This window comes from Amphiura filiformis, chromosome 4 (assembly GCF_039555335.1).
Source record: "Amphiura filiformis chromosome 4, Afil_fr2py, whole genome shotgun sequence".
Taxonomy (NCBI): Eukaryota; Metazoa; Echinodermata; class Ophiuroidea; order Amphilepidida; family Amphiuridae; genus Amphiura; species Amphiura filiformis.
Genome location: NC_092631.1, coordinates 34919881 through 35043605, shown reverse-complemented (window position 1 = coordinate 35043605; position 123725 = coordinate 34919881). Strand labels below are relative to the sequence as shown.

Sequence of the window (123725 nt, the reverse complement as noted above, 5' to 3'; positions counted from 1 at the left end):
AAATATAACTTATTTAAAACGTTTTTAAAACGTTTTTGTGTTTGTTGGGAATTAGTTTGCCATAAACTCATCAGAAAATGGGGATGGAACTAGTGGAGACTAGTTTTAATTTGGCTGTGTTTGCTTTAGTTGATGGGCTCTTGGCCGTGGATCATTGCTTTAAAAAATATTTTTGGTTCAAGTTTTTGTTCTCTTAGAATTTTCATGATTGTGAGGTAAATCTGTGTACACATTGTGAAATCGCAACATGTGTCGTGACACGGTAGATGACATTATGCTTTCATGTCACGCCCCAGCCAAGGAATATCAAAACTGAAAGCGGCACTTACAATTTGCATATGACCTATTCTTAATTAAAATTAGACATGTTTGTGCTGAGTTGAAGTTCAATTGATTAAGTTTCTAGTTTTTGTGTGTGCGCACATTTTTAACCCCTTTTTTCAGATAATCCGGTATATATTGTTGATCAGTTCGATAAGACGGCACTTTTTCCGGTACTCAATGGCACCTTCTCTGTGGATACTTTCTTCGTATTGAGGTTCGTACATGACGTATGTGAATGTCTGCGTGTCTCCTGCTCTTTTCTTTCCCTCTCTCTCTCTCTCTCTCTCTCTCTAACCGTTAAAACCCACTAACCGCTCCACCCGAAACTGGGGAATTAGCAGTCAGGGGTTTAACAGTTCTCTAGATATAGCCAGGTTTTATGATATAGCAAAGTTTTGGATCACCACAGTCAAAAGGCCCTATACTAGTAGGGCTAACACGTTGTGCATGTGCTTTTTTACCAGATACGCTATCTATCACTTGCAAAATAAAAACAAAAACAAAAACAAAAAACAGAAACAAAAGAAGGAATTAAAAAATCACGTTATTATGATGTCACCGTGTGCGGTGTGTGTGTGTGTGTGGGGGGGGTGGTGGTGGTGTGGGGGTGTGTGTGGGGGGGTGGGGGGGGGGGGTTATGGGGGGGGGCGGGGGGGGGGGGGGGGGATTGGTAGTGGTCGTTCGCAGTCCATATGTTGTGGAGCGGGGCCCACATTAGTCCTCAAACTTACAAACCAAAAAACAAAAAACAAAAAGTCACAGATATTTCATAATACAATAGTTACTTGATTATTAACTAGCATAGAGGTGCGGGGCAAAAACGACAAAAATTTCATCAAATATTGACAGATTTAGTGTTGTGACATTTCAGTGGTTTTCTGGTGACATATCTGACGCTTAAAGAACTAAGGAAGACATCTGGACGTATTAACTGGTTTCAGTTCTATTTCCATCGATTCTGGCGCATAACTCCATTGTACATGGTATGCCTGGCAATATGGGCTACGTTGACTCCGTATCTCGGCAATGGAGCAGGAAAAGACGCTTTTTTTAAATATACAAGTGATGCGTGTCAAAAATACTGGTGGACAAATCTTCTGTATATCAGCAATCTCTATCCATTCCCAGGAAATCTGGGTGATCATGTAAGTTGTATAATTATAGATCTAGGTTAAGAGTACTAAATTATGAGAGGGGCACGGTGATGTACATCGGAATCGGAGCGTTGCGAGTTCGAGCCACGGAGGTACCATCGTGTTATACACTCGAAGGATGAAATGGGGATCTGTTAAAAATATTGTCCATTGAGCGCCTCACAAAGGTATGGGTATATGTCTAGGCATTGTATGGCAGCTAACAGCAAATCTGACCTCATCACATAGATTTTTAAAACGTCTAATAAGAAACGGTGAATCAATTTCCATTGACCTCAAGTTCAGTTCTGTTCTAGTCACATATAATTGTCTATTTTCTTTTCCAGTGTATGACATGGAATTGGTACCTTTCAAACGACATGCAGTTTTATATCATCAGTCCTTTAATTATCTATTGCTTGTACAAGTAAGTAGCGGCCGCCTTATATGGATTTATTCTGAATGTAATAAAAGTATATTTTTGGCTTGTATTCAAAAGAATAGGATATCCTCTCAGGAACCAGTCAGGAAGGGCATATTATTATGCCGCCGGTTAATTTTACCTATATAAAATGTCAATAAAATACATCATCGATATTCCCAATTTGTGTACATTATAGTATTTATTCCTTTGCTAAATCATGAATAAAAGAAAGTCACTTGAAGCAATCATTATCGCAGGCCGAAAAGTTTATACTTGTGGAAGCCGCAATATTGGAGAGGCATATAAAGAGACTTAGCTGATTTTGAGGAGTGAAGACGTGTTTCACACTCTCTCTCCCAATTACACACAAATCACACAAATCAATGGGATAATCAGTGATAAGTATTGAGCATACATGCCTATCACTGTTCTGCTATAGCTACCTGTACAACACTGACTGGTGTAGTGATGAACTATATGTAGTGATTAATATGGAGACATCTACCAATACCGACCATAGTACACCTCCATCTCAGGGTATTACTGACCAGTTAATGGCAAGCTCCGAATATAGAGCCTACATGAAACAGCTATTAGCTGAAGTAGTTGATGAAAAGATTGGAAAAAGACTCGAAATATGTGAAAGTGAAATACATGAGATAAGACTAGAGATTGACACATTGAAGGAGGACAAGAACCAGAGAAAGAAAGTAGATGATGATTTTTCTGATAAACTATCTAATGTCCAAAAAGAGCTCGATGATCTTGAACAATATAGCCGTAGAAATAGTCTTCGGATAAATGGAATAACAGAGAATCCTAAAGAAGATACAAATGAACTCATCAAAACTATGGCTAAGGAGAGGTTGGGCGTGATAATAGACGATCGAGACATAGATCGCAGTCATCGAGTGGGTAAACCAAGACCAGAACCCAGACAAATTCTGATGAAGTTTACCAACTACAAAGCCAGAAATGATGTGATGAAAGACAGAAAGAAATTAAAAGGTAGCAACATCACAATAAAGGAGGACTTGACCAGGATTAACCAAGACTTGCTTACCAATACAGCAAAGAGAACTGGTGTTAAGAATACATGGAGTCACGATGGCCGCATCCTTGTAGCAGCACCAACAAGTACCCCAGGTAAAACTGTAATAATTCAAATCAGAAATACCAGCAATTGGCAGAAACTTCCTGACAAGGAAGTCTTCGAAGAGTTCGAGAAACAAAGAGCGGTAAGAGCAAAAGCCAATCAGAATGTAAATGCTGAACTTACTCAACACAAGATGCTAACCCGAACAAAGGCCGGAAGCCTACTGTAAAGGCTAGCGATTTGTATGTGAACATTTTACAAATATTTTGTACTATATAATTATAATTCTTTACTGTCACTGTAACAGTGTAATATCATCAGGGAACTACTGCACGGAGCCTACGGTAGAGGCTAAAGTGAAGTTACAAACTTTTGATGTAAAATAAAGTGGTACTCGGAGTCCACTGATCAATCGCGTCAGTAACAGTGACAGTGCACTTGATTGAATTGGTACTATGAAATATTAGTAGTTGTGATATCAAAAACCATTTGTGTTGCCAATGCCTAATGTTGACTTGTGAAAATGGTATAGTTTTTGAGGCTGATGTTGATGACAAAAGAGTGTTTACAGAAATTATTGTTTGATGTTAAACATTTGTTGGTTACAACTCTAGTAAAAGGTATTAAAGACCCTGGTGGTGTTGAACAAGATGTTGATGATGATGATGAAATTCCGAAACTGTGTCAATAGAATGTTACTACAGTTTGTGTCTCTCATTAACTATAGAAGATGTTGGTTTTTGTCACTTTATGTTATTAACTGATCAAGATAATGGTTTATTTACAATATGTACACCCCCAACCTGTACCATTTTTACCATGTTAACAGTTTTCCCTATTCAACAGCTTGGTTATGTTTTAAGCCTGAAAATGGTTAAAGGGAAAATCTTTTTGTTGTTGTTTTGTTTGCGAAAATTATTGACAGGTACTATTATACTGGGTGCATCTTTCTTTTTTCTAGTAATCTGTGATATACATGTACCTAGTAATACATGTAGTTCTTTAAGTAATTCTGATAATGCCTGACTGACGTTTCATTGTTGTACAGTACTTTTCACCCAAATATTGTTTGTGGCATGTGGGCCATACTTAAGTTGACCTCAAATTTATTTGAGTGCAAAAAATTTGTTTGTTTGTTTTTAAATTGTAATTTTATATATATATATTATTTTGTGTTTTGATGTCTGAATGTAGCCCTTGCTCTGTATTTTGTGTCATCCTTATTCCTGCTAGATGAAGATTGATCAAGGGGTTTGATTATATTTTTATTTAATGTTTTTTTATTTTTTTTGTTAGTATTTTTTTTAAATCTAAACGGCGCCGCGCGCCACCCGGGAAGCCACGGCGCGCCACAAGTGGCGCGCGAGCCGCTATTTGCGGAGCGCTGTTCTAAACAATGGCAACCGGACGGAACTGCCAGTCAACCGCCGGTCGAGTTTTGATTTCATCCCTAAGTCAAATGTACGTTTCTTGATGTACGTTTTTAAATGGCAGTGCCGACGCAATTTCTCCAATTGCTAAGTAAAAAATAACACACCCTCTGGCCCTGGTTTTAAGCAGGGGTTACTAAATGATATTTCATTGAGCCGTTGCTCACATCTCATTATGGAACCCAAAGTTTGTGTATTAAAGCATGATTTTGCACCTGTCGTGCTATGTAAACTGGATATTTTCTCGTAAGTGTTTGTTTTCTTTTCACATTTAGATCCAGGAAATGGGGAGTTAGTTTACTTGCCTTGTTGTGTGGCGTATCATTTGGTTCTACGGCTTACATATGCTGGTATTGGGGACTTCCAGCTTATGGAGGTGACACCCCGTAAGACGTTTAATACAGAGTTTTTCCAACCACATTTCGTGTTTCCGTTCGTGGTGTTATTTGAATTTTTTAATTTGTTTAGAAAAAAAACCCAATTTTTATAATCATTTAAAAATTATAATTATGATTTTATTTTAGAAATAGATAATTTCTTATTATATTCTAATTAATATCGATTGGCCTTCCTTCTTCCCACCATCCGTCCGTATACTCACTCACTCACTCACTCACTCACTCACTCACTCACTCACTCACTCACTCACTCACTCACTCACTCACTCACTCACTCACTCACTCACTCACTCACTCACTCACTCACTTATTTTAATACTTATTAACTTACTTACTTGTTTGCTTACTTACCAGGTATTACAACAATCGTACAACTACTACTCCCGGAATTGAGCAAATCGATGACTTCATTTACGGCAAACCATATGTCCGTATTCAGGCGTATCTCGTTGGTATGATGCTGGGATATATTATATACAGGATGAATGGCAAACCGTATAAGCTGAACATGGTAAAGATTAAATTAGGTTTTGAAAATTTAAGCCACCCGAGTGATTTTTTTATCAATTTTATTATGAAATCTTTCAAATCTGATTTGTGCAATGTCGATAAATCCACCCCTTTTGAATGATAACCTAAAACAAGTTCCGTTTAATATACCTAAATAGAAAAGAAATGATCATGGTGTAAAAAAGAAGACGAGCGTCTTATTTAAAAGTCATAGTCAGAAGATCCCCCCATCTGTGCTGACCCCTACTCGTAAAGAGACCGTTAAGACAATTGCCGCCATGAAAGCCAACAAAGCATCAGCTTTAGATTGTGCCATTACAGCCGAGGCCCTTCATGGAGGTGTTGATAAAATGGTTGATGTCATTCATGCTTTCTGTTCAGATGTTTACACTACACGTACACTATCTCCACCACGCCAATGTATTACCAATGTTATTATACCATTGCCAAAGAATGGTGACTTTTCTACCAACTACAGAGGCATATCAGTCATGTCCATAGCTGCTAAAGTCTACAACAAGATCCTTTTAAACCGAATCCGGCCTCATGTAGACCCCTTGCTGAGAAGCAAACAGGCTGGTTTCAGACGACCAGGATACAGCTGTGCATAGCAGATCCATATACTGAGAAGAATTATGGAAGGCTTTAAGGAATACCAGCTCCCCTTGACAGTAACCTTCATTGACTTCAAGAAGGCCTTCGATTCCATCAACAGAACAGTAATGTTCTCAATATTGCGTCACTACGGCATTCCAAGCACTTTGGTCAGTGCCATAAAGGTACTTTACAGTAACTCCAGCAGTGCAGTTATGGTTGACGGAGGCATACCTGAACCCTTCGATGTAGCAACTGGATTCCTGCAAGGCGATGTATTTGTTCCCTTTCTCTTTATTATCCTTGTTGACTACCTTTTGGGAAAGGCTTCTGGAGTTGTGACCTGTCCTCGTCGATCAAGAAGATACCCGGACTCGCTCTCCTTGAGTCTTCCACCCCACGGGCCCAGTCGCAGCTCTCCAGGAAATGCCGCAGCAGACCTTGGACTTATAATCAGCGCACCCAAAACAGAGTATATGACCATCAACTGTCAACCTCAGCCTCCTCTCCAAGTGTACGGAAACACCATTAAGCACGTAACCGACTTCAGATACCTAGGCTCTATGAATGGGTCCAGTGCTAGTGACATGAAGAGACGGGAAGCTCTTGCTTAGACAACCTTCTGGAAATTAGAGCAACTGTGGAAAAGTCCTTCCATCCCAATTTCCACCAAGGTTAAACTGTTTCACGCAACCTGCGTCACAGTTTTACTATACGTCTGTGAGTCATGGGTTATCTCTAAGGATATGGAAAATAAAATCAACTCATTTGGCACATCCTGCTACCGTATTATGCTGAACATAAAGAGAGTAGACAGAGTACCAAATACGACCATCTACAATCTGACAGAGACAACGCCACTTGTTGAGAAAACCAGGATTCTTCAACTGAAACAAATTGAAACAAATTTGTAGGGAATATTCTCCGCTTGCCTGACGATGAGCCAGTAAAAGAGTATGCATTGTATGTCCCAACTCATGGCAAGAGGAAACCCGGACGGCAACGAACCTTGTTTTAGAAATACATCCAGTGTCTTTTGGGGGATATCATGGATATGAACAGCATGCTGAGTCAAGACCGATGTAGCTGGAGGAAACTCCGCAGCCGAAGGATGATGTTGATGAGCTATTCGAGGTAGAGGTTGCTCAGACCTCACTCTGGTCAACACTGCACCAGCCTATCACTCAAATTAGACCTTATGGGGGGGGGGGGGTCACTCATTTGTCAAAATGTGCCCTAAAATTTGATGGGTAATCATGGGTTTGCCATATTAAGTATCACATTGGCCTAGAAATAATCATCGGAAACATGAAAGTTATAGTGTATAAGGGGATAATTTACAAATTTTTCCATTGCTAATTTTATATTCTTAATCAGCTTCTTACTGTATGAATTGGGTCATCGATTTTGGTATTTGCCATTTTTTTGGAACATTGATTTCATAGATTTGCTTCAGACCGATTTCTGTACCAGATTATAGGCATGTCATAAACATCCCAAAATTATCTTCTTGCTATTCAATTTTGATATCTGTACCTCCGTAATATAAGTTCCAAGTCCTAAATAAACGTACATTTTTGACTGAAATTGCACGTTCCAAAAATATTCTTAAATTGTCTTTATTGTTTGTTTTATTATTTTGAATCAAAATGTTTACTTTGTAAGACATTCTGACATTGCATTACATGTACATGTAACCTTTAAGGCAACATAATGGACCAATATTTACGAAATGATCTTTTTATTAACCTCGGCACTCCAAATTCGGCACATTTGTAGTAACTCCGTATTAAACGTGAATTTTGATACAATTGTTATTTTTTAAAGTTGTTTAACAAGGTCAAAAATTCATTTGTTTCTGAATGTTACTTGTGTTTCCCCAGTTTGTTAACATCTTGGGCTGGACTGTATCAGCAGCTTTAGCATGTACCGTAATCTATGGACTTCAAGCTACCGGACCAGATACGCAGCAGTGGCTTTCCATTGCCTACAACAGTCTAAGTAGATTTACTTTTGCTGTTGCCGTATCATGGGTAATGTTTGCATGCATAACAGACAATGGTGGTACGTTGATGATAAAATTATAACATTCTGTATAGAGTGGGAATAAACTTGTTAAAATACAGTGGCGCAACTAGGGTTGGTAGCGCCCGGGGCAAAAAACAAAATTGGCGTCTCTACCCCCACCCGAGAATATATTAGACGCCCCCAATTCCTGAAACAATTGCGCCAGGGGCATGTTGCCCACCTGTTCCCTAGTTACGCCACTGTTAAAATATTTATTAAATATCTCCAAGCATTAATGTACATGTATTTCACTCAAGCAACGTAATTCTGATCATCATTTATAAGGGTCATATTTTTATCGTGTTCAATTATACTTTAGTTAGTTCAGATATAGAAATAAAGCGTGCTTTTATTAACTACAGACTTAAATGATCTGATATTCTGATATTTGAAAATTGCCCACGCACAAACACCCACTCACCCTACACTGCCCTCACCACATACACACAAACCTACCCGTTTCAATAGGCTTGGCATTACTTTGTAGAGGATAAACAAATACGTTACGCAGGTAACTTTTTGGTCGGGCGGTCACTAAACCATGATATCTTTTTTCATCGCCAACGGAATGATAATTTATATATCAAATTTTGTACGGTATGTTTTCTAATAATATGTAATTTTTAACCCTTTTCAGGTTATGTCAACAGTTTCTTATCGTGGACTTTCTGGACTCCATTAGCCAAACTATCGTTTGCTGCGTATTTGGTACATCCAATAATCATCTACCTGGTTATCTTGACCAAGAAAGCCCTATTGCATTTCACTTACGTGGAAATGGTCAGTATTGTTTTTAAGAGTATAACTAAACTGAGCTCAAAAAGAAACTTATAATTTTTTACAACTTGTGAATCACAAGGTCATATCTTAAAATACTGTCAATCAAAATGAACCAAAATTACACACAGGATTACCTTAATACTCTACTCAAAACACATGTCAGTAACCAAGCAGTTGTCCAACTGACACAACAGCAAAATGCACTGTCATGGGACAGCTTCCTGGACTTCCTTCACTTTCACAGCCCAACATTTGGCACCCAGGACAAAAAATCTGTGAGAATGCACATAAGATCCTTGCACAGATGATAAAACGGTGCTGCTTTCTGCTTTTCATACACTTTTTTCATGGGCTGTGAATGTGGTCCAGGAAGCTGTCCCATGTCAGTGCATTTTGCTGTTGTGTCAGTTGGATAACTGCTTGGTTACCTACATGTGTTAAGAGTAGAGTATTGAAGTAAATATGTCTGTAATTTTGGTTCAATTTGATGGACAGGATTTCAAGATATGACCTTGTGAAAAATTATAAGTTTCTTTTTGAGCTCAGTTTATGTAAGCCAGCCAATATAGGAAGTAGCATTATAATATTTTAGCCGTGTGATAGGTTTTATTATATCACTCATACATAAATTCTAGACAGTTCATTGGTTGATCACCATTTATCATTTTTACCATCACCCTCTCCGTGTGATAGTCTTTACCATACCGTGGAAACATGTCATGTTGCCTCAGGGGATCGACGCTAAGTCAGGTACCGCGTGAGCAAACTCAAAATAGCGCAAACAGCGCGAGCGTACACAAAAGAAACTTCTCGCGTAAGATAAGCGATGTCGCCAGGTCTGTACGCTGTACCGGCGTCAGCTGAATTCGAGTACGCTTAGAGGCCACAGGCATGGAAAATTCCTATCTGTGTATTAATAATCTAAGGTCTTTACCATCATAGTGCTCTGCCGTAGTGCGCCTGCGCCAAGCCGTGCGCTGACTCTTAGACTCGCCGATTTAGTTATGGGGTGGCCCCAAAATGTTATGTTGATGCAAAAATGTATTTCCTACCTTAAATAGTATTTTAGTAATAGAATTTATGCATGAGTGATATAAAACAAATATTAACTGTCTTAAATTCGTGTAATGGTCGAAATATAACCACGAGGTGAAAGATGTATTGTTCCATTCCACTCGCCGTTCCGGCTCGTGGAATGGAACAATCCATCTTTCACCTCGTGATTATATTTCGACCATCACACTCATATACAGTTAATATTTGTATACTATATTACATGGCATGAAAAGAAACCATGTGATATCATGATATAAAACAAATATTACATGCCAACATGATGCAGTCATGTCTACAGTAGAATTCATCTCGACCTTTGCAGGACTTAAACCCCATTAAAAGCTATTAAACCAAGATAACACTCATTGAAACAGCTCAACTGATTAAATCGGATCTTCTCTGGTTGTGCACATGTGTCTGTTTTATATGTGCGGTTTCGCTATGAGGTGCTATAATACAGCTTCAGTTGGGTAACTGATTATAAAGGAAACGCGAGGAAACAATGGTATGTGGACCTTTGTTCACGAAATGAGACAATGGCCTGCTTTTTGTTAACCAGCATTCTTGAAAATGAGCAACATAATGATTGTTGACTTAACACGGTTTGGAAATAATTTCTTCATATTTTTGGTGTTATCTGTCGTTTACATATCCTTCCTAAAACACAAATGTGCGACTATTTCCAAACACCTAAATTAGCTAAAAATTTAGGACATGTTACAAAACTATATTTTCTAGAATTTCATAGAATAGTTTAAATGTAGCTTGTACCGTTTTTTTGTGGCATCCTTCAGAACGGAGCGGTCCGTTACCAATATAGCTCAATATATTCGGTCAAATCTCCATTCAATTAACACGGGGAGTTAGCTATGCTTTGCCCTCACTCATATTCTACGAAAGTGCGACTATTTCTGAACATCTAACCTAGCTGTAATTTTAGGTCATGTTAGAGAAATATATTTGCTAGAAGTTTGGAGAATAGTTTAAATATTGGCCGGTTATTTTTCACACAGTGATGTTAACTAGGCAAATGCAATACACTATTTGTAAAGGTCGCGCGTCAATGGTGAGAGCACTGTGTATTGTGTATAGGAAAACGGACAGTAGGCCTAACTGCAGTATGATATTCGTGTAATAGTAAATATATATCATTTGGTCAAATTTTGACTGATCTATTTCACTCGGCTACGCATCGTGAAATTGAAAAGTGAAAATTTGACCTCATGATATATTTTGTACTATCACACTCATAGGCATGTAATATTTGTATACTATCCAATGAATGTACCTCATTGGTAATGCATCAATAAACATGGGATGCTGGTTGTTCTTTCCGACGGAATACAACATTCCAAGTTAACAATTATACTGTAGATCAGACGTACCTCTTTCAAATTACAATGGATTATTTAAGAAAAATCACGTGATTATACCATTACATAGATAGGCTGATTTTACTGAATGCCGGACCCCCCCCCCCAAGAAAGACAGGAAAGTTATCAGTTAAAACAAGGGTTTGATTTTTGCGATGTTTAAAAGTATTTTTTTTTAATTGAATGAATAATGTATGTTTTTGCCTTTATTTGTGAAATATCCGGTCAAGATGTACAGGGTGTCCCAGAATGATTTATACCGTGTTTGAACAAAATATCAAAAATATATAGTCAACAGTGTATCTAATTTTAATTAATGCAATACAATGACACACATGTCTCCTACCTATTCTGTGACTTTCATGGAAAAAGCTTGATTCGTTTTGGCGTGACTTTGCTATTACTGAAAATGGACCAAAACTGTATGTGTGTAATTTACAGCGCAACAGGCTTCATTAACACATGGATCCTTTATCATCATCGTCCAGCCGCACTGTGCAATGTATTTTTTCAAATATGAAATACACCAAATTTGGCACAGATGTAGAGCTTACAACGCTGTGGGTTTACCTTCTCTATACGATCCATCTCTGCTGGCATTTCAAATGATGAAACTCACACACCTCAATAATTGTCTTCAAACTCAAGCGTAACAAACCCTTTATTCATACAAGTATTGCTTCGTAACATCATAAATAATCGATAGGTATGGACTATTTAGTAGATAGGTATGGACTATTTAGTAGATAGAACAGGACAAACAAATATAATGCATAACATTTTCCAAATAACTTTGAGCTGAACGGTAGTTTTGTCAAAACTTGGAATTCACCATTTTTACGCAATATCCTGTAACTTCTATTAGAAACGTCCAATTTCTAAATTCTAAAATTCCCAAGAAAGCTAAATATATGTAAATTTTAGAATTTAAAACAAAACTACCAATAGTAATGCCCTTCAACTTTCCCGGTATAAATCATTCTGGGACACCCTGTATTAGTTATTTAATTAATTTGTGCTTGAATTAATTTCTGATAATATTTTAAGTTTTGTTTTTGATTGTATTAAATTGGTAGGTTACTGCCAATAATCTTTTCTTTTTTCAAAACAAACTAACGATGAATTTTATTTCATTTTATTACCGCAGAGCTACTGGTTTATCGCAAATATGGTTGCATCCTACGCATGCGCATACGTTTTATCACTATTGGTAGAAGGACCTACAGTTGGTTTAGAGAAAGCTTTGCTCGGGAGACTGTCACGTGACTCACGTGATACGAAAGAAAAAAATGCTTGTGCAAAAGACTAAATTGAATGTAGAGGAGAAAGTTAATAATATAGACACTGAAAATTATTTGTTCCCTGTTATTTGTTTTGCATCGTGATGATTTCAATAACATTGTCTTAGTTTTGTCGGCAGAAACTGTTTGTTAATCAAACATGTTATGATCCTGTTGTAGCGCCAGACTTGTAGCATTGGGACCCGCCACGAGTACGGGTACGGATACGGGTGCGGGTACGGGTCCCGGACCATGAGTACGGGTACGGGTCCCAGGCCATGGGTACGGGTACGGGTCCCAGGTCATGGGTACGGGTACCGGTACGGGTCCCTTGCCATGTGTACGGGTACGGGTCCGAACCCAAAATAGGGTACGAGTACGGGTACAGGTACGGGTCCGATGCCATGGATACGGGTACGGGTATGGGTACGGAAATTGGGACTCGAGTACAGGTACGGGTGGGTCAGTATGGGTACGGGTACGGGTACGGGCCATGGGTACGGGTATAGAAATTGGGACTTCAAGTACTTTTATGTGTCCTATTATGGGAATGGGTATAAACAAATTAATTAAACAAGTACAAAAAGAGATTAAATATTGGTGGTCATAGTGAATCTATATAGCCTAAGGGTGGGATATTTTGGGATGCAAGTGAAAAACTATGTCTATGTATGGACACCCAGACTGCAATACTAATTTTGACATATATTTAGCAGTGATTTGTCTGAACTCGGACTCAAGTCCACTTTTTGCTGGACTCGGACTCGGCTCCGAATCAAACATTTTAAGGCTCAACTCGGCTCTACATGTGTGCAGTGGAGTGTATTTCGATGATGAATATCAAAATGATTAATAAAAGCTATAATAATGGTATTTTAACATGATAACAAAACCCAGTTTGTTCTGTATTGATCAGTCATTGTGTGAATAAGACATGTATCATGCATATATGGGTGGCAGTGTGCACAGGCTGTTACAATGTAGATCTACATGTGTGCAGCATTCATGTACATTTTGTGTAGCCAGGGCTGGATTTACCTTTTCAGGGCCCTGGACCAGGCTAAAATAAAATTAAGGGCACTTGCTATAGCTCTTTCTATCTGGATCCAAGCGTTGCTCCCTACCCAAACCCCATCCATGATGTAATCCATTTGTTCTGATTATGATCAGAGGACTCGTGCGGGGATTCATGAGTGGAGTTAACATGCATCTGGGAAGTGAGAGTATTCTATTCTCACTTTCCTGCATTTGTGTAGCCATGTACTGTATGGTACCCGTACCCAATGGGTACGGGTACAGGTCCCGGACCATGAGTACGGGTACGGGTCCCAGGCCACATGAGTACGGGTACAGGTACGGGTCCTAGTCCATGAGTACGGGTACGGGTACTGGAACGGGACCGAAGTCAAAATAGTACGGAAATTTGGGCTCGAGTACGGGTACGGGTACAAGTACGGGTACGGGTACTACAAGTCTGCCCGTTTCGCAAGATACAAAAGTGCGAAACTGAGAAACGTATTATAGTATTCCGTATGACACCCTCAACGATGATAATTCTTCAATGTGTGAATTACTTACTTCGACTAATTAATCGCATTTTTGTTATTCATATGGGGTAGGGCCTAGGGTACTCTTTACTACAGTCAGGAAAATAAATAAGGCTGCAGTTCATGAATCATAATCTTATAACCAAAGTGTTTGTTGATTTGATGATTTCTAAAATCAAAGTGACCATTATGACAGCAAGAATGTTTTCGTTAATTAGAGATATCAGCGACGGCAAATGACGCAGAAATAACCAATTTATGAAACTAAAATCGATAGAAGGTACAGATTCAAAACTTCGCCTATGTCATGATTCATGAAATGCTACCTTATTAGCCCTATTACAACCCGAGGGGGGGTCGTCCAGCATGGTTCATCCAGCATAAAATAGGCAACTTAAAGCCATAATATACGATCTTATAATATTTTTGTTTCATTTCTTATGTTAACACATGTTCCAAATTACGCCTGACTGAAAACTGAAATTTTGACATAATGTCATAATTCAAACATTAAGTCCCCCAATAGAACTCTATGTTGAACACCCATAATAGTCAGTGTGGTTTCTTTCACGTTATCTTGTCATTTCGGCTTAAAGCCATATTGTAACATTTGCTGAGGAGGACGCCCTCAATATTGTTCAAAATTCTGTTTTTTTACACGATTGTCATTTGAACTTTTCCCCTATACTCGAGAAATGTACATCGGAAATAGGCCAAACTACTCTTTCTGTATCCTTATGACGAGAGCAATACATTGGTATGGTTTTTTAAAGCAAGATTTGACCCCCTGCATAAGCGGTCAATTTGGATTTATGCAAATTAGGCACTATTCCACTACTTGGATTTTTGGGGACTTTTGATATGTTGATATGTTTTTGGGTGAGCTTTTGGGAGATGGACGCATGCGAAATGGATTTTGTTGCAATTAGTGGTGGGTGATGTTTTAGTTTGACTAGCCTAAGTTTGACTAGCCTAAATGTTTTGTGCAAGTTGCCCGGAAAATAGACAACCAATAAAATTATCATTTGGAGTCAAAAAAAAGATATTTCAACAATACAATGTGACCACATTCTCTCTTTGGAGTGTTTAATTTGGAACAGTATAGCATCAACATGTATGGAAGGGTTTGAATGTAATTTAAATATGTAAAATTGATATAAAAGGTTTGTTTTTAGATGGATCACAAAAATATATTTTTTTCATCATTGGTTAAAATTACGTCATCCATTCATTATACTGAAATGTTTAATCAAAGACGTCTTTGATTTCTTTAAATAGTTTTTTTTTACCATGACAAGGTGTATCCTCTTGCCCTCTATAGCTGTACGCAAAAGAATGCGCAGGGTGTAAGACTTATTGGCAATGCCTTGATAACCATGATTGATAAGATATCACTTAAAATAGAATTTACGCAATTGTCTATAGATAATGTAACCAAACATCTGAGTAATTATACATACATATAACATCGGGGATTTTTTTTCAATTAGTTCTCATTCGCAACTAGTTTTTTTTATCAATATGGCGGCGACGATGGCTCTTAAAATGTTACTCATGGTGATGTTAGCCACAGGTGTGTTCGCCACGCACCAAAATCATGGTCACCAAGTAGAAATACCTCGAAAGCGTATACCAGGCTTTGCGAATGGGGAATATGTTAACCAAGCTGATATTTTCACCAGTTTTGATTATGATAAAATCGATATAAACAAGTTGCTCGAAGATCCTACGAATCTGGAAGGTATTCAAGCAGAAATAGACGGGAAACGGCAAAATTATATCCGCGATTGGTTGCTCGTCAAATCCAGGGAATACAAAGAAGGCAAAGTCGTAAATGAACGGTTAGATGGAATGACCGAAACACCTTTGGGGAATATTTCACTGCAATGTTATAATGACGTCACGAGATTTTTTGTTGATTTTGAAGCGGCTCAAGTGTACGCTCTGAAAAGTAAGTATTATTTTGTATCCAAATTAGTAAACTGGGTATAATTTACAAACGCATTTGGATCTGGTGCATGAGGTGCAGGGTTCGACTCTCGATGAAAGCAAGAATCGACAAGCAGTCATCCGCTCTCCATTTTTATACTGCATCATGCTGCATGTGCATTCAGAGAATAACAAAGATCTGACTGGGCATTATGAAAGAACAGTATGATTCACTTATGTTGTTGAAAACAAAATATGTGCGGCAAATTACACGAGGTCTGTGTTATGCATGTTTTATTGCAATATGTTAGCATGGCTTACCCATGCATTTGTTTAAAGCTATAACCTTAATGAATAAAATTCTGATTGACAAGGTACAAGCAGTGTCTCCAGGCTAGTTGGGGTGCCAGATAGCGAACACGAATAGATGTTCCCGCCTAGTCTCCAAGCAGCCACATGCCCTCGACCGGACAGATGAAGGCACATGGCCCAATCCCCATTGCTCAAAAATCTGTCTGGAGGCACTTCTACTTTATTCTGTGGCCATCCATCAAAATATTTACATTGAATTGATCATACTGCAGTTACTGTTCATTTTCCTATACACAATACACAGTGCTCTCACCATATTGAGGTGTGACCTCTACAAATAATGTACAGGGTGTCTCAATAAAAATAGGCCCTATGGAAAGTGGTGCATAACTTGAAATATCGGCAGTAAAATAAAAAAATTCTTAAAGATTCAAAAACCATGCAGTAAAATAGATCAGTCAAAATTTGACCAAATGATATATATTTACTATTACACGAATATTGGCATGTAATATTTGTTTTATATCATGATATCACATGGTTTATTTTCATGCCATGCGATAGTATACAAATATTAACTGTCTATGAGTGTGATGGTCGAAATATAAGCACTCGGTGAAAGATGGATTCGGAACGGCGAGTGGAAGTGGAATGGAACAATACATCTTTCACCGAGTGATTATATTTCGACCATTACACGAATTGAAGACAGTTCATATTTGTTTTATATCACTCACGCATAAATTATATTACTAAAATACTATTTAAGGTAGGAAATACATTTTTCATCAACATAACACCTGTTTTGCCGTGATATACTTCACATTTTTGGGGAGTCTAAGAGTCAGCGCACGGCTTGGCGCAGGCGCACTACGGCAGAACACTATGATGGTAAAGACTATCACACGGAGAGGGTGATGGTAAAAATGATAAATGGTAATCAACCAATGAACTGTCTAGAATTTATGTATGAGTGATATAATAAAAACTATCACACGGCTAAAATCACTGTATTCATGATATAATACCTATAATGCTACTTCATATATTGGCTGGCTTATATATATAGTTATACTCTTAAAAACAATACTGACCATTTCCACGTAAGTGAAATGCAATAGGGCTTTCTTGGTCAAGATAACCTGGTAGATGATTATTGGATGTACCAAATACGCACCAAACGATAGTTTGGCTAATGAAGTCCAGAAAGTCCACGATAAGAAACTGTTGACATAACCTGAAAAGCGTTAAAAATTACATAATTATTAGAAAAAATACCGTACAAAATTTGATATATAAATTATCATTCCGTTGGCGATGAAAAAAGATATCATTGTTTAGTGACCGCCCGACCAAAAAGTTACCTGCGTAACGTATTTGTTTTTCTTCTACAAAGGAATGCCAAGCCTATTGAAAATGGTAGGTTTGTGTGTATGTGGTGAGGGCAGTGTAGTGTAGGGTGAGAGGGTGTTTGTGCGTGGGCAAATTTCAAATATCAGATCATTTAAGTCTGTAGTTAATAAAAGCACGCTTTATTTCTATATCTGAACTAACTAAAGTATAATTGAACACGATAAAAATATGACCCTTATATAATGATGATCAGAATTACGTTGCTTGAGCGAAATACATGTACATTAATGCTTGGAGATACTTAATAAATATTTTAACAGTGGCGTAACTAGGGAACAGGGGGGCAACATGCTCCGGGCGCAATTGTGTCAAGAATTGGGGGGCGTTTAAGATATTCTCGGGTGGGGGTAGGGACGCCAATTTTGTTTCTTGCCCCGGGCGCTACCAACCCTAGTTACGCCACTGTATTTTAACAAGTTTATTCCCACTCTATACGGAATGTTATAATTTTATCATCAACGTACCACCGTTGCCTGTTATACACGCAAACATAACCCACGATACGGCAACAGCAAAAGTAAATCTACTTAGACAGTTGTAAACAATGGAAAGCCACTGCTCCGTATCTGGTCCGGTAGCTTGAAGTCCATAGATTATGGTACATGCTAAAGCCGCTGATACAGTCCAGCCCAAGATGTTAACAAACTGGGGAAACACAAGTAACATTTAAATGAATTTTTGACCTTGTTAAACAACTTAAAAAAAATAACAATAATATTGTATCAAAATTACGGAGTTACTACAAATATGCCGAATTTGGAGCGCCGAGGTTAATAAAAAGATCATTTCGTAAATATTGGTCCATTATGTTGCTTTAAAGGTTATATGTGCATGTAATGCAATGTCAGAATGTCTTACAAAGTAAACATTTTGATTCAAAATAATAAAACAAACAATAAAGACAATTTAAGAATATTTTTTGGAACGTGCAATTTCAGTCAAAAATGTACGTTTATTAGGACTTGTAACTTATATTTCGGAGGTACAGATATCAAAATTGAATAGCAAGAATGTAATTTTGGGATATTTATGACATGCCTATAATCTGGTACAGAAATCGGCCTGAAGCAAATCTATGAAATCAATGTTCCAAAAAAAAATGGCAACTAGAGATAATTTGCGCTCACAGAGCACAGACAATCGCAAGGCATGTAACCCTTTAATGGCCGTTTGACCTGATCTTTGACCTTAATGTTTCCCGGGTCACGAGGTTTGTTGTCACCGAAATTAAGCCCCCATACCCCTTACAGACAATGAAAGTACGGTATAAGATTTGACCCCAGATAACCTTTGACCTGACCCTGTAAAGTGTTCCAACATATTCCCCCTGGTCATTAAGTTTGTTGTCACCGAGTTTGAGCCTCGTACCCCTTACAGATGTCCAAAAAATCCATTGCTAAAATTTGACCTTTGACCTGAGCCCTACAAAATGTTCCCCTGGTCATGAGATCTGTTGTCACTGAGTTTGAGCCCCATATCCCTTACAGATGTCCAGAAAAGGAAATTGTAAGATTTGACCCAAGATAACCTTTGACCTGACCCCTGCAAAGTGTTCCAAAATATTCCCCTGGTCATTAAGTTTGTTGTCACAGAGTTTGAGTCCCGTACCAATTACAGATGTACAGCAAATGCATTTCTTAAATTTGACCTCTGCATGACCTTTGATCTGACCCCTGTAAAATGTTTCCCTGGTCATGAGATTTGTTGTCACTGAGTTTGAGCCCCATACCCCTTACGAATGTTGAGATAATGCAATTGTAAGATTTTAAGATGGCTTAATTCGCAATTGATTCACTCCATTCAGGTGTTGCTGGGGTTAATCACAATCTAAGTCGGCTGAGAGTACCTGCGCATCAGTTGCGGACTTGGTGAAGTGGAAATCATTCTGATATAACCTAAAAGCAGCGGTATAATTGTTGAAGTGTTCTGGTACTCAGGTGTAGCGCACGTTAAGGGCTGGGGTATGAACGTTTGGACAGTATTTATTTTGGGACATTAGAGCACATCAGACATATCGAATTGAATTCTGAATACGAAGAATGTCATTCTGATATCAAATAATTTTGATTTTTGAAATTCGCAATTTAATACACATTTTATGGCAAATCATTAAAATTGATATTTTTGATATTTAACAGTACTTGAAGTAAACTTTATAAATCTGATGATTTATACTTAAAGTGTATGTAGGTGGGATAAAAAGCCGACGATCAATTGAAAATTTTGACCTTTCGTATTGAAGATATGGATTTTTTCCCCCAAAACACCAAACAAAAATAAGGTCTTTTTGGGAAAAAAATCCATATCTTCAATATGAAAGGTCAAAATTTTCAATTGACCGTCGGCTTTTCCTCCTGCTACATACACTTTAAAATATATCATTAGATTTATATAATTTACTTCGAGGACTGTTATATATCAAAAATTTGAAAAATATCAAATTTTTATAATTTGTCATAAAATTTGTATTATATTGTGATTTTCAAAAAATGAAAATTATTTGATATCAGAAAGACATTCTTTGTATTCAGAATGCAATTCGATAGGTCTGAGGTGCTCTCATGTCCCACAAAAAATACTGTCGAAACGCAATAAACGCTCATTTTAGATCCCTTAAATCACCAATAAATTTTTTATATAGGGAGTTCTGCGAACAGGCAGACAGACTTTTGAAGTCTAATCGGTCGGTTGTTACAATTTATCAATAAAATAAAATTTAAAAGTAAAGCTGATCATTATATTAGTGTCATATCTTTCATTTATACTTTTATTGGGTCAGAGAAATAAAACACTTCAACACTAATCAGAATCAGATATTAGACAAATACCCGCATACCAGAACCTTTACACCCTATACCCATTCACAACCCCCCCACACATACAAGTATAGAATTTCTATAATGGTTCATCCTTTGTAGAGGAAAAACAAATATATACGTTACCCGGTTTACAAATGTATGGGTCGGTCGGTCGGTCACCAACGGAATCATATTTTATTTCTCCAAATTTACAGATAATGTGTTCTAATAAATAATTATGTTGTTTTTCAAATCCTTTTTTTAAGGTTATATCAACAGTTTCTTGTCGTGGAATTTCTGGATTCCTTTAGCCAAACTGAATTTTGCTGCGTATTTGGTACATGAAATAATCATCCTCCTGGTTATCTTGACCAAGAAAGCCCTGTTGCATTTCACCTACGTGGAAATGGTCAGTATTGTTTTAAAGAGTTATAGGTAGTAGTGTATTTTGGTAATCCATAAATCCAGATGTGATGCTGGTTGTTGTCCGATGAAATACAGCATCCCAAGTTAACAATTATTGGTTATTAGAATGGGAAAACTTACCTATTTTAATATGGATTGTTGTAAAACAAAAAACGAAACAAAAAACACAGAAAAAACAAACAAAAAACAAACACATACAAGATTATTCCACTACCTAGATTGACGAATCTTATTAACGCTGGAGACACCCGACGTGACAATTTGTTTAACTGTAAAAAACTTGGCTTCTGAAGAAAGACAGCTTGATGTGCCAACAGGTAAAACAATGCATTGTAATGTTTTAGTTTCAAATACTAACCAGAATAGACTAAAAAGTATTAAAAAGATTTAAAAAAGATGACGAATGTAGATTTTGGTCCAAAGTTTGTTTTGATTGTATTAAATGTGTAGGTCACTGCAAACAGTATCCTTCTTTTTCCAAACAACCTGACACTGATTTGTCTGTTTCTTTTTACCACAGAGCTACCGGTTTATTGCAAATATGGTTGCATCCTACGCATGCGCATATGTTTTATCACTATTGGTAGAAGGACCTACAGTTGGTGTAGAAAAGGCTTTTCTCGGAAGACCGAAACGTGATTAGAAAGAAAGAGATGTCAGTGCAAAAGATCGAAGACTAAATAAAGCCCTTAGTAAAATTGAATGAGGTGGAGAATATAGAACTGAACCTCAATATATTTTGCACACTATTTGTGCTTTGGGACATTTTCACATTTTTTTTTGACTCTGGCAACCAGTGGAGTGGTGTTGGTCAGATTGTAGATGGTTTCATTTGGGATCCGATCCACACGCTTCATGTTTAACATGACTCTGTAGCAAGATGTTGCAAAGGCATTGATCTTGTTTTCCATGTCCTTGGTGATTACCAATGACTCGCACCCGTACAGGAGGATAGTGACACAAGTTGTCTCAAACAGCTTGATTTTTGTTTCGATTGGCAGGGATGGGCTTCTCCAAAGGCGTTCCAGTTTCCAGAAAGCGGCCCAGGCTAGTGCTTTTCTTCTTTTTAGGTCTCCAACGCTAGAGCCCATCTTGGAACCCAAGTACTTGAAGTCTGTGACATGGTTGATGGTACTACCATAGACTTCAAGTGCTGGCTGAGTGTTACAGTTTGCAGTCATATATTCTGTCTTAGGTGCGCTGATGACAAGGCCTAGATCTGCTGCTGCTGTTGCAGTCCTAGTAAGTTGTGACTGGGCCCGGGCTATAGAAGATTCCAACAAGGTAATATCATCAGCAAAGTCCAGGTCATTCAGCATCCTAGCAGGATACCTGCTTGACCGACGTGGGTAGGTAACAATTCCAGCATCAATTCCAGAAGTTGATTTCTTCAGGAGGTAGTCTACCAGGATAATGAACAGGAATGGTGCCAACACATCACCCTGAAGCACTCCAGTTGTTACTTGGAAAGGCTCTGAGATACTTCCATCTACCATAACGGCACTATTGGAGTCCTTGTAGAGCACCTGGATGGCATTGACCACAACCTTTGGTATTCCATAATGCCGCAGCACTGAGAACATGACGGACCTGTTGATGGAGTCGAAGGCTTTTTGAAGTCCACAAAAGTGACTGTCAAGGGAAGTTGGTACTCCTTGAAGCCTTCCATGATCCTCCTCAAAATGTGTATTTGCTGAGCACAGCTTCGACCTGATCTAAAGCCAGCCTGGTTGCTTCTCAGTAAGGGGTCAATGTGAGGTCGAATCCTGTTCAGAAGGATTTTGTTGTACACTTTTGCGGCAATGGACATAAGCGAGATACCACGGTAGTTTGTCATGAGAGAGAGGTCGCCTTTCTTTGGTAGAGGAATGATGACATTTGTGACCCATTGACGTGGCGGTGTCAGCGTTGAGAATACTTCCATACAGAATTTGAGAATCATATCAATCATGCTATCCCCTCCTCCCTGAAGTGCTTCAGCAGTTATAGCACAGTCCAATGCTGCTGCCTTGTTGGTCTTCATGGGTGCTATTGCTTCGACTACTTCTTCACGAGTTGGGGGCTCAGTGATAATAGGAAGATCTTCAACAGCTGGTGCAGGAAGTTCTGAAGCTGCTGTGCCACTGTCATTGTTGAGGAGAGAGCTGAAATATTCCTTCCATTCCTCAAGCAGTTCATGGTCACTGGTTGGGGCTGATCCATCTCTCTTTGTGACTTTTACCCCTTTCCTTGAGTCCAGAAAGCGAGTGTATGATTTTCCAGGTGGTGGTGTAATTCCCCATTTCATTGGCCAGCTTCAGGTCTTCCATCTGCTTATTGAGTGTAGCAAGCTCATCAGATTTATAGGAGTTGTTAAGGCTGGTGTTCAAGTTCCTCCATCTTTCTCTAGATTGACGAGACTTTGAAATAGAGTACCGCTTTTGGCCTCATCCCTTTCAAGTTTAAGTCTGATGGTTGCATCTGATACCCAACTTGGCAGTCCGCATGGCTTTTGCTTTCCAATAACTTTCTCAGCAACTTCACGAACTGCTGTCTCAAAGGTCTCATACCTATCAGAGATGGGTGTGGCATCATTCATGCTCAAGACCTGGAATCTGTTTGTTAGTTCCAGCTGAAATTCTTCTTTTGTATCAGGGTCTTGCAACTTCTTCCAATTGAATTTTGGTCTCTTGCAAGGTTTTCCTTTGCTTGTTCGCAAACTGGCAGCTAGACGGACGCTCACAATACGATGATCGGAGTCCACTTCTACAGAATTGTATGCTCGACAGTTGCGGAGAGAATTTACCCACTTGCTGTTTATTAGAATGTGGTCTAACTGTGCATGGGTTGATCCAGCTGGATGGGTCCAAGTCCATAGACGACTTCTGGGTTGGAGGAATCTCATTTGGGCCGGTCTGAGGTTGTACTCCTGGCAAATGTTGACCAGACGCTCACCATTGTCATTGGTTGAATCATGGTAGCACCCATGGATGGGAAAGATGACTATCTGTTCCTATTCTGGCATTAAAATCACAGAGGATGAGATGGATGTCGTGCATTTTCATACAATCCAAGTGGTCAGATAGAGATGAATAGAAATCCTCCTTGTCAGAAGATGTTGAGCACTCAGTGGGAGCATATACAACAGTGATGCTAAGCTGAGGTTTACTATGGAATGTTACAAATAGTATCCTCTCGGAAACAGCTTCAACACTCTTAAGACATCTGTGAACATGCTTGGACAAGACCAGACCCACTCCTCCATGCCTTTGCTTGGTAGCAGAACTGTATACTATAACCCAGTTCCTATCGTCTGACCAAAGTTCATCAGTTGGGCTTGGTGTAATTAGACGATGTTCTTGAATTCCGGCAATGTCAATACCTGCATCAGCACAGCCCATGAATAGCTGATGGATTTTCCCTTGTTGATTAATAGTACGGACATTATAAGTAGATATTACAAGAGGTTTGAAGGTAGACAGGCGACAATAATCAGGGCCAACAGTTCGTGATGGTGTGCCGAGTTCCCGCTGGTCCGTCATGGAGTCAACAGTAGACTGCCGCTCATCTACCCTCGGAGTTTTTGGAGATTTGCTTATAGTTTTCGTAATCATTGAGTTGCAGGGAATTATTAGTCCCAGCAGCTTTACGGGTGATCAGCCCTGTTTCAGCCTATTTCTGGACACACAGCAGCCGAGATCTACCAATATGCAGTAGTTCGCCTCTGATCTGGAACATGTTGGCCAGTGTTGGAAGGTTGACCAATGATGACATGTTCAACACCAGCCTATTGACCGTTGGGAAGTAAAACTTCCTTTTCCGCTCTTTGGCCCATGATGAAAAATTTTGGAGCCATTGAGATAGGCTACTCCAATATGAAGAGAATCACTACCGTCCTTGTCCCTTAGAATACTCAAGAAAACGAAGATGGAGCTTGATGTTCATGGCAAGAAACCTTGGAACTAAACTAATCAACCAATCACGTAACAGAAGCTCACTGAGTAAAACATACCGAATTTGCCGCCAATCTCCCTTTACATTTATAAGATCCCAATCCGATACCTAGGCAAGCGCTTACCCTCACGGGAGAAAACCGGCTTAAACTTTCAATATTACAAGTTGTTTTTTACCAATCACGCAACAGAAGCTCACTGAGGAAGATTCCGAATTTGCCGCCAATCTCCTCTAACCCCGGGATCTGAACTTCTCTAAACACAAGCACGCACAAACCATAGCTAGCTCTTACATTACATTTGATCTTTTTTTAATCTTTTTTCATTTTTGCTTTTCTATTAAAAACTACTTCATGTTCTTCATTAAGGGTAGACGAGGTATTGTTGGTCGAAGCATCCTAAAAATCGATTTTCATTGTCTAGATCAATATATTATTGAAAAATAACACCTTGATGTTTTGCAAAAGTTCATTCTACAAATCGTATACTTTGCAAACTTGCTTAATTTATTGTTGGTAAATGAGTTATGTAAGTTTTACAAAAGTGTTGTTGTTTCAGCCCTCTTTAAAACGTAACTCAAGAACCGCATCACCTATAAAAGTATATCTGTGATATTTTAATTCTTCTACACGCTCGGTATGAATTGAGCAATGCAGTTTTTGCCAAAGCTCACTACCATTCGTAAGATGTTGTGAACTACCAAATCACAACAGTTTAAAATTGTTAATAACCTTAAATCGGATATAATTATACTTACTTTGTTCGACTCAACAATCATGCACGTATACTTATAGATCTATATTACATACTAAACCTATCTTCCACCAACTCCTCTATTTAAATAAAACGACAAGCTTCATTATTTATCTGCTTAATCTTGCTCGTCAAAATCATCTAATGATTAATACTCCAATTCCACACAAAAACAGCCTTAACTTACTCTTATTTCAGTGTATAAGGTACAGGGTGTCCCAGAATGATTTATACCGGGAAAGATGGAATTTTTTATTTTATTTGGAAAATGTTATGCAATATATTTGTTGTGTCTTGTTCTTACTTCTACTAAATAGTCGATATCTATCGTTCATTTATGATGTTACGAAGCAATCATTGATGTTATTAAGCTTGAGTGACCTTTTAACTATTCTTTCTTTGGCGGCAGTTTTGAAGCCAATTATTAAGGTGTGTGAGTGTTATCATTTGAAATGCCGGCAGAGATGGATTTTTCATAAAAGTATAGAGAAGGTTCGTCCTTAGTATCACAACATGTATTTATGTCCACAGTATATTGGCAAACCCACAACTACGTGACGAATAAGATTAAAATTTATGCTTGAGGAAGTTATATCCTCTGTAATAATGAAATTTTGGGGTAAAAATTGGGGTAAAATTCACATAAAAAGTATGTATTTCAACCTAAATATCTGATGTCATATTGAAGTGTTTCACTTAATCCCATATCAAGAATTATTTAGCATTGCAAGCTCTACATCTGTGCCAAATTTGGTGTATTTCCTATAAAGGAATGTAGGATTTCTCCAATATATTGCACAGTGCGGCTGGGCGATGGTGATAAAGGATTCATGTGTTATGATGCCTTTACACTGTAAATTACACACATGCCGTTTTCGTCCTTTTCAGTAATAGCAATGTCGCGCCAAAACGAATCAAGCTATTTCCATGAAAGTCACAGAATAAGTAGGAGACATGTGTGGCATTGCATTGCACTTATGAAGGTTAGATACACTGTTGACTATATATTTTTGATATTTTGTTCAAACACGGTATACATCATTCTGGGACACCTTGTACCAGCCAACAGTCACACAATTGAAATAAGAAACATCTGTGAACCAAAACAATTGAGTAAAAAATTCACACACGTCCGGTATATTCGCGTGGCGATAAAATACAACCAACCAATCATAGAACCCTAGCCATTTTGGTGGAAAATTCATCTGCTCAACAGGAGGTAATCGCTTTGCTTTAAAAAGCATAACACATTACAAACTTCCATTCATTTTGTATTTAGGGATTCAATCATGTTTCACCGTTGTTCATCACCGATTAACAACGATGCGTCCGCGTCGTCTGCGCAGTTTACTTCGCTCGGGCAGCTTTACCCTTTCAACAACGTAAAAAAGCTAACGATCATGACTAAACGGTTGTTTAGTCATGAAAATATATGAATGAACCCCGTTCATACATACCAAAACATTTTGTGATTCTTATTTCATCAAAATAATAACAAAACATAACAATTAACATCATTAAAAACCACGAATTTCCTTCGTTTTTCCTACCCCGTGATCGCACATCCGGGCCACCGGGCATAAACGTTGTTTATGCCCGGCTCTCGACCAATCACGCGCGCCGTTATATAGCGCGTATGTATGAATGCCACTTACACGTTTTCTGTTCATACAGCAAAAGAACTACCGAATAAAAGGGCAATGTTTAGCCGCTTCCTCCAAAATAATGAAAACAACATGTAGCGCACACAAATTCCAGGCATGACGAATTTTACTCGCTCTCGCGTAACGCGTTGTCTCGATCGCATTACACTACAGTAAAAGTGTGGATTCATTACGGATTAACAACGGTTGCCTCCTGTACAAAGGTATAGGATGAGTTGTTGAATCGTACATCAACCACCCAACATGAATCCAGAAGAGAATGAACTATATAGTTGATCATCTACTAAACGCCGACGGAGATCTGCCAAAACCAACACCTCGACGGAGTGATGAACCTGGTGAATCATCTTACAGAAATACTGCACGCTTGACAACAGATAACTGGCTTGTCTCTCTAACAAATCAGAGAACGTAGCAGACATCTCATACGTGGAACCCATCTGTAACTAGACCAATCTCTTAAAAACCGATTTGGCTATCCAGACTACAAAACCCGCCAATGCCATGAATGCTACCAGGGACAATTTCTTTCCTAAAAGCGTTCCACGAGGAGTTGACAAAAGCTACAACCAAATACGAAAAATAGACTGATTAAAAAGGTTGTGAAATACCTCCCAGATGTCGTCTCGAGTTTAGATCTCCGCCTGGAAGAACATAGAAACACCCCAAGAACCACTATCAAACAGGTGATAGCCGATGTCAAACAACAAGAACGAACTATCGGCCTCTTTCTCAGCGTTACCAGTAAGGCAGAACAAGAAGCTCCACTGTTTAACGGACCACAACAAACTCAACAGGCGAGAAGATATTAGATAAATACTTACAACCCAACTGCTCTTTTCAGAGCCACCTCCATTTTTGAAAAGCGATGGTCTCTAGTGTCACCCATACTTCCGAACCCATCTCCTTTCATTCTCCACTCATTAAGAGACAATATAGTTATAATCAATATCTACAATCCTGGAAATAAGTACTTGGAACGTTTTGCACACTCTGCCGTAAATTCCGTGCAGAATTTCTAATAATCATGGAAATGACGTATATATTATTGTGCTTGGGAACAAACATGACATCTACAACAATAATTTACCATTCTCCCCTCCCCATCAATCAATGTTGGACACATTGGGAAACCGCTGAAGACATTCGCATTTCACAACATTGCATGGGGGAAAGGTGGGTGACAGTTTTCCGTTATTTACATGCGAGCGTTCCAAGACCTATTTCCAAGATTGTAGATCCCCTCAACTATGATATCAGAACTTACCTATAATTATGTACTTTTTGCCTAAGATCCATAAACCACCCCCATGCAACCTACCCTTCCATACAACTTACAAGACCTATTATCAGTAGGACTAATGGACCTACATCGAAAAATCTCAACATTTTGCAACTATTTCTTAAAACCTATAGCCCTACTGGATAGAGGGTATCCATTTCTATACAAATATAATGGTATATGACGTTTATAATTAGTGGGGTCGCAACAACCTCCTCTTCATAGTTTGTGTTACAAAAAGTAGCTCAGCAGGACGATGGTTAATAAGGGACCGTTCACAAACACTTGTTAGGGGGGACTGATGCAAAAAAAATTTCATCGCGAAAATATTACGGGGCCCCCTTTTCAGATCTCAAAAATTTCAGGGGCCCCCATTTTTGACATGAAAATTATGGGTCAACCCCATAGAAAAACATATAACCTCAATTTTCCCGGGAAAATTTGTGGTCATTTTTTTCAGGCCCCCCCCCTTAGGAGGGTCAAAACTTTTAAGGCCCCCCCCCCTCATTTTGCATCAGGCCTCCTAACAATTGTTTGTGAACGGTCAATTACATATGTCTCAAGGAATTTGCTATTTTGGGTGTGTAATTTTGCATTTTGGGTGTATATATTTGCATTGAGTTAGGCTATGTGGGTGTTTCCACAGTAATGAGGCCCCTTTTGGTTATTTTGCCCTAATCTTTTTTCCTATTTACTTTCAGATTTTAATTATGGCCATTGTTAATCTTCATGAGTAAGGAGATAGCGAGCAAAAGTTCAATATCCTACCTCAATTTTGAAAAATTTGTCCATTTAAACCCTATTATATGACAGTTCTTGACGCACTAGAGGACGAAAAATGAATAAAAGACTGAGCGTTGAAAAATTGACTATGTATGGTCTTTGGTTTAATTTTCTTAGGTTAACACCATTGATTGCTTCATAATGATAGTAAACCAGGTGGAGGCACTGTTTGATCCATACCATGGCTAGGAGATGGGTTACAATGTCGTAACGGTTGTAACGTGCGTCAATGTTATAACCGTTACAATTTAAGACAAAATGTCATGAAACTAAAAAAAACCAACAATATTTCATTTTTTTTCATATTATCCAAGGTGTCATAATAAAGTTGGTTATGAAAATTATGAGATACTCACTTCTTTGTATAATATATAGTTCAGGAGATCTCTTGACGCACAAAGGTGGCATATTTCTGTGCGTCCATGGTTCACGCACATGTCAAAATGACATATAACTTACAAAATGAGCCAAATAATCACAGTAAGGTTTTGTCTTATGATTGTCATAGGTCCTCTTATTATAACAAACCTGGATAAAACGATGAAATATCATTCATTGTTAATGTTTCATAACATTTAATGTTGTAACGGTTGTAACATTTTAACGGTTGTAACATTGACGCACATTGCAACCTTATGACTTTGTACCCACATCCTAACCCTGATATGGATCACAGAGTACATACACTTGGTTTGTATTGAAGGAATCAATAATGTTAACCTAGGAAAACCATAGCACAAACCATACAGGGTCAACTTTTCAAAATATAACCTTTTATCTGTTGTGCGTCAAAAGTCACATGTTACAACCGTTATTGTGTTATAACCGTTATTTTCCCCATTTGAAAATTATCAAAATGTAGGTAGGGCATTGAATTTTTGCTCGCTATCTCCTTACTTATCTCCTTAACAATGGCCTAAATTAAACTATGAAAATAAATAAGGAACAAAAATTAGGGCAACAAAACCTAGGGGGGTCTCATTACTGTGGAAATACCCATGTGTAAAAATTGTATTCCAGATAACCAATAGTGGAAATGCAAAATTCTACGTCATTTGTTTGGTAGATTTAAATCGCTCAATGATTACAAACTACTCCCTATTCCAGAACAATACAAGACTAATTTGTTTGGAGTTATTATCCTGTTTTGCCAAATGAAAGCTATGGCTAATTCCTAATCCTTTAGTTAGTTCTAACTGGCAATGAAAGTCAATTTTTATTATTTGGTCAATTTGGGGAAATAAGGGCCAAATAAGGGCTATAAATTGGTCCTGATGTGTATAACAAATAAGGCTACACAAACTTTTTACTTTTTACATTTCATAAAATATTTGTGTGATTCATTTCAAAATGCGTTAGGGGGAACTTATGTGGATCCTATATCTTGATAACCATTATTGATAAGATATCCATGAAAATAGAACTTACGTAAACCGACTATAGATAAGGTAACCAAGCGTATGAGTAATTATATACACATGTATTTAACATAGGGCTTATTTTTCCAGTTCTCATTTTATCAGTTCTCATTCGCAACCAGTTTTGATCAAGATGGCGGCGGCGCTGGCTCTTAAAATTTTACTCGTGGTGATGTTAGCCACATTTGCGTTCGCCGAGCACCAAAATCATGGTCATCAAGTAGAAATACCACGAAAGCGTATACCAGGCTTTGCGAATGTGAAATATGTTAACCAAGCTGATATTTTGACTAGTTTTGATATTGATAAAATTGATAACAAGTTGCTCAAAGAGCTTGTGAATCAGGGAGGTATTCAAGCAGAAATAGACGGGAAACGGCAAAATGATATCCGTGATTGGTTGCTCGTCAAATCCAGGGAATACACAGAAGGCGAAGTCGTAAATGGACGGGTAGATGGAATGGCTGAAACACCTTTGGGGAATATTTCACTGCAATGTTATAATGATGTCACGAGATTTTTTGCTGATTTTGAAGCGGCTCAAGTGTACGCTCTGAAAAGTAAGTATTATTTTTTTTTTGGATCACAATTAACGAATGTCGTGTACAAAAGCACTGACTCTGGTGCATGATGTGCCTCATTCGACTAGCAATTATCTGCTTTCTTAATACTGCATTATGCTGCATATGCATTCAGTGGAAACAAATATCTGACTGTTCTTACACCCTGCATGCCCTGGGCAACATGGCAGAACAATATGATTAACCCCTGTTGAATAGAAAATAAATGTTCGGCAGTGACGTAGCCAGGGGGTGACGCACCGCTTGTCTTGAGTCACTGAAATTCAAGTGTAGTAACTGGATCCTTGCCCCAATAATATACATAACTTTTGTTACCAGTGTGTTATTATTTTTTTAGAAAAATGCAAAAATAGTCACAAATTTATCAAAGGGTGTAGTACCACCTTAAAGTATATGAGTGTTTCAGATTCCCTAAAATCACGTAGCTACTTCATGATGTTTAAGCTTAAAATCAAATAAATACTATTGGTAGCACCTGACTATGATAATGTGCAGATAAAATAATAATTACACCATACAATCAGGACAGCAAGATTGTGGACAAGGATAATAAAAAACGACAGCTCATAAAAATCGAATGTCATGACGGATCCATAATACAGGGATACGTTCAATCTCTAACTCGGTTTCCTTGTCATTTCCTTGTGATCTTGTGCCTCCTCTAGTACATTGTTTGGTTTATCTTCTGTTTAATTAATTATTAAAATAATAAATAATAAATAAATAAATAAATAAATAAATAAATAAATAAATAAATAAATAAATAAATAAATAAATAAATAAATAAAAAATAAATAAATAAATAAATAAATAAATAAATAAATAAATAAATAAATAAATAAATAAATAAATAAATAAATAAATAAATAAATAAATAAATAAATAAATAAATAAATAAATAAATAAATTCATTCATTCATTCACAGGTGTCACGAAGTCAACATTGAAACACATTATATTGGATACGATAAATTTTAATCACGATATAATATTGAGTAAAATTTAATCTTTGCCTAGAGAAATCCTTTTCAGAGGGTTGAGATTTCGGAAGTGATTGACGAAAAGTGTCAAGACGGGGATGTCCAAATGTGACTGGACACCGCGAATCAGCCGTAAAGTCGGCCCGGTCAATTTTGTATTATTTCGTGTTTAGAAAATTTATATCATAAGCTTTAAAATGGTATATCATTTGACTTCAAACGATATCCATGCAGAAACGGGGTTATGGTTTGTTGAATTCTGTTCCTTCAACAAAATTGTATCTTTTATCGGTTCTACATGTGTCTCTATTTCCACATTTCTGGTAATAAGGGAGCGATCGTTATTTATGGCAGGGGGGGGAATGGGTAAATTGAGGGTAACACGAAATTGTGGTCTTGAGGGGGGAACCTGAAATTTTTAGTTGAACCAGGAGGGGGGATTGTTAAATTTTAAATGGAGAAACTTGGGAAAACAAGGGGGAACGCGAAAATTTTGAGCGGACGCGAGGGGGGAACGCGAAATTTTTTGTCGATATTTTTGCCAAAACACCCATTCCCCCCTGCCGTAAATAACGATCGGTCCCTAAATATCAAACAGTCATAATTGGCGGTCATTTCAAATCATCCCCAAGTCAACGAGGTTCAGAAATGTCCTCTCATTGTTAAATGTTGATTATACATACCTAGACAAAATACAATTCTTTGTTATCTACCACTTGAACAGGATTTAGCCAGAGCAAACAAAGACAATATAGGTAGCAGCTTATTATCCTACAGCAATAGTATTATTGATTGATTTAAACAGTGTTTGATGAGATACTTGTCGCACTGAATTCTGATAGCTATGAATACGACCTTCACACACATTTTACTCGGAATACAATTTGCCGAGTTTACGGCTCATTCGTAGTGTGTGTGACACTGGGGTTTGACAGGAAGTGTCAATGAGTCAAAAAGGAGAACGATATAAAATTACAAATATAAAAAGAGCACAGAATAAAAAATAAATTTTGAATACAAAAGGTGAAAATAATATACTTAAGCAAAACTTAGGTTGGAAAAGAGAGATCGGTAGTAACTACCTGGACACGTCGGCCAAAGACATGAAAGAGTTGAGTTAGCAAATTTTGCTAGAGTGTCGGATCAACTATTTCCATCTATTTTTATAGCCCTGCGTGACTCCGCTTGGGTTTTCTTTCTTTCTTTCTTTCTTTCTTTCTTTCTTTCTTTCTTTCTTTCTTTCTTTCTTTCTTTCTTTCTTTCTTTCTTTCTTTCTTTCTTTCTTTCTTTCTTCTTTCTTTCTTTCTTTCTTTCTTTCTTTCTTTCTTTCTTTCTTTCTTTCTTTCTTTCTTTCTTTCTTTCTTTCTTTCTTTCTTTCTTTCTTTCTTTCTTTCTTTCTTTCTTTCTTTCTTTCTTTCTTTCTTTCTTTCTTGCTTTCTGGCAGCCCTTTTCACCTGTATCAACCTGTGCAGAATGGAGTTACAAACCTGCGTGGAATCCTATGATTTTGAAATTAAACGAATGAAATCAATTTTCAGAAATGCAGGTTTGTTATTTATAAAATGTCATGATAACGAGTGGCACCAATTAAAGTAATTAAATGTACTCTGCACTAAACGGTTGCATAGTTTGAATTCGTTTTATAAAATGTATGAAGACAATACAGCTTCATTTTGTGTTTTGCTGTTTTGTTTAATTCTTTTTCGCACGATAGTGTGGGCTTCATGGGGTGACGTAACAGCTTGGTTTAAGGCGTTGTTCACTGGGAATGCTAAATCACCAGGTGCCTATGAATTATGTACTGGACTTACCAAAGAAGACGATGCACTCCCATTTGATGTCCAATATTGTATGATGCAAGCACCTGCAGTGAATCTTGTATGTATTATTATTATAATAATTTTCAATGATGTTGATGATGATAATGATGGTGATGATGATGATGATGATGATGATGGTGATGATGATGATGATGATGACGAAGAAGGTGATGATGGTGATGATGATGACGATGACGAAGAAGGCGATGATGGTAATGATGATGATGAAGATGATGATGACGATGATGACGATGATGATGATGATGATGATGATGATGATGATGATGATGACGATGATGATTATGACATTACATTGTTGTCTTCTGGTTTACATGAATCTTCATATTTCCCATCCTGTATAGATTCCCATATACGCAGCTGTTGGTAGCTGTTGGCCGGCAAGTTGTTCAGCTGAAGATTTGGCGACAGCTCATAAAACTTGTAAGTTAATCAATTGGATAGAAATGTGACCAGTGGTGACAGAAAATAATTGACCACCTGCTCCTAATCTTTCATCAGTATGTTAATAATATCGGCATTATTCGTATGCTTTTGTGCACATGTTCAAGCCGATTGCACACCGGGCCCGGAGGGGGGGGGGGCACTTCAATTTGAAATGGATATAGGTCCCGGATATAGGTGTAGGGCTCGCACAAAAAGGTATGTGGAAATGAGCTGTATCAACAGTAACAAGGTATGTGTTCATTGAAGGTTTGTCTTTGGAATGTCGCTTTCTTAAAATATCACCAAAATATCAAATGTGGGAAAAATGCCCCAAAATTTATAACAAACGCCTTCCAAAATAAAACCACATTTGCACTCGCTGGCCCGGCTATTACCCAGCATTGTGATTTGGAGGTAACGCGCGTGGCTTCACCTCTCAAATTACTTTTAAGTTTGCTCCTCCCTGAGCCCTTAAGGCGGTTGTTATAGTGATGGGCCTCGACAATACAGTCGTGTAAAAGGAGGGCCCTGAATACTTTTATCCTCTGAAAGTGTGTGTGTGTGTGTGTGTGTGTGTGTGTGTGTGTGTGTGTGTGTGGGCTAGGATTTAGAGTCTAGATGCCTATTGATTCTGTGTGTCCCAAAAAAGGTTTAACATTAACTTGTGATCTGTGTACGTTAACAGACCTTGGACCAATAAGAGGCGCCGACAATATTTACTACGACTGTTTTGAGGACATTCCATGGAGTGGCGGCGCCATTGCAACTTTGTAAGTCAATCTGATATCCATGTTTAATATCGGCTTGTACATGTAAAGAGCTTGTTTCCAAAAGGCGCTAAATCCACTTTTGGAAAAAATTGAGTTATTGGTACCAATGTATAGTGTTACATCATAAGTTTCATGGAATCAAACTATTTTTTCCAAAAGGAGCTCAATCCCATTACAGGGTGGGCCAGAAATTTGACTTTTTTTTCCAAAAGGCGCTAAATCCATTTCAGTTTATTTCCAAAAGGCGCTAAATCCTTCCGACCAATCACCGTGCTCAGTAGGGAATTAAAGACTAAAATTGCAACAAAATTGATCAAAACTATTGATCAAAATTTAAATCACAAAATTTTAGAATTTCAACTTGTACACACACTAGTACACCCCAGCAAGCACAGACGACACTTTACGTGCAAAATTGAATGATTTGACAGAATTTTCGTTGTAAATTTGTTGAAAACAATTTGCACAATTTTTTCACATTTTCAAGCTTTTAGTGAATAAATATCATTACATTGTTGAAATAAAGTGCAGTTTGCTTTAAAAAAATTGTTTGTGTGTATTTTGTTTAATATTGCAAATTATTTTGAATATCATTGAATATTTTGTTTCCAAAAGGCGCTAAATCCACGGTTATTGGATATTTTGTTTCCAAAAGGCGCTAAATCCACTTCAAGCTGTTTAATAAAAGAATACTTACAATTAAACATTATAATCAGGATCTCAAAAACAGGTGTTTTTGTAGTTACTGACATGAGAACTAACATTTAAAACCAAAAATAAATGAATAAATACCAATAAGGCTTTTAATTTAAAAAACGATGATTTTCTCCTATTTCACTAATATGGATTTAGCGCCTTATGTTTTCGCATATCTTTGTAGCTCTTTGTTAAACAAAGTTTTATGTCATGATTTTTTTTATTGCCTTATAGATGTATTTTGTCCTTCTTTGCACTTATTGTTCTAACCGGAACTGTCTACCACGTGACCTCTCATGACTACGTGACTATCGTTTTAGAAGAACTTAAACATGGAAAGTCAAACCCTAAAGCCCAAGAAAACGTTTATGAACAAATTGTGCACGATGATAACCGCAAAGGTGACAAAGGAGAATACGAGAGCTCATTTTCTTCCGGTGCAACGTCTGAGAAATGCGTTGGAACCGGGGAAAGTGATACTCGCAATTCGACTGATGACCAACCCCCTGGGTATGAGGAGCCTAGAACATATGACGATGAGAAGAATAATGCGTTATCGGCAGTGGATTCTAAGTCTAATGGAACTACCCAACTAGTGATTGAAGACGAAACCTACGGAAGCAGGAATGTAGATAGTCATAAACTAGGTGAGCATCTAAAAATGAACCCGTACATTTAAAACAAAAGTAATATCTTAATGACACTAAACGTAATATAACCTCCATTGATTATGCCAACTCTCGCAAAGTAGACCTGAAACGCTTGCAGCAATTTCAAAATAAGGCTGCACGGCTAGTCTATACCTTTGGGCGGGATCAATCCTCTGATGGCCTCTTGCCGTTTCCCCATTGGTTACCGGTAAAACAAAGAATTATTTCTAAAATCATTCTGTATGCATGAGGAAATGCCCAAATTTGTCACTTTTGAAATGCTCTATTGTGCACAGTATAATTTCGATTTGTACAGCACTTTTGATCTATAATAGTCTCAAAGCGCCGCTGTTTATGGTGGATATCAGAATCAGTTTACTTCTTCCGCCAATTGGCAGACTAAGGCAAGGCAAACGGTGTACTTTCATGTGTACTTAGATTGTAAATGTCCAAACAGCACCATGACGGATTTGGACAGTCAAGAGTTATCACCCTTCTCTATTCGAAACTTACTGTGAAAAAGACCTTAAAACTTGAGGTCTTTTGGGATCTTCAATACGAAAGATCAACAATGGACGGCTTTTCCTCCCAGCTATATACCAGTATACACTTTAAGTACATATCATTAGATTGATGAAATTTACTTCGAGGACTGTTAATTATCAAAAATAAAAATAAAATTATATCGCGAATTTCAAAAAATCCAAATTATTTGATATCAGAAGGACATTCCTCGTATTCAAAATGCAATTCGATATGTCTGATGTGCTCTTATGTTCCACAAAAAATACCGTACAAACGTTGCTATCCGATCCCAAAAGGGCTTTAATAGGTACTACACCCTGTGGTAAATTTGTGACTATTTTTGCATTTTTCTCAAAAATAATAACACACTGGTAACAAAAGTTATGTATATTATTGGGGCAAGGGATCCAATTACTACACTGAAATTTCAGTAACTCAAGACAAGCGGTTCAGCATATATGATAGGAAATGAGGTACATCCTAGCGGTACCTTATTTCTTATCATAAATAACGAACCGCTTGTCTTGGGTCACTGAAATTCCAGTGTAGTAATTGGATTCCTTGCCCCTATAATACACATAACTTTTGTTACCAGTGTGTTATTAGTTTTGAGAAAATGCAAAAATATACACAAATTATTGAGGGGTGTAGTACCCACTTAAAGGCAAAGTAAAAGTATTTCAAGGACAATCAGAAATTTGTCAAAAAATAGATTACGATATGAATGAATGAATGAATCTTTTATTTCCATAATAAAAAACAACAAAATACAAAGAAATCAACGTCATAAAAATAAAACAGACAATTATGGAGGAGATGATCGAAAGGCCAATAAGGCCAGCACTGAACATTCCCTTACAGAACTAAAGACAACACGAACAGACAGAGTATATTAAGCCTATCACACAAGAACAAAAACGGGGCTCCAAGAACTAGTTGTAAAATGAGATTAGCTGTGTTTTATATTTGTTTCGAAAATGTTTGATTGAGTTTGTTCGATACCGCTCCACGAAGTTATAACAACCTAATAGGTCAATTTGACCATACAACAGCTCATGTGTATGATAAAACTCGTTTTGTACTGTGCTTATTGCTATAATGGAAGACAGAATTAAAAACACTAGTTTGTGTATGATATCCTGTCAACCAGACCAAAAATGTCGTACTGCGTAGGTCAGCAACCAATCACAACGCGCCTTTGTCCTGACGTCAGACGCAAACTAGTCTTTAATTCGGTCTTCAATTATACCCCGTCCTCTTGGTGTTCGGTAGCCGTAGTATGCGAATTCAACAACCTTCCTTGCGCAAGAATAAGCATATGGCAATTAAAAATGAAAACGGAACTTTCGTCAAACTGAAATACTTCTTTTGGAAATGTTTGTCGTCCTTGATTTTATTCCCATTTATAATATATACATATCGGGGCTAGTCTGTATGAAATTATTTTATTTACATGTTTACACTGACATTGAATGTCGATTTTGATTATGAGAATCGTTTCATACAAAGTCCTTATTTCAAGTTGATGCATTATTCTTTCTGACAGCTATTACTGACCGACTGTTGATGTCATTCTCAATTTTTCACAACACCGAAAAGATATTCTCCACGCGATCGTCCTCTTCGATGTTAGGTGCTCTTAACGGTATCAGAGTGCTTAGCATGTGGTGGGTGATACTGGGTCATGCCACTTCATTTCCGATTGGACTACGTTATGGTAAGAAACACAAATCAGTGGTCAAATGTGTTTTTTTACTGAGCTCGTTTGTGAGAGGTGGGAGCCCTGCAATGAACCAGCAAAGGTTTGCTAATTTTTCACAGGTTTTATTGCCTACCATAATCATTGATAACAACGGATCAATGTGAATTATTCATAACTGGTCGACAGCTTGCCGGAATTTCTTGCTCGCAAACCAAAGGAATTTGTCACAGATTTCCTTTCGTTATAGAAAATAGAATAATTAATTAATCAAGATTAGTATAATCAAGTGTATTCTGATATGAAGATGTTTTACAGGTATATACTTAGAAGTATTTCATTACTTTTTTTACAAACTATATTGACGAATTTCAAATAATGTTTGTCTTAGAATGGTTGAATTTGATATTTGAAGAATTTGATGTTAATTTCTATTTTGCACATTTTTAAAACAGATAATCCTGCACATCTTTTTGCCCAGCTCGACAAGACGGCATTTTTTGCGGTACTTAATGGCACATTCTCTGTCGATACGTTCTTCTTATTGAGGTACGTTCTCGTACATGATGTACGAGGGTCAGTTAGTATGTAATGAAAGTTGACGAGTTGACTTTTGGTAATCTACTGCTCAGCAAACAAAAATGTTTTACAGAAAACGTTTAAATGTCGGGTTATATAAAGGGTATAAAAACGTTTTAATAACATTCCAAAAACATTCTTGAAAACTTGATACAAAACATTCTAAACAGAATGTTATTTTGGGGTTGAAAAATATTTTGCGAAAAATGTTTGCCCAAAATATTTTCAATAACGTTTTAGAAACGTTTTTATGACCTTTATATAACCCGACATTTAAATGTTATTAAAAGGTTTTGAAAAGAACATTTTAAGGACATTTCTGTGTTTGCTGGGTTCAAATATTTGAACATAATGTTATTTAAGTATTGACACAATATTTGGCAAATATGTTTGCAAAAATAGTCTACAATAACATTTTTTGGAAAACATTTAAAAATATTGTTGTAATGTGTTTTCATACAAAACGTTTTAAAACGTTATCATGCCCTTTATATAACCCGACATTTTAATGTTATTAAAACGTTTTTACCTAAACCAAAAGCCAAAATATAACTTATTTAAAACGTTTTTAAAACGTTCTTGTGTTTGCTGGGACGCACTTACTTATGTAAAAGCATTAGCATAAAATCAATGGTCTACAGTCAGTGGCTGAAAATGAGGCGTTTGATTAAGGGAAATAAGGGACTGAAATGAGGTATCCATATACTATTTTGGAGCACTTTCTCAGTTGTCCAAATTTCGATGACCATAGCTCTGGTAAAGCAATGAGATCATTTAGTCCAAGGCCTTATGTCACAAAAACGCCTCCCGTAGGACTCGCATGTTAATGTTGGCTATTGAACTGAAATACACAATATTAATGTCATTTGTAATAACTACTTTTTAATTTTCGACTTTTTTATGCACAATAATGTTGCTTCCCTTTAAGTCCTTAAGTTTTTAATATTCAAAGATGTTCCATTTCCACCCAATTTTAATGGCAAGTCTCATATTTGTTTACTCTAGACTTCACCATGAAAAATACACGTGCCTTCACTGCACTGATGTTGTCAATGCATTATGCAGTTGAGTGTATTGAATAAAATATTGACAAAATCAGTTTTGTGACATTTCAGTGGTTTTCTGGTGACCTATCTGACGCTTAAAGAACTAAGGAAGACATCTGGCCGTATCAACTGGTTTATGTTCTATTTCCATCGTTTCTGGCGCATAACGCCCTTGTACATGGTAACACTGGCAATATTTGCTACGTTGACTCCGTATCTTGGTAAAGGAGGAGGAAAAGACGACAGTTTAAAACTATCGAGTGAGGCATGTCAGAAATACTGGTGGACGAATCTTCTTTATATCAGCAATCTCTATCCATTCCCAGGAAATCTGAATGAGCAGGTAAGTTGTATAGGTCTCGTCTGAGAGTAATGAATTATAAGAGACAGTGTAAGAGCTTGCCCTTGTGTAAGAGCTGGACAGTGTAAGAACATGATAATACAATAAAACATGTGGTAGATATGAATAATTGTGAAATCGATCTAGAGACATAGAGATATTCCTGGAGAGGGCTTTAAAAATTAGCATTAAGCGCATTGATATGTAAATAGCGTATTTTAATTAAATTTTGCGCCCTGACATATAGAGGGAGGTAGTCATATTATGCAGACGGAGAATGGTTTGATGCGCTGGGCATGTCAAATTGCTGAGCGTATGCGTATTATCAATCACCTTTATGTTAATTAACAAAGATGAATTATCGAGATACAAATGACAATTAACTAACCAGCCTTGAATCTTAAAAATTGCCCATGTAATTTTCCAGGATCTCCAAATCAAAATCAAGCGCCATAATGCCTAATAAAACAACCAATAAATAAATGATAAATAAATAACAATAATAATAACAATAAATATAGTAAAAAATGTAGTAAAAGCCGATACCACATATCAATTTTCATTGGCCTTACACATGCCAGTTCTGTTCTAGCCCCAGACAAACAAGTGGTATGTCTATGGTTCTAGCGACGTAAAATAAATCCATTTTCTATTTTCTTTTGCAGTGCATGGGATGGGGTTGGTACCTTTCCAACGACATGCAGTTTTTTATCATTAGTCCGTTTATTATCTATTGCTTGTACAAGTGAGTAAGAGCTACTCTATCATGATATTAATATGCCAATTCCAATACAAAGACAGGCGCGTATACAGAACTTCAGCAAGGGGGAGGGATTTCTCGTTGAGCTAAGAAAGGAAATATGTAAATATAACATTTTGAAGCTTAAAATGGTCAAATTTGGTTTTAATTGGAATAGACTCGTGCGAAGCGGGCCTAAATTAAATTATTTCCTAAACGTGCGAATGATTCTAAATTATTTAGCAATAAAAGAGCATTTTTGGATGGCGCGCATCATTATAACGGTTTGCCCTGGTTTGGGGTGGAGGTGGACATTATGGTTTTGTTATTTATCCCCTCATACATCCTCTAAATGTCCGTCAAAATCGGCCGATTAATATCTTTTATTTTATTTTACAACGACAAAGAACTTTGCACATGTGACAGAAAATGTGACAAAAAGGCATTTTGAATTTTGCGTTTTCGAGGGCATTTGGGTATTTTTATATTTAAAAAGCCGTTGATTACCACGGGCGATCGATGACGTACCTTTTAGTGTACCGTTGCCATTGAAAATAAAGGTAAAGATTGCACCAGATGTAGTCAAAAATTCACATCGCCGGTACCAGGATTATTATAATAGGAAACGGCATTTGTTTTTATTAATATATACTTCAAACATACGTGTAAGTTTTTTGATGTACATTTTTACCGGCAGTGCCGACTAGACACAATTTCCCAAGTTGGCCAGCTAAGTAAATGGCCTCCACTGGCGCTGGTTTTGTCCAAAGGACTCATCATCTACAAGTAGATGTTCTTCTAGATTTACGTTTTACGGTATTTCATTTGGCCATTGCATTGTTTATAAGGGATGATGTCCCACATGTACTTTACTGGAATGTTTTCTTACAAGGGTTTTTCTCCTCCATATTTAGATCCAGGAAATGGGGAGTAAGTTTAGTTGCCTTGCTGTGTGGCGTATCATTTGGTTCTACGGCTTACGTTTGCTGGTATTGGGGACTTCCAGCATATGGATCCGACGCTCCGTAAGTCGCTGATTAGAGAGTTTATGAACCACATTTTTCATACTTCATTTCATTCAATTTGTTTCTAATTTTATATCGTATTGTGTTTTACCCATTGGTAAGTACAGGGTGAGTCAAATAATTGACTTTTGCGTTTTTTCAGTTCCTTTTTCACCCGACTCCAACTTCAATTTTTCTATACCCTGTAACATGGCCAACTTACAGGATATTTTGTAAAAATGTTCACGCATTTTCTTTCGATATTTGAATTACCCGCTCACAAATATATGGTTTTTAAATAGAGAATGAGCATTTTTAATGTAAAGGAAAATTTGAAAATAACTACAAGGTAATATTTCTTCTACTTTAAAGGCCCATTTGCTCATCAAAATTAATAATTTGGTACCTTTGTCATTGATGTGCTCACATAGCCTGCTAGTAATTCAGCCGAAATCCGTGTATATAAAACAAAATATGGCATTTACATGAATCTGTAATTTATATTGGCCTATTGTATGTTTTTGAATGGGGCTTCAACTTCGTCAAAACTGCTATTTGCTTCGTTTATTTGTCAAATATTTCATTTCAAAAATACCAAATGACAATTTGAATGACTTATCACTTTTAAGCAATTTATAAACAATTTTACTTTTATTACATTTGCGCTGGGATCACTGAATAGGACTTTAAAGAAGACCAAGGGCAATACAACTTTGGGTGCTCCATTCTACTTCAGTACCAATGAGGTTAAGAAAATGACAGTTGTTCCAAATATACCTTACATAGAGTGTGCTGACTTTTGTAATGTCTCGTGGACAAACATTAAAATAATAACGTTTTTTTTTTTTCTCACACAAGGTCACTAATGAATATATCATGCACATAACGTTTTACTTACTTACTTACTTACTTACTTACTTATCTACCTACCTACCTACCTACCTACCTACTTACTTACTTACTTTCTTACTTACTTACTTACTTACTTACTTACTTACTTACTTACTTACTTACTTACTTACTTACTTACTTACTTACTTACTTACTTACTTACTTACTTACCAGGTATTACAACAATCGTACAACTACTACTCCCGGAATTGACCAAACCGATGACTTCATTTACGGCAAACCGTATGTCCGTATTCAAGTGTATCTCGTTGGTATGATGCTGGGATATATTATATACAAGATGAATGGCAAACCGTATGAGCTGAACAAGGTAACGATTATGTTAGGATTTAGTGATTGAATATTAATCCAAACTTTGAAGTTTGTAAATAACCTTTTAGCATCTAAAGTGCCGACATCTGGTGGTGAAAAGTTCTGCTGCATCACCTCTGCATGATAGAATGACAATTAACTATAAACGTCAACAAAAAGTAATTTTTCTCACCCGGTATATCTAGCAAGCAGAACCCACGTGGCAAAATGGCAGGTCCAGAACTCCATCGCGCATGGGTATGACTCTTGAAAAGGGTCTCGAGTGATGAAAATAGTTCATTCATAAAATTAGTCTCGAGCCAGACTGTATGCGGCTATCACGTGTTTGTTAGGATGAACGAGCGTTTGATTGACATAAACTGGCTGTGTAGGAGACTATCATAAAATACATTGTGACGTCCACGTTGGAACCATTGGAGTTCGGAAGAAATATTCATTAACGGGATTGAAGCAATGTGGCCATTTTATGTTTGTACGACGGCATTTTTCGTCGACACGGAGACTTCTACAAATTCGTCCAAAGGTAAGCAAAGGGTTGGGGATCGCATTTTTAACTATCACTAAAATGTTTCGGAGTTGAGGTCCGCTAAAAGTAGACCATTTCGGGGGCTGTATTGGTGTACATATGTCACGTTTTGAACAATGAAGGAAAACCGACTACATTCGCTGGTGAATTATAGCAAAGCTGTAGTAGACGCGGTTGCGCTTATTACCCGATCCAACAATGTTACCAGGTGGAGGGAGGGGAGTAAGCAAGTATAGACGAATCTAAATTCACGCATTCCTACACCTGACTAGCAGCCTTTAGTTGGGTAGCCGTCGGCTACAATGCACCCAAAATGTAAAATGATTCGGCCTTGGCGGAAATTTTAAACTGCATTCCATCACCCGTTTTACACCTTCCGCGAAAACACAGGTAGACAAAAGAATGATTAAAATTTACAACACAATAGGCCCTACAGTTCCCTTCGCTGTTGAAGTGACATAATAATTGGATTAACTACACGCGGTATCAAACGCTACAAATGGATGTACTTGCGAACAAAAGGACTATGTATGAATAGATGCGACGGGATTACCTGCGGAATTATCTCTATTGTATTATTCTATTAACCCTCCTCGTCCTTGCATCTTCTCTAGGTGTTAGGCGGCTTTTATTTGCACAATTGAGCGCTCAAAACACCAGGTTGGTGCTAGCGGCTACCCAAAGATGGCCGACCAAATCCTGACCATGACTTGGCTCGTTGGATTCGTCTATATACATAACTTAAGCTATGAAACATAATTACGTATTACATTCATATGTATTACACAGGAGTTTTTTCTTCACAACATCAAGTGCGCCCCCAACGAATTTCGCACAAGATTGACGATGTTTATTTATTTTATGGAGAAGAACTTCATGAAACGTCTTGATTTGTTTCGTAGCTTTTCGTATTATCATATTTTAATGAGAATCACTGTGTCATCAATAAGTGAATGTTATTGTTTTCCCCCAGTTTGTTAACATCTTGGGCTGGACTGTATCAGCGGCTTTAGCATGTAGCGCAATCTATGGACTTAAAGCTGTCGGACCAGATACGGAGCAGTGGCTTTCCATCGTTTACAACTGTCTAAGTAGATTTACTTTTGCTGTTGCCGTATCGTGGGTTATGTTTGCATGTATAACAGGCAATGGTGGTATGTCACAAATTAATTATAGACAATTTTCGTAATTGACCACTTCGTTGCCGTTGGCGGCGTTTGGCTCTGCTTACTCCAATTTAGCAGAGCAGAAAGCTGAAAGCGAGGCCAAATCTCAAATTACATACTCCCAATTATGCAAAGTTCATTTACTAAGTAACTGAAGGACTATGTAGCTGAGACTTGGTACATATGTAGTACAAGCAAAATAGAAGTATATTACGTTTATTATTTTGCTAATTTTAGTCTGCATAATTAATTAGAGGCTATTAGAGAAATTAACCCTCCATTTCAAATATTTCATTTATACTTAATTTTTATTTAATTTATTTTCCTTTTTACTGTTACTTTTACACTGATCAGATATTAGACAAATGCCCGCACACACTCCAACCCTGACACCCTATACCCTACTCACACATCCCCACACACTAATAGAGAATTTCTAATTAGGGTTGGTATTCTTTTGTGGTGGAAAAACAAATACGCTTACCACGCATTTTCAAATTTATGGGTCGATCTGTCACTTTTTTGTCGCCAACGGAATCACATTTTATTTCTCCAAATTTGGAAAATTTTAATTTTGTTATTTAAATGCTTCTTTCAGGTTATATCAACAGTTTCTTATCGTGGAATTTCTGGACTCCTTTAGCCAAACTAAATTTTGCTGCGTATTTGGTACATGAAATAATCATCCTCCAGGTTATCTTGACCAAGAAAGCCCTATTGCATTTCACTTACGTGGAAATGGTTAGTATTGTTTTAAAGAGTATTTAAGCCAGACAATAAGTAGTATCTAATGAATCTACCTCATTGGTAATACATCAATAAACATGTGATGCTGGTTATTCTGTCCGATGGAATACAACATCCCAAGTTAACAATTATTATTTGTACTGCAGGTAAAGAAGAAAATTATCTGTTTCAAATACTATGTAAGCCAGCCAAAGAGTCTACCTCATTGGTAATGCATCAATAAACATGTGATGCTGGTTATTCTGTCCGATGGAATACAACATCCCAAGTTAACAATTATTGTTTATACTGTATAGAATGGGGAAACTTACCTCTTTGAAATGATCCCAGCAAACACAAACACGTTTTAAAAACGTTTTAAATAAGTTAAATTTTTGCTTTATGTAAAAACGTTTTGATAACATTAAATGTCGGGTTATATAAAGGTCATGAAAACGTTTTAAAACGTTTTGTATGAAAACACACTACAACAATATTTAAAAATGTTTTCAAAATAAACTATTTTTGCAAACATTTTTGCCAAATATTTTGTCAACACATATTCCATTATGTTAAATTATTTGCACCCAGCAAACACAGAAATGTTCTCAAAATGGTTTTTTTAAAAACCTTTTAATAACATTTAAATGTCGGGTTATATAAAGGTCATGAAAACGTTTTTAAAACGTTATTGAAAATATTTTGAGCAAACATTTTTCGCAAAATATTTTTTCAACCCCAAAATAACATTCTGTTTAGAATGTTTTGTATCAAGTTTTCAAGAATGTTTTTGGAATGTTATTAAAACGTTTATATCCCTTTATATAACCCGACATTTAAACGTTTTCTGTAAAACATTTTTGTTTGCTGAGCAGTAGATTATCAAAAATGTTTTTTAAGGTTATGAAAACGTTTTATACTCTTAATATACCCTTTATATAACCCGACATTTAAAGGTTTTCTGACAACCTTTTATAACCTTTTGCGAATGATGTCGAAAACGTTTTGTGTTTGTTGGGATTATTTGTACTGCAGGTAAAGAAGAAAATTATCTGTTTCAAATACTATGTAAGCCAGCCAAAGAGTCTACCTCATTGGTAATGCATCAATAAACATGTGATGCTGGTAATTCGGTCCGATGGAATACAACATCCCAAGTTAACAATTATTGTTTAACAATTATTGTTTGAAATGATCCCAGCAAACACAAACACGTTTTAAAAACGTTTTAAATAAGTTAAATTTTGGGTTTTGCTTTATGTAAAATGTCGGGTTATATAAAGGTCATGAAAACGTTTTAAAACGTTTTGTATGAAAACACACTACAACAATATTTTTAAAATCTTTTCAAAATAAACTATTTTTGCAAACATTTTTGCCAAATATTTTGTCAACACTTATTCCATTATGTTAAATTATTTGCACCCAGCAAACACAGAAATGTTCTCAAATTTTTTTTTTTTCAAAACGTTTAAATAACATTTAAATGTTGGATTATATAAAGGTCATGAAAACGTTTTTAAAACGTTATTGCAAATATTTTGGGCAAACATTTTTGCAAAATATTTTTTCAACCCAAAAATAACATTCTGTTTAAAATGTATCAAGTTTTCAAAAATGTTTTTGGAATGCTATTAAAATATATAATATATATATATTTATATAACCCAATATTTAAAAATAAATAAATAAATTTCGGTATTTATATAGCGCCTTACCACAGATCACGGAGTGTTCAAAGCGCTGTAATTTCGCTGCCATGGTGAATCATCAGAATCAGATCGTATCAACTAGGCATTGTGCAGCCGGAATAGCGCAAACCTATTTAAACGTTTTCTGTAAAACATTTTGTGTTTGCTGGGTGGTAGGTTATCAAAAAATGTTTTTAATGCTATGAAAACGTTTTATACCCTTTATATACCCTTTATATAACCCGACATTTAAATGTTTTCTGACAACCTTTAGTAAACTTTTGCAAATGATGTCGAAAACGTTTTGTGTTGCTAGGATTATGGATTGTTTTGAAAAAAATCACATGATTAATTCTACTGCCTAGATTGGGTAATTTTACTAATGTCGGAAACACCCTACAATTTGTTTACCCTGTTAACGGAAAGAAAAAAAATCATGGCTTCTGAAGCTTTGCTTGCCAACAGTTAAGACAATGTACCATAACGTTTTGGTTTCAAATGTTAACAAAAATTGACTAAAATTAGTTTAAGAAAAATGAAAGATACATAAATGTATGCGTTTGTCTTGATTTAGAATTATCGGGCCATGAGATGACCCAACGTGAATTTTGAGAGCATTTTGATCCAAAGTTTGTTTTGATTGCATTGAATATGTAGGTCACTGCAAATGATACCTTCTATTTACAAACAACCTGACACTAATTTGTCTGTTTCTTTTTACCGCAGAGCTACTGGTTTATCGCAAATATGGTTGCATCCTACGCATGCGCATATGTTTTATCACTATTGGTAGAAGGACCTACAGTTGGTGTAGAGAAGGCTTTTCTCCGAAGACCGAAACGTGATTAGAAAGAAAGAGATGTCAGTGGAAAAGACTAAAGCTCTATACAATCGAAGAACGTGGACAATATTATTATAGAACGGAATATTAATATGTTTTGTAAACGGTTTACCAACATAATGATAAAAATAATATTAAGATAAAAGATACTTGTATATGTTATCCTTCAAGTTAAAAACATAATGCGCGGTTGTTAGACTCCGTTAGTTAGTTTGATGAATAACGAATATTGGCGAGGTTGTATATGGATCTCCAGAATATACTAAGACTGACTTCTTGATCAGAGTTGTAGAGTACTTGTTTAAAGAGTGTTGGGAACAATAGTAATTCCATGCATTTTGAAATGCAGCTAAAAGCCGTGTATTTCAGACAAAATAAGGCATTTTACATGAATCTGTAATTTATATACTGACAGTATATAAATTAGCTACATGAACTTCAATACTGTTGTTTTCAATACTAAATGATAATTTGAATGACTTATCCTTCACTTTTAAGCAATTCATAAACAATTTTTTTTTAAACACTTGCGCTGGGATCACTGAATGGGACTTTTTAAAGTCCCATTCAGTGATCCCAGCGCAAGATGTACAATGTTTCTGGTTAAAGTGCACATTATGGGGATTTTATTCATTTCAAGAATAGAAATTAGGGAAATAACCATTATATTACATATTCATACACTCCTATTCAAAGTAACCAATCAGAAAACTGGTTAGAAAAGTACGCGGAGTGCGTTAACTGTGTATAATGACACTCCGTGTACTACGCAGTGTTTTTGTTCGCGTCGCATAGGATTGATTCATTTTTTTCGTGCGGGTTGATGCATTTACTGACCGATCGTTTTTTTACGGCAGGGGGGGTGGGCGTTTTGAAAAAATATCGACCAAAAAATTCGTGGTTCCCCCTCGCGTCCGCTCAAAATTTTGGGATTCCCCCTTGTTTTCCCGAATTACTACATTTAAAACTTAACAATCCCCCCTCCTGGATCAACGAAAATTTTGCATTACATCCTCAAGACCCCCAAAAAAATTCTGGTTCCCCCCTCAAAATGCCCATTCCCCCTGTCGTAAATAACGATAGCTCCCTTATATTTGGTTGTATTTTCCAACATTTGTACTGATAATTTTTTTCAAAATGAGCAAAAATCACGTTTTTTCTCGTGTATGAAAAAGGTTAAAAAACACACAACACTTGTTGAGAGTGATTAGTGTAATAATGCACTTAGATGCTGTTGCGTCTAATACAGTAGCCCCGAAGGGGGAAATCAAATTAGTTCAACTAAAAGGTCTCTTTAAACCCCAATGTTGGCCGTAAGACGTATGGTCAAATCACATAATATTAAAAACGCCCATGAACATGATGGAGTAATCAACAAAACATTAATACCTTGATAGCCTTGATGATTGCATAAGATATCAATAAAATAAAGCTTGAATTGTTTATAGATAAGGTGACCAAACATCTGAGTATATAACATACGCATACTTTTCCAATCAGTTCACATTCACAACCAGTTTTTATCAAGGTGGAGGCAACGATGGCTCTTAAAATTTTACTCGTGGTGATGTTATCCATAGCTGTGTTCGCTGAGAACAAAAATCATGGCCATGAAGGAGAAATACCCCGAAAGCGTACACCAGACTTTGCGAATGGGAAATATATTAACCATGCTGATATTTTCACTAGTTTTAATTATGATAAAATTGATAGTGAATTGCGCAGAGAGCTTGTGGGTAAAAGACAAAATGATATCCGCGATTGGTTGCTCGTCAAATCCAGGGAATACAAAGAAGGCAAAGTAGTAAAAGAACGGGTAGATGGAATGGCCGAAACACCTTTGGGGAATATTTCACTGCAATGTTATAATGACGTCACAAGATTTTTTGCTGACTTTGAAGCGGCTCAAGTGTACGCTCTGAAAAGTAAGTATTAGTTTGTTTTAAATATTGATTAATGTTCCATACAATTAATAATAATAATATGTACAATTATGAAACCTAGCCAACGATTTTTTAAAATTGAAAACCACAGTATAGATATTCTGGAACTACGTACACTGTTAGAAATGTTTCCTTAAAAACCCGGGTTTTACATAATTTTTTTAACAGGCAGATAACAGATTTTATTATTACCTTTCAAAGGAAGTGTCCGGCATTCACAACATAATTCCTTATATGTTAGAAAAATAATTATCAAGCACAAATAACATGGTTTTATTTAAAACAAACTCATATTGACCATAAAATGAATAAAATCAGCCGGCTCTCAACACGCGATATTAAAAATACTGGGACGTCATTGCACTCGACAATGCTCGGCGCCCGGGAATTTTAAATATCGCGTGTTGAAAGACGGCTGTTTTAATTCGTTTTTATGGTCAATATGGGTTTGTTTAAAAAATAACCATGTGATTCGAGCTTGGTAATTAATTTACTGACATATTGGCATTATGTTGTGATTGCCGGAGTCATCCTTTAACACTTTAAAAACTAAATTTACGAATATTTTCGATAAATCAGTGTTTCGGTTTTTATCCATTTTTGGAGGCATATTTAATTCAAAAAAGAAATTCTTGTAATATATCTGTGAAATTCCAGTTAAAATAAACCGGCAATTTACTGATAAATAATACGCAAACAGAAAAAAAAAAAACAAAAACAAAAAAAAAGAAATATAGTAGTAATTATTTTGATATGTGATACAGCACATCAAAAGAGGAGACTTTGTGACAAAGTGCTTTTCAAGATTAAAATAAACAGCAAAAATAAGGAAATAACAAGAATTTGGGATGTTTTTCACTTATAAAATATGAATGCCTTCAAGTTAGCTCAATCGTTAAGGCGTTCGACTATGGTGCGAGAGGTTGCGGGTTCTCGTGTAAAATACTAATATTGAGTTTGCTTGAAATTCCCCTCGACAAGGAACATTCTGAAAAGGCGCTTTATAAATGTTGTAGTATGTAGTAGGTACTGCTAATTGTCTCGTTGTAACCCGTACAAAATTCGGTGAGCTTATCCTGGCTGCGAAGGTCTATTGTGGAATGTCTAGAGTGTGCGCTTCTTAGCTGCAAGTCCCTGTGTTGTTGTTTATTGGTTTTGTTGTTTAATGGTTTTGTTGTTTAATGATTTTGTTGTTTAATGGTTTTGTTGTTTAATGGTTTTGTTGTTTGATGGTTTTGTTGTTTAATGGTTTTGTTGTTTAATGGTTTTGTTGTTTAATGGTTTTGTTGTTTAATGGTTTTGTTGTTTAATGGTTTTGTTGTTTAATGGTTTTGTTGTTTAATGGTTTTGTTGTTTAATGGTTTATGGAATCAGGAATGATGTAGGGCCGTATTGGTCAGCGACAACCTGTAAAGTGTGCTGAGGTTAACGTCTAGGCGTTGTATTTGTGCGTAGCGCACTACAAATCACTGCGCTTTTCTTTTTTTTATTATCTAATATTAGCAAATGAGGTGTCATTTTAAACCCTGCAAAATATGCTTTCAAAGCAGAAATAATGACTTCACGTCAACGTCCCCCTTTCGATGTGTTTCATCATATATGTAGCAGAATCTGAAAATATCTTCAATTGTTTTGTCTAGTGCTGGACCTTGGAAGAAAGGGATACATTTCTTCCAAGGTTGGACTATCGCTCAATGCTATACTTTTGCACTTAAAGTTTGGATCCAAAGCGGATTCAAAGATTACGAGTGCTCCAGATTTATTGAAACTAAACAGATAAAAATGTACATACACAACGTGACTAGTTCATGATGTTTATAACCTGACGTCAGTGATAAAACTTATGATGTAAGACTACTATAAAATCAAGGTTAAAGTATTAATGCAGGCTCGTAAAGTCTTAAATAGTCCGAGATTTCTGCGTCCCCTGCTGCGTGTGATTTTCCGACAGACGTAGTTACGATTTTCCGTCCAAAGACTGGTTTGTCTGTTGTTTCAGCTCGACGTACTTTTTCTCAGCGGAAAATATTTATTTAGCAAATCTAAAGCTGCCTGACCAACAATAGTTTGTGAGGGTCTATAGCAACTTTACCTTCTGTTCGGTCCATCAGGGGCGTGCGTACGTCTAAATACGAAGAATGTCCTTCTGATATCAAATAATTTAGAATTTTTTAAAATTAGCGATATAATACAAATTTTATGACAAATTATTGAAATTTGATATTTCTTTAAATTTTTGATATACAACAGTCCTCGAAGTAAACTTTATAAATCTAATGATATGTATGTAGCCTCTGGTATGTAGCTAACGATCAATTGAAGTTACTGAAGATTGATCCTCGGCTTTTCATCTCAGCTACAGACACTTTATTTCATCAGATTTATAAAGTTTACTTCGAGGACTGTTAAATATCAAAATATGAATTTTAACCATTTGCCATAAAATGTGTATTATATCGTGAGTTTCAAAAAATGATTTGATATCAGAATGACATTCTTCGTATTCAGAATGCAATTCGATATGTCTGATGTGCTCTGATATCCCACAAAAAATAAATAAATAAAACTAACACGAATATTCTACGTTGAATAAAAACTAAATTTTGAACTGGGCCTTGTGGCAATACCGAAGTTTCTTTGTCCAAAATGTTTGGTTATATTTTGGCTTTTGGTTTAGGTAAAAACGTTTTAATAACATTAAAATGTCGGGTTATATAAATGTCATAATAACGTTTTAAAACGTTTTGTATGAAAACACACTACAACAACATTTTTAAATGTTTTCAAGAAATGTTGTTGTAAACTATTTTTGCAAACATTTTTGCCAAATATTGTGTCAATACTTAAATAACATTATGTTATTGAGCCCAGCAAACACAGAAATGTTCTTAAAATGCTTTTTTTAAAAACCTTTTAATAATATTTAAATGTCGGGTTGTATAAAGGTCATGAAAACGTTTTTAAAACATTATTGAAAATATTTTGGGCAAACATTTTTCGCAAAATATTTATTAGAATGTTTTGTATGAAAACACACTACAACAACATTTTTAAATGTTTTCAAGAAATGTTGTTGTAAACTATTTTTGCAAACATTTTTGCCAAATATTGTGTCAATACTTAAATAACATTATGTTATTGAGCCCAGCAAACACAGAAATGTTCTTAAAATGCTTTTTTTAAAAACCTTTTAATAATATTTAAATGTCGGTTAGTATAAAGGTCATGAAAACGTTTTTAAAACATTATTGAAAATATTTTGGGCAAACATTTTTCGCAAAATATTTATTAGAATGTTTTGTATCAAGTTTTCAAGAATGTTTTTGGAATGTTATTAAAACGTTTTTATACCCTTTATATAACCCAACATTTAAACGTTTTCTGTAAAACATTTTTGTTTGCTGAGCAGTAGATTATCAAAAATGTTTTTAAGGTTATGAAAATGTTTTATACTCTTAATATACCCTTTATATAACCCGACATTTAAACGTTTTCTGACAACCTTTTATAACCTTTTGCGAATGATGTCGAAAACGTTTTGTGTTTGCTGGGTTGCGATCTTACTGTTTTGATTTGATATTTTTTCACGATCATAGTGTGGGCTTCATGGGGTGACGTAACAGCTTGGTTTAAGGCCTTGTTTACTGGGAATGCTAAATCACCAGGAGCCTATGAATTATGTACTGGACTTACCAAAGAAGACGACGCACTCCCATTTGATGTTCAATATTGTATGATGCAGTCACAAGCCATCGGATTCGTTAGTATTTATTATAATTATTATAATCGTTTAGATGAAGATGCTTCTGCTCCCGATGCTGATGCTGCTGCTGATGAAGACGAAGATGATGCTGATGCTGACGAAGATGATGTTGATGATAATGTTGATGACGAGGTAGATGACTTATGATGTCGATACTGTTGCTTATAATGGTGTTGATGTTGAAGATGACAATGACGATACATGTAGTGCTTATTGCTCATGCTTTTTGTGGGGTAATGGCGATTATGACGATGAAGAAGAATCAATACTAATAATGATGATTGTAGTGTTTTAATTTCTACAATTTTGTATACAGTTTGTGAGTACTGATAATGAGTAGTTTTGAGTAAAAAATATATTCTTGTGTTCTTGTTTACTAAAATGTTATAAATCATATTTTATTGTAGGTTCTCATATTCTCAGCTGTTGGTAGCTGTTGGCCGGCGAGTTGTTCAGCCGAAGATTTAACAACAGCTCATAAAACTTGTAAGTTAATCAATTACCAAAATTATTAACGTTTGTGGGGGGCATGGTGACTTAGCGGTATGAGCTCTGATTCATAATCGGTGGGTTGTAGGTTCGCGGAGGTAATGCTATCGTTTTGAGCCCTTAGACAAGGCCCTTACCCTCAATTGACTCGCTCCACCTGGGTGTATGGGTACCGACTTATACTGGGAAGTTAAACAGACTGTGGGATGAGTGGCGGAATTATTCACTGACAGTGGCGGCGCTACCGCACGGGGGGCGCAAGGGGGCGCAAGGGGGAATTTTCCCCTTCTTGCCATCCTCCAGTTTGCCCCCACCAAACTTTTGAGCCCAAACCACCAAAATTACGTAAGTTTCCACTTTCCCCCGAAAAAAATTCCTGGTGCCGCCACTGTTCACAGATGAGTCTGGCCCAAGTCACTTCGAAGTAGAGATGGGCACGCCGCGCCGGTCTGAAAAATATAGGTCACTACTGTACACCTCATTACACTTTAGATGCCATAAAGTTTCTTTGATTGCTGTGTTGGTTTAGATACCTAAACATGATTAAGGTACCAACTCCAAAATTCGTGCGATCAAGGTTGATATATCGTTATTGGATAATAGGAAAAGACTACCTTGTGATCTGTTCATTATTAACGTTTACAGACCTTGGAGTCGGAGAAGACGCTGATATTGCCTACGACTGTTTCGAAGATGTTCCATGGAGTGGCGGCGCTATTGCAACTTTGTAAGTCAATGTGATCCCATGTTTTGTATAAAGGTTTGTATATAGCCTACATAATTATGTTTTCGTATGTGTTCGGTAATATTTGGTGAGTTTATTTTATACCATGTCATATTTTTTATTGTCTTATAGATGTGTATTGTCCTTCTTTGCACTCATTGTTTTAATTGGAACTGTCTATCACGTGACCTCTCATGACCACGTGACTTCTGTTTTAGAGGAACTTAAAAGAGGCAAGTTTAAAGCCCAAACTACTGAGAACAGTTATGAACAAACAGTGCATGATGAGGCTCTTACTGGTGCGAAAACGGAATATGAGAGTGCCTTTTCTACTGATGCAACGACTGAGAAATGCATTGGGGCCGGCGAAAGTGATATTCGCTCTCCGCTTGATGACCAGCCACCTGCGTATGAGGAGCCTAAAACATCTGCTGATGCTAACGGGACGATGTCTAATGGAACTACCAAACTGGTGATTGAAGAAGACAGTCATGGAAACAGGAAAGTGGAAGGCCATAAATTAGGCAAGTATTACCCAGGAGCATCACATCGTTGTGACTTAAGGTGGCTGTGTACTCTCAGACATGCATGTAGTAAAAGTGCAATAAAAAAAAATGAGAAAACCGTTTCTTGAGTCGATAATGCTTTTTACGATGATCATATTTCCTTACCTATAGATGCTTTATTTTTTGAGTTATTGTGTAACTAAATCGTCATTTTACCGAGAAAATGAACATTGAAATAATGGCCGTTGAAGTTTAAACTGGGCACATTTTGCACTTTCCTCAAATCTCACATGAGAATGCGGCCGTTTTCGTTTTTCTACCTTACATTACATGAATATCGGGTAAATCCACGGCCCCTTGAGAAGTTTGAGCGAAATCCATTCATAACTTGATATTTATATCGGAGGAAAGAACTAGAAAAAACCCACATTTTATCAGCTAAAACGGAGCCATTTGACCACTAGGTTTTTGTGAAATCAGTGCTTCCGTGGTGTTTCCATAAGATGCGCCGCGCGCATGCGCGTATGCGTAGCGTATTTGTGCGTTAACAAATTGCGCGATACGCAACGCGATGCGTTGTTGCGCGCGTGTACCCTGGCTGGTACAACAAAGATTTTCTTTCCTTTTCAATTTCAAACACGAGTGGAATAGTGAAATAAAATCCTTAAAATTTTGCAGTTGGAGTTTACAAATCTGGATTTTCATTCCTTGTATTTATAAAAAACATAACAAAGTACAAACATATATAAAAAAAATCAATTTCGCGAAAGAAACAATGTCTATAGTATACAGCCGCGTTAAGAATACAGGTTTAATATAGATAATAATATGTATTTTGTTGTTATTGTTGTTATCATTGTTGTTGATGTTAAGATATTCGACAATTTCTTGGTTTGTCTAAAAAGTAAAGATCTATAAAGAAAGCTACGATAAGGATAATGAACTGAGTGCAATGCATTAGTCAAGATAATCGCACGCGCCGTGGAGTTATTGCATGTAGCTCGAGAGCCGATAGGCTCGAGAGCTAAATGCAATAACTCCATGGCAAGTGCAATTATCTTGACGAATGCATTTGCACGAGTACATTATCCGTCATATACTTTGAGTGTATTAAAACAATAGGCAATTATTAATTGCTGCATTCATTATATTAGTTTGAATATTAGGAAAAATATCCTAAATTTTAAAAACATCGTCAGGCCATTGACCAGGTAGCATTTAACTGGTCAAGAAAATCAATCAAATAATGCACGGGAGAAGAATACATAACGATGGATAGAAACGGGCACTAGAAGTATATTTTACGGTAAAGTGCTTGCTAAATCACAAAGATGTGTTTTTGCTTGATCGATTGATATATATATATTTGCTTATATTTATCAATTTATCAATTTATTTATTTATTTATTTATTTATTTATTTATTTATTTATTTATTTATTTATTTATTTATTTATATATTTATTTATTTATTACACATCAAAGTTATCAACAACAAAAGCAAAAAAAAACTGTTGTGAGAAAGAGCTCAATCCCGAAGTAGGACATTATTCGGCTAATGAACGGGAAGCCGTGAAACACATAGCGAATCAGAAACTACTGTGTTAATATTATGTGTAATATTTATTTATTTATTTATTTATTTATTTATTTATTTATTTATTTATTTATTTATTTATTTATTGTTTCGTACATTTCATAACATCTCTTCCATTTCAAATTATTGTTCCTAGATTTGGAATCCTTTCCAAAACACGATATCTTTAAACCGCCGTGTAACCATTGAGTCCTATGATTGGGTTATTATATTGGCGGGTTTATTACCTTTATTGATTCTAATGTTAGCTTACATCGAGGTTAATTTTCTAGTGCCCCACTGGTACCGCTGAACCAGGGATCAGAAAAACACGGATGCGACCAAAATATAAAAAAATAAAAAATAAAACCGTTCATGGCTGGAGACATGAATTTTCACAATGTTTCAATCAAATATCTTACTATATTTGTATATCATGTTCTTTCTGACAGCTTTCACGGACCGACTTTTAATGTCATTCTCGATCTTTCACAACACCGAAAAGATATTCTCCACGGGATCGTCATCTTCGATGTTAGGTTCTCTTCATGGTATTCGAGTGCTTAGTATGTGGTGGGTGATTTTGGGTCATTCTGTTTCATTCCCATTTGGATATCGTTATGGTAAGAATAATTATTGCGTATTTTGTTAACCGAGTATAACCGACGCTGGTAGACAGGATTGTGACTAAATCGGAGATTAACAAAATGAAAAATGTGTGAAAAATCTGAAGAGAATAATAACATTGTTATGATCGCGACAGAGTGCCGAATAGCAGTTTATTATAAACAGTCCCAACGTAACGTGAAGCGATTCAATCGATTCGCTTAGCGCGAGTGGCGATGGCTCTTTTGTATTATTTTATTCTGTCAACAGAGGGCGATGTTATATATATTTTTAGCGACGATAGATTTTTAAAAACCTCACAAAAAGTAACGCAGTCGTTAGAAATACGCCTAAAGATTCAGAACTATTAATCGTACAGGAAATTCAAAATTCGTTAATATTATTTTCAAAAATTTACATGTAACCTTCTTTTGGGATCGACACCCGGATATATAGGTCTTTTCTTAGCCTGGATTGAGCAGTTAGTTTGGGCCTGGTCCCATCATCAGGACCCAAGTGCGACCATTAAAGCAAGCAAACAAACGAACGAACAAACAAACAAACAAACAAACACATTTCAAATGATGTTTTTAAATTATCAAACGTAATGTTTTGATTTTAAGGAGTGGAAACAAAAACTTTCTTAATAGACCTATTCAATGGGGTGTACGTGTGTATGTGTGTGTACATTTTGTTTCAGATAATCCTGTCTATCTATTTGATGTTAATGAGAAAACAGCATTTTTGGCAGTTAACAATGCTACCTTCTCTGTCGACACGTTCTTTTTGTTGAGGTACTTACATGAACTATGCTAATTATTGAATCACAAAGTCTACATCCACCTTATCTTTGACCCCCTCTCCGTGTCTATATATATCTCATAAAAGGCCTTAAAAAGTTGTGTTCCACTGTCTTGGCAAATGGGCAATTCCAGTTGGAATCCATACACCCTATGTGGAAGACGCCCATTCAGGCAAACCCTTTGAAATTCACCCTCCCCTGTGTGGAAGATGAAGGTTATGTCTGTCGTAGGGGTAGACTATGCCATAGTCGAATTTTGATGAATAAAAATATGTTATTATTAATCATGATGAACACATTCCGTTTAACTAAAAATTGTACTGATGTTTATTAAAATTAAAGTGGTCAATAGTATAATGGTCATAAAGAGTTTATATAATTAGTGACAGTAAAAGTAAAGTATACGTTGGCCCATGTTATTGAATGCAACACATCTTGCATAATTATAATGGCTCACTTCAATACTGATTTTGGAATCTACCAGTTTATTGATCGCGAAAGCCCGGGTAAAAACACTTGGGAAACTAACAAACAGAGGGAGTAAGGTGACTGAAAATATCAGATGTGAAAATCTATCAATTGCACACAAATTAATACAAATCAGAGTTTTATGCTTAAATGTAATAGCCAGAGTATTTAAAATGGGCAAGAGGACTACGGAGAAGTCTACCATAGGGGGTGTATGGATTTCAACTGAAATAGCCCTTTACACGAATGAGATTTTTACAGCATCACCATGTGCTAAGCATGACACTTATGCTTGACCTATTAGACAGACCAAACCATGACATAATCTTTTATTCACAAATGCGGCATTTGTTTTTTCTAATTCGTTGTTCAAACGCTAAAAAATCATTTTCCTTGCTGATATTGGGTCAGCCCAGTAAAACGATACGGAGATTTAGCAGTATCCAGCGATACACAACCTATTCTATACGTTCCTTCCCAGCATGCCTTCTAATCTGAGTTATATCTCCACGTTGCTCCAGTTTCTAGAAAAATATATTTCCTTATTTTAATATCTTGAATTATCTTGAGTGTGTGAGGCATCGTTTTGCAGGCGGTGGTAGTGTGTGAAAATCGAAGTTAAATCAGGATCGTTTAAAAGAAATATTGCAGGATGCGACATCAGCAGTCCTCTTATCAATGTATTTTAGCAACTTAAAACAATAAGATCGAAAATAAGACACTAATAATCTCAGCTTTTTTGACATTTCAGTGGTTTTCTAGTGACCTATCTGACGCTCAAAGAGCTAAAGAAGACGTCTGGCCGTGTCAACTGGTTTCTTTTTATTTCCATCGTTTCTGGCGCATAACGCCCTTGTACATGGTATGCCTGGCAATATGGGCTACATTGAGTCCGTATCTCGGCAAAGGTGGAGCAAAAGACGATTTTTATGATGGTGCAAATTATTGGTGTGAGAAATACTGGTGGACGAATCTTCTTTATATCAGCAATCTCTATCCATTCCCAGGCAACATAAACGAGCAGGTTAGTTTATTGTATATGTGCCATGTAAGATAACATGTTAGCGATACGCAAATCACGATTTGGTGTCTCAAAGTATAAACACGTGTAGTTTGTACCAAAGTACAGCATTAAAAACAACAAGCGACCTTCATTCAAAGTTGCAAAAACTTTTCCAAAATATCTCTTGCGTATAGACATAAGTTTATAATACGGTAAAGGCTGCATTGTCGTAATGAAATGGAAGCGCTAGGACGGTATAAGTATACGCCGTAGGATCTCGGTAAAAGTTGTTGTCCTCAGGTTACCATGGTTACTGACGAAGTGAATCACTTTTATTAAAAGACACAATGTGAGATCTTTTAAAACCTAATATGTTGGCATATTTGTAATGTTTACACATGTCCCAACTAATACCTTATTGGATTCAGCCTACTTCATTGTGTTTCTACGACAACAGATAAAGCACGTTGAATGTAAGTCATAATTATGACTTTAAATCTCACATAGAAAGCCATATAACCAAAAAACCATGTTAACCAAAAAAGATATTAAGTGAGTTGTCTTTCATTTTACTTTAGTTAGCTTAAAATGAGCAGAAAACTTTAGTCAATAGTTTCGGATTAGTATCGTTGAGCTGCTCCTAGTTACCAGAGTCACTTGAAAACGAAAACAAATACAAAAAACAACAACAAAAAAAACCCTCAAACATGTCAAACAAGCAAACAATAATTACTGACTTATGCATGGGCTACGAACTTGCTGTTCCGTGCTTCTCATATGCAAGCACCGCGTCCATTCCTGTCTGTTGTTTGCAAGCTATTCTGCCTTGCCGACTGGCAGCTGGGTATGAATCCTGTACTTATATAGTAGCGACGCCACGTGGAAGTGGGGGGATGCCCTTGTCAGAGATCTTTCCCTCAGTTTTTGCAGCAAGTTTGCGGAAATTGAATGAATTTTGACACACCTGAAATTTACTTACATACATGCACCCCCAGAATAAATCCTGGTTATTGGTGAACTTGTATTTGGTCCTTTCCAACGCGGTGGTGGACGGTCTCTTCCTCTTGGTTGTGTGAAATCCTAATGATATACTCGATTTGGTAATATGTTGCCAGCCATCCTGACAACATGGCCAAACCACTTGAGACGGCGTTTTTGACACAGCTGTTGTTATCATATTAAGATAGGCACAAATCTTTACATTTCTCATCATTTCTCTCAATGATACATGCACCAAGTATGGAGTGAAGACACATCATCACAAAGACTCCCAGTTTGTGCTTTATAGTAGATCTTGTGAGGGTCCAAGACTCTATCTGCTCCGTATGTTGCAATTGCTAGTATGTGGGCATTATTCGCCATCGAAGTGACGTAATAAATCGGATTAACTCCCATAGCAATGGGGTAAAACAATTTTTAAAATACCGCGCTGCACTTGTACGTTCACGCGATACCTCTGCATTGAACAATATTAAGCTGCTCCTGTAAGATTAATATAATTGAAAGGAGCGGTATTGTATTCAATCTATGATTGCAAACATACGTAGGTGATGAATACAACCTGCTTGTAGTGCAGCGCGATACATTCAAACATTATTTTACCCCATTGCTATGGTAGTTAATCCGATTATTATGTCACTTCGACAGCGAATAGATCATGGTCTTCAAAACTCTTGTCAGATTGTGGTTCATATCTTCCTTCACACAAAGGAAAATTGCTCCCCAACAAACTGGTGAACTTCTTTGATTCTTGCATCAATTACACTAAACAATTGAAATAAACGATTACAATAAACAAGTGCAATAAACAATTGAATACATGAATACAAAAGCCACCTAAGTCCATGGGAAGTGATTTTGAGAGAAAAACCTGTGTATCATTTTAATTCCTTCAGTTAGATTTACCTGGTCAATATGGTAAGTTTTACGTGCAAATGAGTGGATTAACCTGTATTAGGTATGACGATTAGCATTTCAGGGACTTCGTGGGGTTCATTTTAAATTTTGGACTTAGGTGGTTTTTTGAATCATATACAAAGACAACAATGTTAGAATGAGATTACCACTAGTAAGATAATACAAAATAAAGCGCACAGGTATGTATAATGTTGATAAGCATTCTGCCATGTAATATAAACCACACACTTTCCTTTATTAAACCCATTTTTTTCAAAAGTCACTCTCTAGCAATGAATGTGTTACAAGTGGACTTTTATACATACTGGATTTCAATCAATGTGTTACAAGACTCAAATCATGGAATTGGGTGATTCTTTCATACATGCTATTTTTCACATGCCCAATAGACACGGAGGATGAATTTGAGTTGTTCTTTCATACATATGACAGGCCTATGTATAGCAACAATTTCCCATGCTTAACTCAATTTGGCCAAAGTATGGACTTGGGTGGCTTTTGTATTCATATATTCAATTGCAATTGTTCTATTCAATAATCACGTTATGTTTTTTTACTTTTTACAGTGTATGGGATGGAGTTGGTACCTTTCAAACGACATGCAGTTTTATATCATTAGTCCATTTATTGTCTATTGCTTGTACAAGTAAGTACTACTATTACTTGTCGTATTGACTCAAAGCCAAAATCACCTTTTACCCCAATTCACACGAATGCACAACACAAATACACTGTTTGATTAAGCTAACAAAATCAAGGTCTTTAATTGAAAGTAAAATATATTTGGCACAATATATCACAACAAATGCACATACAAAATAATCAGACGATCACAAGTTTAACTATTCAGTACTTAACCAACAGTCTTCTTCTTGATGATTATCTTGTTATTACAATGTTCTTGATGGCTGGTATATATCCTGTTGTTCACTTGTTCTGCGAAAATCACTGTTCAGCGATGTCTGTTGTACACTTGCATTTATATACCCTTGCTTATAAAATCCTCGCAGAGAAATGGTCCTAATTTCTCCAAACACTTAACTCCTTGCGCAGTTCTCCAAAACACTTATCTCCTTGCGCCGTTCTCCAAACACTTAACTCCTTGCACAGATCTCCAAACACTTAACTCCTCAAGGAAACAGGCTTCTTTAACACTGCTCAACATCGCCTTCGTTGCTGTATTAAAATAGCACATTATTAGCTATGCAAACTGGTAAAAATGTACCTTTTTTGAAGTACAACTATATCAACACGTAGAGAGTTTACAATCTCTCATGTTATTCTGCAAAGAACAAACTCACGCTTCCAGCTTTTTATACAGCAGAAAACCCAAAATCTATTAATAGACCATTCTGTCATTCACTTCAATCAGACGGACCAGCCAGTGTATACTATAACTTATTTAAAAGTAATTTATTCAATAATAATTATTATTATTATGTTCATATTTAGATCCAGCAAATGGGGAGTTAGTTTAATTGCCTTGCTGTGTGGCGTATCATTTGGTTCTACGGCTTACATATGCTGGTATTGGGGACTCCCAGCTTATGGATCTAATAACGGGTAAGTTGCGGACTATAATAATTTGTAGATAGTACCGTTGACTTCAGTTTGAAAGAGCTCCAGAGGCATTAATGCAATGATAAAAATCAATGCAAAAATTAATACGTAATTGCTTTGTTCCACACTTACTTACCTACCCAGCAAACACAAAACGTTTTCGACATCATTCGCAAAAGGTTATAAAAGGTTGTCAGAAAACGTTTAAATGTCGGGTTATATAAAGGGTATAAAAACGTTTTAATAACATTCCAAAAACATTCTTGAAAACTTGATACAAAACTTTCTAAACAGAATGTTATTTTTGGGTTGAAAAATATTTTGCGAAAAATGTTTGCCCAAAATATTTTCAATAACGTTTTAAAAACGTTTTCATGACCTTTATATAACCCGACATTTAAATGTTATTAAAAGGTTTTGAAGAAAACATTTTAAGAACATTTCTGTGTTTACTGGGTTCAAATATTTCAACATAATGTTATTTAAGTATTGACACAATATTTCTCAAAAATGTTTGCAAAAATAGTTTACAATAACATTTTTTGAAAACATTTCAAAATATTGTTGTAGTGTGTTTTCATACAAAACGTTTTAAAACGTTATCATGACCTTTATACAACCCGACATTTTAATGTTATTAAAACGTTTTTAACTAAACCAAAAGCCAAAATATAACTTATTTAAAAACGTTATTAAAACGTTTTTGTGTTTGCTGGGTAGTTACTTATTTGCTCACCTACTTACTTAATAACTTACTTAATAACTTACTTACTCTCCTACTCACTCACTCACTCACTCACTCACTCACTCACTCACTCACTCACTCACTCACTCACTCACTCACTCACTCACTCACTCACTCACTCACTCACTCACTCACACCCCCACTCACTCACTCACCACTCACTCACTCACTCACCTTATTAATAGGTATTACAACAATCGTACAACTACTACTCCCGGAATTGACCAAACCGATGACTTCATTTACGGCAAACCGTATGTCCGTATTCAGACGTATCTTGTCGGTATGATGCTGGGATATATTATATACAAGATGAATGGTAAACCGTATAAGCTGAACAAGGTAATGATTGGTTTTGAAATGCTAATTAAGCCACCACTTTTAAATTTAAACATCAACAAGGATAGCATGTCCAGCACGATAGATCACGTGATAAAAACCATATTTGTGGTAACATTTAAAAAGAATAGAATTGATGATGATGGGGTAAAGAGTGGGGTTTTCTCATCTAACTGGACCCTCACAGCTCAGGGTTAGGCTTGTAAATGAACATATAACATAAACGGTAAGGATAAATTTGTGAATATTCTCAATCATCCAGGTAGATGAACATGTATTAAATATGTTCATCATGACTTACTATTTTTGATAGCATCAGTATCGCGTCTCTCCCAAGACGCATTATTAGACTGACTGATCAGGTGATGAATTATTGACCTGTGACACACTTTATGACGTTCTGAAAGGGGATTTATCGGCAATTTTCGGGTCGCTTAAAGCAAGCGGTTACCGAGTGACGTATGGGATCAAGTGTCAGAGTTCACGACTCGAGGTCAACTTGATCAACACCGGAAGTCGAAAGTAAGACAACAAAAGTACGAACGTTTGGTTTCTGTCAAATCCCGTGCGGATAGAGATAAAAATTGGCGCGATACGGATGGATTAGACCAGGATTCGCTAGCTAAGGGACGCTAGGTGAAAAATCTTTCTAATCGGCTCTTTCTGCAATAAACAAAGTAATATTGTTTATGCCATCCAGTTTAAGGAGTCTGGCTGTGAGGACTCATATATAGGGGAGACTAAAACAACCCTTGCACAAACGCATGTATCAGCAGCGTAGACCAGTTCTACAGGTTTGAATGACTCTGCGATTTACACGCACCTCAATATTTGCCAATCATTCATTTGAGGATAAGTATGTGCTAGTGCTCGATACAGAACATAAGTGGGTTGAAAGAGGGGTCAAGGAACCTTCGCACAAGAGAGGAGGGGGACTTCGGCACAACCTTTTACGGACCTACGACTCAGCAATCAGGAAGATACCCTTGCGACTATCCTGTGACGTCATACCATCAAGTGTGTCACAGGTCAATAGTTCATCACCTGATCAGTCAGCCTGATGATGCGTCTTGGATGAGACGCGATACTGTCGCTATCAAAAATAGTAAGTCTAGATGATCAGACTTAATACTCATTTGATTATAAATGATAAGGGTTCAAGAAAAGATCCATGAGTAACACTAAAAGTATTACAATAATTCCAACATTTTGAAATACTAATTTTTAACTTCAAGTCGACAAGGGAAAGGATTATATAATCGGTGCACCCTGACCAGAGAGATTTAAACCTGGTACCTTACGAACTCGGAACTATAATTATGGTAACACTGGTATCATGCCTATGCAATCACTGAGGTACTAAAGGTTCAGTCCTGGTCATGGATGATATTTCTTACCTCCTTAATATGTCATATACGATAAACGGGATAATTTTGTTGAGAATTCGAAGGTGCCTTCAATTTTATAAGAATGATTCGTCGGCTGTATTCCATAGTGGCGTATAGTGATTTTTGGTAATTTTTTTGAAAATTGGCACATATGTTTTTAATGATGTTCTCTTTCATTTTTTCTAAGTCTCATCAGTCATAATTAGCTAATTAATTAGTAATTAATTAATTAAATGTGGCGTATAGTTACAAAGTGACATTTTTTGTATTCCATAGTGGCGTATCGACCATACGCCACTTTTTATACACATTTTATAATTATGAAATATCGGCAAAAATGAAAAACATCGTATGTCATAGTGGCGTACGCGTATCGGACCTATACGCCACTATGGAATACGAACGACGAAAAGTATCGCCATAGGGATTACACGGCGACCGAGGTGGCGTACGGTTAACGTAAGGTTAGGGTATTGCGTTTTGTTCGATTTCCATAGTGACGTATAGTTTTATTGTCAGTTTGCCAGCAATAGTATGTATTTATTTCTTTTGAAAAATATATAACAATAAAATCTATTTAGTTTACTACAAAAATTTCACATCATTTACAAAATATAATGAATGCCTGATTTACACAATCCAATTTAATTTGGCATTTCTTCAAACCCGATTTTCTCGAAAAGTTGTTTATTCCCGGCGCACCACTATACGCCACTATGGAATACGGACGACGGATTATGATGATATTATCTCAGGATTGTTAGCTATTGTTATGTTGTATTTTCATCCAGTTTTTGAACATCTTGGGCTGGGCTGTATCAGCGGCTCTAGCATGTACCGTAATCTACGGACTTGGGGCTGCCAATGCTGGACCACAGACACCTCAATGGCTTGCCATCTGCTACAACTGCCTCAGTAGATTTACATATGCAATTGCCGTATCTTGGGTTATTTTTGTGTGCATAACTGGCAACGGTGGTATGTTGATAACCAAATATATAGCATAATTATCTTCACCATCATCATCATTATTGTAAACCCTATGCTTGGTGACAGTGTCTTAATGCTTGAGTGGCGTAGCGTGGGTCATCATATTGGGGGACTCCGACCATGACTGGGGGCACCGTGTCTGATGGGGGGGGTGCAGCACAAGCTGTTTTTCAGCAATTTTTCCATGGGAATGTCTACATTTGCCCCGTGCCCCTTTGACCGTCGCTTTGACTCTTTCAGCTAGCCCATTGGGTGTATTTTGTTTGTTTCCTTTTGTATGTATTGTGTAATATTTATCTTGCTTTTTGATTTATTAGCCGAATTTGTAAAATAAAAACAAATAAAACAAATTATTATCATCATCGTAATCACCATAATCATCATAATAATCGCCTTTGCCATCATCTTAATCTTCATGTTCACCTTCATGATTTGAAATTAATACAGAATCCATGTTTATAATTCATACAGGCTATATCAACAGTTTCTTATCGTGGAATTTCTGGACTCCTTTAGCCAAACTCAATTTCGCTGCGTACTTGGTACATCCAATAATCATCTACCAGGTTATCTTGACCAAGAAAGCCCTATTGCATTTCACTTACGTGGAAATGGTCAGTATTGTTTCAAAGAGTAAACTATGTAAACCACCAGATTGAATTTTGCTGCGTACTTGGTACATCCAATAATCATCTTCCAGAAAATCGTTATTTAATGCCAGAGACGATGTCGCCAACGTGTGTCACTCCATTGGTCTTGACCGAGCTCGGCCGGGCTTTTTCGTTCGTCTTGATGTGTAATTATGAACATCGTGTACGCGTTCGAATACTAAAAAAGTAATCGTATGAATTAAATGAGTCCGAATCAGCAAATTACAATACTGCTTTAATGTAGATATCTAGCTTCTAAATAAAGACAATTTGTAAAATGCAGTGTACATTGGGGTCAACAATAATTATTTAAGTTCGTACCTGGGAACAGTATTACACATTTCCTATGAATGCAGCTGACTCAACGTAATAATGTCTCGAAACGTTCTTGAATTTTGTCTTATATACTATTAAAAAATCAGTGTATCCACTGTTCAATTACTGTCTCTCGAATCTGTATAAGATGGAATATTTTGACATAATACATTTCATCAAAGGTCAAAATTGATCGTCGGCTTTCCATCCCAGCTACATACACTTTAAATACATATCTTAGATTTATAAAGTTTTTAACTTCATGGACTGTCAAATATCAAAAATATCAATTTTTAATAATTTGCCATAAAATATGTATAACCGTATATCGCAAATTTCATAATCAGAAGGACATTCTCCGTATTCAGAATGCAATTCGATACTCCTGATGTGCTCTCAGGCCCCACAAAAATACTGTGCAAAGGTGGGTGACCGACCTCTTAACACAATGTACTTTTCCAAATCTTGTACTGAATAGAGTAGTAATAACAATGTTTTTTTCTCTATTTTTTGCAGAGCTACTGGTTTATCGCAAATATGGTTGCATCCTACGCATGCGCATATGTTTTATCACTATTGATAGAAGGACCTACAGTTGGTATAGAAAAGGCTTTTCTCGGAAGACCGTCACATGACTTACGTGATAAGAAAGAAAGAGATGTCAGTTCAAAAGACTAAATTTTGAAAAAGTATAAACCTTGGTTAAACTCAAACACAACATGAGCTTAAAATGGCTATGAATTTAGGATTTAGGACATCACAACAAATGTTTGAATATATGATAATAATGACACAATTTCCTGAAAAGGCTTTCATTAACCGTAATTTTGTTAAACTGCGATTTTTTTTACTTTTCAAGAAATTAATCATTTAAAGGGCAGGTCTATTGCAAAAACAAGTTTATCTCTATTCGAAGAGAATAATTATTACATTACAAGTTGACACTCGTTGTCATTTTTTTATGCGTATTTCTCCTGAAAAAAGAGAAATTGTGTGGGTAAAGTTCGGGCTCGTACGTGTTCTTCCCCCGTTTGAAGCGAAATTAATTTTCAAGGCAGCGGCTGATGACGTAAGTAAATAAAGCGGACACTGTATCATGCTCTCATTTACTTGTGTGATCACTTTGACAAGTTTGACATTAGCAACAATGAGTTGTACTATTATTTACCATAACAATGCTGACTATTGTTCTCATTTGGGAAACATAGCGTTACACAGTATTGTTACTATGCGTTTGCTTTGTAATATTTCATCCAACCGAAACTATAGCATTGCAATATCGCACATGGAAATCAGATACATGAGTTTGTGGACACGGTTTATATGCTAGTCTCAGATTGATCACGCTGAAATTCTAAGCTCAGATATTTTTTTTATTTTTTTGCCCAAATATTTCTCATGATATTGATATACATATGAATTGTAATATCACAATTTACTAATATGTAAAAAAAGAAGCAGCCGATTTTATCAATATGTTTAAAAACCATTAAATTTGTAATACTTAATTCAGGTTTTTTTTTTCTGTGAACAACAACAGTATATGTTATGTGCATTAAGAATGTTTATAGTCCTTTCTCGCAAAGTAAGTTGGTTTTTGCGGAATATCAATTTTAAACGTCATATTTTCTCAAAAAAGGGCCATTTTCATTGTCCTCATAATATTAGCTTGCCAATGATATGATGTTGTCCGAGCAATATATATATGACCTTTAATCGGAAAACTTGGAGGCGGAGTGTTACTTTGATTGTCAGTTGCCTAAAGTATAATAAACATGACAAATGGTACGATATATCTGGTGATTTTACTTCCTAGACGAGTAGAGTGGGTCTTTTCAAGTTTTTATAAACAATGAATTTGGTTTGTGGATTCACGTTTGATTTACACGTATAATTTATGTCCAGTGTCGGCGCAACGGGGTGGTTTGGAAGGGTTCTGCCAGTCAGAACCAAAATAAATGCAAAATTAATGTTTTGATTTGATTTGTGTCCACCCCCAGATTTCATTTTCCCACCCATTCTCCCCCTCACCCAGTAAGCACAAAACGTTTTCGACAACAAAAGATTAGAAAAGGTTGCCAGAAAACGTTTGGAAAATTTACTAGCAACATAAAAATGTTTTACAATAATATGTTGATAATTGGTGTGCATTTTCACACAAAACGTCAGTCCCAATTACAATTGACACAGCACAACAAACAACAGGGCCAACTGACAGACTGTTTACTAGTCATCAAAGTGATAAAATAGTATTTGGAATCAGGGAAATACTTTGAGAAAGCACTTGACAGAGTTTGACACATTGGCTGATGGCATTGTATGGCCTTCTGTGGATTTCTCACCAAGTACATCAAATATCTGAAAGCTCTTTATGGAGATTCTACGAGCAAGTGATTGGGCGCAGCCCATTAGAAAATTAGAAATCAAATTTGCCGATCAAGTCCTTGAACAAGTACATTCATTCACCTATCTGGTCGATGTAACCCACGCAGACGCGCCGGAACACGAAAACAAGCTAATCGTCTATTTCCCATGGTTATTTCATGAGGAATGTCGGTCAATCATTGCCACTCAATCTTACAAGAAGATCGGTGATTTCACTTTTGATATCAGCAATCTGCAGAATAAAACTGCAATTTTTAAAGCTTTACCGTTGTTCGTCACGGTTTATTTAAACAACGATGCGTCTGCGTCGTCTGCGTGGTTTACTTCACCTGGGCAGCTTCCCTTTCAACAACGAAAACAAGCTAAACATCATCTAATTCACAGGATTATTTGATGAGCAATGTCCGGTTTAAGTCCTTGTCACTCAACATTACAAGAAGATCGATGATTTTTCTGTTGATATCAGCAATAGAATAACAGAATAAAACGGCGATGTTTAACTGCTTCCTCAAAAATAATGAAAACGACATGTAGTGCACACACATTCCAGGCATGGCAAATTTTACCCGCTAACGCGTTCATGTACGTTCAAGGATGTTGCTCGTCTCCAAAGGCCTCAAAAGAGTCACAGTGAAGCCTGTGTAGTTTGCCGTTTCTAAGCAAGAAGCGACCAGTTCATTACTTGGTGACCTGCATGTGCCTGCCTGCTTGTGACATAATCAATTTCAAGATCCTTTTGTACGTGTATAGGACTCTAAATGGTGAATACCTATTTAAAAGAGCTATTTGCTTTGTGACGAAGCTGCTGCAACATAGAAATACATTTCGTTCCAATTACCAGAAATGTATTGTTCTTTTTACAAAACGCCATTCCTCCTGATCCCTCTACTTTTCATAATTTATGCACCAGCGCAGATGTGGTATGTATTTAAAGAGTAAACAAGTGCACACGCGCTGTGATTGGTTAACGCTACGAGGAAGCCGTGATGTGCTTTTGATTAGTGAATTGGATGTAGTTTGTTTTGCTGACATTGAGAGATAATTTGTTCGCCTTGAACCAATTGGATACATTGACTAGTTCATTGATGTGTAGCAACGTTTGGATGGGAAAGAAAATGTTTGCGTCATCAGCAATATAATAAATGTGAAGTGTTTGGAGGAGGAAGAAATATCATTAACATAGAGAAGAAGGAGCAAGGCACCAGGATAGAGCCTTGAGGAACGCCACATGAGACATGGAGACGTTACGATCACAAAAGTGGGAATTAAAGGGAGTTAATTGATGTCTAGCAGAGAGATAGCTGGAAAGAAGGTCTAAGGCAGTGTCACGGATACCATAGTGGCTCAATTTGGTGAGAAGAATATCGTAGTTGATGGTATCGAAAGCTTTAGAGAGATCCAAGAAATGCCAATAGTGTAAAACTTATACACCAGCGACGAGGAGATATTGTTATAAATGTCTAGAAGAGCGAAATCAGTGGAACGCTGCTTGCGAAAGCCATATTAGAAAGCTATATTAGAAAAACAAGGAAGAAGGGAACTGGTACGGTAGTTGAAGAACGTGTGAGGCTCGTCTTTCTTGAAGATAGGAATGACTTTCGCAATCTTAAATGCCTAAGAGAATACACCGGAAGAGAAAGACAAAATGAAGATATAGGATCTTGAGCATGTTAAGGCACCACATTCAAGTTGGTCCTATAGAACTATCGTTTGAGACTTTATGAGAGATTAATATTAAAATCACCAGAGATAGAGGAAGGTAAGTAGACAGTACCAAAATGCCAAATAGCATCTTTAGTCCAACAAACTATTTACCCAGTGGGCACACCTGACGTTGAAATCACGTTGAAATTTCGACGTCAAATTTAATTTCGACGTTGAAATCAGGTTGAAATCACGTTGTATTTGCAAATGGACTTCAACCTGATGGACTTCAACCTGGTTTCAACCTAGAAGTTAGTTGAAATCAGGTTGAAATTTCAACGTTGTATCAACGTCGAAATTTCAACCTGATTTCAAGTAACCTCTAGGTTGAAATCAGGTTGAAATCAGGTTAGGTTGAAACTTCGACGATGTATCAACGTTGATTCAACGTCGAAATCAACGTTGATTCAACGTCGAAATCCTAACCTGTGCTCACTGGGATAAAGTATGCTGATGTGATGCAGCTTCATTTGAATAACTTCCAAAAGAAAATATTATAATTCGCACATTAATTATATCTCAATACAAAGTCCAATTTTAAATGATTGCGGTGCCACACTTACCAAAATACTTTTGGAATGAGTTTTTACTAGTCTGCGCATAAACTCACGTTTGAAATCTATCTAATGAAATGATCCCTTTAAAGTTGTCTCCTGTCAAACTTTAACATAATTAACATTCATAATTACTCATCTGGTTTTTATTTTCATTATACTACAATGATATTTTCCAAACCCGCCAAATAATAACCAACCCATCCAAACAACTCGATGTAGAAGTGACGTAAGGCTACCACAGCAATAGATGAATACACTTTTTGAATAGATCGCCATGCACTACAACGTTCACGCGGTACCTTGCATTGAACCATATGCATTGAACCATAGATGTCAAAGAAATGCTAATCACTCGCACCTGTAAGATTAGTAAGAGCGGTATTGTATTCAATCTATGATTGCAGACATACACAGGTGACGAGTGCAACCTGCTTGTAGTGCGGGCAATCTATTCAAAAATTGTATTCATCTATTGCTATGGTAATTAATCCGATTATTGCGCTACTTCTACAGCGAATAACTTTTTAATTTTCCACGCCCCAAATTCCCATGCTCTGTTGTTTTAAAAAATTGATAACATTTTGGCAAGGAACACTTGTTTTGATACTGAATTAATACATTATATAAACACATTGCAAAATTATTAAGAAACAAAAGACTTTAACTTACGTCGGAAATCAAATCCAAGCTGACTTGCAAGAGAGTAGATAACTTCACACACATCTCCAGTCAAGAGTCTGGTTCTGATGACATGGCACCTTGAAAGTTTTGCTCTTTGCCTTTGCCTGTTTGTTTCTCTTCCTGGCTTAGCAGTAGCTTGTAAAGCAGGGGCGTAGCAAGCGGGTGAACAGGGTGAACGTAGACCCCCCTCGGGTCCATGGATAAAGACTGATAATGTAGACTATATAACATTAAAAATCAACCCAATGGGAGCGGTCACTGGATTTTTGTGCTCAATATCATGATATTATGAGTAGGTTTCTATATACTGCTAAATAGTTCGGCTATGTGTGTAATCAGTTTGGCATCGATTTATGGAGGAAGCACCTAGGTTTCATTATCATTGAGGTATAGGACTTTTTATTTTTTCGGAGAAGATCAGGTAGGGCAACTACATGATTATATTCCTACATGTTCAAACTACATACTCTGACAATTTTAGAAAATTCGCACGAGTCCGTTTTTTTAAAATCACATTTTTGTTCCTAAAAATGGGGGTTATAGCGCCCTCAACGGGCACTCTCTCCATAGGGCTACATGTAAAGACCAGTTATAGACAAATGGCCCTAAAATAAAACGGACTCGTGCGAATTTCCTCAAATTTTGCATATGATGTAGATTTAACATCTGGAATGTAATGCAAGTGATGTCGTTGCTGCTCTTCTAAATTCATTTTTAAAATGTCCCCCCCCCCCAGACCAAGGTTGAAGAGCAATAGGTTTTTGGCACCGAGTATTTGAAAAAAAAAACCTGGGGGGGTGTTACAGGACTTTTGCCATTTTTTTTATAGGCTATATTATTATATGGATAAATTGTATATCGTTCCATTATTCAGTAAAGGAATCGAAATGAGAGTGTGGGACAGTCTAGGGTGGACGAAGTCCAGAGGCTCCGATAGTTCACATGGTTCAGGGGCCCAGAGCAAAATCGGAAATGTTTCTTTCTAGTTTTCTTTTCATACAGGCCAGCATACTTATAAGCTTTTAAGCTTGGCGTGAGCATTTTACTTCAGCTTGGTCCCATCAGGACCCCAATGATTGTCCACCTAGACCGACTAATTAAATAAATATAATCTAAGACCGAATTAGAAAAGACTAGGTTGCGTCAGGGTAAAGGCGCGACGTGATTACTTGCTGACCTGCGCAGTACGGCATATTAGGTCTCGTTGACAGGACGTCATATATACGCAAACTAGTCTTCTTGATTTGGTCTCGAATTATACGCACAAAAATATCCGTACACTTGAAACAAAAGCAATTATTAAAGACACTAAACGTAACTTACAAATAAATATACAAGAATTGAAAAACAAAATCAAATAGAAGCAATTTGGAAGCAAATGAAATGATGGTTTACGCATAAAGCACAAGATCAAATAAACACAATAGGTAACTACCCGGGTAACTACAAAGGACACGTGGAAGCAAACGCAAATTATTTAATTAATTTGTATTTACGTTAACTCGTATATAGCTCGTTTACTTAAATGATAAAGATAGACGTAACAGACCAAGGGCTTTCCTAGTCACGATCATGTGAATCAAAATGTACTCGTGATACTGACTTACATGATATCTGTGATCTTTTAAAACAACACAAGTATGTTTACAAAATGCAATACTGACTATAAATCACTAACAGATAACATACTTTAGATTACCGAATCCCTGCATTAGGAAGTCAAAGCATCCTTCTCCACATCTGAGCCAGATACGGTGCTTGCGATGCATCGTTTACACAGCTCGCGTTTCGCCTTGGTGTTTCTAACAATAACAGTTTCTGCCATCAGTGCTACGGCTTCTCCGTCACATCATGAACAATTTACGTACCAATCATTCGATGGGTCGCTAAAAAGAATACAGAACTATAATGAAAATACATTACTCGCCGCGTTAAATGTTCATCAAAGCCTTCCTTCGGAAAATCCGGTCCGTGATTTTCAACAATGGCTCTTGATGAAAGCCAGCGAAGAATTCGACCACAATGTTGATGGTTTGACGGATACTCCTCTTGGCAATATTTCTCTCACTTGCTACAATGACGTAATGAGATTCTTCAGTGATTTGGAAGGTTTCCAAACTTACGCGATGAAAAGTAAGTAGGCCAATAGCAATGAAATCATTTATCAGATTTACCAGAATAAATAATTTCATTATTTATTTCATTCTAGGTTTAATTATTAAAATAATGCAATATAACCTCATGGATGTGATACTTTCCAAAAGTGGATCCAAGGAAACAAATGCTTCGGCACTGATTAATGACAGCCCCTATGAAGATGTCATTGTCATGTCAATGTGCGTAAAGTCGCAAGTTGGTAGTTTCTTATATGAATGGGGCACAATGGGCCATTTACGAAGGAAACAAAGACCACCAACGCAGTAGCTAGGGGGTTTCGAAACTACTAACACAGAGCATACCTTGAGACAAGGGGGTGACACTAAATTCACGGTTGTTCTATTAGCAACGCAAAATCTATGAAAAATTCAGCTGGTTTACTAGCTAGAAAGTGAGGCCAGTTATCGATCCGTTATAGCTCGTTATGAATAATTCATGTTCGACCCTTGGATCATGTTAATTGAGTTTGGCAAATAACAACGTTGTTAGTTTTGCGAACTTTGCCTGTTCAATGAGAGTATAGCGCGCCCCAATACATCTGGGCACAAAACATTCGAAAACGATCCAGTTTAATAAAATGGCGGACGGTATTCCCATCAGGCACCAGTGATATGTTTTTTCAAAGAAAGTCTACTAATTTGATATGAAATGACATTTTGCAATAGCAAAGTCAAAATTAGGACTTGCTGTCAATAATATGAAGGAAAGTATGTGACAGAGGCAAGGTGGGAAATACAAGTAGTATTTAAGTTATAATAACCTTTGATACCCGACCTGACCTTCCATCATGGCGCCTTATTCGTCTTTATGTATTTCTATTATGCTCTCAAGTAAAATAAAATACCAATCTGCTCTGAACAGACAAAGTTACTTGGCTCCCAGCATGAATTATTGATTTTATACGGAAGTAAAGAAATGCACAGTGTATGTGCATGATGTGCAAGCATACTCCAAATATTTACGGTAAATATGAATAGTGGTCACATGTTAACATATCATGTGTTCGGGAAATCACGTGGCAACATTTTAAGATTTCAGGCTTGTTATACTAGTTAATTGCCATTTGTACTCTTTATTATTTATCTTTGTTAATTAACATATATTTTAAATGCTAATAAATCGTGGTTGGCTACCCATGATATCTGTTAAATTCAATGTTTTATGAATATAATTCTACCACGCAGAGGGGTCACGCAGCAGAATTTCACATCACCTGACTTAGCTACATTTCGAAGCTCTGCTCTTCAAATTCATGTAAATTTCAAAGTTTATACATTTAATATATTTAATATGATACTAATTTTTTGTTATAACCAACTGGTACACGAAATATACTAGCTTATTACCTATACAGAAAGGTGATTATCAGCCTTCACTCAGCAAATTGACATGCCCGGCATATGCAGCCATTCTCCGTCTGGATAACATGACTGTCGCCCTCAATACGTCTGGGCGCAAATTTAAATAACAATACGCTATTTACATATCAATGCGGCCTCATGCTAATTAAAGCTGCCCCATCCAGGAGTTCATCTATGCTTGAGAGGACACTTGGCTCATTTGCATGGCAGTCGGACTCTCCATTGTATTTGTTCATTTGTGTATGGAGAGCAATGGAGACCCTTCATTGTATTTGTTCATTTGTGTATGGAGAGCCATTTTTTGGAGCCCATGGGACTCAGGCTAGGTCCTCAGGTAGAGTCAGACGCTGTATGTACTAGAAACGCCTATTCTTAATTCCGCGTTTATTCAATGTTAGCCTAAATTTGTATTGCCCGGCATCCCCGCGCAATGGAAAAACCTGAATTTGTTACATAAAAAGAAATGAAAATTAAAAAAAGTCGGGTTCCACCTGAGTACATATTAAATGGGTGTACAAATTGTTCTCAAAATATTAATTAATTTAGACTAACATACGGGATATAATGAACCTTTGACATGACGCCATGATGACATGATTTTATTAGTCGTTTTATATATCACCTATACCATGTGCCATAATTCCAATATTTGTAATTTTATATAAGAACTAATATTTTGCATCATAAATGCGCAGTCCATATGCACAAAACGAATACTAATCTTCAAGATATTAAGCTTTAGAAGACTTCAAAATAACATATCACTAAGCAGGTCATAGGTGCTGGCCTTGTCCTATTGTACTTGTTAATTTGTGTATGGAGAGCTCACTGACCTGAATAGAGGTCAATGGGAGAGCTTCTTTATAAGGCACAACTCCATCGGTTTCAGGGCGTAGTTCATTGAACTCAACTGGCTGTTATTTGAGGGCTTTTATGTTACATACTGCAGTTACTGTCCGTTTTCCTATACACAATACACAGTGCTCTCACCATTGACGCGTGACCTCTACAAATGATGTATGTTGGAAGAATGGGCACTTGCCTAGTTAACATCACTGTGTAAAAAATAACCAGCCAATATTTAACTTATTCTCCAAACTTCTAGCAAATATATTTCTCTAACATGACCTAAAATTACAGCTAGGTTAGATGTCCAGAATAGTCGCACTTTTGTAAAATATGAGTGAGGGCAAGGCATAGCTAGCCAACTCCCCGTGTTAACTGAATGGAAATTTGACCGAAAATATTGGTATCGGACCGCTCACTTCTGAAGGATGCCACAAAAAAACGGTACAAGCTACATTTAAACTATTCTCTGGCAATCATCATGATGAGTTTCTTATATAGTATGCCGAAATTGGGTACTGTAGGTGATTGACAAAGGATCGCACTTTTGTGTTTTAGGAAGGATATGTAAACGACAGATAACACCAAAAATATGAAGAAATTATTTCCAAACCGTGTTAAGTCAACAATCATTATGTTGCTCATTTTCAAGAATGCTGGTTAACAAAAAGCAGGCCATTGTCTCATTTCGTGAACAAAGGTCCACTACCATTGTTGCCTTGCGTTTCCTTTATAATCGGTTACCCAAATGAAGCTGTATTATAGCAGCTCATTGCTATATCGCACATATAAAACAGACACATGTGCACAGCCAGAGAAAATCCGATTTAATCAGTTGAGCTGTTTCAATGAGTGTTATCTTGGTTTAATAGCTTTTAATGGGGTTTAAGTCCTGCAAAGGTCGAGGTGAATTATACTGTAGACATGACTGCATCATGATTGCAAAACGGATCGTGGCGAAAGCTAATAAATAATTCATACCAGGGTTTAATTGATCCTGGGATGCAGACATTTCATTATTCGCAAACCACCGGGATTCGATATAGGTTTGCGTTGTAAATAAACATGTGAATAAGAGTGTCATCCCCCTGCTACTAACTTCCGACTTTAAGCTAATTTCGTGGTGACAGGTTGCAAATAATACTACAAAATGGAGTGGAGAATGATGCATGACAAATCAAACTGTATGAGCATGTATTGTATTACTGAACATTGTGCATTCTTAAACTTACAAGTTTACTTTATTAGACGCGCTGCAAGGACTTGAACTAGCGTCCCCAGCTGCTATTTTCCATAGTTAACATTTGCACCGTAGTTAACCTTTGAATAGGATTAGGGTTAGGGTTCATGTAAGGGTTAGGATTTATAGTGTTAGGGCTATGGTATGCAAATGCTGAAAACGGAAAAAAATATGGCCGGATCGTATACAGTCTATTCATCAAATTCAATAAACTGTTGGCAGCCTATAAACTGGTGTGTATGTTATATTGGTACCCAGCAAACACAAAACGTTTTCGACATCATTCGCAAAAGGTTATAAAAGGTTGTCAGAAAACGTTTAAATGTCGGGTTATATAAAGGGTATATTAAGAGTATAAAACGTTTTCATAACCTTAAAAACATTTTTGATAATCTTCTGCTCAGCAAACATGTTTTACAGAAAACGTTTAAATGTCGGGTTATATAAAGGGTATAAAAACGTTTTAATAACATTCCAAAAATATTCTTGAAAACTTGATACAAAACATTCTAAACAGAATGTTATTTTGGGGTTGAAAAATATTTTCAATAACGTTTTAAAACGTTTTCATGACCTTTATATAACCCGACATTTAAATGTTATTAATAGGTTTTGAAAAAAACATTTTAAGAACATTTCTGTGTCTGCTGGGTTCAAATATTTTAACATAATGTTATTTAAGTATTGACACAATATTTGGCAAAAATGTTTGCAAAAATAGTTTACAATAACATTTTTGAAAACATTTAAAAATATTGTTGTAGTGTGTTTTCATACAAAACGTTTTAAAACGTTATCATGACCTTTATATAACCCGACATTTTAATGTTATTAAAACGTTTTACCTAAACCAAAAGCCAAAATATAACTTATTTAAAACGTTTTTAAAACGTTTTTGTGTTTGCTGGGTATACATCTATTGAAATTGAACAGGGTTTAACATTATTTTAGACATCATTGCGGCTATACACCATGTCTACGTCACATGCAGGGCCTCGAAGCCACATGACATTATATGAAGTTTTTAATCAGATATTGCAGGTGAAATTTGGTATTGCATTACCGTATGAACAGGCTAATTCCGCGACTAACTTTCACAACTATAGTGTTCCATGACTATTAAACTCTAGTTTGGAAGCCCTGTCTTCCACGGCAATGTAGTGTTTACTAGCAACGAAACAAACATACTTAAGAAGCTGCCAGTTTTATTTGCTAGATATATTAGGCAGTCAACACAAATAGGTGGTTACTGAAAACTAACTATGTGGCTATTTACACAGAAATGGTAATTCTATTTGAAGAATCAAGTTTCGTGGTTACAAAATTTTGAATCAAATTTCGCAATCAAGACGTTGAAATAAATTGTAGCTACTTCCGTTTAAAAAAAATACAGTATAAGACAATAAGACATAGCTCAATCTTTTAAGATTAAAATCCTTTAGCATGTTTAGTGCAACTAATCGTCTATCAAAATAAAAAAGTCCAATTTTAATATTTTGTTCAATGTTTTCTTGCAATTGCAGTCATAAAATGCAAAGACTTGACACAAGTCTAAGTATTCAGAACCATACTAGGCTAAGATTAATATTACTCTTTCTACCTATGGGACATGACTGACCCGTGTGACTATTTTGATGATGGTTCCAACTGTCCAATCCAGAGGATGATTTAAGGAAGCCCCATCATGCACTGCAAACGTGTTATCACTAGAGTTTCAACTGCCACTTTACTTTTCAAATCCCATTGAATTCTGTGCAAAAGATGTTGTTTAAGAATTGTGCGTGTGTCATTATTACTTGGTCGATTTCAGAACAAAAGTGATGTATGCATAAAGGATAATTCACACCTTCTGTAGGTAACATAAAATGTGAAATCGACTAGCATTTTGAATGCGTTTTTATTGTAAATATATCAGTCCAAATTCAAATTTAACCATGCCCGTCAATGCAATGTGCGAGCAGTGGTGTCATGTCCACTCACACAGCTGTGCTAACCGCAAGTCAACACAGTGGCGTGGTGGGAAGTGCTTAAATCATCCTCTGTGTCCAATCCAAGACGGTCGAGCATTCGTAAGGGATAGTCCAGTGGTTTCTTTCATTCCATCTGTCCAACGGAGCTTCAGCCTGCCTCTTCTGCAAAGTCCTTCAATTTGACCCTGAACACTATCGTTTCCAAGTTGTCATCATTTCTTCTTGAGATGTGACCAAAGTACTGTTATTTGTTGTGATAAAACCTCTGGCACATGGAACATTTGACAAACCTCATCAAGTTGATTTCTAACATATTCATTGTGATCTTTCCATGAGAATTTTTCAGTATCTTTTGCCAGCACCACATTTGCGTACATTCGTATTAAAAGGATGCACTTATCGGCTGATACATGTGTCTCTTTTTACATAATTGTTGGGAATACGGAGAACATTCATAAACTATGTGACTTGGGGATGATTTGAAGTGACCTCCACTTGAGATGAGTCTGGTATTTATTCTTAGCTATTAGGGTAAAAAGAGACACAAGTACATCCTTTGGTTATGGATGTACACTTTTCAAATGCGTGGATCCTGGATCTGTCTACCCTTTATAAAGCCCATGTTTCCGAGCCATATGTAGCAATAATGTTGGGAAGACCAGAACATTCATGATGTTAATGTTGGTTGCTCTGGAAACTCCTCTATTACTGTGTGGTCCAAGAAAGTTAAAAATATTAACCACATCTATGTCCTCTCCATCAGCCTTTAACTGCTGCTCTTTTTAACATTCAGGAACAGTTTATTAGGTCAGTTGCAGTTCAGTTGCTGTTCTTGCAATGCGGGTGGTGTCACCATCGTAACTGAGGTTATTTGTTCGTCAACCTCCAATTAATACCATTCCATAATATCCAGCAAGTGCAATTCTCGATTATACACTGCATCGATATTGAAAAGTTAGGGTGATAAAATACATCCTGACGTACTCCTTGGTCAATTGTAAACCAGTCTGAGACCCCACACTTACTGTGGCTTTCTGTCGTTGGTACAACGATTTTATTAAGTCCACCACACGTGCGGAGAATCCCTTTTCTTTCATGATGTCTCATTACTTTCCATGCTGGATACAATCAAAGGCCTTGGAATAGTCTAAAGTATGAAGCAGAGAAACAGAGTTTTTGCCATTAGCATGATTAGGATCCTTAGGTTGCCGATCTGATTTCCTTTTCCTTTCCTGAAACCTGCCTGGTCTGGTGCTAACTCTCTTTCGAGATGGTCCCGAATTGGTTCAGCACAGCAATGATATGAAGCAATACCGTCTGGTATGATAGATTAGAGATATTGTAAGATTGTTAGCACATTGTCTGGTGTCACCTTTCTTAGATAAAGGGAGAAACAGCACCGTTTTCCTATCTTTACCTTGGTTCATTGTTCTCCCGATCCATGTTCCGATCTTCAAAGTTGTTTTACCGAGGTTTAGTTTGGTCTCAATGTCCACTGAACCATCAACTTCAGCACCTCCAAATGGCTTTAATGTTGGTACTAAACTACATGATACCATCCATCCTTTCTTGTATCCGAACTCATCATCATGGCAAAAATAAATAGTGGTGGTATTTGCCTTTGCCTTCCGCCATTGCTAGATGGCTATTGGCTCTCATTAAGCTCGTATGCCTACCCAAATCTGGGTGGTAGTATTGCATACCAAAATACACTACCAGTAGCAAGCGCCTTGACTTGACCTGATATCTTTGATCTTACACTATTTTTTTGTTAATAATTTGGCTATAAAACAGAACAGAAAATACGTTTATTAAAAATGAGAGTGCTGATATTAGATTTTGTACAAGTCTTTACGATTGATTGTAACACCATACAATACACCCTAAAATGCATATTTTTTTGCTTTTTGCGTTCATTACAAACAGGCATGAGCTGTTTCATTTGGCAAAACATTTGTACTGCGGGAGCAAGTGGGCCCACAGAGTGTCCAGAAACTTCAGGAATTGTGTAAATATTTTGTTTCTTGTTAGATGTACATGTACATTAGCTTATATTTATTGCCAGATATTTCTGAAACGTAGTGAGTAAAATAGACGTAGTATAAATGTTTTTTTTTACATTTACAGTGTATGCTTCGTGGGGAGAGAATACTGAATGGTTACGAGCTATCTTTACTGGTGTCGCCAGATCATATGGTGCCTACGAGCTGTGCGTTGGAATAACCAAAGGAGTTGATGCCGCTCCATTTGATGCTCAGTATTGTGCATTGGAGTATCCTCTTATTGAATTGGTAAGAACAGGGTTGTAACTTATAACGAGTTACAAAAAGATTCATCTTTTCGGTAAATCCCATAAGCATTTGCGGGTTAAACCTGAGATGTCGTCATTTGACGTCACGCCGATGCGCACATCGTTACGGCTTCGCAGTAACGATATTCACTAAACGATGTGGTCATCGGCCTGATCTCAAATGACGACATCTCAGGTCTACCCGCAAAGGCTTATGGGATTTACCGAAAAGGTCAATTGAATTAAGGTATTTTCGTAAAATTCTTATAATTATTAAGAAAGGAGCTCATCATTTTTTTTAGTTCTGTTTGGTTTGGGTATTAAACACCCAAAAATTAAAGTTGCCAACAAAATGATTTTTAGCTTTCAGGGACATCCCTGTATGAGTTAGTGTTCATTTAAATTTTGTTTGAAATGGTGGTCAGATGGTTGATATTAAGGACACTTTTAAAATTAAGGACCACTAATGATGCACTCATAGTATTATATTTCATAAAGGTTGGTGTTCAGGCTGAGATTGGCAGTTGCTGGCCATCCACTTGTACGGCAGAGGAATTAACAATTGCGCATAAACAATGTGAGTGTTCAGAATCTGAATTTGTTGATCTTATCCTATCTAAAAAATACCACCACTACTACTACTATCACCACTACCACCACACCACACCACACCACACCACCACCCCAAACCCTCACCACTACCACACTACCACTACTACAACCGCCACCATCACCTACATCACCACCATCAGTAACACCAACAAGACAGAGCTTCCAAAACATAGTAACCACAACCACCACCACTACAACCACCACCTTGCACTTGCATATTAAACTGATTTGAATTGATTCTTCATTTTTAACACAGATCTTGGATTCAGAGGACAAATATCCCAAATTACTTACGACTGTCTTGTTGACATTCCTTGGAGTCCTGGTGCTATTGCAACTCTGTAAGAACATTAATTTTATAATCACTTCATGACTTTGCCATCTTATCAAGTAAATTTTTATAAGCATTGTCTGAATGGTCATAGAGCTAGGAACGTCGTGAAATGTCCAGATGAGCCATTGTGACAAAGGGCCAGTTGGTAATTGGTAAAAGGACGGCAGGGCTAGTGGAGCTCACTTTTAAAATATTTTCCAACGCGCTTCATAAGCCACAATTTTAAGTCACATGTAACTCTATTTGCCATTCCGGGGTGGGGAGCCCGAGGGAGTATTCTCCTCCGAGTGGATACATGTTTCAAAAATATTGTGAAAATTACCTTAAAATGTTTTCAATTTCACCCTCATCTTTTAGAAGATCCATGCCCCAAGGCCATGATCCGGCCTTGAGGACTAATTACAATCAACTTTTTCCTTGATGGGATTCAGGCCACCATGATTGCCCACACGTCAGTCTGGGGGTCAGTTGATAACTTACTTTTCTTCTTTAACATGTTACAAACGCACAGCAGGCCTGATATTATTACCAACAAATTAGTAAGGCCTATTTGAATTCCTTCCTGCAACTTGGTGGAAATAATCACCAGTTGGTGTCACCAGTAGTCATTCATAGCATATAGTAAGAAAAAAGAAATGTATCAATTGATAATGTATTGCTTGCCTTTGATACTCCAAACAGGTGCGCCTTGTCGGTTTGTGCGCTCTTTGTTGTCATTGGCAGTATTTATCACGTGACATTTCACGAACGCCTTACGTCACCAAAAACGAAAACAGAACCAGAACATGTTTACGAACAGCCTGTATCAGATGAAAATGCGAACGATGACCCAGTTTATGCTGTTATGAATGAAAAAGAAGTAAATAGCCGTGCCGCAGCCACTGTCAAAGAAGAAAAGGCGCCGGTGTACGACAATACCAACATAGCCTCACACTCTCTGGCCAAGGAAATAACAACGTTGAAAATTGAAGAGAAACAAGCGAGTAGCGAAAGTTCTCCAGCAAAGGGTAAGGACAATAATTTCAGAATACAACTTTATCTCTGGCCTTACCAAATATTGCGATAGCATATTTTTATTTCTTATGTGTATGGGGTGTACATATGGAAATGATTATGGTTAGGTTTCCTTTCTCGCTCTTATTCTCATAATACAGACTTGATATTTAGTATGGAATATTTCTTCACGAAGAGCCTAGACTAATCTGAAAGGGGTTTGCATGTAGTGAATTAGCCAAATATGGCGGATTTAAGGAGACTGAATTTGAGTTTTGTGGGAGGTAAATATCTGAATTTCGGAACATTGTTATTAAAAGCTGAAATTCAGCCTCCTTAAATCCACCATTTTAGGCAAATGCACTAAATTACGAGCACCATAATGTAAACTTATGGAAAGCACAGGTACCCCGATTACTATTTAGACCGTGCGGTTTATGCAGACCCCATCCAGACTAGTCTTTCCACTTCGTGAATAAATATTCCATACTAAATGTCAAGTCTGTAATATCGGTATGGATGACCCTCTCTTAATTACATCGAGCAAGGCGTCTGATGTGATTGAAAAGCATATTGGCATAGATACCGGTGATGGGGGTGGGATGAATTCACCCCCAATACTTTGATCCATACAATCATTACCCCCAGTGTTGACGCCTGTATGTGGGTTTCTGACAAAATTAACCTCATATTTGGCCTCATACATGTCATAAGTGCCTATTTTTGCTCTCTTTGTGCGAATTTGTTCGACTTTTGCACCATGCGCTTCGCGCGCATTATTATACCATAAAATTATTCTGGCGCCAAAAGGTGCTGGATTCACTATACTTCATAGATTTTTTCCCCCAACCCTATCTCCCATAATGTCAAAAAGAAATCTACGCTACTGCAGTGAAAAGTGTTTATCATTTCCTCCATGAAACTTACTGGAAATGATGATATAAGTGCCAAAATTTTACAAGGTAATTTCAAGGCCATCGGACATTATTCAGTTAATATGTAATTGTATATACAAGCCACGCGAATGTTCAATACTTCACCTGCATTGTTGTTGTAAATGCCTACCAAAAAGTAATTACCCACTTCATTGCGATATAAAACTCAAAATCTATGCATCAACCAGTGGACTTCGGGTATATATATAAATGCGCTTTTATAAATGCGCACGTGACATCTACAAGTCGCCATACCGTGTTCAACGATGTAAGGTACCCGGATGTGCACAAATTCCACACGCAAAAGTATAGGCGAAAATGACAGGTTACAAGAAAAATTTGTTTTGCAAAATAGTGGCATTGATTGCAAAGGGCAAAATAATTTGACCCGAAACATAAACTCTTTATTTGGATTTTCCATTACGGAAAAACAAAATTTATGACGGAAAAGCTAGATATAGCTGATTTAAAAAGTTATATTTCAATATTTCCGTGCTAAATGGGCGTGGCAATTGGCCATATTGATGACGAAATGTGATAGTAACCCAGCAAACACAAAAACGTTTTAAAAACATTTTAAATAAGTTATATTTTGGCTTTTGGTTTAGGTAAAAACGTTTTAATAACATTAAAATGTCGGGTTATATAAAGGTCATGATAACGTTTTAAAACGTTTTGTATGAAAACACACTACAAAAATATTTTTAAATGTTTTCAAAAAATGTTATTGTAAACAATTTTTGCAAACATTTTTGCCAAATATTGTGTCAATACTTAAATAACATTATGTTAAAATATTTGAACCCAGCAAACACAGAAATGTTCTTAAAATGTTTTTTCAAAACCTTTTAATAACATTTAAATGTCGGGTTATATAAAGGTCATGAAAACGTTTTTAAAACGTTATTGAAAATATTTTTGGCAAACATTTTTCGCAAAATATTTTTACAACCCCAAAATAACATTCTGTTTAGAATGTTTTTTGTATCAAGTTTTCAAGAATGTTTTTGGAATGTTATTAAAACGTTTTTATACCCTTTATATAACCCGACATTTAAACGTTTTCTGTAAAACATTTTTGTTTGCTGAGCAGTAGATTATCAGAAAATGTTTTTTAAGGTTATAAAAACGTTTTATACTCTTAATATACCCTTTATATAACCCGACATTTAAACATTTTCTGACAACCTTTTATAACCTTTTGCGAATGATGTCGAAAACGTTTTGTGTTTGCTGCGAAGTTAGATCCCGTCATACACATTATTGTCATGGTATTATATTGTAATTGTATACGTCAATTTTGTTCAGTTTGATTCAACCGGCTTATAAAGTTTTACTTTACACGGAAGGGGAAAGTTAGCAAAAAAACAATTAATTTATGAGTGTAAAAGGGGGAAGGGGTGGTTTTGGGGGAAGGGGAGGGGGACAAATAATATTTATAAAATTATAAGTAAGGCGAGAAAGAGAGAAACCCTGTTCTACGGGCGAACGGACCTTTCAAGTAGGGTCGGTCGGTCGGTTGGTATTTTAATTTTTTTTTTTAAATAACCCAAAAATCACAAAAATCTGTAAATAAATTTAAATTTGAGAAAATACCAAAAAAATTGTCCTGATATTTCCGAAATTTGGGGTCGGCATTCATTTGTACAGGAAAAGTTTGTTTCCCAATTTGTTCAAAATAGAACAGGGTTTTCGTTTTTCGTCGCATAAATAAATAAATAAATAAATAAATAAATAAATAAATAAATAAATAAATAAATAAATAAATAAATAAATAAATAAATAAAATAAATAAATAAACATTAGTTATGTTTGTACATGGGGTGCTGTGCAATAATCATGATCCTTTGATATCCATGATTTATCCTTGCAAATTTATAGCATCGAACCTCCAGCCAATGTTCCTTGCCAGTGCTAGCCACGAAACAAGGTCACAACTGTAGCCACTCCTTCAATGGTCGCCATTTCAGTGATTGACAGTGATGTAATACAAATATGGCGCTGGCCATCTGGTCACGTGCGCATTTATAAAAGCGCATTTATATATACAACCGAAGTCTACTGTCAACGGGCATTCTCCCCAACTACACGTAAAGACCAGTAATAGAAAAACAGCCTTAAAATAAAAACGGCCTATTCATTCCCCCCCCCCCCAAATTTTGCACGTGACGTCGATTTGATATCTGGTATGCAAAACAAATGGCGTCGTTACTGCTCTTCTAGATCCATTTATATTTTGTTATGTCCACCCTAAACCAAGGTGGACACAATACATAAATAAAAGCTTCTGTCACTTACGAGGCTAAGGCCCGTGGTATTCGAACTTATTCTATAATAATAATTAAAAACGCTTTTCATAATTATACAATAATAACAACCAACATAGTACATGAAAACTCGACTGCCATTGTCAACATTCTAATAATGACCCAAATTCACGTGTTTGCATAACGTTTTTAGGGAACTTATGTTGGTACTTCTACTGTGCGAACCAAATGAATGCCTGACATGAAGACAAATTGTCCGTATTGCAATGTTTTCTGTTTCGCAATTGTTTTAACAGTTTATGTTCTTCTCTTTCCCTCCCATTTCACAAAAGATAGCTATCATTGTTACTATTTACGAACCATCTTTCCTAATCCATAGAAATAAGCACTCCTTGTAATTCCTTTTAGAAATAAAACTACAGTAAGCCAAAGAATTAAGGTAACAGTTGTGGTACCCTGTATATCCTGAATAAAGACAAGTATGTCAAAATTAAAACAAGCAACCAATACCTGTACTCTTTAGCTCTGATTCAAGACCTTATTTGTTGAAATTGGTTGAGAATTAAAGAAACGGTGATCTAAAACCTAGTGAAGAAATGAAATCAAAAGTTGTACTTTTGTGTTCTGTTTTGTGCACATGACGACGCTAGTTTTAAGGTTATTAATTATTTTAAACTGTTGTGATTTGATAGTTCACAGTATCTTACGAATGGTAGTGAGCTTTGGCAAAAACTGCATTGCTCAATTCATAGCGAGTGTGTAGAAGAATTAAAATATCACAGATATACTTTTATAGGTGCTGCGGTTCTTGAGTTACGTTGTAAAGAGGGCTGAAACAACAACACTTTTGTAAAACGTACATAACTCATTAACAACAATAAATTAAGCAAGTTTGCAAAGTATACGATGTGTAGAATGAACTTTTGCAAAACATCAAGGTGTTATTTTTCAATAATATATTGATCTAGATAATGAAAATCGATTTTTAGGTACTAGTTGCTTCGACCAACAATACCTCGTCTACCCTTAACGTGCGAATCAATTGAAGCACGGCGCTAGTTCTCTTGTTCGCGAACGCTTTGTGTACAAATCAATAGGGCATGCAATGGAACAAACTGCAACTTTTAAATTGGCTTCTTCCTTGGGTTTTTGGATCGTCGTGTTTTTATTTCTAGAGCAATTTCAACAAACGAGGTCTTAAATTCGAGCTAAAAAATGCGGCTATTGGCTGCTGGTTCCAATTATGACAGATCTGTCTTTGTTAAGGATATACAGGGGGTGAACATAACTGGTACCTTACTTTTTTGGCTTATATATGTTGTTGGATTCTCTTCCTTCCAGATCGTATGGACCAGTTGTTGATGTCATTCTCTATCATCCAAAATACTGAAAAGATTTTTTCCACCAGTTCTCCATCTTCAATGCTAGGTGCTCTCAATGGCATACGAGTACTAAGCATGTGGTGGGTTATTTTAGGTCATTCCAATCAATTTCTCCTTGGTTATCGCTTTGGTGAGTATTAACTTACATATATCATAGCATATCACGGTCCCATCTTAATATCATGGCAAATTTTGTCAACAGAGGGATATGTTACTGATTGTTTTAATGTTTAACCCTAGAACTACTGAGCCATTTTGTAACACGGACTACGAAGGGGGGGGGGTGTTTGCCCCTAATTTTTAATTATAAACGTCATATTCCATTATATTTGATACCAATGTATAGGTGATACCAAAATAAGTACAAACATTCCCCACATAATGTCGCTATGATGTCATAATATGAGGGCGCTCATGCAAATTTGGGAAATTTTGGCTATGTACAAAAGTTTTATGACGGATGAAAATCTTGGGTGCTTGGGGTTGGTACAAGGGTTAAACCCGTTTGTTTTGGTCTCGACTACGCGCTCGACAAATTCCTCAAACCAATTCACGTATATATGTTTCTTATAAACTGTTATTCGGTATTCTGCAAAAAACATAAGGATTGTTTTATGTAGTCTAATTATGAAATCAATCATTCCAATGTGCTAGAACGCAGCTTTAACCCCAATATGTTTGTAAACTTAGAAAATGAACTTTGAATTACCTTTGTATTAAATGTTTTCACTCGGTGATTTTTTGCGTATGCAGATAATCCAGAATACGGGTTCAAAATGCTGCAGAAAACAGCTTTCCAAGCAGTTAACAATGGCACCTACTCGGTAGATACCTTCTTTGTACTAAGGTACGCAGTCTTATTTATTATCTTCATGGAGTCGCATTTGCTAGCAACCAATTTATGTCGTTAAATTTAAGTAAAGTTTGAAAACAAGAACTTTATAATATTCACGATTTTGTTTATCTGAAACATACCGCTTTTACGATTGTCTATCGGAGTCGACGCTAAGTCAGGTTTGTGTAAACGATCTCAAAAATAGCGCCAATAGCGCGAGCGTAGACAAATAGGTCTTCGCGCGTAAGATGAGCGATGTCGCCAGATTTACGCTTTAGGCAATAGAACCACATAAGTTCGATCTTTCGATTGAGCATCGATGCTTGGTCGATCATTATTATTTATGAAATATCAATGAATTAGCTATAATTAATTGTTATAAAATATAATCTTTGGACCTATTACATTGTCCAATACAATTTTACCATTACTTCTGATTAATTAGTTGATTCCGCTCTCTTGTGGAGTCATTCATTATCAACATAGGATATCATAGGTGTAATAGGATGTTATGTTAGTACGATACAATCTGGTTTTTTTTGTGTCATATTTCAACTACGTCACATTATAAAAACGCAAGGTAATTGCTTGTTCCAATCTGCTTGTCTAAAACAAGAATTCCATCGGGAAAAACACAGTACAAGTGATTTTACCCAATGCAGTGACGTTTATAAATGGAATCAGCGTTGGGTTAAGATGTAAAATACACCAAATTAGCCTATTCACCATTTGCACGGATCCGTCATACAAAACGAGGTCCTCCTTGAAACACGTGCGCAAAAAGTGCATTTTTGTTTCTCGCTCTCATACCGCAACAAACATGACCTGTTGCCCGTGGGGATCGACGCTAAGTCAGGTACCGCGTGAGCAAACTCAAAAAATAGCGCAACAAGCGCGAGCATACACAAAAGAAACTTCGTGCGTAAGATAAGCGATGTCGCCAGGTCTGAACGCTGTACCGGCGTCAGCTGAATTCTAATACGCCTAGGGGGCACAGGCATGGAAAATTCTGTTTATTTATTCATCTATGCTCGCTCTTTTCTAGCAACGTGCCAGAAGGCTTTTACAAAGCTTTACAAAGCTGTACGCGGCAATTAAAGCACGCGTTTGACAGGCGTACGTACACGCAACAGACACTTTGAGGGTAGAGTCTCGTTTTGAGATTACCGTGCGATCGGCGAATTGTTAAGACTTCATCTAGAGATTGTGCAGCTGCGGTCCGTGCAGCTGTATAATTTATGTCTTGATACTTGGCTAACTCTATGCAAGCCTATATTAAGTTAATACCCACGTTTTTTTTGTTTCTTTGTTTGATGATTTTAAATGCTAACGTTGTTAATATCGATATGTTTTGTTTGTTTTGTAACTTAATAGTGGCTTACTAGTAACATACATGACACTGAAACAACTCGCCAAAACCAACGGGAAAGTCAATTGGTTTCTTTACTACTTCCATCGCTTTTGGCGTCTAACACCCACCTTGATGGTTGTCGTCGCCATAACGGCCACATTGGGTACCTATCTGGGGAAAGGCGTCGGTAAAAACCAATTTTTGAGGATTTGACAGAGCAGTGTGCGAAATATTGGTGGGCACATCCACTATATATCAATAATTTGTATCCCTATCCTGGAGCGACAATGACTCAGGTAAGATAATAATGCGTTGTTAATCCCATCCCAAAAAGAAAGTATCCAGTTAAATTTTGGTCCATAAGACTAAGAAGGAATGTTAAGCAAGACCTACTAAAAGTATGTTATAAATAAATATATTCCGCACAGTTTGATACCTCATTTGTTTTAAAAGTGGAGTAGCAGGACCTAATCAATATTCATATTGTTTCACTGAGAGCATGCGCCGCAGATGTCTGGCAGTCCTTGATGCAACAGGAGGACATACCAGATATTGACTGTGAATTCAATGAAACACATGAAGTGAAGTCAAACAGTCTTAGTCCGTCTCTGTTATGGTGTACCTTTATGAAGAATCTTGAGACGCAGGAAAACCACATCAATAGGAATACTGCAACTTTAAAATCCTGGGTAGGTGCATCCAAAAGGTCATTGTGTCATTAATTCTGCATCGATTTGGACAAATCGTCGTCCGTATTCCATAGTGGCGTATAGTGGGGCGCCGCGAATAAACAAGTTTTCGAGAAAATCGGGTTTGAAGAAATGCCAATTTAAAATCGAGTTGTGTAAATCAGACATTCATTATATTTTGTAAATGATGTGAAATTCCTGTAGTAAACTAAATAGATTTTATTGTTATATATTTTTCAAAAGAAATAAATACATACTATTGCTGGCAAACTGAAAATAAAACTATACGTCACTATGGAAAACGAACAAAACGCAATACCCTAACCTAACGTTAACCGTACGCCACCTCGGTCGCCGTGTAATCCCTATGGCGTTACTTTTCGTCGTTCGTATTCCATAGTGGCGTATAGGTCCGATACGTGTACGCCACTATGACATACGATGTTTTTCATTTTGCCGATATTTCATAATTATAAAATGTGTATAAAAAGTGGCGTATGGTCGATACGCCACTATGGAATACGAAAAATGTCACTTTGTAACTATACGCCACATTTAGTTAATTAATTACTAATTAATTAGCTAATTATGACTGATGAGACTTAGAAAAAATGAAAGAGGACATAATTAAAAACATATGTGCCAATTTTCAAAAAAATGACCAAAAATCACTATACGCCACTATGGAATACAGCCGACGAAATGAGGTATCAAACTGTACAGGATAAATTTATCTGTAACATACCTTTGGTAGGTTATGATTCAAGACCCCATCTTGGACTTATGGACCAAAATCAAACTGGATACTTTCTTTTTGGGAGGGGTTTATATTTTGTTGCGACACTATATCCATATAGCCTAAGCAATTTTGAAAATTGAGTTAATCAATATGCCTGGCCCCTGGCTTCTTAGTGACTAGGGCTATATAGGGGATATATTGAAATCCGTTCATTGCATATTTACATACTTAATTGGAAAGTTATAAGCTTTAAAATACCAAATTTCTTAAGCATTTCTTTGTTTTTGCTTCTTACTATGACCTGTATCTCAACTCTATTAATTCTCGCTATTCACAATAAGGGCGCCGCCAACAGATTTGCGATATAATCGTGAGTGTATCATGGGAAAAGGTTGACATCAAGTCCGCGAATCGATATTACCATGCTATTACATAATGTGAAAACGTGACAATTAATTTTTTTTGTCAAAACAATTTGTGTTACACGCGATATCGATAAATCAATAATACTTGTAATGTGTTTTGAAATGTGCACAATGGTAATTTTCTCTATCGATTTGATGTCGACCTTTTCAAATGATACATCACGATTATCCAAAGACTATTGTCAATCTGATATTCGCCTCTTATTGTGAATAGCGAGAATTGAAAGTTATAAGCTTTAAAATACCAAATTTCTTAAGCATTTCTTTGTTTTTGCTTCTGACTATGACCTGTATCTCAACTCTATTATTGCATTCATCTTATTTTACTACTAACATGACTAATATTAATATGTTTGCTTTGTACTTGATTTTCAGTCATGTGTGGGATGGACATGGTATCTCGCAAATGACATGCAGTTTTATCTCATCAGTCCATTCATTGTGTACCTTCTCTGGAAGTAAGAATAAGATGATTGATTCTATTGAATATGAAGATTAACATGCTTATTTCTATGCTTATATTAGTGATTAATTAATGTCATGATAATGTTTTGAAGCTACACACAGAAAAATCGGACCTTTATTATGTAAAAAAATACCAAGTATAATGATGTTGTGTATAATTTCGACATTTTTTTTACACAGGTTAAGTAAAATTTCATCAAAATATTTTACCAGTTGTTATGTAATTTTAAAATGCACCTATTCGAAAGGCAAAACATACATTGGCCAGATATTTTGCCGAGTTTATGTAGTTTTTACCTATTTCAGGTAAGAATATAGCGCCGACCGAAAGCAATCATGGCGGAACGGTCTATGGATTTCCCATGTATCCCTCATGGACCATACTGGTAAACAAACAAACAAACAAACAATGAGGAGTTTATAAGATCTGAATTTGTAATGTAAAATGAGGTATATGAGCAGGCTCGTGTACTGCTCTTCCATTAATTACCGTTACTCCGCTTTTTTAGTATTTTCATTATTCTCATTTTTTCCGAAAGAAACTGGAAGTGGGGTGTTGGTTCCATCGTGCTCCTTTGTCTGATGTCGTTTGGTTCAACAGCCTACATAGCAACATATTGGGGTCTTGGTATCGGCGGAACTGGGTAAGATCTAGGGTCTACAAGGCACACTGTTGGCCTAAACTTATCATAAAAAACTCCTGCATCATTTTATTGGACAATTGTGTGTTCAATGATTAGCCAACTTTATGAAGATAATAATGATATAATGTACGACCACATCATACCTCAAATTAGAAGTAATATAAATTAAAAAGTTCTAAATAATTATTAGTGGCGTAGCTAAGGCTTGTGGCGCCCAGGCTGAGGATACATAATGGCGCTCCTCCTCAATTCTTGAAACAAGTACGTGCGGAAATGTGCACAAATAGTGCCTATTGCTCATTAATTTGGGTTATAACGAAGTTGAATATCGGCTTTCAATTGATCTTTCAAATGATTTTGTGTATTGAAATGCAAATTTTGACTTTCATTCCTAGAGGGGGCGCAGAATCGATGCTGAATTTGTCAATTTGGCGCTCCCTAATGGTGGCGCCCAGGGCGCGAGCCCCTCTGCCAATCACCCCCCGTTGATACGCCACTGATAATTATGCTATACATGGCGTTGGCCTGCCGGATACGTATTTATTTTCTGCAATCATAACGGACCGCAATACACTAACCGTAACCGTAACCTTAACCCCAAACCTTAACCCCAAACCTGACCCTATCCCTAAACCTTAACCCTAACCATAACTCTAATGGTTAGGTGTACTGCGGCTCATTATGGATTCAGCGGCCCATTTTGGTTGTAGAAGAAAATTAAGTTGCCCGGACATTCTGTAATTTATATTCATGGTAATTTTTCTGTGCAAAAGAGGCGACAAAACTATTTAAAAAGGAAAAAAACAAACAAACGCTCAATTTTAAGATAAATTGTAATTTGCGTGTCTTTACATTCCAGGGCTTATAACAACCGCACAGATTTTGATCCTAATTATCCAGGAGATATTATTTATACCAAACCATGGTGTCGGATACAGACTTATCTTGTTGGGATGCTTCTAGGTTATCTTATCTATAAAATGGAGGGGAAATTTTACAAGATGAAAACAGTGAGTTTCCATTCATGGGGATAAACAAAAGGGTACAATAACTATGTCATAGCTCAAATTTTCAAAGAATATAGTATCAAATATTCGTCTGTAAAAATGATTAAAATAAATACAAAAACGGTATAATATACTATATGCGAAGTCTTCTTTATTTTAGAACCATGAGCTCAACTGAGTTCAAAACCACTATAGAGTACACTTTGTCACCAGACACCGTAGACATAGCAAACTATTCATTTGTTGATGTCTTTTGTCTAGATGAGGTAATAACATTGGAGAATTTGAAAATTGTAACCATACAATTTTGATTTATAATTTGACCTATTTTGACCTATACCTCATTAATAGGGCATTCTAGATATACTATATGACCACTGACTTGTTTGACTCCTTGGGCCAGTTTCTAGAAGCATGGCTAGTGGTCATACTTATTAGTCCTATAACCAGTGCTTACAATTCCACATCATACGTCATCTACAAAGATAAATCAATAAAATGGATCTACATTGGTAGTCTACTGGCTTAGGAAGCCTCACCACTAGCCAAGCTTCGAGAAATTGGCCCTTAGGGACTAAACGAAGAACTTGTGATATTTAATAACTTGATTATTTTTTATAAAGCATTTTAAAACTGAATCCCCTTGTGTGACATGTGACCTCATTAACTCAATTTGCTTAAGGGTGCCTTCTTGGCACCCGTCGGATATCAACTGACCTCTGTGTAAAATTCGAACGACCTTTCCCACCAAACAAGGGTGCTGTTGAAATGCCTCCATAGCCTATAATGATCAGTGATAATTGCCGTATCTCTACCAATTACAGTCATTTTAACATGATTTGCAAGATATTTACGGGAATTTATTGGACTATAAAGATTAAAAACCTTGGTCATGTCAAACGGAAACTTATGAGCGTTTAAACATTTCTTTAACAAATCAATCAAAATGTTCATATTCACTCTTATTTTCAGTTGGTCATCCTCATTGGCTGGGCCGCAGCAATTGCGATTGGTTCGTCGGTAATATATGGTTTGCAGGTGACCGATGGAGACACGCCACAATGGGTAGCAGTACTGTATCAATCAGTCAGTCGATTTGCCTTTGGTGTGGCTGTTAGTTGGGTTATACTAGTCTGTGTCTCGGGAAATGGAGGTAGGAAATTTCATTCCCTCGTTTCAAATAATAAGTTTTGGCTTCTCTTTTGTTCAGAAACCAAAAATCAAGGGATTAAAAAGTGGAGATAAACTGGTCTGCAATCATAACACTATTGTGCTGGGAGGACACAGTAGGGTATATAACCATATGTATAATGGCCTATATTGTGCTAAGCATTATTATTATCGAATATTTATCACCGCGGGCGGTAGTTGATGCTCTATCAAATCTGATTTAGTCTTACTTCAGAGAAGTCTGCAGTTTTTCGATTATGTAACAAACTGGAATGAAAACCGAAAATGCTTTCTACAAATGTTAAGTTTCTAACAAAGGGTAGAAACAAAGATACCGATAATGATGTCAGTCAAGAGCTGAGGCAGGATATTTGGAAACCACGTGACCAAAAACAAAATTAAAACTAAAACTCAATATTTGAAATGACCGAATGTTTTATTGTCACTAATCGCCGAACTGACTACCACCAAAGACTCACCAAAACGCAAGTATATTCCACCATTTAGAAGATGTTACAAATCTAAACTCCTCAACAAAAGTTTAGAAAGATTTTGCAAGCTTCTATATCTCAGATTGTTTTTGACATGTTCATATGTGACCGTTCACGGCGAATGAGCCGTAAATTCCTCCCCCGGTCAATTTTGTTTTATTTCGTGTTTGAAAAATAAACATCATAAGCTTAAAAATGGTATATCATTTGACTTCAAACGATATCCAGAAGCGGGGTTATGGTTTGTTAAACTTTGCTCCTTCAACAAAATTATAGCTTTTTACGTTTTTTCATGTGTCTCTTTTTCCACATTGCTGGCAATAAATATCAAACAGTCATAATTGGCGGTCATTTCAAATCACCCCCAAGTCAACGAGGTTTAGGAAAGTTCTCTCATTGTTAATTGTTGGTTATGCATACGGCTCATTTGTGCTGCCGGGTCACATATGGGTGGATAAGATCTTCTCAAACATAAATATCATTTTGAAAAGGTTTGATTGTATTTTATAGTTTACCATAATTTGTGACTTAAAAATCGAAAATTTACGATATGTATATAATATTTCAAAATATTAATATCGTTTTCTCAAATTTAAGATTACGTCAGGAAATCATATGATTTTGATCTACTTGTCTGAAATTTTCAAGTGTGTGACTTTTTTTGATTGAGAAAACAAGTATATTGTAGAGCATTTTTTGTAAGTGTTAGGGTATCATTAATTAATAATGCACAATCTGGTAAGTCGGGTCCGTAGAACTAATTTTTTTATAGGGTCTCAAATTTTTTGTTTTGTTTCATTGCAGGTTATGTAAATAGTTTCCTATCGTGGTCGGTATGGATACCTCTTGGAAGACTGACATTTGGCGCCTACATGATTCACCCAGTAGTTATATTCCTGGTTATTTTGACAAAGAAAGTAACATTTCATTGGACCTTTGTTGAAGTTGTGAGTCAAACTTTTTAAATATAGTATGGCAACCGTAAAGATTCCCCTAATGGCGCACTTGGGCTCCTTTGCTTTGGGGTACATTTTATGTGTAAATAGAGAGCTCTTTCCTCTGAATTGCCAACGAGAATTGCTGTTCCGTGCCCTTATATAAGGAGAATTAATAATAATAAGCAAATAATTTTTTTGCTGGTGGGCATGTCCGGGAGGGTACTTTTAGGTGGTGCCTAAAATTCCACCTATGTCAAGTGACCCAATAGCGCCATTAGGCGAATCTTTACGGTATAATAATAGACAATACAGTAAAATTATGTAGATCTATCTATAGAAGTGCACATGAAACAATTCGAAGGTGGAATCATTGTCTGATTGCCCGAGCCTACTACTGTACTATTTTTCTTCTTGGCGATCCAGAGGCAGTTGCGTCGCGAGCTCCTCTATTCGGCGTCTGTAAACGCGAGCGTGTGTACGCCAGCGCTTTGTTCAAACTTCCGCTCGCGATTTTCGAAAGTGCGCCCAATAAAATGGCGCACTGACGTCACTGGCTAGACTTGCCAAGATGAAATTAATAGTATTACACCCACCGACTACTACAGGCCATTCGCAATCAGTTAAAGTCCCCGTGCTTTGTATGCTGTAAATTCTCGCATATTCATGAGGGCCGATCGTTCGATTGTACCGTCTCTAACAATCACGCCAGCGTTGTATGCCTTCACGTATACATGATAGAGCCCCGGGGATAGAGCTTTGCGTGGTTTCGCGTTTATGCGAAAGTACGCGGTACATGGGTAGCAGTTTCGCCTGTCGCATTTCATTGAACAATCGGCCCTCATTACCGTACCGGGTGATGCTGAGACTTTGACTGTTTGGAGTTTGTTTGTTATCTCTTTCGTCCATGATTACACCTTGAAACGGTCGGGCTATCATGAGTATATATTGAGAAGAAAAAATTAAGCGTTGTCAATATTAACGTAAACTTTATACAAGTTATTAATATGAAGCATCACAATATGGTTGTTTTTCAGAGTTACTGGTTTATCGCGAATGTAGTTGCGTCTTACGCATGCGCATACATTTTGGCGTTGCTAATTGAAGGACCATCTGCCGGAATAGAGAAAGTGTTCTTAGGACGACCAACGAATGAGAAAAAGAATAAATAAGTAAAGTAGATAAAGTGAACAAAGGGTATCCCAGTTTCACCGTTTATAACCGTCATAGCTCTCGCTCTCGTCACAATTGATAGTAGAATTAAACTGGTTCCAAGCTTGAAACTATTTTTTCTTCTTTGAGCTGTACAAGTGTTATTTTTAAATCATACAAATATTAATTTAAATAAATCAGTTATATCCTAAGTTACTTTAGAATCAATTAATGACACCGTTAGCACTTCATCATGCTTTGGAAGTCTAGAATTAGAAAACAAATTGTGTGAAAAAGTAATCTGAAAATGATCCTTACCCTCTCCTCTTTCCACATAGGCCAGCATGCTTATGCCTTTTAGTAGCTTTTAGTATGGCATGAGCCTAGTCCCATCATGACCAACACGTGGCTCCACATGGTCACGTGACCGTTTGTTTTGACTTTTCGTTATATCATCTGTAAGGCCATCTTAAAGACCCATTAAGTGATTACAGCGCAAGTGTTAAAAAAAATTGTTTATAAATTGCTTAAAAGTGATGGGTAAGTCTTTCAAATTGTCATTCTTGTGATTCTGGATGGTAAGCACTCGAGGTACTAGTATACTGTTTTATACCTAATTGATACATGACCTGCTGAAACACTCCAGAAGTAAAGTTTGATCCTTGATCTGACTGTATGGACTTGGGGAGCCCCACACATGTGAAAAACTTGGTTAAAGCTTTCACCATAGTTACTGCTTTAATATTTATCAAGGGTGTGGCTTCAGGAAAGCGTTGTCAGAAGGTATTGATTACTCATCAATATTACGCTAAAACATTGGTATACGCTAAAGTTATGTTTAAATATGTAATTCATTTGAGTAATGATGAGTAATAAAGGCAAGCACACTCATAAATCTAATTCGTCATTCTATTCTTCCCGTTGCCGTACAAGCCCCTTCACAATGGCAAATGATGCCGGCCGGCGATGTCGCAGAGATAATCGGGCAACACTGACGAAACCTACATCGTACTAGATTCAGAGAAACTTTAACGATTACATAAAATGAGGATACACTGGGAAATGTAAATACATTTAAATACATATTGTGTTCAACTTCGTATATTTATACAGATCTCTTGTCTAATTTGTTATTATTCGGTGCTGCTGTTGGAACTGTGTTTTATTTCATAGCGGCCAGTTCAGGGTTTGATTCATAACGAACAGGCAACACTGAGCAACAGTGAGCAGACGACTCATCGGTTCGGCGAGTAGGGCGCTCTATCGTTGTTTACCTCTTTGGGCGAAGCGGAAAACTGGAAACGTGGCACAGTAATTATAATATGCACAATATTCAAAGTTGATTTGCTAGGTAACTGTGGGAACCGAGACTTGGTACATATAATGTACAATATGTACAAATTATGTTTAACATTTTTTGCTAATTCTAATCTACATAATTAATTAGGACTCAATACTTGAAATATTAAAAGCAGCTCAATAATATTTGACCTATGGGCTCAAAACGAATAATGCTTTTAAAAGCGCTATCAGTATAATCCAGAGCACTGTAGCTGCTTTTCTACTGAGAAACGACCGGCCCTTAACATATGGAACTATGGGCCCTAATCTTGAACGTCCGGGGCCAAAATGGCCAAAGGCACATCTACGGGTTCACATATGAGCCCTTGAAGTTGTAAAACTAGCATTATAACTCTTGTGCCAGTTATTTTATCATTTGGGGCCACGGGGCTCGTAGGGCCTACTATATAAATAATATAATAAGGCTGGTGTATACTTCGAAAGACATTTGTATAATATCCCTAGGGCACTAAGGCAAAGGCTGCTTAAATGGCTGAGAAATAGCATGTTTCCTATTTATGCCCGTTTCTTTTACTGGAAGCAACATTATGCATTATGAATCCACTCTGTAGCTTTAACACAATAACCAATCAACTTTCAATTTTGTATGGTGATAGGGTATGGGGACCTCATGTACCGTGTATCATGAGGTTTGTGTCATGTCATTTATATATGTATTAATATTAACAAGCTTAGGCCAATTTGCATATTTTGCCTGCCACTCTGCACCATAATGCTTTAATTGCAACAACCAATCAAATTCAAACTTGGTATGGTGACATGGTATGGGGCTTCGTGTGCTGTACAGTTTATATGTCAGGTTTTTACACATTAATGAATATTAAAGACCTTATTTGCATATTTACCTAAAAAGCCATTACTCCACTCTGAAGCGTATAATTGCAGTTACCATTGAACATCTAACTTAGCCGTATAATACTTTGTGTCGTATCATTTGCACATTAACGAATATTAGTGATTTCATTTGCATATTATTTGTATTTACAAAGATTTACAACTACTGGCTAGGGCCCATTGGTGTGCCCTTGTAGTTTTGTCGCTAGCGTTGTAAATATATTATAATATATGATAATAAGATCCCTCAAAAGAATAACAATATACACTGCATTTTCAATGCGGGTGAAATAAATAAGTAAGCAAATAAATAAATAAATAAATAAATAAATAAATAAATAAATAAATAAATAAATAAATAAATAAATAAATAAATAAATAAATAAATAAATAAATAAATAAATAAATAAATACATACATACATACATACATACATACATACATACATACATACATACATAAATAAATAAATAAATCGTTATACTACATGGATACGTGGTTTTTGCAAAATTCCTCTCAGCCAACGTATACATGCTATCGCCAAAAAAGACCATACGTTTAAATCATCCCATTTGTTTTAATGATCGTCATTATCTCGTTGCTTTAGTTGTATCGACAGTAATTTAGTGAATATTGTATGAAATACTGCTACTGTCGTGTAACGGTTACAATCTTGGTTAAAACAAATTTAATTATTTCTCTCTTGAATAATTTAGTATAATAAAGCAATTATAGTAATTTGCTGAAGTGAATATCGTTAAATTGTTTAAAATACTGGTATACGTATAAACACAAAATATAAACAGAAAGTAAAGAAAACATAAAATTCAAGCTCATTTAAAAATCTCTATTTTCTGGATCCATACGGGCAATTCTACGAAGTGGCTTTAATAGTTTTTTTTAACTATTCTTTTGTGTAGGATTTGTTTATATTATACTATTATTACTTCTGCAGTTAAAATTCAGCGAGATATCGTGGTTTTACTTTATTATGCTTTTACATGTAGCTCAAATCCGTAAAATCGGATTTCCAGCGCAGCCCGCCCATATAACTCATAGTTATGTTATCACGGAATAAGGCCGAATTTAGCTTTCCTTGGTAGTCCAGTGAATCTAAACAAATAAGTGGTATCTAGGGCTGTTGTCGAGTTGTACTTTCATTGTCGACAATCGTCAAATCTCAAGATCCGACGTCGACAAGTTGTCGACAAACCAATACGTCGATAAAGTAAAAGTATTACGTTCAGAGACCACGTTATATGTCGTTTATTTACATCAAAATAATTACTAAGTACTCCACATACGCAGCATCAGAATATTGGGATTGTAATGGAAAGATAATCTGCAAATAGATGCAATATTTCATGGTAAATAATGGCGATGTTAAACTTAATATCTATTAAATGACTATTTTTTGTCGACAGTTGGTCCATGCTTGTTGACTATCTGGAAAATAGATTTGTCGACAATATTGTCGATAGCAGCCTTGTCGACAAGAGTCCTAAATAGAATACATTGATAATATAGCAAATCACAGCTTGCAAGATAGAAAACAATTTAGGAATCCAAAGGTATCCTTAAAATATTTTCGATATTTTTTAATTACCTACTCTATGTGCTGCTTGCAGAAACAAACATCACCAAAGGCAATTCTGATCAATAGCGCACAAAATGTATGCTTTTAACAAGGGACATGTCACGAGTGAAGAAAAATGTTGCCAAATAGAAATCAGTATCACAGCACTTCTATAGTTGCATGATGTTGATTTGTATTTTCAAATTTAATTATTTTAATATGGAAAAACAGTGGCATGATCGACGGGAATTATAAATAAAAACGACGGCGAACCTGGTGAAATTTTGTTTTTGTGCAACCTTTTAATATTACGTTCAGAGACCACGTTATACGTCGTTTAAGAATATCAGAATATTGGGATTGTAATGGAAAGATAACCTGCACCTGCAAAATAGAAGACTGATCATGTAGTCATTTCAGGGTAAATAATAGAGCTTATCCGTGTTCTATAAGCTGCATATCCTATCAGCGACTGCTATACCTTGTTTAGGATTTTCAAAAGAAGTACATGCATGTGCAAGCATGACTATTTCAAAATAGCCCGCCAAAGTCATACAAGTAACTCCGAGGTCGTGCATTGAATTGGTTTGAATGAGGAATACTACGGGAACCAGCGCCTTTTGTTAGAAGTCACACATGAGTAACGTGGATAACCTCTATGGCGATGTTAAGGGATGGGGTATGAACGTTTGGACAGTATTGCCTCGTCCAACTCTTGCAGCATTGTTTCAAGTTCATTGAGGTTGCTTGACATTATAGTGACAATGTCATCTGCAAACCGTAAGTGACTCATATATTCTCCGTTTATGTTAATTCCTTTTTGTCTCCGGCCAAGTGAAAATCCCTTCTAGGGTGGCTGTAAAGAGTTTTGGTGAAATGGTGTCTCCCTGGCGCATTCCCTTTTTCATCATGATTTTGTCACTGTCTTTGTGCATTTTGACTGTGTTGTAGCAATCTGAGTAGATGTCTTTGAAGATCTTCAGGTATGAGTTGCTGATTCCTTGGTCTTTAAGTGCGTTTAGTACTGAGCTGGTTTCAACAGAATCAAATGCTTTCATGTAGTCTATAAAAACTATACATAGTGGGATGTTGTACTCCTGTCATTTCTCCTTTTGTTGGTTGATGGTGTGGATGTAGTCCCACGGTTGTTTGATGTATATAGAATTGGCTTCATTTTTAACTAAATGCAAACTATAGATGGCGCTATTTATCCTAAATCATATTTCTATATTTGCAAGGGGTAGGTGATTAATACTACCATTAAAATAGCTGGAATAGGTAAAACAAGCAACAAGGAAATTTTATAAACATATTTTATCAAACAATAAAAGGAGTTGTTTGTATTAAAAGCTTTAAAGAGTAATTTCCAGTAACTAAATAGCGCCACCAATTTTGTCATTAACAGATACATTTTATATCCGAAAAAGCTATAAAAAATGCTATAAAAGTGAATAATTTTGTAAAAGAGGGAAAATTAAATTTGAGAATGACTCAAAAGCATCTGTATACATTAGCATGATATCACATTTAGCTGTTTAAGCCTAAAATTTGGTTGTACATGATGTTTTGTTTGAAAAACTAATAAATGATCCCATCAAACAACCGTGGTCCATGGTTGAAAAACCTTTCCTGCCTGTTCCTTATTAAAGTTGATTACTAGTATGTTTTCTAGTTGGTTTGTTAGTATCCTTGTGTACGGCTTGTACAAGTTTGAGAGGAGAATGATGGGTCTATAATTCTTTACGTCTCGCTTGTCCCACTTCTTGTGCAGAATAATCATAGTGGCTTCTTTCCACTGTGTTGGCACTCTTCCCTTTCGCATACATGTTGTATACGGCTTTGCTGATTCTTTGGTCATGATGTCCCCTCCTTCCTTAATTGTGTCGATGAGCACATTGTCGGGTCCATCAGGAGACTTTCCTCTCTTCATTTGGTTTACGGCATGCAACCTTCCAATTCGTGACATTTGGATATCTCTTCTTGTGGTTCTCCCGGTTCATCTGTGTCTTTGTCACTGGTCATAGAATTCTTCTATTCTTTTCAGACTTTTTCTCTGGATGGAGGTTCAATATACTGAAATTTCATGATGATTTTTCTACACATCTGGATTTTCATTATGTCACTGTACATATACTCCATTGCAATTGGAGTTTGGTCATTCAATAACTCAAGAGCCAATTAGGATTTTGGTATACCTATGCCACTGTTCATATACTTCATTGCAATTTAGGTTTGACCAGTCAATAACTCAAGAGCCTATTAGTGCTACTCAAGAGTTATCATACACCACTCAAGAACTCACCATGAATGGACTTGTTCCACTTGTTTCACAACCTTCAAGCCAACCAGCACATCCTACTGTTTTGCACTACAGTAAAAGTAAACTGCTAGCACTTGCCCATAAATCTAGTAAATGGATTTCCAAAGAGACTTACAACACTGCTAAGGAACTGGGTATCCTACATCACAGAAGCAGACGTGGTGGATCTCATATACGACGTGTACCGTCTAACTGTAACATACTTCTTGAACATTCAGCTCGAAATGACTCGCTTCAACCCATAACAGTTCATATAACCCCTGTGCTGGTTAATTCTGGTTAATCCAGACAACCTTAAACCCATAGCTCGTGAAACTTACAGTAAACTTAACATATATATCTGGAATGCAACCGCTATGAGAAATAAGACTGATACCCTCTGTGACTATATCCTTGATAAGGACATTGACATAATGTGTATTTGTGAATCGTGGGCAAGAAGTGATGATTCTGTGGTTATCAGTGAATGTACCCCTCCTGGCTATGAATGTTTTAATATTAGCCAGTCAGAATTATGGAGGTGGCATTGCTGTTATCTATAAGAGCCCTCTCAAATTATCTTTGACCAAAGTTGATATTCAAACCCACGACTTTTGAGCTCGCTTGCATTTTTGATTCCTCAAACTAATTTCGCCTATTTGTTGTGTATAGGCCTCATCCCTCCAAAAAGAATGGGTTGAAGACATCAAGTTTTCTTTCTGAATTTGATGAATTCTTGGATGAAATCACCCTGCTTTCTGGCAAACTCTTAGTTGTTGATGATTTCAATTTACACTTGGATACACCAAATAAACCCGAAGTTGCCAAAATTTTGGATTCTTTATCGGATGCTGGCCTTACTTAGCATGTCGATCAGTCTACACATGGTGATCACATTATTGATCTCGTAATTTCCCGCCCTGATGATTCTCTTCTTTTAGATTTTGAAGTGCTTGACATCTTGTACACAAGAAAACCGTCTAAACATCATGTCATTAAATGTTCCATTAATCGTGTCAAACCATGCCATAAAAAGTTACTTCTTGTACTCGTAATTATAAAAAAATGGATAATGCTGCCTTTAAGGCTGATTTGTGTGAAGATTTTCAATAATTTCCTTTCGATAGTGGTATAGTAATACCCAAGTTGATTTCTATGATCAGGCTGTCAAGAATGTTCTTGATAATCATTGCCCCACGAACACTCGTTCGCATGTGTTTAAGAGTAACCCTCAGTGGTATACCAAACTAAGATGTTCTCCTTGCAAGACGCAACCGTCGCAGAGCTATGAAGACCATCAAAAAGCCTCAAAATTATCTAGATCAAACCCATCAGTTATCAAAACTGATTCGTCATGAAAAATCATAGTATTACGTTGCCAAACTGAAATCGGCAGACACTAAGTCTGTTTTTAAGACACTGAATACATTGCTGAATCGTTCTGTCACATCTTTGCCCTCATGTGACTCTATGGAACTGCTAAGCAATCACTTCAGTAACTTCTTCACAGTAACTTCTTCAAAGAGAAGCACTAAGGAAACTAACCATAGGACCAATGGTGCCAATGTCAAGCCTCCTGATCTGGTTCAATTCTCACTTCTCAGTGAGGATGAGGTTGCCGAACTTGTTGGGAAATCACCCAATAAAACATGCGGGTTAGACCCAATGCCTACTTGACTTGTCAAAGAGAACATTAACATCATGTTGCCTGTGTTGGTTTCCATTGTGAATACATCTTTGGCATGGATTGTAACAAACTTAAGAACTTTCGACCGATCTCAAATACAGCCTTTCTATCTAAACTTATTGAAAAATCTGCTTTGTGTAGTGTAAATAATCATGTTTGTAACAATAACCTTTGCCCAAATGTAATCAGTCCGCCTACAGGCCGGGCCATAGCACGGAGACAGCCTTGCTGAGAGTCAAGAGCGACATCATGAGCTCTATTGACAATCAACAGGCTGTCTTCCTGGTGTTGCTCGACCTGTCGGCAGTTTTTGACCCCGTTTTTGACACCATTGATCATGACGTTCTGTTAAACAGGTTGACTAGTGTTTTTGGTATTTGTGGTAATGTTTGTGACTGGTTTAAGTCATACCTAAGAGTAATCGCACAAACAGAGTGAAGGTTGCCGGTGTATTATCTGATTCGCAAACTTTGAACTTCGGCCTGCCACAAGGCTCAGTAATCGGCCCACAATCATTCTCGTTCTACACTCATCCCATTGCCAACATAATCAGCGGTCATAAGGATGTAAAATACTACTTCTATGCCGACGACATACAACTGTACATTTCATTCAGTCCCCACAATAAATCTGAACTGGACAATACACTGTGCACTCTCACTAAATGCATCATGGATATCAAACTTTGGATGGACCACAACATGCTTCAATTAAATGAAACAAAAACTGAGTTCTTCTTCATATCCAGCCCACGATTTGAACACTCTATATCAGAGGTGAGGCTGAACATTGGATCTGACATTATTGTTCCATCTTCAACAATAAAGAACCTTGGTGTTGTGTTTGACAAAACGTTATCAATGTCAAACCACAATCCCGGAAAAAATGTGTTCGAACACCCACTGTAATTCCCATGTTCATCTTACACTAGTAGAAAATGTAAAATGAGAATCCTTTCAAAGCGATGAGAATTGGACAAAAGTATGAGAATTTAAAATGTTCTCATCCAAATGAATGAGAAATGTTAATTAATGTGTCAACCACCTGTCACATTGTTTTAAATGAGGGATTTAAGTTTCAACCGTCGTCCTTGCGTGCTATATATAACTACAATCAAGTATAATTTGCTGGGATTCTTCCATAGTTTGATGACTCTCCCCGCTCCCCTTATTCAATGTTGTATAACAAACGCCGCATTGTTTTTGTGCTCTATGTTTGCCCCAACATTGATTGGTGGGGGCGGGGGAGGAGGGGATTCAAAAATTAAATAGGTTGTAAATTATACAAATAAAATATCCTATTGGGAACTTCATATGAACGGCTTTATTGAACCGAGGGTGCGAAATATGCATATGCAGTTTATTAGGCCTAAGATAGCCAGCAGTACATAGAGTATCATGATGCCTATATACAGACGAAATGTAAATTGTCAATATGAAGAAAAAAGAAGGATAGAAAGAAAGAAAGACCGAAAGAAAAAAAAAGAAAGAAAGAAATAAAGAAACAAAGAAAGAAACAAAGAAAGAAAGGAAGGAAGAAAAAAGAAAGAAAAAACAGAAAGAAAAGAAATGAAAGAGTAAAAAAAAAGATATTTTACATGGATTCGAACTCAAAATCTTTGGGGCAAGAAACGAAGCATCTAACGATATGCCACTGGGAGAAGGTTACATTCACTCTTGATTTTAGCGTATTCATTGCTACTACATTGTGCTATTGATCTTCGATCGGAATTCATTCATTCATTAAAACTCATGTTTTGATCGTATACGGCATTTTATCTAAAATATATTTTGAATATACACCGTCACTTTACACACTTTTTCGTGTGCGATATGTTTATAGGTTATTATTCCTCCATTTAAGGCAAATTGCCACGGTCTACCATTTATATAAAATAAATATATATTACCTTTCAAGTTATATCATGTTGGTAGACCGTTATTGCGTCATTCTTGTTATACATATTATAAATAAATTAACACGACTAACTGCGGTTCTCCTGCACTATAGTGGATTCGGTACTGGGATTGTGATTAGGAGGTCTAGAGTTCGAATCTCATTGGCGACGTTTTTTTTTCATTTATCCCCTTTTGAAATTTCAGATAACACCTACGCCGGCAGGTTTATCGATTTAAAAAAAAATTATAATTCATTATGAAATCTGTGCGATAAATTAACAATAGAGAGCTTGCGAAATGGCGTTACTTTAACTTTAACTTTAACGTCTAGAGGATTATAGAGGATTATGTATTCAAAACCACGGTGGTTTTGAATACATAATCAGACGTTAAAGTTAAAGTTAAAGTAACGCCATTTCGCAAGCTCTCTTATGTCTCACGATACTGGTTATGGCTTACTTACATTTTATACACACCTATTTGGATACAAATAACGTAATGTATGTCTTTTGCATCAAAATAAAGTAATCATAATAATTTTGTATTAGAAAATGAAGCTCACATTAATTTCAGTGTCAAACAACCATTTGTGACACGTTGTTGACAGGTTAATTAGTATTTCTCATTCATTTGGATGAGAAAGTTTTATAGAAATGAGAAAATTTTAAATTCTCATACTTTTGTCCAATTCTCATCGTTTTGAAAGAATTCTCATCCTAAATTTCCACTAGTGTTAGTATAGTGCGCAGTGCGCACGCTATATGAGTCACTGGAAACTAAGAATTATAATAGAGTTCTCTCAATGTTCATCTTAAGCATGTCCCCTCCCCTTTCCCCACCAATCAATGTTGGGAGAAGATATGGTGAAGATGAGCATATTTGGTATGCCAACATTGTATGGGGGTAGCAGGGGGACCATTTCCAATAAGGCCTTTAAAGTGTTCGAACATTTTTTTTCTAAGATTGCAGGTCTCATCTGTATGCAGTTCAATAAATTTCCACCTAAGCAACTTATCGCGTATCCAAATGTTTCTGGACCAAGCTGCCTGTCAAGATGCAGTCCGAGCCATTATAACATCGAGGCTTGATTATGCCAACTCCCTGCTTTATGGTATTACATCGAAAGACTCAAACAGACTTCAACGTCTACAGAACCGTGCTGCCAAGCTCATATTCAAGGCAAAAAAATATGATCTTGCCACACCTCTCCTTCATGAACTCCACTGGTTACCAATACCTAGTCGCATCCAGCGCACTGAATGGTCTATTGTTCTATTGTGTCCGATTTGAGCGCTGACATATTGGAAAATGTTGCCAATCAATATTCATGAGAGTGTACATTCAACGTCCAATTTTCGAAATTGGGTGACTTGTGCTTGCAGGTGTAAAATACATCTGACTGGGCGTTTTAAATACGTAACGCATAAAGGCATTGACATCATCGAATGGCTGCCTATAGTGCTGTTAGTGTTAGACCTATGTGTGTGTGTGTGTGTGTGGGGGCTGTGTTTAGTTTCTATAATATTTATTATAAGGCCTACATTTATTTGTCATTCCTTTCTTTTCCTTTCTCTGTACTTATTCTTTCCTTGCTAAAGTATCACTCCCTCTTCTTATCTCCCTTCCCTTCTCCATCCCCTCATACTTTTGTCCCTCTTTCTCTCTTCCTCCAGCCCCCTCTCATTCTTCCTTTCCACTCCTCCACCTCTTCCTCCCTCATCCCTCCCAAGACCTCTCACAAAAGAGCTGCCCCCTTCAGTACGCCACTGTTTATGACATTCTCCTTCTTAAAATAAAATAAAATGTCAATTTGTGAAACAACTTTTATATAGGCCTATACCGGTATACTTATTATATCAGATATGTTACATGTATACGTAGCTATTACCATTATACAGTAATAGACATGCATACATGGCAGCCTTGATATGTAATCATTCAGCAAGCGCATTCAATTTATTTAAATGAAGCACCTACAGTCAGTGGGGTGACAACGAACTGCATCAGCGGCTAATGTGTGCCTTTTGAGCTTACGGCTACTCAATTACACCCTTGAGTGGTATGACAACAAAAGGTACTTTTCGTTATAGTAAGCGCTTTCACGCGACTTTCGTTTGATCACTTATTGACAGTAGTCTGATAGGTAAAGCGTTAATACACTGTCGGGTCAGCTTACCGATTTAATGGTGGAAGCCCTTTGTCCCAAACAAAAGGTACCTTTCGATGAATAGCTTGTCAGATTTCAAATCGGCACAAGGTTTCAATGCGTTACATAATCTATTGCCTCTCCATTCTTAATAGCTCCATGGTCGCATCCATTTCAAGCTGTTAACTATTGTCTACAAATGTTTCATGGACTCAACAATGAACATCTTACATCACTGAACTCATTCAGCCTTACATTCCCATACAGTAGAAGTGGATTACGCTCTGCTCAGGACAACAGGCTTCTCATTGTTCTGCATACAAGCACTATAACTGGTGATAAAGCCTTCTTTGTAGCAGGACCTTTTCTTTGGAACAAACTTCCTCGCCATATCCGCCACGCTCCAACGCTGGCAACCTTTCGGTCTTAGTTGCAAAAACTGAAATGATCTCAGCACATGTGAACAACACGGTCCTGTCTCCGCTATATCAAGCCTGTCACCAATTAAACATGTCTCCAATTAGCTGGCCGGGAATCGTTTGATGTTCATACAGTGTTCAAAACGAATACACTAAATGTTCACAGGAATGTTCACGTTTGAACACCTGTTCAATATGTAGTGTTCAAAATTTTAACAAAACGTGCTTATTGATTTTATGGGCACTAACGATTAAACATATAGTGTTCATTTTGTTATTGAACACTTTACGAAATTGATCACAGTAAGTTAAATTTTGAGCAGCTGGTGTTCTAATGCTAAACACTTTTTTTGTAGTGCGTGGTTCAGTTGAACATCCAGTGGGTTGAATTTGAAGTTTTCCTACATTATTGGAACCAATGTTTTTGACATCCTTACACTTCAATGATAAAACTAGAATTGGTTCCATTTTCTCTGAACCCCTATGCTTCCCACGAGTGGTCGAAGGTCATAATAGGACCAAAATATATTATTTGTTCGATCATGTTGTAATATATCATAAATTGTTCCTCTTATTGCTAGAAATAAAATACATCAGTAACAGGGTTCGCAGGTTTTTGCCGCAGGTGGAAAAAACCGCGGTTTTAACCACGGTTTTAACCACTTGGCAAAAACAGTTTTTGCCGGCAAAAATGGCAAAAACTAAAAAGTGATTATAGTTCAGTTTTTTCATCTCAAAACAAATTATAAAAGTTACAAAAATAAGTTCCAGAGTCTAACAAGGCCAGATTTTGTGATTATAAGCAATATATTAATTGGTTCCATTTTCTCTGTACCCCTATGCTTCCCACGAGTGGTCGAAGGTCATAATAGGGCCAAAATATATTATTTGTTCGATCATGTTGTAATATATCACAAATTGTTCCTCTTATTGCTAGAAATAAAATACATCAGTAATGATATTTAAATAAATGAATGAAAAGTATTCTTTTCTCACGATTGAACATCATTGGCAAGCTAATATTATGAGGACAATGAAAATGACTCCTTTTTTGAGAAAATAAGACGTTTAAAATTGACATTCCGCAAAAACCAACTTAAGCGGTGAGTTCCTTCGAACGAGACAGATTTGACCTAGAAAAAAGTTGACGTCATGCAATGAGATGTGCCCGCTTTGAGAGAAAGGACTGTAAACATTCTCAATGCACAGGACGGATACTGTTGTTGCTCTCAGAAAAAACTCCGAATTAAATATTACAAATTTAATGGTTTTTAAACATATGGATAAAATCAACTGCTTAAAAAAATATTATTAGTAAATTGTGATATTACAATTCATATGTATATCAATATCATGAGAAATATTTGGACTAAAAAGTGATCAATAATGTATTCATTATGCAAATAAACAATTTTAATGAGCTGGTAGCTAACCTTTGTTGACCATTGAAGATCGCGCATTTATATATGAATCATAGATCATCTAGATGATCTATGCATGAATAAACATGAGAAGAGCTCTAGGCTCATTGTGTTATCGTAAACATAGGCATGATAGGGAAACGGCGGGTAATCCCACTCTTGATATTGGTATGGTTTATTCTATCTTACGTTGTTTTAATGTGTAATAATGGGCTTAAATGAAAAGATATTCGGGATTACCCCACTCTCTCCTATAGTGTCCGCTTCATTTACTTACGTCATCAGCCCGCTGCCTTGAAAATCCATTTCGTTTCGAACGGGTGAAGGATACGTACGAGCCCGAACTTTACCAACACAATTTCTCTTTTTTCAGGAGAAATACGCATTAAAAAAATTGCAACGAGTATCAACTTGTAATGTAATAACTATTCTCTTCGAATGGAGATAAACTTGTTTTTGCAATAGATCTGCCGTTTCAGTCAATAATGACAACCGTGAAGCGCTGTAGAAAATGTACATTTATTTACAACCGCTTTAATGACAACCGCTATAGAAAACGTCAATTTATTTTAACATTGCTGATGTTAACCTGTTCGATAGTGAGAAAAGAATACTTGTTATAAAATTTCCATTTATTTATTCAAATATCATAACTGATGTAAACTTGTAACAGAGAGGAAACAGTATTTGCTATATATTTTAATTGTTTTTGTCATAGAGGGACAAAGATGTCTCAAGTTTGAATTTATATTTGAACAATTGCATTGATCATTTCATAGAGAGCGTGTAGAAGAATTCAAGTATCACTGATATACTTTTGAGTTATGTTGTAAAGAGGACTGAAACAACACAACCTTTGTAAAACGTACATAACTCATAAATCAAGTATATGATTTGGAGAATGAACTGCTGCAAAACATCAAGGTGTTATTTTTCAATAATATTTTAGATTTAGATAATGCAAATCTATCTTTTTGGCTGCCTCGACCAACAATACTTTGTCAACCATTAAACTCAGTTCTACACCTGACATTTACAATATGCATCATTGAATAGCTCTCTAGTTAGGGAAAAAGTTCACTTTGGTGACCACTCACTGGCTAGTAAGGTTTGACGATTGATTCGACTTCTATGGACCATTTAGAAAAAAAATAGCCACCATGTCCCTCGCGAAAATCCCGGCATTTTTCGCTAGAGGCCAAAATCCAAAATGGCCGCCACCACCATTTTGAAAATTTAAGTTTTGAACCAGAGCACCTATAATCATGCACAAAGACACTTTTTCGGATATGTCGAGTACAAGGATTCCGATTCTGACATTACTCAGAACCCTAACTACTCGCACGCCTATATCACCGCAAACCAATCAGGGCATCAGAGGTTTATAGCATGGCTATTGGCAACTGACTCGTCGCATTTTCTCAGTTCTACTGTTGCAAACAACACGTTACCAAGAAGCTCCTCTGAAGTATTCGCCTGCTGAACGGAAAATTGGAACTTTTCGCATTCCTGTCAACTTAGAAGTGATAGCGTATTATTAGCAAGGTAAGTGCTACAAGATAACTGATTTCTTTGTTCTATAATTGCAATTTGAGTTGAAATGAATTCTTTATACTACACACCTGTATGTTATATATGAATCAATGGCCTAACACGAATTTCTTCAGCATTTGAATGTTTTTGGCTGATTATTCATACATTTGCTCAATTTTGTATCAATTCCAACCATTTTTGTCATATTTTAAATTCATCGATAACAAATTGTAATCAGCAAATCATTGTAAGGGCATATTAGTGAGCCAAGAAGAAAGGAAAGAGAAAATTTTCCAAATGTATTGAAGGCAAGTCGCGACCAATTTTAGCCGTAATGTATGATCGTTTTAATACCGGATCGTTAATACCGGATCGTTTTTTAAAACGATCCGGTATTAACGTATCGTTTTTTGTAGTATTTCAATACAATATTTGTAATACAATATTTTTTGTAATGTTACAATACAATATCTGTAATACAATTATACAAATACAATATTTGTAATGTTTACACATGTCCCAACTTACAGCAAAATTTCGTTCTGTTTATAGCAATTTGGACATGAAGTGGTAATAAACGCGGGAAAAACACAACACAAATAGACTTAAAACCTGCTCATGTTATGACAATTTGATTTACACGGTTGTGTGTAGCCTTGTTATAGATCCAATTTGATACCGCATTTGCTATCAAAAGTATCAATTGACAAAAATTAATATCAGTATATATTTAACAGGATTTGAGTATATTATTTTGCGTGTAGGCCCATTTCTTTGCAATTTTATATTATGTGTACTTTTTAAGGGTCCATTCCAAATTTTGTGAATATTGTTTGGCATTTAGAACACAGCTGAAGCATTAATTCCTTCAGAACACTGTTGGCATGTTAGCGCCAAGCAAACTGTTGTTATGACTATATGGAAATATTTTCCACAAAAATTATTTTAAAAACTCCGTTTGTAAGAGTACTAAATCATCAAAATCATGCAGTGCATAATTTGTTTCCCACACCCCACCCTAAACTTGGGAGCTCAACCAGTAACAACGAAAGATCACTGACAATTCCATCATTTGGGCAATAAAACAATCAAATATAAAATGTTCAGATGCTTATCCCATGAATTCCCTTTGATATATCTTGCCTTTACCGAAAAAAATCTGGTGCTACCACTTTATCCCGTTAGCCCTTGAACAGTTTCTTTGTTTGTGTGAATACTTTCTTTCTATTCCTATTAATTTATAGATGGACGTTTTCAAAACGCGTAATGCTGTACTGCTTTGTATTGGATGTGCTCTGATTAGCGAAGTTAGCAGTTGGCCAGGCGTCGGGGATAGAAACCCAAACAACGGTGACGGTAAGAATAAGCTAAGTTTTTCATAGTCTTTTTCTGCGTCATTTCAACCAAACTGAAATGTTGAGATAAAAACGGGTTGAAAAATGATTATTCAGATTCAGATTCAAATGATTAATTCTGTTACGGCTTGTGCTTCTAGATGCTTGTGCAAATGGAATATAATTGTGTACATAATAATGTAGTACTAGCTACATTGGAGGAACACATGCGCACAATGATGTAATTATTGTATCAATTGTACGTTGATCAATCAATTGATTTTCATATATCAATTATTGCAACCCTAACCCATGTCAAAATGGAGGCGTCTGTGCAAATAGAACAGATTCTTTTATCTGTGCACCACCTTCCCTACGCCATGCATACAATTATGTGCTTCTGGATATAACAGAGTACCAGAACATAATATCGATCATTTTGACTTCAGTACACGTGGGCACCGCACCGGCTATACACAAATTTCACATAGAACCCCAAAGTTAGAAAATAAAAGATTAGAGATTACCATACAAACGAAACAGTAATCTTTAGGGGGGGTGTATGTAATTCCTGTGTAGACACCTTGATGACATCATACTCTATTTCTGTAATGAGGCATTACTGCTTGGTAGGAAACCCGAGCAGTGGTCAATTTTCAATCTCATCCCAATTCCAAAAAGCGGTGATCTCAGAGAGAGGAGGAATTACAGAGGCATTTGTTTATCATCCATTCCATAGTGGCAAAGACTACTACTCAACAGAATTCGCCCCTTCCTGGATCCTGTACTACGAATTAACCAAAATGGCTTCCGCCCTGGAAGGTCGACAGTGTCACAAATACTGGCCTTGAGAAGAATTATTGAAGAGATTAACAACAACAATCTGCAAGCAGCACTGGTCTTCATCGATTTTAAAAAGGCATTTGACACCATCTATAGAAGTAAAATGCGAGACATTCTAAGAGCATATGGAGTACCAGAGAAACTTGTGGCGGTTATTGGAAACACCTATGCGAACACTGTCCAAGCTAACAATAATTGTTCGTTGTTACAACGTCGTCTAAAAGTTATATAAAGTCAAAATTAGAAGAATTTTTTGACTTCAACACTACTTAAAATTTGATCGCTTACCGGGAGCGCTTTCACAGTACCAACTGCGTCCTCAGCCGGATGTTATGGCTCTGATGGTTTATGGCTTGTTGACAACCTTCGATGACGTCACACTATTAGAAGATGACGTCAAAGGTGTTGTCCTCGTCCCCCTGGTGTTCTTGGGTATGAGTAGGTTGTCCCAAACTGGATCTAAATCCAGTCCAGTGTCTCTGTTCTTAACTGGGTCCTTTTTTCCTGATGTGTATGGCTTCTAGGACCCTTCTGGAAAATTCTTTGGGTTCTTTTTCCAGCACATTTACGTTGTCCCAGTCTATTTGCTGGGTGTTTTTGCTCCTGGAAATATGCTCATGTACAGCAGATTTGGAACCGGCAGCCTTTGATTTATGTTCAGATAGCCGTTTTTCCAACTTTCTACCTGTTTCACCAATGTACATAGCATCACAGTCTGAACAGGAGATTTCGTAGACGGTCCCTGACTGTTTTAATTTGTCTACTTTATCTTTCGGTGACACAAGTGTTTGCCGGAGTGTGCGGTATGGTTTAAAGGCTGTGGGAACACCTGCTGTTTTGAATGCTCGGCGAAGCTGCTCCGAAGTTCCTTCCAAGTAGGGTAAAGTTATTGTGAACCCCCTGGAAGTTTCACTATCCGGTTCGTCCTGTGAAGCTGATTTTTCACGCTTCTCCTGGGCTCTGAAAAAGGTCCAGTAGCGAAAACCGCAGTTTCGGAGCGCTCCTTTTACGTGTTCAATTTCCTCAGCTCTATCCTCCGGATCCGTAACAATTTCACTCCTATAAAGCAATGTCTTGATCACACTTAATTTGTGCTCCAGTGGGTGATGGGAAGCGAAACTTAAATACTGGTCAGTGTGAGTTGGTTTTCTAAAGATCTTGACCTTCACACTGCCATCGCTAGCCCGTACGATCAGAGTGTCTAGGAAAGGAAGTTGCCCGTCTTCCTCTTCCTCTCTGGTGAACTTAATGTTATTATCTTGCGAATTTATGTGATCTGTAAATTCATCCACGTGCGAAGTTTTTATAACGCAGAATGTGTCGTCGACATAGCGAACCCACATGCGTGGTGGATGAGGAGCGGATGACAAAGCTCGCTTTTCAAAATACTCCATATACGCGTTGGCCACCAGCGGACTGCAAGGACTGCCCATTGCGCATCCATCCTTCTGCTGGTAGTATTTCTCTCTGAACACAAAATATGTCGTGCTCAAGTAAAAGTTCAAGAGATTGATGATGTCGTCCACCTCTAGATCTTCCGCTGTCCCTACTTTCCAGGTTTCGTCATTTTCCAACAAACTGCGAACGACGACGAGAGCTTCTTTCACCGGGATAGAAGTGAACAATGCCGACACGTCAAAGGACACTATGGACTCATCAGGCTCTACTTTTAAGTCTTTGATCTGGTTAACAAAGGCCTGAGAATTAACGATGTGATGTTCCGTTTTTCCTATCAAGGGTGATATAATGTCCGCAACAAATCTCGCAAGATTATAGGTCACAGCACCGATGCTTGACACGATGGGTCTTAACGGTGCCTCGGCTTTATGTATCTTTATGAGACCATAAAATCTGGGAACATCAGCTACGGTAGGATATAAGTCCCAATATGTCTTGCTAGTTATCGCACCTGTTTCTTTGAGTTCTTTCAACAACTTGATAAGTCTGCTTTGAAATTTCTGAGTGGGGTCTTTTTCAGAGTCTCATAGACACTTTCATCTTGCAGTAGAGCTAAAGCTTTCTCTTCATACACTGAATTGTCTATCACAACAGTTGCTCTTCCCTTATCAGCTGGCAAGATTTGGATGCTTGTGTCTTTCTTTAAAGATTCAACCGCCGATCGTTCTGCCTTATTGATATTGCTTACCGGGGGCTTAGCATTTTTTGCAATGTTCACAACACGAGCATGTAATTCAGCCGCTTTATCGTTTGCAATTTGTTTACATGCACTTTCAGTGGCAACTACAATGTCATTGATGGGCAAACTTTCTGGACTTACCGCGAAGTTAAGAACAGAGACACTGGACTGGATTTAGATCCAGTTTGGGACAACCTACTCATACCCAAGAACACCAGGGGGACGAGGACAACACCTTTGACGTCATCTTCTAATAGTGTGACGTCATCGAAGGTTGTCAACAAGCCATAAACCATCAGAGCCATAACATCCGGCTGAGGACGCAGTTGGTACTGTGAAAGCGCTCCCGGTAAGCGATCAAATTTTAAGTAGTGTTGAAGTCAAAAAATTCTTCTAATTTAAATTATACCACTACGTATGAATTTACAATTTTTATATAAAGTCGTATAAACGTAATATATGGACATTGTTAGTACGTAAATCTGTGAACTCGTATTCGTGTTGTAAAACGTTACTCACGAACGTTAATGTAACGTCGAAACAACGTCACTATGAAGTTATATCAACGTCCGAAAATAACGTTGTATCGGGGTCAGACTCATGACATTTATACTGCGTTGTAATAACGTGCTTTATACGTCGAAACAACGTCATAAATTTGCGTACTAACGACGTCCGTAGATGACGTTGTACCTGGGTCAGTTCATGACTTTTAAACGACGTTTTAACCACGTGATTATGACATTATATTACCATCCAGCAACAATGATGCTCAATCCCAAAAAGGGAGAGCGTATAAAATTCAAAGTTTTGAGTTGCACGCTAATGGAATGGAAGAATTTACATTCCATGGTGTCAACATCCTAACTATTTTTCAGATTCGTATTTGTGTAACGTTTTCTGAACGTATTATTCAAACGTTGTCACCAGGTCTGGTCAAACATTGCATCAACGTCGAAACAACGTCATGACGTTATATCAACGTTCAAAAATCAACGTCGAAAATAACGTTGTCACTACACGAATACGAGTTCACAGATTTTCGTGTTTACAACGTAAATGACAACCTAAGTCCAACGTCGGCGAACGTAGTGAAAACGTAGTGTGTTAGGTGGGGTTGTTCATGTTACCACACCAGATGGAATCACAGACGACTTCATAATTCAGGCTGGAGTACTACAGGGGACACAATAGGCCCGCAAACAATTACAGACCTCGACTTTGCTGACGATATAGCACTATTGGCCGACAGTCTCAGTGATGCCGAAGAGCAACTTCATCTTGTTGAGACTGCAGCACTAACAGTCGGTCTCAGCATGAACGCCAAGAAAATCAAGGCAATGGTTTGCAATATGACTGCATCCCCAATCCGAACACTTGATGGAAGCGAGCTTGAAGTAGTTAATGATTTCAAATACCTTGGGGCTTGGATTGGCAGCAGTGAGTGGGGTGACATAAAGATGTTCTGTCATTAATGCATTGTCTTAACTGAAAGATTCTAAATCTTTTAGTTTTGACAATGCTCAAAACAGACTTAAAAGTATTACAAGATTGTGTGTGAGTTTTATTTTAACCCGCAACTAATGTATGTGTGTATGGGGTGTGTGTGTGTAGAGGGGGAGGGTGGGGTGTGAGGGGTATAGGTGCATAGGTGTTTGCCGGCAAATGCGGTTATGAATATGAAACATTCCAAACGTGGATGTTACATGTAGTGCAACCGGGGACTGTCTTCATTTATTCTGACATGCGCACTTGACTGCAAACAGCCTTAAAATGCATTTGAGAGTACATCCTCTATTGTTGATATAAAAATCAGTCCCCGGTTGTGAGGTTAAAATCTAAATAAGTTGGGTTTAATTTGTATTAAATGGGTCAACGTCCCCGGTTAGACGCAGAAAATCAGACAAACTTATAATGATTATGAATAAGATTATTACATTGAGATTATAAATGACATGGCCATGGGTAAATAGCTTGACATTGTTTGATGCATGTTCTGCCCCCCCCCCCCCCAAATCAAAGAGAAAAGTGAAAGAAAAATGGTTATTGTAAACTTGATGTATGAGACATTGTTATTATTTACATTTCAGCTCCATTTGATTTCACTCTTGGAGATATGACATCTTCCTCAATCAATGTGACAGTGATGGAAATTGCAGATGTCATCTCCTATGAATTAGTTTTAACTGACCCAGATGGTGGAGAAACAGTAGTTGATATTACACCAGCAGACTTTATGGATGGACAATTTACTCATATGTTTGACAATCTTCAACCTGAAACAGATTATGAAATTGGCCTTAGATATACAAATGCTGATGGAGACACTATTGATGCAGAACCATTGATGGCAACAACTGCAGGTAATCAAACTCTTCATGCTTGTGTGTATGTGGAAGAGGTGGGTAGGGGTGTTCCTGGGTTCGCTTTTCGTGCATATAAATTCATGTATAATTTGCACTCTAACAAAGTGTTTCCATTCAAAGTCCAAAGCCAGTTGTTTCAAAGCATATATTTATGATATTGAACATTAAATTGTTTTCGTTAAAAATTATCCAGCATTGTAACTATTAGTTTCACGCCTCACGGCAATCGTCCGACAACTGCGCTGTTGTTGTTTTGATTTGTGATTACGGAACCGAAAAATACGCAAAGTAGGCTTACACGAATAGGCCTACGAGTGAACATGTACGCATTAAAGCACTTCATGTTTTGACATTATGGCAACACTGATCTAAATCAAGTTTCTGTTATCAAACAATCATCTGAATGTGACTAACTAAAATTAATATTCTTTATTGAATTTGAGCAGTTTGCAGAGCAGAGATTTACATGTGCCCCAAATCCAAATGCATGCCTAGTGAATTGCAATGTGTTCGGAACACTGACTGTCGGGACAACTCACTTGAAAGATGTGGTATGTATCATTAGTTGAATGCAAAGTAGCAGAAGTATGCCCGCAGCTGCAATATCTCATACTGTCTGCTACTTTGTTTTACTGATTGAGAAATCAACAGCTTTACAATTGGTCACCACCCCAACTGTAATCCCAACCAATGGCGTAGTGTGACTCATCCTAATGGGGGGCTCATGCCAGGAGGGAGGAGTGGGGGCATGTTCCCACATTTCCTTAAAATGCTGTGCCACTGATCCCAACCCTGACCATATAATCTCCTAGTTAAAACCCTAATCCATGTAATCCCAATCTCTTGGGCATTTATAACTCCATGTTACATAAAGATCATAGCGAGTTCTAAATCCATACACACTCTGTAGAAGACATGACCTTAATGTCTCACACAGTGATTTCTACTGGAATAGCCCAGTGTTGTGCATTAAGTATTTTGAAAAGAACTTTTTGGAATTCACACTGCTAAATTTTGATTTTTTCCCTGGGTTTTCACACCGTTAAAAAGGCAACATAAATGGAGGGGGGGGCAATCATTTTGGGAATAGCCCAGTATTTCACTTTGCACATAATACATTATGTCATGGCAAATGAAATATAAATTACTCACCTGATGTAGAAAATACATTGTGTTTTACTACTTTGAAGTTGTTATCGATGCTTCAGGCTGAATATATCTTTTGGTGATTTCTTTTGTAGAATGTGGTAGATTTGGATTTAAGTGTAAAATTGAACCCCCTAGATGCATACATGTGAGTTCTTTATGTGATGGATCTCCCGATTGTGCAGATGGCAGTGATGAGGAAAGTGGTTTATGTAAGTAATTTATATTTTGATTTTGACATGTCCTTGTAAAGACCAATGTTAGCTTTGTATGTGGTGGTAAAATATTATACAGAATTCAGCATATCTGACAACGGTAAACCTTGATGGCACGACTTAGACATATTGACTTTGTTGGATATAGATATATGTATCTTTTATCTAAGTATGTTATACTTTGATATCATTATTCCAGTTAGTGAGTAAAATGTGGTTACCATCCTTTGTGCTAGACAGTAGTATCATATCAAAATTGAATAAGGAGATATTGACAGGACTAATTCTTTACATATAAATGCATATTTAAAATTATCTTAATATTGTCTCCACTACAAGT

At 36.7% G+C, this 123725-nt stretch overlaps 3 protein-coding genes and 1 pseudogene across 3 annotated transcripts; 3 read left to right on the top strand and 1 right to left on the bottom strand.

Annotated features, from left to right (window-relative positions):
* The first annotated feature begins 30855 nt into the window (after positions 1–30855).
* On the top strand, positions 30856–45534 carry LOC140150162 (O-acyltransferase like protein-like). Its single transcript, XM_072172164.1, has 10 exons — positions 30856–31282; positions 33998–34161; positions 34466–34544; positions 35233–35317; positions 36248–36660; positions 39343–39436; positions 40582–40855; positions 41518–41597; positions 43661–43817; positions 45319–45534. The coding sequence occupies exons 1-10, from the start codon at positions 30856–30858 to the stop codon at positions 45532–45534; spliced, it is 1989 nt and encodes a 662-aa protein (XP_072028265.1).
* A 4775-nt stretch (positions 45535–50309) lies between these two features.
* On the top strand, positions 50310–69230 carry LOC140150161 (O-acyltransferase like protein-like). Its single transcript, XM_072172163.1, is given in 15 exon segments — positions 50310–50694; positions 54309–54472; positions 54883–54961; positions 55610–55691; positions 55821–56212; positions 58222–58392; positions 59076–59169; positions 60397–60461; positions 60464–60669; positions 63132–63211; positions 64018–64128; positions 65056–65212; positions 67389–67575; positions 68059–68201; positions 69069–69230. Coding segments are annotated over 15 exon segments (2478 nt in total).
* Positions 69231–82941: 13711 nt separating this feature from the next.
* Positions 82942–100218, top strand: LOC140150160 (nose resistant to fluoxetine protein 6-like; annotated as a pseudogene).
* A 17788-nt stretch (positions 100219–118006) lies between these two features.
* LOC140150158 (uncharacterized) lies at positions 118007–120509 on the bottom strand. Its single transcript, XM_072172162.1, has 2 exons — positions 120503–120509; positions 118007–119385 (listed from the first exon to the last, which is right to left on the bottom strand). The coding sequence occupies exons 1-2, from the start codon at positions 120507–120509 to the stop codon at positions 118007–118009; spliced, it is 1386 nt and encodes a 461-aa protein (XP_072028263.1).
* Between the last annotated feature and the right edge of the window lie 3216 nt (positions 120510–123725).

Excerpts from the sequence above, each read along its gene's own strand:
- LOC140150162 (XM_072172164.1), top strand. The coding sequence starts at position 30,856 with ATGGCGGCGGCGCTGGCTCTTAAAATTTTACTCGTGGTGATGTTAGCC. Across the intron at positions 39,437-40,581 it reads GATACGTTCTTCTTATTGAG|TGGTTTTCTGGTGACCTATC; the intron begins GTACGTTCTCGT and ends GTGACATTTCAG. Across the intron at positions 41,598-43,660 it reads ATTATCTATTGCTTGTACAA|GTATTACAACAATCGTACAA; the intron begins GTGAGTAAGAGC and ends CTTACTTACCAG.